The sequence below is a fragment of the Theobroma cacao genome, chromosome 3 (genome assembly GCF_053813885.1).
Source record: "Theobroma cacao isolate CCN51 chromosome 3, ASM5381388v1, whole genome shotgun sequence".
NCBI classification, from domain to species: domain Eukaryota; kingdom Viridiplantae; phylum Streptophyta; class Magnoliopsida; order Malvales; family Malvaceae; genus Theobroma; species Theobroma cacao.
In genome coordinates, this window is record NC_142641.1 from 43,114,140 (window position 1) to 43,241,445 (window position 127,306).

The 127,306-nt window shown below is 35.5% G+C and overlaps 19 protein-coding genes and 1 pseudogene across 23 annotated transcripts; 12 read left to right on the forward strand and 8 right to left on the reverse strand.

The window, feature by feature from the left end:
- Window positions 1-1,116: 1,116 nt before the first annotated feature.
- PGSIP8 (Nucleotide-diphospho-sugar transferases superfamily protein) lies at window positions 1,117-6,152 on the reverse strand. The gene is made up of 5 exons (XM_018118432.2): window positions 5,655-6,152; window positions 2,601-2,859; window positions 2,283-2,484; window positions 2,031-2,178; window positions 1,117-1,937 (listed from the first exon to the last, which is right to left on the reverse strand). Exons 1-5 carry the CDS (start codon window positions 5,933-5,935, stop codon window positions 1,397-1,399), a joined length of 1,431 nt encoding a protein of 476 aa, XP_017973921.2. The 5' UTR covers window positions 5,936-6,152; the 3' UTR covers window positions 1,117-1,396.
- Window positions 6,153-16,433: 10,281 nt separating this feature from the next.
- OWL1 (DNAJ heat shock N-terminal domain-containing protein) lies at window positions 16,434-22,438 on the forward strand. Its single transcript, XM_018118048.2, has 13 exons — window positions 16,434-16,739; window positions 16,845-17,131; window positions 17,311-17,508; window positions 17,592-17,706; window positions 17,837-17,923; window positions 18,627-18,715; window positions 19,547-19,631; window positions 19,919-19,972; window positions 20,637-20,717; window positions 20,827-20,904; window positions 21,284-21,523; window positions 21,871-21,978; window positions 22,078-22,438. Exons 1-13 carry the CDS (start codon window positions 16,593-16,595, stop codon window positions 22,132-22,134), a joined length of 1,626 nt encoding a protein of 541 aa, XP_017973537.2. The 5' UTR covers window positions 16,434-16,592; the 3' UTR covers window positions 22,135-22,438.
- Window positions 22,439-22,674: 236 nt separating this feature from the next.
- On the reverse strand, window positions 22,675-27,331 carry PRMT7 (protein arginine methyltransferase 7). Its single transcript, XM_007039785.3, has 14 exons — window positions 26,862-27,331; window positions 26,420-26,627; window positions 26,136-26,261; window positions 25,867-26,031; window positions 25,662-25,780; window positions 25,499-25,578; window positions 24,963-25,234; window positions 24,545-24,781; window positions 24,069-24,142; window positions 23,852-23,945; window positions 23,535-23,684; window positions 23,380-23,454; window positions 23,176-23,272; window positions 22,675-23,017 (listed from the first exon to the last, which is right to left on the reverse strand). Exons 1-14 carry the CDS (start codon window positions 27,203-27,205, stop codon window positions 22,860-22,862), a joined length of 2,199 nt encoding a protein of 732 aa, XP_007039847.3. The 5' UTR covers window positions 27,206-27,331; the 3' UTR covers window positions 22,675-22,859.
- Window positions 27,332-27,433: 102 nt separating this feature from the next.
- On the forward strand, window positions 27,434-29,755 carry HINT4 (histidine triad nucleotide-binding 4). 2 transcript variants are annotated; one of them, XM_007039789.3, is made up of 7 exons: window positions 27,434-27,613; window positions 27,750-27,796; window positions 27,928-28,004; window positions 28,094-28,160; window positions 29,029-29,106; window positions 29,238-29,340; window positions 29,685-29,755. In XM_007039789.3, the coding sequence occupies exons 1-6, from the start codon at window positions 27,530-27,532 to the stop codon at window positions 29,338-29,340; spliced, it is 456 nt and encodes a 151-aa protein (XP_007039851.1). In that variant the 5' UTR covers window positions 27,434-27,529; the 3' UTR covers window positions 29,685-29,755. The 2 variants fall into 2 exon arrangements, with proteins under 2 accessions (XP_007039851.1, XP_088660390.1); XM_088804264.1 differs by lacking the exon at window positions 29,685-29,755 and having other exon boundaries at window positions 27,437-27,613; window positions 29,238-29,548.
- A 4,813-nt stretch (window positions 29,756-34,568) lies between these two features.
- LOC18606269 (Eukaryotic aspartyl protease family protein) lies at window positions 34,569-36,480 on the forward strand. Its single transcript, XM_007039792.3, has one exon. The coding sequence runs from the start codon at window positions 34,778-34,780 to the stop codon at window positions 36,218-36,220; it is 1,443 nt and encodes a 480-aa protein (XP_007039854.3). The 5' UTR covers window positions 34,569-34,777; the 3' UTR covers window positions 36,221-36,480.
- A 3,335-nt stretch (window positions 36,481-39,815) lies between these two features.
- Window positions 39,816-43,919, forward strand: LOC18606270 (Sec14p-like phosphatidylinositol transfer family protein). Its single transcript, XM_088804773.1, has 12 exons — window positions 39,816-40,440; window positions 40,539-40,638; window positions 40,961-41,227; window positions 41,410-41,487; window positions 41,924-42,025; window positions 42,156-42,205; window positions 42,324-42,432; window positions 42,555-42,632; window positions 43,405-43,515; window positions 43,587-43,628; window positions 43,721-43,777; window positions 43,871-43,919. The coding sequence occupies exons 1-11, from the start codon at window positions 40,055-40,057 to the stop codon at window positions 43,763-43,765; spliced, it is 1,368 nt and encodes a 455-aa protein (XP_088660899.1). The 5' UTR covers window positions 39,816-40,054; the 3' UTR covers window positions 43,766-43,777; window positions 43,871-43,919.
- Window positions 43,920-45,610: 1,691 nt separating this feature from the next.
- Window positions 45,611-49,350, forward strand: LOC18606271 (vesicle-associated protein 1-2-like). The gene is made up of 8 exons (XM_018117681.2): window positions 45,611-46,062; window positions 46,163-46,233; window positions 46,498-46,579; window positions 46,668-46,783; window positions 46,873-47,037; window positions 47,135-47,185; window positions 48,330-48,407; window positions 48,989-49,350. The coding sequence occupies exons 1-8, from the start codon at window positions 46,011-46,013 to the stop codon at window positions 49,097-49,099; spliced, it is 726 nt and encodes a 241-aa protein (XP_017973170.2). The 5' UTR covers window positions 45,611-46,010; the 3' UTR covers window positions 49,100-49,350.
- On the forward strand, window positions 49,254-51,346 carry LOC18606272 (heat shock 22 kDa protein, mitochondrial). Its single transcript, XM_007039796.3, has 3 exons — window positions 49,254-49,392; window positions 49,504-50,097; window positions 50,697-51,346. Exons 2-3 carry the CDS (start codon window positions 49,866-49,868, stop codon window positions 51,107-51,109), a joined length of 645 nt encoding a protein of 214 aa, XP_007039858.3. The 5' UTR covers window positions 49,254-49,392; window positions 49,504-49,865; the 3' UTR covers window positions 51,110-51,346.
- Window positions 51,347-51,477: 131 nt separating this feature from the next.
- On the forward strand, window positions 51,478-55,090 carry LOC18606274 (putative 57 kDa heat shock protein). Of its 2 annotated transcripts, XM_007039798.3 has the most exons (7): window positions 51,478-51,995; window positions 52,122-53,334; window positions 53,465-53,833; window positions 53,930-53,944; window positions 54,102-54,119; window positions 54,242-54,253; window positions 54,543-55,090. In XM_007039798.3, the coding sequence occupies exons 2-7, from the start codon at window positions 53,289-53,291 to the stop codon at window positions 54,863-54,865; spliced, it is 783 nt and encodes a 260-aa protein (XP_007039860.2). In that variant the 5' UTR covers window positions 51,478-51,995; window positions 52,122-53,288; the 3' UTR covers window positions 54,866-55,090. The 2 variants fall into 2 exon arrangements, with proteins under 2 accessions (XP_007039860.2, XP_088660527.1); XM_088804401.1 differs by lacking the exon at window positions 54,242-54,253.
- Window positions 55,091-55,842: 752 nt separating this feature from the next.
- On the reverse strand, window positions 55,843-57,111 carry LOC18606275 (Heavy metal transport/detoxification superfamily protein). Its single transcript, XM_018117274.2, has 3 exons — window positions 56,875-57,111; window positions 56,368-56,449; window positions 55,843-56,128 (listed from the first exon to the last, which is right to left on the reverse strand). The coding sequence occupies exons 1-3, from the start codon at window positions 56,929-56,931 to the stop codon at window positions 55,941-55,943; spliced, it is 327 nt and encodes a 108-aa protein (XP_017972763.2). The 5' UTR covers window positions 56,932-57,111; the 3' UTR covers window positions 55,843-55,940.
- A 1,317-nt stretch (window positions 57,112-58,428) lies between these two features.
- Window positions 58,429-59,263, reverse strand: LOC18606277 (leukocyte receptor cluster-like protein). The gene has a single exon (XM_088804919.1). It carries the CDS (start codon window positions 59,261-59,263, stop codon window positions 58,574-58,576), a length of 690 nt encoding a protein of 229 aa, XP_088661045.1. The 3' UTR covers window positions 58,429-58,573.
- On the reverse strand, window positions 59,189-63,508 carry LOC18606276 (uncharacterized). 3 transcript variants are annotated; one of them, XM_088804918.1, is made up of 17 exons: window positions 63,354-63,508; window positions 63,071-63,257; window positions 62,912-62,963; window positions 62,782-62,821; window positions 62,531-62,584; window positions 62,211-62,323; window positions 62,042-62,107; window positions 61,802-61,944; window positions 61,549-61,609; window positions 61,371-61,432; window positions 61,016-61,120; window positions 60,822-60,897; window positions 60,601-60,713; window positions 60,425-60,484; window positions 60,210-60,344; window positions 59,648-59,707; window positions 59,189-59,286 (listed from the first exon to the last, which is right to left on the reverse strand). In XM_088804918.1, the coding sequence occupies exons 1-15, from the start codon at window positions 63,439-63,441 to the stop codon at window positions 60,239-60,241; spliced, it is 1,326 nt and encodes a 441-aa protein (XP_088661044.1). In that variant the 5' UTR covers window positions 63,442-63,508; the 3' UTR covers window positions 59,189-59,286; window positions 59,648-59,707; window positions 60,210-60,238. The 3 variants fall into 3 exon arrangements, with proteins under 3 accessions (XP_088661044.1, XP_007039867.3, XP_088661043.1); XM_007039805.3 differs by having other exon boundaries at window positions 59,189-59,363; window positions 59,648-60,344; XM_088804917.1 differs by having other exon boundaries at window positions 59,189-59,375; window positions 59,648-60,344.
- A 2,913-nt stretch (window positions 63,509-66,421) lies between these two features.
- On the forward strand, window positions 66,422-68,972 carry LOC18606278 (uncharacterized). The gene has a single exon (XM_007039808.3). The coding sequence runs from the start codon at window positions 66,540-66,542 to the stop codon at window positions 68,808-68,810; it is 2,271 nt and encodes a 756-aa protein (XP_007039870.3). The 5' UTR covers window positions 66,422-66,539; the 3' UTR covers window positions 68,811-68,972.
- A 124-nt stretch (window positions 68,973-69,096) lies between these two features.
- On the reverse strand, window positions 69,097-69,536 carry LOC148763849 (uncharacterized). The gene has a single exon (XM_088804816.1). The coding sequence runs from the start codon at window positions 69,442-69,444 to the stop codon at window positions 69,271-69,273; it is 174 nt and encodes a 57-aa protein (XP_088660942.1). The 5' UTR covers window positions 69,445-69,536; the 3' UTR covers window positions 69,097-69,270.
- An 8,545-nt stretch (window positions 69,537-78,081) lies between these two features.
- On the reverse strand, window positions 78,082-81,635 carry LOC18606281 (scarecrow-like protein 22). Its single transcript, XM_018117893.2, has one exon. It carries the CDS (start codon window positions 80,858-80,860, stop codon window positions 78,473-78,475), a length of 2,388 nt encoding a protein of 795 aa, XP_017973382.2. The 5' UTR covers window positions 80,861-81,635; the 3' UTR covers window positions 78,082-78,472.
- A 10,772-nt stretch (window positions 81,636-92,407) lies between these two features.
- On the forward strand, window positions 92,408-94,493 carry ATG8F (Ubiquitin-like superfamily protein). Its single transcript, XM_007039812.3, has 6 exons — window positions 92,408-92,549; window positions 92,957-92,998; window positions 93,175-93,230; window positions 93,405-93,457; window positions 93,936-94,054; window positions 94,147-94,493. Exons 2-6 carry the CDS (start codon window positions 92,962-92,964, stop codon window positions 94,248-94,250), a joined length of 369 nt encoding a protein of 122 aa, XP_007039874.1. The 5' UTR covers window positions 92,408-92,549; window positions 92,957-92,961; the 3' UTR covers window positions 94,251-94,493.
- Window positions 94,494-97,724: 3,231 nt separating this feature from the next.
- Window positions 97,725-99,969, forward strand: RGF6 (root meristem growth factor). The gene is made up of 4 exons (XM_018116741.2): window positions 97,725-97,952; window positions 98,049-98,232; window positions 98,674-98,744; window positions 99,407-99,969. Exons 1-4 carry the CDS (start codon window positions 97,839-97,841, stop codon window positions 99,560-99,562), a joined length of 525 nt encoding a protein of 174 aa, XP_017972230.2. The 5' UTR covers window positions 97,725-97,838; the 3' UTR covers window positions 99,563-99,969.
- A 450-nt stretch (window positions 99,970-100,419) lies between these two features.
- LOC18606284 (YbaK/aminoacyl-tRNA synthetase-associated domain-containing protein) lies at window positions 100,420-104,414 on the reverse strand. The gene is made up of 5 exons (XM_018116740.2): window positions 104,005-104,414; window positions 102,684-102,761; window positions 102,510-102,594; window positions 101,992-102,080; window positions 100,420-100,888 (listed from the first exon to the last, which is right to left on the reverse strand). Exons 1-5 carry the CDS (start codon window positions 104,290-104,292, stop codon window positions 100,745-100,747), a joined length of 684 nt encoding a protein of 227 aa, XP_017972229.2. The 5' UTR covers window positions 104,293-104,414; the 3' UTR covers window positions 100,420-100,744.
- Window positions 104,415-107,728: 3,314 nt separating this feature from the next.
- Window positions 107,729-109,575, forward strand: LOC18606285 (Lactate/malate dehydrogenase family protein). Its single transcript, XM_007039816.3, has 2 exons — window positions 107,729-108,513; window positions 108,959-109,575. The coding sequence occupies exons 1-2, from the start codon at window positions 107,905-107,907 to the stop codon at window positions 109,400-109,402; spliced, it is 1,053 nt and encodes a 350-aa protein (XP_007039878.3). The 5' UTR covers window positions 107,729-107,904; the 3' UTR covers window positions 109,403-109,575.
- A 2,660-nt stretch (window positions 109,576-112,235) lies between these two features.
- On the forward strand, window positions 112,236-113,292 carry LOC148763850 (lipid transfer protein EARLI 1 pseudogene; annotated as a pseudogene).
- The last annotated feature ends 14,014 nt before the right edge of the window (window positions 113,293-127,306 follow it).

A 127,306-nucleotide genomic window follows, 5' to 3' on the forward strand; every position in this document is an offset into this window, starting at 1 on the left:
AAACATTTTTTTTTAACTGGTCCCTAATGTGGCCCACTTGTTTTTTTGAACGTTGGGACTACAAAATCTTTTTCTGATTAGGGCTAGAGACAAACATGCCCAAACTCTCGTGCAGAGATTTTTTTTTTCCCTTCAATTTTTGTGACTGAATTACCACTGAAAAATTGCAACACCAAAAGTCATTGATTATGACGGTGATGATTGGCTTGATTGTAGGTGCGGGACCCACTCCAAAGATGCTATAACCCTTTTAACGTTCTGGTCAGGATTTGTGAGGTTACACTGCCAAGTCCCGACAGGGTTGCCCTCCAATCATGGCCACGTCATTTGGCTTTGTGGATAAATTGGGATAATCCAGTGTTCTTCCACGTTACTTGGATTTTGGTCTCGCATTGATCATGCTCGTCCATCTAACAATTCGTTGATGATGATGAACATGGATGTCTGTATTTGGAATGTGAACGTGTACCGTTAATATTTTTTAACTCAAAAATTATGTTTATCAAGTGCAGGAAAGCTTTGTTTATAAACTCAAGTCTTATTTTATTTTTTACTAATATCATTACATTGACTCATTTTATTTGTAAAGGAGAAAAACTCATTTTAAGGAGTCTTATATCAAAGGAATTGGATAAATTTTATTATCATTAATCACAAACTCACGTTTTAAATTCAAAAGACATATTTATCAAGTGAATGAAAATTTTTACTTATAAATTTAATAGTCATTTTAATCTCATACTGATATGATTTGAAATCCGTGATAGACAATGAGAGCATGTGTATCTGCCCCGCAACGTCAATTAGATTTTTTATGGATAAAGTGGGCTTTTGTGGGTCAAACCTGTGAAAAGAACATGTCTAGTAACCGGTAGAATTCCTTTTTGGACAAAGTGGGCTTTAGTTGGACAAACCCAGTTGGAAAAACATGTCAAGTAATGCTGGATTCAAAAGGGCTGCTCAGGAGCTTGAGTGGTTTTTACCGAGTCTCGAAGCCCTGTCCAATATAAATTCTTATTTTTGAAAAGTGAAATAGTTATCATTTTGGAGTTAGGCTTGGATTAAAGTGTACAACCTCAATTCTTAGAATTGTATGGTCACAATTTGGCAAAGAAATGAATTAAACGACGAAATATTGTATTGACAACAAAAAAGAAACAAGAATCAAGCTTTTCCTGTAATAACCCTTTCAAGGGGCTAATTTCCTGGGAAATAAATATTGAAAAGCCTTTAATCACAAAAATGTATAATCTGTTTTTTAAATGTAGAAGTACAACGTTGACTGAACCTGCCAATCACCTCAAAGTCTTCCAATTCTGTCAGATGCTATTCTTTTTTCAAAAAAAAAGAATCTGTTGATAGTCCTTGTCTCCTTGCTGTATACCATGTGTAAGTCTCAATACAACTTGTTACTGCCGGAAGGTGGTGAAGATTCACCCAATCTTGGGAAAAACTGTTCCCTTTCTAGTGAGACCTGAAGACGTGACACGACCCTAACCACTGAACCCCAAGCAATGGGAGCATAACAAAATGCATAGCCGAAAACAGCTAAAGCTCTTATAACTCCGTTGGGGTACCAAGGACACGCCATGACCAAAAGAGACCCAAAAATCCCAAGCAAAGGAGCGAAAACCGGGATGACTGGCAGCATGAAAGAATTAATTGCTATCGAGGAAAGCGCAATCGAACCAAGGAAATACAATGTCCAGCCTACTAATGGATGAATCGTACGAGGAACAATGGCGAAGGGAACTATATAGGCTGCAAGGATAGACCAGATTGCTATAACCTTTAGGCCAGTTCGGATCAAAGTTGTGCCTTTGTCTGAGGGCCGGTAGCATAGTTTGGAGATGCTGGGGCGTGCTAGACGTGTCATCACGATGATTCCAATAAAAACAACCGATTGGATTATTATAATGGGCATCTCAGCTGCATACCTGTATAAGAAATCGAAACTCATTAATTATTCAAAGACGCTAGATTTTTGTATCTCTGTCAGTGTTTGTACTTTTTTTATTTTCTTATCTTACCCTAAAGTTTGACGACGATTTTCATGCCATTGAATGCCTAAGGGCAGGACAGGCCAAGACCACCAATACCATGGCTTCAACCATAGTGCACCAGGGAAAGTGATCACACTGTTAGGTCCACATGGTACCCTCCAGCAAAGTCTAAGATCTGGGGACCAGCAGAAAAAATCAAAGGTAATTTGAGGTTAGATTAGTGGCCCAAGATCAAAGCATGGAATCATTATAGATCAAGATCATCACTGTTTTACTCACAATAATAAGAAGCATCCATTTGATAACCCAAAGGAAGTCTGTATTGCCCATCTAGTTTCGTTCCATTTAGGGGTGGATGGAACATTGGCTGGTTGAGCAAGTCCGGGAAGTAGACACCAATAAAACCCTGGTCTGCGCCATCAGGGTTTTCTTTACCAGTTTCCAGCTGATGAATCATGTCTTTGAACACCTCTAATGAAGGCTGCAGATAAAAAAATATATACATAGGAACCAATTAACCAAGGTTGTATAACTACTATTAAGGCGCTGCTTTATGAATGTACTTGAAATGAATCACATCTATAAGAAAATTGTTACCTGCAACACAAAGAGGCCAGTATGAAAGATGCAGGGGTTGATAAAGACTGCACAAAACTGCCCACACTGGAACAATTCATCAGTTTTCTGGAGGAAGAGATTGTCAGCATCTAGCATGACCACTCTTTCATAATCCACCAGCTTCCAGGCATATAGTTTGTTTAGTGTTAACTTGAATCTCTCGTCAAAATATTTCTGATTCTTGTAAGGGTTATTAATGTTCTCCACCCTCATCACCTTTGCTCCATCTTCCTGTTCCCTACACCACAAAAACAGAGCCGGTCACTTTTATTTCATCCCTATATCCTTTATTTTTTGTTATCAACTAAACTGCGTGAAGGTTTCTTAATGTATAATGTAATTGATAGTTATCACACATATCCACACACATACAAAATAGTTCCCTAATTAAGTCCAATGTCACCATATCAAACTTGTATAATTTAGAAAACTAATATGTAAAACAACCAATGTTTACACTTACATTTGCCTGTCAAGTTATAGCATTTAGATGACACAGGAAATGCATTATTCATTGTGTTAAGGAACATTGTTTTTCTTCTTCTTTTTTTTTTTTAATTTAAATACTCTAGAAACAAAAGAATGATGAAGTCATGTCAATCAGACAAGCCTCCAATCAGAAAATGAAGGCATATAAGGAATGATTGAGAACTCCCCTGGTTAATTTGGACCATGTGTGACACCCTGAGATTCGACCTTGCAGCTTAGAAACCAAACAACTGGGATTATGCAGATATACGCTAAAGCTTCATTAAAGAATTTGATCTACCTATTTGCATCTGGACAGGTACCACATGGAAATAAGAGAAGATCCCATTAAAGAATTTATTTAGGTAGTTACGTCTAGACGTGTATCATATTTTTTTATACCAAACATAAGTTATCAAATATGTTGCTGGTATCCCCAGATACATGCAAAGCAAACTGATTGATTGTGAAAGGGCCGAAAAGAAAGGAATGATGTTTCACCAAGAAAGATAAAATGATCACTTAACATATATACACATTAAAATTAAAATAGAAAGACACTTGAATTCTTTTGGTTTTTGACTAGCTATTTTTTCAATCATCTAATATTCTAAACAAGGATAATGTATTGCTTTTGCTGACATAAACTAGCCGCTACGTACTCCTTTTAGCAGCAGGGCGTGGGCGGTGCAACATAGTCTTGAAACATCAGTTTTGAAAGGATCAAAGAAAAGGGGAACTCCATAATCTAACAACAATTACCATTGTCAAAGGGGTTGTGCACCAAACAAGCTGCTCTCACATGCTTTTCCTTGACTAATACCATTTCTAGTGCTTGTTGAAAGTGAGAGTGGGGACATGTGGTGACGCACTAGTTGAATTTGGATAACTACAGGTACCAGTTGAATCACCCGAAATATAATTCGGACCAGATGCTCCCGCCCTCTAATTAAATTATAATGGGCGGCGTCTTATCTAGGGAAGCTGAGCTCTGTTCTTATCAGTTTCCTCTCTCTCTTATGTGAAGTTAAAAACAAATGGATACTGTTCATTTCCTTCTCAATTATCGGAAAGAAAACCAGAATCGATAACAAACAAATATAAAAAATAAAATAAAAAAATGTCATAATTAAGTCTTGCCCCTGGGCCCGAGTCCTAATTCTCATAAGTGGCTGACCCTTCGAACCTACCCTGGTTGAGTCTCAAGGACGACCTTTACTTTCCTATAGCGTTTCTATCCGCGACTAGACATCCAGTTGAGCAAGTTACGTCAACTTCATCACAATTTAAGCAGCAAATTAGAAGTTGACTTGACCGGTAAGTGGGAAGAGACCGTGCACGTGGAAAACCGACTTTAGATCCACCCGGTTTCCTCTAAGATACCTAAAACCCTTCGAAAATTTAGAATAGCAAATCGTACAGCTTGATTGTCCCTTTCCTTTGACCAGGAAAGTAAAACCTTATAGCACGATTCCAGCTAATGTGATTGAAAATTTAAAATTCTCAATTGCAAATGTTAATATGCAGGCCAGTCAAACAAAACCATGAAATATGACTCGTGAAGAAGTAAACCATTTGGTATTAGGGAGGGCATGCTAGTTGCTACCAAGAAACAGCTGAAATACCCATTTCACCTCTTTAAGCAAAACACCTCCGAATCTGATCAATTTACTTCCTATTCTCCAGACAAATATCTTTCTTTTACGTTTTGGGAAAAGGGGAAAGAAAATATTTGCAAGTATATTTGAAAAGCGAATAAAGGACAGAAAATAAATCAGAAATACATCCCTTCTTTCAAACCTTTCGCCTTTTTGAGTTTCGACGTTGCGTGAAAGATAAGTTGAAAAGGCAAATAACAGAGGAGAAAAATTAGATTTTATTTCTTTCCATCATTTGAACTGAACCCACCATTTTCATTTGTTATTTTTCTTTTAATAAGACCAGGGCAAATAATAACAAACGGTCACTATCACTTTTAAGACAATGGTTTTTCTCGGTAAAATTCATTACAAAGTTTTCTTACCAATAAGCCAAAGACAACCGTTTTTTTTCTCAGTTGTCTGAATTAATTTTTTTAATGAACAAAGAAATCACCGTTACTACTCACAAGAACAAAGGTTCATCGAAACCAGGGCTCTCTTTGTGACTTCATTTCTCGTGCTTCGCTATCCAATCTCCAATGTCCATCTAACATCTCAACTCACCCGTCTTAAACTAGTATTTAAAAGCTTATACGTATTGTTACTGTTTAAAGCTTGCAACTAGGAATAGTTGGTATAACTTTTTCAAAAAGTTTATTTAATCATTTATAAATATATGAAATAAAAGGAATAATAAAGCTTATTATCATTCAAATTCTAAGCAATCTCCCAAAGGATTAGGTGAATACCCAGAGTGGTACTGGCTCCTGAGAGACCCACTATGGCTTCGCTGGTCTCCCCACTAGACTTTTCTACCTCTTTTACTATGTTATTGCAAAATATTCAAATTGCATTTAAAGAGAGAGAAAAAAAAAAGGGGAAATAGAAAAAGGAGAAAAGAAAAGCAATGTTATTGGAGACTTACAGGGCACGAACCCAACGGAGGGGAACGTCGAGGGAGGCAATGACGACGAGATCAGCGTCCACCTGGAGCCTAACAAGCGATCTGATCAGGACGCGTATCGCCACGTAGAACTCGTAGTCTCTCGGCGTCCCCATGTACATCATCGTCGCATAAGCGTTCCGGTGCTCCTGCTTCTTCAGCTTTACCCCATGAAACGCCGTCGTTTGCACCACCGCCAGAAGCACTAGCAGAACTCTCAAAATTGTAACAACCTCTTTTCGTCTCTCCCCGCTCCAACCCATTCGTTTCTCTTTCTCTTTCTTCTTCTTCTTCTTCTCTGAGTTTTCAGTAGGTGAAGGGAAAAAAAAAAGAAACCCCAAGAAGTATAATCAAGAACTGCCTATAGAAATGGAAAATAATCAGCATTTAATATAAGGAACTTCAGCAAAGTTATTTGTTTGATTTTTTTTCCGTTGTATGGCAACTCTTTAATCTTTGGAAAGCATATATATATAGGGTGAATAAAAGCAAGTAGCAAGGAAGCAGAGTAGGAAAGCTCTGTAAAAGAATTTTAATGAAGTGCAAGTGGGCATTTTTGGAAATTTCCGTTTTCCATCAGCTCCTTAATAGTATAAATATAATATATATAATTTTACGGTGGTACTTTGGAGTAAGTCCTCCTCAACGTTTCAACAGCCAGTCGTTGAGAAAGCCATGATCCGTTACACTACGACACATACTAATATATGAAACTATTTTAAGAGTATAATATTTTTGAGTAATTACAAATACGACGCATAATTGAATGGAACAAATCGAAAGATTCTCGGGGAAAAAAAAATTTTCACGTAAGCCTTGTAAAAAATTATTAAAATAGCTTAAAAATGCATGGGATTTGTTGACTTTTTGGTCGGTTCAATATTTTAATTTTTAATTTTTAATTTTTAATCTTGTAAATATTTAGCCAGATTGATCGTGGGCACTTTAATAAGCTGAAGGAGAATGGAGATTCGTTTCGGAGGTTTTATTTTATTTAATTTATTTATTTTTCCGTCCTTTGTTTGGACAGAGGAAAATTAGAAACAAGAATTAAATGGGACACGTGGTGGGACGAGGGATGGCACAACGTGAAAAGTCAAGAGATGGAGACCAGAATTACGCGATTGTCCTGGTCAATACGGTGAGGAGCAAAATAAAACAATAGGGCAACAAGGTCGCGGGAGGCCTTTTTGATCTTATGTGAGGGGGCCTCCAACCTTGACTCCGTAAACTTATTTGGATCGTACGAGACGCGTTAAGTAATCTTGTTATCCCACTTAGCAGTGACTAGGTCGCAACCATTTCTTTTATCTCATAGTAAAGGGCCCACACGGACTATTCTTTCGGCCTTTTGGGACTTTTACTTTTCTTTGCCTTCTTTTCTAACAATAAAGAATTCGGTAGCTTCTTGTTTCTGATCAAATTTTTGGTCTGATTCCCTTATCCTCTCACGCACCAAGTACTATGGTACACCCAAAGTTTTTTTTATAGTTCCTCTCAGATTGGACCCAATCATAGAAGAAGAGAAAAAAGATATAACCAAGTTTTTTAGATCAAAGCAGTCTACGAGCCGGAAAGCCAGTTCAACTTCAAGCCAATGTCTTTTTCTTTTTATTTACTTTGTCAAGTGATTTGCAAAAATTAACTTATAAGTCAAACATATCAAATACCAAGTTTATTGAATAAACAATCACTTTGATTATAAAATACCCAAGTTTTCCTTGCAAAATTAATTGAAAGGGAAAAAAGATGGCTTTCCTTCTCTGTCTTACTCAATAAATTGATGAATATCCCATGCTTTCGAGGATTATCCTATTGGGTTACTTGTACCATGCAAAATCTGATTGCCTCCTACCTAGCCAGATTAGAATAACATTAAAAACAATCTCTCCGGCATCACTTTTGTTTTTCTTTTAAACTAATATGCTTTTATAAAATATTATAGTGTTATCTTTTCAAGAGTATTGTCACTACTCCAGGTGGATCAGAAAAAAATTGAAGATAATTGTCTAGTTGAATATTAATTTAAACTGTTTCCTCAAATAAGAAGGTGCTATGAGACGTATTAGCTTAGAATTATATATTCCTCTAAGTGGTCATATCCCCGACATTTAAATTCATAAACCAACCAAGCGTATATGACTGTTAGTGGGATTGTATATATAGGAACAAAGTGTGAAAGTTCTGATCAAAATGATAACGGCTTCTCACCAACCTGTGCCATCAAAGGAAGGGAACCCGGTACGTACTGCGTCTTTTCTTTTGATAATTTTTCTTCCTTAACGCAATTACCATCAAATATAAATAAAATCATTATTTTATACACAGCTCCAATTAGGCAGGTGGCCCGAGCTTATTGCAATTGGGCTAAAAATGCTTTGAGACTAATGTGGATGAAACAGGTCCAGCCAATAAGGCCTGTTCGCTTGTCTTGGTTTGAGCTATATGCTTCTTTAAGTAGGCCCAAGGGCAAAATAAGAATGCCCTCCTTTATGTTGAACTGGGCCATTTCGTTTCTGTTGGGCTAGAATTATATGCTCTTTTTTTTTCTGGGATGAAAGATTGCAAACCCTCTGTCCTCTTATGGGCTGAGATTAATGGATCCGCCCACCTCTTTTTATAGAGAGCGTGCTTTCTGTTCTGTGTGCGTTTGTGTCTCTTGGCTTCTATAATCCTTTTCGTAATTAGTTTACCACTTTATAGGAGCTTGAAGGAGAGAGAAGGGGAGAAGGTGAGATGGGCACATGCGAGGCATCCTTTTTATTTATTTATTTTTTTGTTAGCTTGGCACCAGAAGAGAAAAGAGACGTCATCTTGATATTTTGCTACTTGTAGAGTTCCTCAATGTTCTGACCACAGAATTTAATTTATTACTTTTGCTTTGATCTTGGTATTATCTCATGCACGAGTTTTTGTTTCCTGGAATGATGACTCAAGAAAAACCTCCTGTTAGAAACAATAAATGAATAATGAAACCCCACTCAAATTGTCTTTTAGCTCTTTGCCACTTTTAATGTTTTGGATTCCAAACATGTTTCCTGTAAAACTTTGTGAAGAAAGGCAACAATTATTATCCAATTACAAAATGCTACATATCCAAAATTAATAAATTAAAAAAATTTTAAAGATAAATCATGTGACGTGGACTTACAGAAAAGTTTTCAAATCATTCGATGAAGTCGAAACCTCTGAAGTGAAGTCTCCAAATCGTTAATTTAAAATTAAGTCAGGACCCTTAAAAAAAACTTGAGATGAAGTTTCTAAATCGTTTGTTCAATATCAAATCAAAACCCTTAAAGTGAACTTGAAGCGAAATATCCAAATCGTTCGTTAAAGATCAAGTCAAGACAAATTTTCAAATTGTCATTCATCTTAGATCAAGTCATATGATCCTTAAAGCAAACTTGAAGCAAAGAATCTAAATCCTTCGTTTAAGATCAAGTTAAGATTCTTGAAGCGAAATCTTCAAATTATTCATTTAAGATCAAGTTGAGATCCTTAAAGCAAAGCTTCCAAATAATTCAAACGTTCAAGATCAAGTCAAGACCCTTGAAGCGAACTTGAAGGAAAGTCTCCAAATCATTCATTCAAGATCAAGTCAAGACCCTTAAAGTAAAGTTTTCAAATCGTTCATTCGTTCAAGATCAAGTTATAAGACCCTTGAAGCGAAAAAGTCTCTAAATCATTTGTTCATTCAAGATCAAGTTAAGACCCTTGAAGTAAAGTTTCCAAATAATTCAAACATTCAAGATCAAGTCAAGACCCTTAAAGCAAAGTTTTCAAATCGTTCATTAGTTCAAGATCAAGTTATAAGAACTTAAAGCAAAAAAGTCTCTAAATCATTTCTTCATTCAAGATCAAGTTAAGACCCTTGAAGTAAAGTCTCTAAATCGTTTGTTCAATATCAAATCAAGACTCTTGAAGAAAATTTTCCAAATTGTTTGTTCATTTAAAATCAAGTTATAAGACTCAAGATCAAGTGATAAGACCCTTGAAACGAAATCTCTAAATCATTTATTCAAGATCAAGTCAAGACCCAAAGTTCCTTGAAACGAAGTCTCTAATTAATTTTTTCATTCAAAATCAAGTCAAAAGTTTCCAAATGGTTCGTTTGTTCAAGATCAAGTTATAACATCCTTGAAGCGAACTTGAAGCAAAGTTTTTAATTGTTCATTCAAGATTAAGTTAAGACCTTTGAAGAAAAGCTTCCAAATCGTTCCTTCGTTCGTTTAATATTAAGTCATAAGAACTTTGAAGTAAAAATTGAAGAAATTAATTAAAGGATATTCTTTATTGTAAAAGAATCTCAAAATTTATAAATTCATATCTAATAAATACATAAATAACTTATGTATTTTTTAATTGAGAGAGAAGGATTCGAACTTTATTGTTTAAGCAAAAAAATCATACACCAACTAATAAGCTAAATGCTCGAATGTAAATAAATTTTATATTTACCTTCAAAATTTTCCAATTTAAAATATTCAACAAAAAAATTGTATAACACTTTGCTGCAAAAAGATACGAGTAATTAGATAGTAACACTTAACCCCTAAGAAACAGATTATGGAAATGATGCTAACCTGTAAACCAACAGGTCAGATTGAAAAAGAAGAAGACAGAATCTTTTATTTTATTCCTTTTCTTTACAAAAGTATTGAATGAGGAATCTCATCTAACTTTACAACTGTTATCCATCTACAAGCATAAATTCTGAAGAAATAAAAAAACTATAGAACCTAAACAAATGTAGTAGCCACGTTACATGAAAGACTGAATTGAACGTATTACTATTATTAAATGGTCAAAGTGAAAGCGTAGTGAAGGCATGGAAGCTAGTATCAACAGATGTAGGTGACCTTCTCACATTGATTGCTCTCTCGTAGATCATCTGCAGAGCTTGCTCCCATCTGCGGCTGCTGCTGCTGCTGCCAAGAGCTGGTTCAATGCCAAAGGCTATTTGACCCATGTGATACATTAAAATCCTAATGCCGTGACATGTATCAATACAACCTTGACGAAGAAGGCTGAAATTGAACGAGAGTTTAAATAGAAAGGAGCACGCCAAACCAACTAGAATGGGACTTACGCCATGAGAGGGGGATAGAAGGGTAGCCAGAACCACCATTTGCAAAGCCATAGTACACCTTATAACTATGAGAAAACTCTGCAAAAGTTTTGGGTTTTGGCTTTGATTACCTTATTTTTTCTCTCTCTAAGCAATGGATGCTGAATTTGATATCAGATCAGTCAAGTTTGAGTATAAAAATTGAATGAAAATGTGTTATAGAAGCTTTACTTTTTCTTTGTAAAGAAGGCATACATGCAGGCAAAGCAAATCATATGCAAAGTGGGAACACTTGGAAAAGCCAACCAGAAATTATAACTTAATTAAGGCAACGCAAACTTTAGTTCACATCGTGTTCTCCTACGTACGCCCTTTAAACAAATTAAACTCATAAACAGTCGAGTCCAATGTGTTCCACACATTAATCCTGACACAGTCAAATAAAAACTGAAAGACACCGTGTTATCGTGTGGATAAAATTATTTGCTTGTTATTTTCAACAGTCCACAGCTCTGTTAATAAATTGTTTTGCTTATCATAGTGAAATTGGAGCATGTAAACAGTCAAATACAGTGTTTTGTTTTGATATATACTTTATATCGAATTGGTAAGGGATAATTAAAATTAAGTAATCCAATTAAAAAAAAACCCACAAAAAATACAAAAATCCAGGGCGTTGCACAAGTGTTATTTACTGGGTTTTTATCCAATTTTTTTGAAGAGAGCCAATGGAGTGGACTGTTGTTCAGTGAGTAGGATGATCATGAGACTAACTGAAATCAACATTTCTGACAGATTCTCTGGCCAACCATAAAAGTTTAAGAAACAAAAGTTCATAGCCATGACATCACATCTCACGTTTCTTGATGACTTGAAAACACAGAAACCCCGTGAACATCCAACACCTCTCCATTCTTCCAAGGAGATGAAAAAAATTAAAGAGAAGAAGAGAAAAATCCAGATATGCATATCTATATATATTTATACTCATGAAAATTAGCTTTCAACTTTTGATCATAAAATTCTCATTTTCTCACCCGTAATGACCATCTCCCTAAAGTGAAAGCATGGTGAGAGTGCGGAAGCTATCCTCGTCAGATTGTCCCATCGGAGACCTTCTCACATGGGTTATCCTCTGGCAAACTAACCGAAGAGCTCGCTCCCATCTGTCCCCATTTTCCGGAGCTGGCTGATCAGCTTCGAAAGCTATCTGACTCAACTGGAAAAGGAAGAGCCGAGATGCATCAATGACATCGATGTAAACCCGACGAACAATCCTCAAACTGAAGGAAAGTTTGAGCACAAAAGGGCAAATGAAGCCTGCAGGTAAAGGAGTGAAACTACGGGAGGGAGATAAGAGGTAGAGTTTGGCTAGTGCTAATAGGTGCAGCCCCATGGGAGCTTATGAACTGAAACGAAAAAAAAACCTAGGGAAAGAGAAGTTGGAATTTTGTTGTTTGGGTTTGGTTCTATAGGGAATGAAATGGACCAATGAAGAGAATTTGCGTATTTCAACTCTTTTTGCAAATGTGGTAAACAGTAACGAATAACTATGGTTTAGCTTTTTCGCTTTTGTAAGGGTAAAGGATTTTTTTTGGCAAACCAAAGGCTTTCTTGTTGCTTACATATGTCGTCATAGCAAGATCAACGTATAACCATTGCTTGACTAAATACACTGGCTGGACAAATTTGGCCCAGGGCAAGGAAATGATGGGAAAAGCCATTTTGTTCATATATGTATGAATCATGGAAAACTGGTGGGTTGATCAAGGACAAAAGCATTTCCTACCTTGTCGATAAAACACAGATACTTCAATAGTATTTATCTACATATTTCTTAAACAAAAATTGTTTTTTGAGATTGTTAACTGAATACATACGTTCCATGCCAATACTAATTTAAATATGTAAACATACCCAATTGGATTCCTTCGAAGAAATTTGTTTAGCATTCATTTTCTCTCTTTCGTGGTTTTCCATCATTAACTGTTTAAATACTGCTGCAATAAAATCCGGTAATACGGATGATTCGTGATGTAGCAACTGAGGAGGTAGCTAGTAGCTAGTAACCAGTAGCTAGTGTATACATCATCTCCTTTACTTCTTCTGATCGCACATATCTATTTGTTCAGGTTTGAATAAAAAGTGGGGCCTTAGGAAATTTCCTTGAAGCTTCGGTCTGTCTCATCAAGAGAATGATGTTTCAAGTTTTCCGTATTAATATGCGACGACGCATATTTATACAAGAGGAGGCACATCTGTATCTTCGTACCAACCTACCTCTTTGCATCATGATCCCATTCCTCAATTAGTTTCTTCATTCGTATTAAATGATCATGTCAATCAGTAGTTTTAACTTGAAACATCAGGTAAATTTGACCAAATGACTCTAGTAATTTCTTTGAAAAAGAGGAAGGAAGTAGTTTTATTCTTTCAAGTTCTAGGGTTTATCCTAAAATTAATGGGCTCATGATTTAGGTTACTAAAAAGCCTAATTGTAGCCCTAGAAAGAAGAGAAAAAAAAAATCAATAAAGTCGATGCCCCATGACCCCTCCTATCATTCACCATGTATTGCCATGCCTGCCATAAGCCATGAGGTGGTCAGGAAGAATAATTGCAGTAGCGTCCTTTTGTGGTATTTAGAATAATTTGGAATGAGGTTTTCGTGACCTACTGTGGTCCATAATTCAAGTTGATGGATTCCAAAAATAGCGTCACCAATCGCCATTTTATCCTTTGGGAAAAAAACAAAATAAAAAAATTTATCTTCTTGTGCATTAATATAAATAATCCAAATGGCTTTGTTCCGGAGTGCACTTAGTTGCTCGTACAAGTCTTCATTTATTATGCACATGGGCATGGGTAAAGAACAAACCATATGAATTTATGATTGTGATGCTGCGTTCGATACAGTATTTATACTAGTTAGGATGTAAATGTATTTTTAAAATATTATACAAAGGAATCTTAAATTAATTTGACATTTTTTTATTGGATAAACGGTGTGATTTCCCTCTTAATCTGAATTATTGATCCTAATTACCATCACTCTCAAATCTCTTTAGGACGACTAGGATTGAATTATGCATCATTGACCTACTGTTTTATTCATTGGTTGATCGTTATCCAATGCAGGGGCATGTGGCCGCGACAAGCTTGGTCACAATCATCATGATTTCCCAGCCGACGGCAATTCCTTGGGAAAGGAGGTCACAATTTTACCATGAAGACAAATCTGGTAATAATATTTAACTTTTGCATGTTATGAATTCTCTTGTCCAATCATTTCTTAAATTGATGGCTGTTAGAGATTAGTTTTGGGATTGGATTTGTGTGGCTATTTCTCTTCTATCTTTAGGGGCCTCATCCAATGGCTCTGGTATTCTTCTTCTTCTTCTTTTGGGTTCATTCCTTTGGCTTTGTTGAGTAGCCTGGAGAAGTATATAAAGAGTTATATTACTAAGAATTCCATGACCAAATTATATTTGAATTTTTTTTATACATTACATACAATTACAATACTTCGTTCCTAGTATAACGAAATTCTATTTTGATATGTTCTGTTCATGCAATCAAATATGGACTTAAAAGATGAGTTTTTTGGGGTTTTGGAGAAATATATGAACCCAAACAACATATGGGATATGGGCCTTTGGCTGTTTATAATTCACTAATTAGATGGATCAAGTTTTAAACAATTAAATGGTTGGATCCATTATATTTAAAGATCAAATGTAAAAAATATTTTTAAAAAATAATCAAAATCAATCACATATAAAGAAAATCAAACCAATCAAATATCAAATTAATTCAATTAGTTCGATTTTGGACTAAAAAACAAAATTTTATATATTTTTTATAAATTATAATATTAAAATTTATAAAATTTATTCATAATTATAAAATATGTAATAAAAATATATTTTATATAATTTTTTAAAAAATATAATATAAATTATTATATATTAAATATTAATTTGATCTTTAAAAAAATTTAAAATTGAGAATTGATTAAATAAACCAATTGAATCAAACTTTTTAAATCAATAGACCCAATAAATCACTCAAACCTTTTTCTTTTAAATCGTATTTGATTTGATTGGGTTACTGGACCTAGTTGCAATCTTCTCAATACAAGCATAATTCTATAATGGTACGTTTGGTTGGCGGAATAGACAGGAATGGAATAGAATAGTTATTATGTGGGAATAGAATGAGGTGAGAATAGAATAGAATAGTTATTACTTAGTTTGGTATGACAAAGGGAATAGAACATGAATAATTATTATGACTTATTGTAGTGTTTGATTGGTAACAATAATTTTGGAATAAGAAAGGAATAGAAAATAAAAAGACAAAAACACCCTTTATTATTTATGTGACATTTTATTTTTATTAGATTTTTTAAATATTAATAATCTAGAATTTAATTAAAATATTAATAATAAATCATTTAAATATTAACATTTATTTAATTTAAATATTATTATGATTAATTTTTATTTTATTTTATTTTTAAAATATTAATAATTGATAATTTCAATATTAATATTTATTTATTTTTTAAAATATTAATATTTTATTTAATTTAAATATTATGATGATCAATTATTTTATTTTATTTTATTTTTGAAAATTAATAATTGATTATTTATTTAAAATATTAATAATAGATAATTTAAATATTAATATTTAATTTAATTTAAATTTTATTATGATTAATTTTTTATTTTATTTTTTAAATATTAATAATTGGTAATTTATTTAAATATTAATAATTGATGATTTAATTATTAATATTATTTATCTAATTTAAATGATATTATGTTTATTTATTTTTAATTTATTTTGTTTTTAAATAGGAATAATTTATAATTTATTTTATTAATAATTGATAATTTAAATATTAATATTTTATTTATAATTTAATATTAATATTTTATTAAAAATTAGAATCAAGTGAGAGAAAGAGGAGAGAGAGAAAAATAATATTTTATACTAATAAAGTTGTAAATTTTTAAACTTGTAAGGGGTATTTTTATCTTTATTAATTTTTAAATTTATTCCTCAATCATGGAATAGCTAATACCATGAGAGAGGGTGGTATTAGCTATTCCTTGGTTTTAAAGGATTTTGAAGAATAGCCATTCCATAGGAATGACTATTCCTTGAATTATTTTTCAACCAAACAAAGGAATAAAAATTCCTTGGGAATAAAGGGGGAATGGCTTAGCCATTCCCCCAACCAAACATGCTATAAAAGAATTAGCATTGGGGAACAAAAGAAAAGAGAAAATAGAGTAACAAGTCAATGTACCCAATCTCTTATGATCCAGAATTCTAAACCTGTTGAGATGTAATTGAACCTTTCCCCCACGACAGTGCATTGACCCAACAAACACTTGTCCTCTAACCAACTCTGAAGTTCCAAACCAAAAGCGAGAAAAAATTAATTGGGTGAATTGCAACATAGAGTAATGAACCCAAATCACTGAGAATTTTGCAACCATGGTGAAGAATAATAATTAGTCAAAAGAACTTGTGAACATTGTTTTAGAAAGTCAATGTAATCACAGCCGTACATCTTATTTAAAAAGAGATCCATCCCCTCCCTGTATAAATGATGAGTGATCGAGTGCCATCGTATACTTTGGACGTTTCCAAAGCAAAAACCGACCCGTGCGCAAATTATAACCCCCACGCTTGCCAAGCAAAAACCCCTAAAACCCCCAAAGCACACAGAAAAATGAAAACATATTAAAGAGCTCTCCCTTTCTCTCTCAACATAACTTGACTCGACTCAAATCCCCCGGCTTTCTTCTTCCGATTTCACAATTGAAGAGAAGAAAAGATGAAGGAGGACGGTGCCAGCGGACCTCCAAGCAAAGAACTGTACGCACTGTTGCACCTATCACCGGACGCCTCCGATGAAGAAATCCGCAGAGCTTATCGGCAATGGGCTCAAGTTTATCACCCTGACAAATACCAAGCTCCTCATGTAAGTGTTGTTCTCATTCCAACAATCTTTTTTTACTTTTCAATTGGAAAGATTAACTTTAGAGTTAGTAATTTTCTTTTCTTTTCTTTTCTTTTCTGTTTTCAGATGAAGGAAATTGCTACGGAGAATTTCCAAAGGATTTGTGAAGCATATGAAATATTAACTGATGAAAGCAAAAGGCAAATATACGACATTTATGGTATGGAAGGTTTGACTTCTGGATTAGAGCTTGGCCCGAAGTTGAATAAAGTGGAAGAAATAAAAGAAGAACTCGAAAAATTAAAACGGAGAAAGGAACAAGAAAAGATATCGACGCATTTTCGACCTTCTGGTACAATACTGGCTAATTTGTCATTGCCACAGTTTCTAGATGGTGATGGCATTATAGGAGGGTATTACCCTTTCCCTTTTTGTTCCTTAATTTGACATTTCTTCACAATTGCATCACATTAATATATTTTTGGTGTTGGTTTCGAGTCTTGATGTGTTTCTTGAAGTATGCACCGGATTGAAATATGCTGTTCCTTATTATCTATTTTTCTCTTATTTTCTTATTTGCTTAATTTTTCAGAATGGCTATGGCTAGTGAAGTTCAGTCTCAATTATCGAAACGTAATGCTCTTGCAATTGGTGGAAATTTGGAAGTCAAACAAAATTCTGGTGGTGGGGTTGCCTCGGCTGTATTTAGGCATCAGATTTCCTCAGTTTCTTCCATTGAGTTTATGGGATCAGCTGGTTTACGTGGTCTAGTAGGCGTACAGATGACACGGTAGGGCATTCCAAGTTTTAACTCTGTTTGTCTATTCAGTAGTTTTATTCCATATCTTAGTTCTTTGATCTTTTTTTCTCCAGTCACACATCCTTACACTCAACTGCCACAATTTCCATTGCAAAGTCTCTGCAAGATGGTTCGATCAATCTTTCAAATACCTGGACTCGCCAACTCTCTGATACAGCAAGTGGAAATGTATGCTACTTTTCTTTTTAATTTTGGCTGGTTTATCATTCTGGCCTGTAGAAGTGTGAAATGGTAACTCTTAGTTTTAGCTGATTTGTTTGAGGCTTCTAATCTTGGTTTTTGGTCACCTCTTTTTCAGATAGAACTTTTGCTTGGTCCAGAGCCATCTATTGGGGTTGGATGGGTAAAGAAAGACCAAAATATGTCTGCTTCTGGAGAAGTGAAGGTAAGTATGTTCACTATCTAGATTGTATAATTAAAGGCAGAATAACTAACAGATAGAAAAATCCCAATGGAGCTTCCTTCCATAAAATATCAAATTCCATATAAAAAGTGTGGAAGCCACCTTCGATGCCCAAAAGACCTTATTTGCAGCTACCCTTAAAGCTACAATACTTTCTTGCACTCTTAGCTTAAGATGATCAGTTGTTTATCGGACTTAAGTATCCCATAATTTCAAGCAACATATTGTTTCCTCACTCAGATTATGGAACTAGAGCTTGATGTTGCCTATGTCAACTTTGAGTGGAGATCAACTATGAAGTTTTGCTCAACAGCTGATTATCCTATGTTGAACTAATAAATCTGTTGCCATTTTGTCTCTGATGAATGCTAAATTGGGCTTGTTTTTTTTTTTTTCCCTTTGGAAGTCTGGAGCTTTAATAGTAGTCACATTGATTCAGCTATTATGATTTGTCAATATTGCTGTTTCAACCTCTTATGAGGATAAGGACAAATGAATGATCATGTGCATATTCTAATGATACCACATCTAGTAGATGACATGTAAAATAGTATTCTTGCCTTTCTTCTCCCTTCCTTTTCATGTTTTATTTTCAAAACCTCTTGTTTCTGTTTATCTATTTCTCCCAGCACGATTCCGGTTGTATTTCTTTTTAATGTTTTTCATTCATGTTCAAGCACTGCAGTTTGGCACAAATTCTTTTGGGGCATCAGCTCATTATACACGTCGTTTTTCCTCAAAATCTCATGGTCGTATTGCAGGCAGAATTGGAAGGTAAGTTTGCATACTGATACTGATGATTAACAAGTGAGGCAAGTTAATGTTTATTCTTCTTCTTTGCTGTTTATGCTGATAAATGAGCTTCTATTGCAATGTATAGTGTGACATGTTTCTTGCATTCTGTTTATGAGGTTTACATGTATTGTATTATCTGGACTGTAGAGTTATGCATAAACGGTATCAAAACATTGTAAATACAGATGATACTCTACAAAACAAAATAAAATCTTTTGTAAAAGTGTCATTTTCTTGTAGAATATTGTTCAAGAAGCTGAGAGAAACAGTTCCTCGTGTCATTTAACTGCAACTTCCTCTAAGACTTCTTGGTAAGTGGTTTCAAAGAGGGTGCATCTCACTATGGGAAGGGGAAGTATCATGGAAAATGTTTGATAAAGAACTGGGTTAAAATAATTGAAACACATACTCACAAGCGTATAGACAGTTGTTCAAGTTTTCATAATTTGTTTGAAAATTCAGAAGTGTTGTTGAGACATAAAAAACTCAAATTCTAATCCAAATGATCAGTTTGATGATCAGTGTATGTTAAGAAAACTTCAATGCAGTAGGCAATAAGTATGCTGTCAAAGATGTGTTTATTCCAAATAGTTTATTGGAAATACTTTAGAGTGATTAAAGTTTATTAATGCAAACAATCCTTTAATTGACCAAGACATGAGGTTGTTTAATGCTGTCATTTAGCTGTGGCACTTTGGCAATCAAATTTACATCTTTCAATGAGTAACTATTTCTGTTAAGTTGTTAGTTAGAACATTGGCTGCTAAGTTTAAGGTTCTGCAGCGAGTTCTGACTCTTTCTTTTTTCCAGCACTGCTTTTGAGGTTGAAGTTGGTGGTGGGAGAAAAGTATCTGATTTTAGTACTGTCCGCATGTTGTATACAATTGGAATTCGGGTAATCACTTATATCTTAGCCAAAAGGGATTTCACATTATGATGCCATATTATGGTGAAAAATCCTACCTATTCATGAATATAGCTATGAAGAAATCATGTGTTCCTGCAACCAAGGGTTATCATTTTGTTGACACTCACTTGTTTAGTTAATCCATACTTTTTTAATATATGTGACGTTGTTGTCATATAGGGGTAAAAACCAAAAAGGTTTTTGAATCTTTCCTTTTGTTGACAGGGTGTCTTTTCGAAATTTGAGTTGCATTGAATCTGTCCTTCTGTTGACAGGGTATCTTTTGGAAATTTGAGTTGCACCGTGGAGGGCAAAAGTTAATTATTCCTGTAAGGATATTCATGTCCTCTGATTTGTTTTAAAGATCATTTATATTTGAGGCATGCCATTGCTTGTATGATTTTCATGTGCAGTACTTCTTTCCTTTAGTGCTGGGATCAGCTGGGATGAGATCCAGAAATAGAATTCCTGCTTGTATAGACTGGGATGGGATCATATCATAGGATAATATATTTTATCCTTACATGATTTTGAGTTCTCAGAATGAAATGCTTTATAATTGCACCCAGAACCTATGTTATAAAATTTAGAAATTTATCATGTAGAAAACTTTGTCTAACTGTCAACGTTTTAGTAGGAAGTAAAAGGTACTATTGTAAGTGTACATGACTTGAATTTTCTACATTGTGAACTACACTTGGACATATATCATTGGGAAAGTAGATCTAAGTTGAGATGGTATGCTATGGCTTAGACGCGAAGGTGCAAATGCATGCTTACCTATGAACTTTGGATCCATGTATTGATGTGTGATAATAATTATTTGTATGAAGTTGTATGTAAACAAGTTTAAGCAAAAGAAATTGCACACTAAATGCAAGGAAGAAATAGAAATTTAGTTTGCCATGTTAGGATTTTTGTAATAGAGATTGATCTTTTGCATTGATTACTATTCTTGCATATAAATCTGTTGCTTATGTTTGTTATATGCAGATTTTGCTTTCCAGGCATTTGAATCCTGTGTTAGCTACTGGGGCATTTGTAGTTCCAACATCAATTTACTTTATACTCAAGGTAATCACTTACATTTGTCCTTAAAGTTTTGACCAATTGGTTTTACAGTTTGAATATCTTATTTGCAATATACTTTTGTAAATAACTATCACTGTATGTACAATTGCAGAAATTTGTTTTCAAACCATATTACCTTAAGAGGGAAAAACAGAAGGCTTTAGAAAATATGGAAAAGACTGCCACCCAGGTATGATTACTCAAATGCATTAGGTATTCTTAATTTTTATATGCCTTTTTGGCCTCTTTATTACTTTTATGAAGATGCTAGAATTCTTCTGCTGTTGTATATTTATGATGTAACTTCTTTCTATTTAAATGTCTTTATTAGTTGGTTACAGTGTTTCTCACATGAATGAAAGCCAAGATGCAGTCGGTGTAGTCTTTTACAATGCATTTGTAAAGCCATGCTTTGATGAATGATTTTCGTGATATTTCAGCTGGGGATGTGGTGCATATAACTTTTAATAATTATGATTAAAATATTTTGGGCTTGCTTACTATTTTTATTAGCAGCTGATTCTTGTTTAAAAAATTTTAATAATGTATTGTACTTGATGTGTATAAAGGTTCGAGAGGCGAGGGAAGCAGCTGCAAAAGCTCAGCAATTGTTAGAAAATGTGGCCAGAAGGAAAAGAAATAAGCAACAGGAAACAGATGGACTGGTTATTACTAAGGCGGTTTATGGAAATCGTAAAGCTTTAAAGAAAGGAGATGAACTGAGAGAAACAAATGATGAATTAGCCTCACAAGTGTTGGATGTAACATTACCTCTTAATTTCCTTGTTACCGATCCAGGGCAACTTAAGGTTTGTTTCTTCTGAATCCTGTTTGTTGACTGTATGATTATATATTTGTCATCTATTTGCTGTGATAACTGCCTCGATTAACTAGTCAATAACTCAAAAGAGATTGTAGGATGAAATTCCCTCTAGTAACTTTTAGGGCATGAGGTAACTGTATGGAAGCTTTTGCACCAGAAACCATCCAAAAGATGTTAGGGAAACCTAAAAGGAGTCTGCATTTCTTTTGACTTTAAGACTCTTGAGAAGTTCATTTAGTAAATACAACAGAGATTTGGATAATTTGACTTTATTGTGGTACATGCTTGTTTGTTCCCATTAGCATAAGATTGGTTGATTTTCTCTTGATGCAGCTTCATGATGGTGTAAAGAAGTCAGGCATCATGGGCTTCTGTGATCCTTGCCCTGGAGAACCTAAGCAATTGCATGTGGAGTACACTTACCATGGTCAGAGATATGAGGTACTACTATCACAGATCACTCTTTCTTATTGTTTTAACCCAAAATCATCTTGATAGATGGTAATGAGGGCATTGACCAATTCGAAATTTCTGAATCAGGTGGTTGTGGATGATTATGAAGAGTTGCAAATACCCCAGGTGGCACACAGAATCTGAAATCACAATTTTTAACTTGATTTTCTGGTTACCTCTGGCAATTTTGCATGCTCGACATGCCTTGGAGGAACCTCAATTAGATCACCAAAATTTTCAGTTATATACATTTATTTACGTGTATCTGTGGAATGACCAACCTAACCAGGGCATTGAAGAAATTAATTTAGTTTATTTGGTTTAATTTTCTGATTGTAGAATAAACGACATATTTTTGTAATTTTCCGGCTGTAGAATAAATTCCATAGTTCTGTAATTTTCCCTTGGATTCAAACACCTCAATCTCACAATCTTTTGAAGCTCAAAATTGCTACCTATATATGCTTTTGATTAAGTTATGATCTATTTTCATTTCATGGGTTTGGAAGCATTTTCTTGTTGGGTCTTTAGAGCTACAAGGATTTCTTAGTCGTATGAAATATAAGTATTTTTAAAATAAAAAGAAAAAAAGAAAATAGGAGATTATGTGTTAATTATCTTTGGCTAAGTTTCTCGAACTCTGTTCAATTTATACACGCACATTGACAACACCCAACAGAAAGCTCAAACAAGCAGGGAAAAGTGCATACACTTACTCAATCTGAAACCATGGGAACCGGAATTCCAATAGAGACTATAAAAATGGTTTTAATCGAAAACTCTCTTGAGGGCAGCTCATGGCCATTAGTTAAAAAGAAAAATAAAGACTAGTACAGCTCTCGTTATGAGCCTAATGATGAAGCTAGGAGTCATGAAAATGTGTGTTTAATGATGAGTGCACTACTTGATGGATTGAAGAATGCTTCGATTATGGTAGAACCAAATTCATTGGTGGTTTTCGATCCATGGATTCCAACTGCGACAGGTTTGGTCAGAAGCTTAACCCCTTGCTTCCAATATCTGTGGTCTGAACCAACATGCAACAAAACCCCTGATGAATATGGTGAGATGATAAAAGTTCTCTAATGTCCTATATGATCGTTTCTAGTAAAATTTTAGACAAAAATGTAAATACCATGCAAAAATACATTACACTTTTTGGCCAATAAAGAATTACAACTATACCTGGCCTGGTTGATACTACAATAGAATTCTCAGCATCCATCACCCAATCCATCCATAGAACAAATCCATGACAAATACCATGTTCAGTGAATTGAACCTATAAGAAAGACATAGAATTAGTTGCAAGGATATAATAACATCATTAATAGTTTCTGAACTAGTATAGGCTTCTTTTTTCATTTTGGGGAGGGGGGGAAGGTGTACCTGTGCTTTTCCATAACATGAAGTCATTAGTTTTAAGAAATCGAACTCTAAGATGGTAAATATCTCACTTAGCTCCTGAGCACATTTAATGCAGTTGTATTAGCAACAACACCGTAATTTTCATTCTTAAATCAATTGTATATTACATCAATTACCTTAATCTCACCACACTGCCAGACACAGAAAGGAAGACAGGGACTCTCTTTCGGTGCTGGTAATTCACCACATGCCCCTAAGGTAGTATTTACTACAAAATGGTCAAAGCCTTCAACTTCACCTAAGCAACAGCGACTATTCCAAAGATCCTGTACAAGAGGTTACCGGAACAGAATTTGTGGTCATGTCATACTTGTATAAATTACATAAAAGAGGGTAAATTCCTTCTAATGTTTCTTTATTTCTTTATTCATTTTTCCTTTATCAATGAAGGAGTCTTGGGGAAGGATTTGATAAAGTGAAAATACCAACTTACCGGGAGAGACATAGCACAGGCCTTCAGTATTCCTTTACAAGGCATTATCAATGCATCCTCTGAAAGGACAGGATCAAGCAAGGTACGGTCCCTCCTAAATCCAGACCAAAAGGGAGGAAGCAGATAAATGGAGAGTGAATGGCTAATAAACACATAAGCATTGATCTTTAAACAAGCTGACTTATGGAAGCTATGATAAGAAGAGAAGAGAACATACCAAAATCGCAGATTCTGCCATGGAAGCATTCCTTCATTTGCATAATAGTACGGTTCTCCAATTAACAGGTCAACCTGTGAAAGAAGGCATGATCTCAATTTGTTTGAATTGTTTATATAATTGAGTATTAGAACATTAAATCTTATCATCAGAACATATTCAAGCAGAATAGGATTGATTTTATGATGCTCAAACAAAGATCATTGACAACTTTTAAATAACAGAAAACTGCATATGACAATAGGATTTGATGCATTAGAAAGTTTGCATCTTAAGAACCAGCTCTTTGCCGTTCTCTTATTTTCTAAAGAGACAAGTGAAATTAAAAGAAAAAAAAAAAGGGGTCCAAAGAACACATGTAAAGCAGAGTGATATGCTTTTCTATTTTTACTTTTCTCTTTGATAGAAGCAGAGTTATTTTCAACAAGAAAGTGATGCTGGCAAGCAAGCCAAAGCAGAAGCAGGACAAAAGTTACCTTCTTCCCATGAGTATCAAGCATGGTCAAACATGCTTTCCACTTTTCAGGAACTTCAACACGATCCATGGAAAAAGCATTTGCCTTAGCAACAGTTTCCACATATTTGGCACCCTTGTCTCTCAACCCAGGAAACAATGATATTACATGTGATGTTTTCGAAAGATTTGCAGCAAGAAGTGTTAAAAAAATGCTATCATCCGCAACAACACATAATGGGTTAACTCTTCCCTGCAACTGCAACAATAGAGTTTACAATTAAAAGCATGCAAAAACAAAAGGCACAGATAGGGCAAAAAGAAGAAGAAAATTAATATTGACTGTTACTCAAGAAATTTTGAAATCATCCATAACTGTTAGAATGCAGCTGTAAGTAAAGATGTGGGAAAAGAACAAACATTGAGAGGAGAGAGCTTACAGCTTTTCTTACTGCTGCCAACATGGACAATCGCCATTCACTGTCTCCATAAGTTGCAATTCTTTCTGGTGACACTAACAGCTGAAAATCCCCAATTCTTTGGTCATGCTCCCTTATGTCAGTTTGAGAGCCTAGGACACTGAGATTATATGAGACACTAGTCTCTTCATGAGTAGCTTCCAAAAGAACTTCTTCTCCCTCTGATACAGGCATACCTTTCCCTCGAAGGAACCAGACACACTGCTTCCAGTGGTCACACCAATTCCCACTTCCTAATGAAGCATCAGACAAGAATTACTCCATAAACTCAGAGAATAATTTCTATTTTGTTAGGGATTGGGAAATATCATCAGAACAGGAAAATGACTTGAGCAGAACTCTGATCCCATCTACTGGGTTCACATCATTTGAAAATAACCATAAGAAAAGCATTATGCTAATCCCTGTTAAGTTATTTGACTTTCAAGAATGTCAAGAGTAGACAGATCATAATGTGATCAAAGAGCTATGCACAAACAATTGTGGACCTGACTCACCTATTTTAGCTGCTGAACTTATCCAGCTTGGAGCAGTGGAATAAAAGACTGTTCCTTCACGATCAAGTTGAAGAATCCACCTGCAAACAAACACATAGAGTTTATTGACAATCTCTAGAAAAGAAACTTCTGGCACAAATCTTGCATATATAAAAATAATTACCATGAAACTACAGCATGAATGCAACCAGTATCTGTCATCTTGATTTGCACCTTAGTCTTCCCATGGCTGTCTGGCCGTTTCCAAAAGTCAAATTCAAATATTTTGAAGGGTTCTGAGAGCTGAATGAATTCTAAATTAAGTAGGAATTAAACTGCTGGGACTTTCTTGGAAGGCTGTAAAACAGTGTGTAATGTAATAAGATTACCAGTTTTATTTCTTTCCTTATAGCATCACAATGCATTGGATGCTGCTGCAATTTGAAATGTATAACGGTCTCCAAGCCTGTAGGAACAAGATGAATACCATCTGATGCTTTTGCTTCACTACCAAATAAATCATGGAGCTTCCACAAGTATGGACTTTCAACCAGCTGAAGTATCAGGAGAGAAATACAAAATGCTCAAAAAAAATGGCAAGATTCTGCAACCCTTCAACCTAACTAATAGACTAATGGTTCAAAATAAAGATGAAGACCTGGCCATAAGTAACAGCTCGGTACGGCACTGTTAGTGGATTTTCCACCAAGAGCTTGTCATGTGCATGTTGCAGAGTTGGAATCAGCCCTTCCCCCAGTAACTCGGAGTCCAATATCTCACTAACCTGCACTTACATTATCAGAAAACAAGCATTAACATTAGAAAATAAGCAATTAAACCATAACTTTCCATTTCTCAACATCCAAAACGAAAACTTGAACATTTTTAAAAATACGACTATAAGAGCCAATGCATATGTAGGATTAATGATTTGACACTCACGAGCACATCAGCACGAGAAGGAATATCAACACCAACTTCGAGTTCATCAGAACGCTTATTAATAAGATTGATATTTTTCCCAATACCATTTCGATGCAATACTTTCCTCATCAACTTCGCCATTGGAAGATAAGATTCACATGCTGTTACCCTTCCGTTTAATCCCATTGCTCGCGCAGCCATCATTGACAACAGCCCAGTTCCCGCACTGCACAATATTATCAATGGCCAATTCAAGATATAATTATTCAAAATTTACTTCCTTTTGCTTGTTAGATTTGGATACAAATAATCAACGAACAACTTTTAACGATTAAAATTTAAACTTCTGCGAATACTAAACCATATAAAGATGAAAATAAATATAAAAAAGAAAGTGGCTAAAGAAACAGGAGAAGCCTAAAAAGTTAATACTGTTGATTATTAAATTTTGAAGAGTTACCCGATGTCGAGCACGTGGCAAGGTTTGGTTACAGTTTTGTCAATGGCTAAACGGAAGGCTTTGTTCCGGTGAGAATCGTTGAGCATGTCGAGATACGACGTCGAAGCTAAAAGTGGTTCCTTGGAACATTCTGGGAGTTCGTCGCTGTCTTGGATGACGACCCACTCTGAGTTTCCAGTGAGTGGGTCGAGTTTGAGTTGGAAGACTTGCTGGGGAGAGTAGGAACTCATGGCTCGAGGTAAGGGTGCTTTGAAGTGAAGGAATGAGTTGAGGATCAAAGTCAAACGAGTTGATAAGCGAAGGGAGATGGAGGGAATTAGGGTTTTGTAGATGAGAGCATTCATGCGAATGAAGTGGAAAGAGCTTTTAGCGAATGGCGGTGCTTTGCTGCTAGTATGTTTTTCTCTGTCCGGCCATGGCCAACTAATTTGTTTACTAAAGCCTAAAATTAACAAATCTTTCAAAATTAAAAAAAAAAGACTAAAATGGAAATTTATTGACTCAAAAATGCAAAGGAAAGAAAGACGAAATCATACAATAATAAAAGATAAACGCTCCGTATTGGTCCTTTTTGCTAAAACGCAAAGATCAGATAATACGAGATCGTTTTGGAAAGGGTAAAGCGTGATTAGGGATTAGGATTGGGAAATTCTCAAACTAGGGGTAAAATGGCGGGAGCGACCTCACCTTCTCAACCATGCATCTTCTGTCAAATTGCTCGCGGTTCCACCTCCACTCCTCTCCTTCACGCTGTTCGTTCTTCTCTCTTTGTCTTTATATCCTCTGTTTGGCTACCAAGTTAATTCCACGATCGTCTTCTCTTCAACCAGCAACCAAACAGAATTTTCCTGGATATTACGTTGTAATTAAATCTGTTTTTATTCTCAGGATGACAAGGTCGTTGCATTTCAAGACATCAAACCTTCTGCTTTCAGGTTTCCTAAATTTCTCTTATATTGAAAAAGTTATTAAATTTATTGAAATTTGAAACTTTTTTAATATAAAATTGCCATGGTCGCAACGAAATCCTATAGTAAATCGGAAATTTATTGAATTTTTTTTATAGGCATTACTTGGTGATTCCTGTGGAGCATATTCCCACTGTTAGAGATCTTCAAAGAAGAAATGAAGACTACGCTTTGGGTAAAATTCCCTCTTTTCCTCTTCTTCTTTCATTATTAGTCTTGCCTTAGCTAAGTTTGTGTTATTGCTGTAATGCTGTTATTCTCCAGTAAGTCATATGCTAAATGTGGGGCAAACTTTGTTACGCAGAGATGCACCTCAATCAAATCAATACAGGTATTGCTTCTAATAAAGGAAAGAACTTTGCTAAATAGATCTTCTTTCATATACTATATTATAAGTATTGATCAATGTTGAATAGTCCTTATGGCCTTTCATTACCTGACTTGATGGTTGTCGTCTGTTTATTGCTGCACAATATGTTACTTAAACCTCTTTATAAACAGTCATATTTTATGTGTCACAAGGTGTGTCCTTTTCCACCTGCCTTACTCTATGCATTAATTTTATATAGGTATTACCTCTAAATGCAGTGGATAGTGCAGCATGAGGGTGTAAAATATGGAAAACTAGCCTTTTCCCTGTTGAAACCATTCTTTAAACTAGCATGCTATGGTTGACAACATGTGAAAATGGCTATAAGAATCAGAATTCAATTTCCCCCCTGAAAGCCATGAAGATATTGAAAATTGTATGGTTTCTGTTCTGATGCTCATTGTTGTTTGATTAGTTTTACATTTACTTCGTTGTTGGCAAAATGTACCTTAGAATCGATGATATTTTCCTGCATGAGTTGGGTGGTGAAGGAGCTGAATCTTACCTTTTGGGATGGGTGAGGGGAGAGTATCAAGGACATGAGTCTTACTTTGCTTATCAGAATTTATTTGAAACTTGGTGGTAGATAATACCCTTCTCTTCAATTTCAAATGTGCTTGTTAATCATAGCACTATCATTTATAATGAAGGATTGAATGAAAATAAAGTAGCTTTGGGAAGTTGCATAAGTCTAGAAAGAAGTAGGTCCTGGCCTCATGGGCTAGCTGAAGTCAACTTTTTATTCGAGAAATTTTTTTTTCTCTCAGAATTTTATTATTTGAAAGAAGCTTTATCATCTGATCCTCTTGCTTCTTTTGGGTTTTGGCAGATTTGGTTTTCATCAGCCTCCATTGAACAGTGTTCACCATCTCCACCTCCACTGTTTGGCTCTTCCCTTCATACCTAGGTAGTTGTTTGGCTGTTAATGAATCCCTCTGCTTTTATTTTATTTATTTATTTTTTATTCTACCTTGATATCTTCCAACAAAGTTGAAAAACCTTGAAGTACATATTTTAATTCTTTAAGAATTTGAGCAGATGGAAACATGTAAAATATTTGTCTTTGGGACCACTTGGTGGGTTTATTGAAGCCGAGAAGTTGTTGGAGAAGATAAAACCTCTCTCACCAATTCCTTCATAGGTGCAATTGGATCACAGTTGGATTTCTCTCATTTTGGACTATGGTTTTTTTGTTCTTTTGCATGTATGTCTGTAAGTTCCCTAATGATTCATTGTTGTTCAAGATAAGAATGCCCTTATCAGCTTGTTCTTCGTAAGTTCTACTAAGAATTGTTGTTATACCTGATAAGAGTTGTCATTCTTAATAAGTTTACATAAACTTTTTAACATGCATTTTCATAAATATCGCAGATCTTTTCTTTTGTCAATAGTGCATTCTAGATGTGGCTATGTGCATGTCTCTTTCGAAGCTGCAATTTAGGGTGCTTAGCATAATCAATGCTCCTATTTGTACTTTTATTTCAGGTCACATTGTTTGAGACTAATGGTTAATTTGTGTCTGGTACACAAGCGATGCAAAGTTTATGGGCTAAGAAATTAGAAGTAGAATTTCAGTATTGGTGACATAGCCCTGATCCTCTGTTAATCATTGTGACATTTTTTTAGCATGGTCATAATATGCTGTATGTAATAAAAAAATAGAAGTTTTGCTGGTTAGTATTGCAACCTATGGTAAATGTTGCTACCTGCTAGAGGGTGAGTTTTTTCTGTTTGGTGAGTATCAGAAGTTACGGCTCTTGACAGATTTGACATCCATCGAGCAATTCTCAAACATGATTATTTAAATTCTACTATCATGAACACAATATTGAACACAATACTTGTAAAGAACTGTTGTTCAAAAGTTTCAACTTAGTGACTGCCATATTTAAGGAGAGTCTGTCCATTGTATGCGGTTCTATTTGGTTTTGAATCTGTCAGTAAGGCCTATGAAAACAATTTGGGCAGTTGCTTGAATTTCTATTATAAGACAGTAGCGGAGAAAATTGGATATTTTTTTCTTTTAAGATTGGGAATAATTTTGTTAGATATTACTTGTTACCGACATATAACTGGATTCATGTGATAGCAGATAAATGTCAATATTGGTTGCATCTTGTGCCTGGAATATGTTGTTCTTAGGCATTAATATCTTTGGGACGCTTATCTGAGGATACTGCAGTACAAAAGTCAGAGATTAAGCGTGATTAATGTGACTAACTCTTAATTGTTTTTCCGTCTGTGAAAGCCACTTTTGTGAACCTTAAGATCAAACACAGCACAATCTGCTCACATGCATCTTGTGCAACGAAAATGGAGACAGCTTGCAGAGCTTTTAAAGTGGTCTTATTCATCGTTTAATAGTTTGTACAGCCTTGACTGGAAACTTAAGAGTTACCTGATTGGTGAAATGATGGCAAAAACAGCCTTATTTTCCATCCTAGGGAATGAAATCAAGTTGGGGGAAGTAAATTAGTGTAAAGAATGAAGGAACCCAACCCAACATTGTTAAGCTTCTTACTGCTTAAGTGTTTGAAGAAATTCTAGTCCGACGTGATACGAGTATTTCCATACATCAACCTGTCAAAGTGGGAGTCCTGAGAAGGTAAAGCTCTCAAATCTGGACTCATAAGATTGAGAAAGGTACCAAAAGCAAGCAAAGCAGATATGTGAGGATTCAGATACACAAATGAGTAGGAGAAAACAAGCTCATACTAATAAATGAATTAGCTGGATTTTGCTACTGCTTGCGAATTCCCTTAGCTTTCTATGAAGTTTGACTTTGCAGAGGACCACATGTTGTTATGTTTTGGACTTCAAAATACTCTTAATGTTGCGGCATGAATCGCAGTCGGCTGGTTGTTTGCTAATCCTTATTCTTATCTGTCAATTTAATTCTCACCAGACAGAATGTGACCAAACCTCATACTATCATTTAGATAGGTATACCATCCATTAGGTAAAACATTCATCAGACGGTCACGCTTAACAAATTCGAATCCCCCAATAGGTTTTTCAACCAGTGTTAAGCTGTTGATGTTTTGTCAAACTAGAAATGAAAGAGAGAGCATTAAAAATGGTTTCATAATCATTGAAAGGAAAAAACTCTTTTGTAATGTTGTGATGTTATTATTGTTTGGTGACCCTTGCGTAGCTGGCTCCCGCAATACCTCCGAAAAAGACTGGAGTAGGACGTTAACGGCGCCAACTTTTTCTTCCTCAAAGCATGGCAGCCATGATTTTGAGGGGAGGCATGGCTGAGAAGAAGAAGTCATGATCTAGCCTGGTTTGGTTTTATAAGGTTGTGGGTCCAGGAGTGCAGCTATATTATTTGTTTATGAACAAATTATAATAGAGCCCTTTGTTTGCTTGTAGCCTTGGCGCTAGGCATCCATTACAAGAACAGGTCGCTGTTTTGGGTTCCCTCACTTCTTTCCTCCACCACGAAAGGAGTTGGGCATGGTAAGGATTTGGGTTTACTTCTGGCTTGGTAGCTTCCTCGTATTTATTGATGATGTACAAAGTATTAAAAAAGGAAGAATAGCATTTGTGATTTTGTATACAGGAATTTAAGGTTCGGCTCCTATTCGTAGCTTGGGGCCCCATTTTCCATATTGTCACATTGGTAGGGCAATGCGGCTACCCCGACGCGGGGCTTACGGGAATCTAACTAGGGTATATAACTAAAGCTCCTTTGCTGTAAGCCTGAAGCTGTACCAAAAATAATAATAATAATAAAGCAAGGGCCTTGCTCTGAAAAGAAACTAATCCTTGGGACCCAGGTGGCTTTGGCCCACTTTGAACTGCCACTTGGGCAGGCACAGAAGCTTCTGAAAAAGCCAGCTCACATTGCTACGTGTCTTGAGCTAAAGGCTTTTGTTATGGGTTAGATCATACGAAACGGCATGTGATAGGTCAATTTTTCCCTTGGATTTATTTGATGGCTGATCATGAGCATGGAATTTATGCCAGGAAGCAGCCCCATTCTCGATGTCTCGACCCTGAACGGAGATGGTCAACATCAGTATTCACTCAGACAGATTAGTTTTTGGTCTGTTAATCCTTCCCTCAAAGTATATGTTTCATTGATGGTTAAATTTAGTTACATGTGTATTTTTTGCCCATCTATTTCAGTCAAGAGATTTATTGTGGGAATGATTCCTTGAGTGCTCTTTTCATTACACCAAAAAAATAAAAAAATAAAATGCATTGTGTTTCTACCTATTCACATACAATGAAAGAATAAAGAGTATGAAGCAATTTGACAAGTACTTTCTTTCAACATTAACATTGGTTTTTTCACAATTTTTTTTTTATAGATTTTCAAATCATTTTTAAAACCCTTGTAAGCATATTTGCTTAGGAATTTGATTGTCCATCACAAAAATAAGATCCCAAAATCTCTTGTTCTCGTCAACTTCATCGATTGTTCTGCCCATCCGTGAAGTGGAATGTCAAAAGATTTTTTAATTAGAGGCAAATGGAGACATAAAATCAAGGTGAAAATTTTAGGTGGATGGATCCAATGGTAGTGGAACAAGATACATGCACGATGTTTCATAGTCTCAAGAGTACGAGACAAACAAAAAGTAGTGCCCAAGCTTCATCTCAAAGGGGTCCCTAATTTTCACAGCCTAAAGTTGGAACAATCAAAGGACTTCCCCTGTTTTTCTCTTGTCGCAATAATGGATTACTTGACTTTCTCTCAGTACCAGAATCGTCACAACAAATCTTTCATTTGTTTTCCTTCAAGACAAGAGGAAGAGAGCTCTTTCTTTTGTTTCCTTGAGGATGATAAAAAAAATTATTGTCCTAGGTAGGTCCTTGAATACCATAAACATGCTAAGTTTCACTTGCAACGTTATTTCATCAATTATTGGATTGGGGTTTTCAGCTTGATTAGTTTTACCCCTTTTTTCCAACTTAATTGGATTTGTATACTTTCTTTATTTATTGCCTTAGACCAAGCAAGAAGCCCCAAAACTCTCAAAGTCACTTTCCAGTTTCAAATATGGTGCAAAAAAGAAAAAATATATTTTTGCAAATTTGCCACAGTACGAAACTGAGAAATGAAAATTCTTAACCAGAGAGTCCGGCATTACTTTTTGCAGAGAATACAACCACTGCTGGCTAGATATATAAAGAAACTGATAAAAGGCTCATAAAGTGCTCTGTTTTTCTTGCCTCTATTGGGTGTTTGATTTGCCATCATTTAAAACTACTTCAATGTATTTGGTGCTTCTTCCCAAGTTATTCAGGTTTAATGCTGCAGTAACTAAGGCTGCCTCCAGCAATTGCAAGTCAGCCAACGCAATAAAAAGGGTCCCAATTAAGATTGTAAGAATTAAAATTTTTTTTTTTTGAAAAAAGGGGTCTCAATTTTGGAGTCTACTTAGTGCATCAACTTTGAATTTGACTCAAAAGGACCCCAGCAATACAATATAGAGATTGAACTTTGACTCTTCAGCTTTTTGACCTTGGGTTGTTTATTTGCTTTGCTTACAATTACCTTCATTTTTTGCATTTTGCTTTGTATCATGCATTAAATATGAATCACACTGTTCAATCAATAATTTAATGTGAAATGGACAATCATGCAAGTAACACTCCATTTTAATTCATAAAAATAACTCTCTGTTCAAGAGAATTGACAAAAAATTCATTCCCCATAAAATATTAGAATAATAAACAGGTTAGCACCAAGTGAAAACGCCACTTGGTGCTTCATGGATTCCTATCCTCCTCCTTCAAATTACATCACCATCTGCATTAGTTGGAGACAGAGCACTGCTTAATTGGGAAAAGAAAGTTAAACCAATATCACAACTTTGTCTTTACTCAAACACAGTGGAACCTCTTTATCTTATATCCTGACAGGCAATACTCTAATTTACATGAAAATGATACTTACATCCCAAATCTCTTTCCCCATCTCTACTAATATGGACAAGCTATTATGTATTACATATTTATATTCATGTATATGAAAATTTGATATATCAACAAAAAAGAGAAAGAAACAATACGAGTATTCAATAATTTGGTCTATAGTAGTATTTTGAAATTTTCAAGTGTCCCATCCAGTAGAATTTTTAGTGGACCATCGAGATTTCGGAAGTAACCGTTGAAAGTGAAAATTTGAATAGCTGTTTAATGTTCTGTTTGCCCCTTTTGTTGTAAGATGTAGTAAGCTTGTAACCGTGCCTAAAGATGAAGATACCTCTAATCTAATCCTGTTTTAACTCTAATGTGCCCGCCCAAGGAAATTGTGGTTGACTTGTAGAACTAATTCACAACCAGCTTTCATTAAAATCCCCTGTTGTCACCTGCTCATAAAAATTTTTAGGCATTGACGTGAAAAAGAAAAAGAAAATGAAAAAAAGGTTTGATAACACCCTTCCCCAAATCATCCCTCCCACCATCCTACCAACAAACCAGAACCCCTTATAAACGTCACCCTTCACTTAACCAAAATTCAAATCCTCTCGCTCCTTCTCTGACTTCCTCTGTTTCTTGCATAAACCAAGCGCCAAGCAAAAGGACTCTTCTTTTGCTCTGTTTTCTACAATTCTAAAGTCATGGCAACTTCCCTTTGCTTGCTGTACTTGTTACTATTTTCAACATGCTGGCTTACAATTTCAATGTCAGAAATGGTTCTTCTGCCTTTAACACATTCACTCTCCAAAACCCAATTCACCACCCCACACCACCTCCTCAAAACCACCTCAGCCCGGTCGGCCGCCCGCTTCCACCAACGCAACCACCGCCACAAACAAGTGTCGCTCCCTCTTTCCCCTGGCAGTGACTACACTCTCTCCTTCACTCTCGGCTCCCCTTCTTCCCCTACTATTTCCCTTTACCTTGACACAGGCAGCGACCTTGTTTGGCTTCCTTGTTCTCCATTCGAATGCATTCTCTGCGAATCAAAACCACCACTCTCTCCTCCTCTAAACCTCTCCTCCTCTGCCACCGCCGTCCCATGCAAATCCTCCGCCTGCTCCGCCGCTCACTCCTCCCTCCCTTCCTCTGACCTTTGCGCAATTGCACGTTGCCCCCTCGACTCCATCGAAACCTCGGATTGCAACTCCTTCCCTTGCCCTCCTTTTTACTATGCATACGGTGACGGTAGCTTAATCGCCCGTCTCTTTAAAGACTCCTTAACTCTCCCAAACTCTCTCTCTATCCAAAACTTTACTTTTGGTTGTGCCCACACTGCATTGGGTGAACCAGTTGGTGTAGCCGGGTTCGGGTTTGGCCGGCTCTCTTTGCCAGCTCAACTTTCCTCTGTGTCTCCTCAACTTGGTAACAGATTCTCCTACTGTTTAGTTTCTCATTCGTTCGATTCTGACAAAGTTGGGCGACCAAGTCCGCTGATTCTTGGTCGGCACGAGGAACAAGAAAAGCAGTTTGGCAATGAAAATGTTGAGTTTGTTTACACGGACATGCTTTCCAACCCTAAACATCCTTATTTTTATTCTGTTGGGTTCGAGGGAATCTCTGTCGGGAAAAGGAATATTCCGGCGCCGGAGAATTTAAAGAGGGTTGATAGGAGAGGGAGTGGAGGGATGGTGGTGGATTCAGGGACAACTTTTACGATGTTGCCGGCGAGTTTGTATGACTCGGTTGTGACTGAGTTTGATCACCGCGTTGGACGAGTTTACGAGAGGGCGAGTGAGGTGGAAGAGACAACAGGGATGAGTCCATGTTATTACTATGACAAAGTAGCCAAAGTTCCTGTGATTAGTTTGCATTTTGTGGGGAACGGATCAAGTGTGGTGTTACCCAGGAGGAATTATTTTTACGAGTTTCTGGACGGTGGTGATGGGGTTAGGAAGAAGAGGAATGTGGGGTGTTTGATGTTGATGAACGGTGGTGATGAGAAGGAGTTGATTGGTGGGCCAGGGGCTACTCTGGGTAACTATCAGCAGCAAGGTTTTGAGGTGGTTTATGATTTGGAGAAAAGGAAGGTTGGATTTGCAAGGCGAAAGTGTTCTTCTTTGTGGGATAACTTGAAAAATTAAGTTAGATTTTGGATAAAAATTAAATTTCTACGTTTTTATTTCATGTTAATGGGTTTTTACTTTCTACTCCTTGGGGCTTACCTGCACTTCAATATTTGCTTTATGGACTCTGCCAGTCCTGTATATTTAAATGTTAATACCTCCATGTCAAGTATGAGGTGGATGATGAAGAAAGCAAATATTGAAGTGTAGAGAAGAAGAAAATGTAAAAGTTTGTGTATATTGGAATTGGAAATAAAATTTGGTTTCTCTTTTGCAAAGCGTTTGGTGGGATTTACTTCTCCAAGCTGGTGGGCCAGTGAATAAGTCCAGAAATAGTTTGTGTTTCCTGTTAACTGATCAGACATCACAGTGAAGATCCTGATGCTGCAGGAAGAAATGTTGCCCAAAACCTCTCATCGAAATGTTCTGAGTGGAGAGTTGGTGGGTGAAGAGCGTCAAATCCAATTTGGTTAAGATTTTGAGCATTGGCTGGAAGATCTATGAAACTGATCCACATGATCATTGTACATTGAGACCCTGGAACCCCAAAAGGCCAAAACTATTAAGATTGGGTAGTGGACGCCATAACTACTTCAATAAAGATGTTTTCCTTCTCATTGGTTAGATTTTTCTCAAGGGGCTTGGGATATTTTTACCGAAGTCAGCTGGTCCTTGCTGTGCTTTAAGTTTGATTCTTGGGAATCAATCAAGTGGACCATCCATTGATCCTTATCTAGACTGCAGCTTCATAGCAAAATCCAAATGGGATAGGTTTCCACTGTTTCAAGAAAAGATTTGCCTATGTCCTCCAGAGATCTCAAGGGAGGATCAACACAGTCGCAAAACCCAACAAAAAAAAAATCTTTGGCTGATGATTTAGCTGGTTCTGGATTTTGGTGCACGGATTCCACTAAGTGGCTCTCAATTTCTTTTTTGAGTTTGGAGCCAATTATTTTTGCACAATATGCATATCTAATGTCTTGTTGATATATTTTTAATTTTTTTTCTTTCTTTCTCATGTTTAGTAATTGATCTTAGATTGATGTTATGATGGAGATAGTTTAATATTGTAGTAAAGAAAAATTGAAGAATGATTGACTTTCGAGTATAGTATGCATACTTTTAATCATACAATATAAGCAATTAATCATTGTAAAAAAATAAATGATTTGGAAGAGTAATGATTACTTGTCGTATATATTTGAATAACTTATTTTTTCTTAAAAATTGTTACTACGAATGGGGCTGGTGTAGAAGGCACCAATTATTTTTTCCCAAACTTGGTTCCTTTCGGTACCACGATCTTCCAAGCTCATCATGGCGTACCCCTTCAGCCAAGAAATGAATAAAGTGGCCTTGGCAGGAGTACATCTCAATCTTCTCTCTGACAACTCTCCCCGTAATGCTCTGTATATTGATGTTGCTTTTCTACGTTTTATCCTACTTACCTCAAAAATTTCACGGCCAATGGCTGGACCTAGTCTCAATTTCAATCACTCGCATCTCCTGTAAATCTCTTGCTACATCAAACTCTTAGCACAGTTGAAAGAAACAAAAGAAAAGGTCGGCACATTCAGCGGACTGTTGGTTAACCATCGTGTCAAATTTTTGGCTGATCTTAAGACAAAGCCACAATTATTGAATGGTAATCGGTATTATTAGTCACGAAACTATTTTATCACTCGTTCCGAAAAGTCTGTCTGATGTCTGATGCCGTGGGGTGGGATGAGTGCGCACCCCAAAGTCAGGGGGCTACGGACCACAGTACTGGGTCAGCTCACTCATGCAAACCAGCTGTCCCCCATTGAACCCTCACTTCCTGACTAAAACAAAAGAACTTGGCTTCTTCTACTTGTAGAGACCCCACCTTTCTTTAATCTTATTCTATCGAAACAAGCTTCAAGCTAAACCACCCTTTATTCCCTTAATCATATCATTTTTGTAGGTGAGAAGTTCTTTGGGCACTAAATTGATGTGATTAATGAGTTTTAGATGTGGATAGCTTTTGAGTTTGAGCGTTTTGACTTGCTGAGTCATCACCGTCGCTTTTGTTCACAAGTGGGAAAATTACGACAGCGACGCCGCCGCGAAATTTTTTGTTGGGACAATGACGTCAATTTTTTTAAAAATATCCCGCTCGATTTGCGAAGAGGGTAAAAGCGTGCCTGAGAGTACGGACAGGGCACAGCTAGCTGCCGCCATACGTGTGCTTCCAGATGTTTCTCCACGTGTGGGCCTCCACACTATTTAAGGTTCTTTGCTTTCCTGACAGCCCAAACGTGAGCAAAATCTTGTGTTGTATTACAAGAACACCATGCCGTATTTGCTCTTAATCCAGTAAATATACATTGGAAGGCTAGTATTATATTTCTAATCCGTTCATTGTACTTATCCAAATCTCATAATCTTCTGACTTTATACATGATAAGCATCACTATCACAAACTCAAATCTCCCATACTACAAGTAAAAAGATTAATTAATCATTATTTTACATTTTGACTGAAACTAGGCAAGTCATTTAGGCTAGTTGACTAGGTCTAGATTACTAGTATTTCACAATGTACATTGACTCTGCCCAGGTCCTAGGATGTCTTACATTATTGCTTTATAGTATCAAGTTTTCAAAGTAGTTTGTCTTTGAAGATGTAAACAAGGGAAACAGGGATGGGGGAAAACAACCAAGAGGAATGGGAGGAACAACCAAATCTTGAACAAAGAATATCCTGCGTGCCTGTCTCAGCTGTATCTGATCTTTGGGACGTTGACCTTTAAAAGTAGTTAGTTTTAGAAAATCAAGATTGGGCTATCTTACTGCATTTGCACGGATTACAGAAAAAGGAAAGAATGTGAAGATGCATGTAGTTCAACGTTTTCAAAGAGTTGGATTCTTTAGCTTTTGTCATTTACAATGTGACTTGAAGGGGAAGCGATCTGGCTGAGATTTGTATCTTTTTCTTAAACATAATTTCCTAGGCTTAGATCAAAAGGAAACAGAAAATCGCCATTCGCATTTTATCCTTTTCAAGTGGGTTTTCTGGAGAGGAATGGGGCTCATAGTCATAGGTCCTATTCGCTAATTAACGGACCCAAATTCAATGGAAGTGTACCAGACTGTAATCCAACATTGGGCCTAAACCTCTTCCTCATTCCTACTCTGGGTTTATGTTTTGGTAAGTTGTAGATGAAGGAGACTTACTGTTTCTGGGTGTTTTCCCGCTTTGAGGGGAAACTAATATACCAAAAGAATCAGTTGCGCAAAACGTGGAATCACTTGCTTTTACGCTGCTAAGACTCCTTGTCAATTAAGTTAATTCACAGATACTATTACACAAAGTATCACATTCCATTCCTCAGCAGTTGTTTCCATAACTCTCCTTTTTTATGTGAATTCATGTTTCATGTCCTCTGCTCACTCTTTTAATATTTGCTATAAGGAACAACTTTGTATAATGCTGCTTTCTTCTGTTCATTTTCTTTTTCTTTTGCAAATGGTTTTATTCTATAGAAATCTTGGTCATCACTTTTGGCATTGCTTTTAATTCGATCCTCAATAACTTTTGAATAAGAGAAGACTTCAACTCTTCTGCCTCCTTGCAGGACCTCAAAGGAAACATCCTTTTTTATGTAACTTCAAATGTTAGATTCAGGCTTTGTGTTAATGAGTTAAAGACGTCTAGTTTTTGTTAGTAATTAAGAAACCTGCCAAGACAGAGTATGTGGAACATTGATCATTGTTCAATCACGTGTTGTAATTACGGCAGGTGAGAAATTATTAATTTGCTAATACGTTGGAATTTTTTGTTTTTGAAGTCTTTGTTTTGAGTAGAATCAATTGTCAATCAGAGTGCATATGCATAAATCAAATGAGAAATATAGGGAAATAGTTATAGACAAAGGCGGTGGTGAAAGTGAGGACTCTCCAAGTCGAGAAACATCTCAGTTTCAAAAGGGGATGGACAAGCATATCCACCCACCAATTGAAAACCATTTCCTTCTTCCTCCTCAACGAGAGAAACCATCTTCATCAACGACTTCATCAGGCCTTAAGTCCATGCTATCGTATCCGCTCAAGGTTCGTGATTCGTTGAAGAGAATTGGGAAGAGCAAAAGCATGGAACTAATCCTTGAAGGAACTCATGATCCAAAAGATGAACAAATAGTTCAGTCTTTCCGAGAACTACTTTTCCTCGAGGGTCAGTTACCAGCTAAGCACAATGACTATCATACACTTTTACGGTAAGTTAATGTCAATGCATGAATGTCTTCTAAATATCTCTGTATTTTCTAATATGTCATTGTATTACACCAATATGGAGCTTTTCTAATGGTTTTAGGTTTCTAAGAATGAGAGATTTTGATCTGTCAAAAGCAAAAGAAATGTTTCTGAAATATCTTCAGTGGCGCAAGGACTATGGAGTTGATGCAATCCAACGGGTAAGTAAAGTTCAAACTAAATCCTACCTTTTTTTCCGCAAGAAATTTCAACACAATATTGACAGGCGAATGACCACCTTGGTTGCTTGCTGTCTGCAACTGCATCAAATCATCCTTCCTTTACTTTTGATGCCAGTGCCTGCGAGTCTATTTATACATGCATCACGTTAACTTTAAAAAGCTTCACAAATTTAATGCACAGCATAACATATTATTAAATACTTGGTGTAAGATTTGTTTATATTGATGTTTTGCTGATTGAATCCCTGTCTAATACTTAATATTCTCCTTTGTCTTGTCGCATAAATCTTTTGTTATCCAGGAATTTAAGTTTGTTGAGCTTACAGAGGTGAAGAAATGCTATCCTCATGGATTCCATGGTGTAGATCGAAGTGGTAGACCAGTATACATTGAAAGGATTGGATTGGTAGACCTAAATGCATTACTACAAGTAACCAATATAGACAGATTTGTCAAGTATCATGTATCAGAACAAGAGAAAACACTAAATTTGAGATTTCCCGCAAGCTCAATTGCAGCCAAGAGGCATATAGCATCTACCACGAGTATCTTAGATGTGAAGGGAGTTGTAAGCATCTCTTCCCCTCTTTCCCCCCATTTTGTAACTTTCAAGGGAGAGCCTTGAAAGCCCTTATATGCTTTTCTTGCTAAAGAGTTTTACTTGTCTATAATCTTGTCAAGTTATATCATAGTATTATCACGCCTAATTGATAATTGATCTAAATTTATTGGAATGTTGTCTCTGCCAAGGGAATGTCTAATTTCTCAAAGCCTGCACGATATCTCTTCATGGAAATTCAGAAGATTGACAGCAATTACTACCCAGAGGTAAGTGCGATTCCATTTTATTTTCATTAGTTTAGATTGATAAACTGAGGAGATGTTGAGAATGGTTATTAACTGGTGAGCAATGCTTTCAAGCAACAATTTGTTGACTGATTCCAGAGGGTCGGATCAGGATGCATACTGCTCATGGCTAATTGCTAGGCATTAATGATGATCACCATTAGAGGATACAGAAGGGAATTTCAGTGCCAGAAATTATTTGAGGCAATCAGTCCTGATCTCTTTTCTTTTTCTTTTCCTTTCACTCTGAAGGAAAAAGTAGGCAAATCTTAGTTCCTTAATTTCTTCACAGTGGAAATTCCCTTCATGATGCAGACACAACTAATGCTTGCAATTATACTCAAGAATGAGTCATAGCTCAGGACCTGTATGTTCACTCACGTTAGTAGGGTAATTTTGGTCAATGACATTCTTGCAGACTCTAAACCGACTCTTCATTATCAATGCTGGATCTGGGTTCCGGATGCTGTGGAAGGTAATCAAGGCCTTTATGGATGCACGAACCTTGGCAAAAATTCATGTAAGGATTCTAACAGTCCATTTCCTTTCTTGTTTAAGGTGGCACCCAAGCAGTATGTAACTATGTACAAGTGATTTCCTTGTTAAAGAAGGCACATGTTTACTTTCAGTAAATGACATTGACGTTTCAGGTGCTGGGATATAACTACCTTAGTAACCTGATTGAAGTTATTGATCCAAGGTAATCTATGGTTCTCAGGTCTATGCATTAACTAGCAAAAATGGCAGTTGACGTGTGAGTAATGTGTATATAGGTATTTATGCATATGAGTCACTAAATATTATCATTCAATTCACAGTAATTTGCCGACATTTCTCGGTGGAAACTGTACATGTGCTGACTATGGGGGTTGCTTGTTAAGTGATAAAGGACCCTGGAACAATCCAGAAATTACAGAGATGCTTCAGGTAAACTCCTTCTTGGTAGAAGATATTGCTTGTAAGTTATTGGCTTGAAGAAATAAACATGAACATGATTTCACACATTCACTAGTATGTCATCCTTAATTTTTCATTTTAATTTATTACAGGCAGTTTGTGCAACAGAAGAGGCCAATTATGAAGGAAACGGCGACCTAGCTTCAGAAGATGCTTTGTTGCATGATGTGGTAATCATCCTTAATTTATGCTCTTGCACCTCATTGCCGATTCTCATCAGCTTCATGGAGTAATTTGTTCAAGATTTAATGATTTATCTTTTACAATGTGGACGTTGTCTAGTGTCCATAAGATATTTGGTCTGGATTTACAACAATCTTTTCCATGATGTGGGAGTGGGATAGTGTTAAGAACACCAATATGATAGAAGGTATCTTGTATATATATTGATGCTGACTCTAATTAATCAATGTCTTCCATAATGCTACTTGACATCTTAAGCCTTTCACCTGGTGATTTTCTTGAAACCATGCACCTCCTTCATCTTCTCTTTGGAGATAAAATTCTCTCATTTACATAAAAAAGAGAAAGCCTTCTGAATGTGAGCATTTCTAGATCAGATCTTTTCAACTTATCCTCTGAATGCTTGACGAGAAAGGATATGGTCACCATTACATGCTTGATATAAGCATTGTGCAAACTCCTTTTTATTTATTTACGAGCTTTTGCTTGCTCTAGACCCAAAAAAACGAAGTGAGACAGTTTCCACAGTATCATGTTTTGTTTTACCCTAAAACAGATATCAATTTTTCATTTAATGCATTCTGGTTGCAATTAGCAGCATGGATTCAGAGCTATTGCAACTGCAAAACATTGCAAATATCAGAACGTTTATAATTTCATTTTATCATTAATTCGTACTACAGCTCCCCCTTCCCCTCCTTTTCTGTCTTGTTCCCTTCATGCAGTCATTTGATCAAGGCTTAATTTGGACCAACACAGGATAATGGTGAAAATAACGAAAACTTGAGAAATGGGGAAAGGGCAATGAGTGATAGGCTTGCACCACAAAAAATCATGGCACTGGAAGCTGCACTTGCAGACACCAATAAAGTAAGTACAATTGCACCTCTTGTCTCTGAGATGAATTCTATGCAATTATTTTGATGATCTTTGTGCCACAGAAAATCGATGCATTGGAAGTGGCACTTGAGGACACCAAGATGGTGAGTCTCAACAAGTTTTATGCTTCCCTTGTGACTGGCATTCTAAATCAGATCATTTTTTTAGTACTGTTTTCTTTATTCACACTTCACAGGTCTTGAAAGGGCTTGGACAGCACATTAAAGATCTGAGGGTTTGAACTTGTTTACATGTATGACTGAGCTGAAGTTAATTAATTAATTGTTCCCTTTTGTTTTTCAGTGAAACTTCCCATGAATAATGATACATCTGGTTTTTATTGCAGAAATTGTTGTTTAAAGAATGAAGGTACATGATAAATGTTCAGGTGCTCTCCCATAAGTCTGTTTACCAGAAAAGCTTGTTCCACTCTTTTTATTGGCAATTAAATGTTCGCCAAGTCCTTTTTTTCGGCTTGACAAATGTGATTTGAAGTGCTCTTATTGTTGTTTTCTTCTTCATTGTGCTTACATTTTAACCTTGTAAATGTGATACTGTCATGAAAGATATCTCATTCTCTGATTCACCTTCTTGTTATTGTTTGCCCAGAAGCAGATGAATATCTATGCACATCAAGTTGAGAAGCAAACTGTCATTTTAAAGGTTTTCGTTTCTGATGAGACTTACCTGGTGGTTCTTCCCTTGGTTCTTCAGTGCTTAAGCACAGTTTAAGAAACAACTCAAAGCCACCGTATACCGAACGGGGATTGGATGATTATGAAAGTATATAACTGTACCAATGTGGTCTGGAACTCTGGATCAAGCAATGCAAAATTCATTGTGCATATTTCAAACTCTATGTCAGTCTATCTATGTTTCCTGTTTCAGAAGTCACGCAAGCAGATGACTTTTTCTTTTTCAAAATTTTCCCCATTATCATGGCCATAGTTGAGAAGCTTAAGATATGAACCTTAGACAGTGAGACACCACCCATCACAATGTCATTAGTCTGCGAAAGTAGAACTCAGGGATGGTTGGAATCATTGCCTTCCAACTAAGAGGAACTAAAATCTAATAATCGAACTCGAAATGAGTTCTTTTAGGTCCCCATTGGTGATTAGATACAGCTACCTCTGCGGTCACCCATATGATTACTGAAATGGGAGCTGGTCCATTTGAAGGTTGGTGGCAGTTGCAATGATCTCTTCTAACTTTCTTCCACCAAATATGGAGGCCTTTTACATTCCATCTCCAAGTACAAAACAATTTATCTTCTTTATTTTCAGCCATATAGTGTTGAAGTCAATCTAAAATTGATTCGGACGTAGTATTTAAAAAGATAAAAAAGTGCAAACACACACCAAAACCTTCTGCTGAGAGGATTGGGCAGCAGCTAGCTAGGGATGATAATGAAGATGTGACCGAGGTTGACTGAGAAGCTGCAATATGGAGAATTGCAAAGGGCCTTTTCATGCCTTAGGGGACCTAGCTGTCATAAAGGCTAAAAACAATAGCCTTTTGAAGGCCGAACTCAGAAATCTTTGGCCCAACTCTTTTAATGTGGCTAATGAAGATACTCACCCACCAATCACCGTCCAAGATTTTCATTTGGGTATCTATTTGAATCTAGGATAGGATGAGAAAAAAAAAACACACAGAAATATAAGTTTCACAAGAAAACTTTTTGCTGGTAATTCCCTATTGTCCTTCTTATAAAGTTTTTTTGTTTGTTTTCCCACATTTATGTGCAAACCTAAAGGCCTTTTAAGCCTAACTCCATCCAATTTCAAAACCACCCTAAGTTTAAAAGCAACTTGCCTAATTCTTAAGATATCTGTTAGGTTCATGGAAAACGATGTTAACGGCTGTGTAATTCACAAATGTAAAGCGCTGTTAATTGGCAGGAAATCACTCTCAAAATAATTTATTACAAACTAAAAGTTAAAAAATATTAAAAAATTAAGGTAATTAATAATATTAAAAAATACACTTAAATATTTAATTTATTAATTAATATATAATTTCTCTACTTAAAACAGTTCAAACCTCCTCTCTTTAATTATAAAAAAAAATACTTTTCTTTCCCTCTTATATTGCTTACACAATCGAGTCAGGGGTGGGCGGATTCCATAAACGAGGAGAGAGATTAGAGAAAGAGATCAGATTCCTTTGGCATCCTTTTCTTCTGCGACGCACGTTCACTATTCCTTTCTTCTTCCTCGCGCGTTCACTACTTGCCCTCTTTCCCTCTCTCTTTTGGAAAATAAATCTAAAAAACATACAAATATTACAATTGCACAGAAAGAAACGCCAAAAGCCATCATTGTAGGTTTTTTTTTTTCCTCTCGATCTCTCCGCCCAAATCTTGTTTTTGAAAAATAAACGCACGTTTCCCAAAAGGGGAAACTACCAACCCATTCCTCTTACCCTTCAGATCCTTCGAAAGCGATTCCTCGGTTTTACATCGTTAAAGCCATTGCTTCGAAATGAGCACGGGCGACCTTCTCAGCATCGAACCTCTAGAGCTTAAGTTTCCTTGTAAGTTTCTTTCTCTTCCCATTTTGTCGCGGATCTGCGGTTTCTGTTTATCTAGGGTTTGTTTTGATTTGTTTGTTGTTGTTGTGGTTTTGGTAAATAGTTGAGCTGAGGAAGCAGATCTCGTGTTCTCTTCTATTGTCGAATAAAACTGATAATTATGTTGCTTTCAAGGTATTCTTCATCAATTTCGAATTTTTCATTCAATGTTGTTATATTTATTTTGTAATTTTTATATATGATTTATCATAATTTCCCTGCTCTTTTTGGTAATGCGACGCCGTAATGCTGTGTTTGGTTGCAGAGTAAACTCAGGAATGCAGAATTAACAAAAATATTTTAAACGTGAAAAGAAAGCAATACATTATATTGAATCTTACTGTTTAAATCTTAAATAGAAATTTTTGATTTTCTTTGGCCTAATTGATTCGTTTTCAGGTGAAAACAACAAATCCAAAGAAGTACTGTGTTCGTCCCAACACGGGGATCGTCTTGCCTCGATCCACATGCGATGTTATAGGTACACTAAATCAATTTACTACCAGTTTATGTCTTATTTATTATTGGTTTTCGGATAATTGCTAAAGGAATCGTTGGTTTTGATTTAGTTACCATGCAAGCGCAAAAAGAGGCGCCACCTGATATGCAATGCAAGGACAAATTTCTCCTTCAGAGTGTAAACGTAAATGATGGTGCAACCGTGAAGGATATAACTGCGGAAATGGTATCTAACTATTTATGTTACCTGGTATTATCTATTACTTTGAGGGTTAAGATGTGCAGGTAATGATTTATGGGAATCTTCATTTCTAGTTTAACAAGGAAGCTGGGCATGTGGTTGAGGAGTGCAAGTTGAGAGTGGTTTATGTTTCTCCACCTCAACCCCCTTCACCTGTTCCAGAAGGGTCAGAAGAAGGGTCATCACCAAGAGGCTCTGTTTCAGACAACGGGCATGTAAATGCTGCTGAGTTTGCTAATGTGAGAACTTTGCTGCAAGTGTTTTCGTTATTTCTTCTCTTGTTCCCTGTACTTTATTGCTTCAAATGCTAATAGTAGTGTTTGTTGCTGAATGCAGGCTGCAAGAGCATTTTCTGAACGGCTTGAATCTCAAGATAAATCTTCTGAGGTAAAATTTGAATTCTGTATTTTCTTTTTCGCTGTGTGCTGTTGCATATGCATGATTGAGTTTAATATCTATTGATATTAATCATTTATTTTGGTTGGAGTCTGGACATTGTAAGGTCCATATTTTCAGGTTAGATGTCTGCATTCACTTGCTCAGTTGCTCTTCCATTAATTGAATGCTGGGGGTAAAAGGATGGTTTAGAGTCTAATTATATTGCTTTAGAAAATTTTAGTTCTAATTGGTCAGACAAAAATCTATAGAGCTACTAGATATCTTGCTGAGTTTGTGAGTCTAGAGCTGTGATTCATTAGTCCATAGGGCTCCACATTTTTCTTAAGATAGGTACCTCATCAATCAGGGGAGTGTTCAGCTATTCAAGACTTTTGGGTGTACTGGAGCCAGTTGAAGTAGTCACATCATTTGAGCTTGCTTTGGTTGAGTGAGGGAGTAGGATTCAACATAAAGTCAACCAGCCCATAGCGTGATGTTGGCATGTTATACTTGTTTGATGATGTGACAATAGCTAATCTATGAGATGAGTGAAAATTAATCGAATATTGACATGGTTTTGTTAGATTTAGAATGTCATCATTTGCATGGTGCCAAGATGATGGAAACTTGTGTGAGATGACTTTTTTATTTTTAACGGAGGTTGCTACATGTAGCATTAGGAATAACTTATCTTGATTAGCTTAATTAATGGCCAAAAAGAACCCCACCACTAAGTAATCATGTGCTGACCTTATATTGCTATTGTCTTTCTTAAAGACCTAAAAAAGGAAAAATCTGCACAACAGTACTCACAACTCCATCTACTATTGATTTGTCATTTTTATGGTGAGACTAATATTCCATAAGTTAGGGAAAGGGAGAGTCTATCTCGAAAGGTATGTATGACAAATTTGTCTCCTATGCAAGTTGGCTTCACTAAATTCAGTGTCAATTAAGTTATGTTTGCACTCAGGAGGAAACTGCTGTTTTCCTTTGAACGCTTCTGTTAGTCTTTACCCCTTGTTCATGTGCATATACGGCCAGGTTTTTGCAGCAGTGAGGGCTGCAGCTCTGTTATCATTGACATGCATTGCATGTGATATTGATGCGTGGCAAGTATAATAACTCTCAATAATACTTTCTATAATTGCAGGCAAGAGCTCTTATATCAAAGCTGACCGAGGAAAAAAATAATGCAATTCAACAAAATAACAAGCTACGTCAGGAACTGGTGAGGGGGATGGACTGACTTTACCATGTGGATTACAATTATTGTTATTATAACGTGTAGAGTAGTAGAATCTGTTCTACCCTTCCTCAGTTTTTTCTCAAGTGATGCTTGCATATATATACAATAATGAGCTCTTTGGATTTTGCTTGACCTGGTTATTCAGATATTTTCCCCTGCCCTTTACTTTTGCTGCAAATGACCAAGCCAGTAAATTCATTAACCCTTATGTTTTGAAGGCTTATCCCCTCCTGATAATTGCTTTTAAGTCATTGAAATTTTCGAGTCAACATTAATCTCTTTTCCTTGTTTTCTTCTTAAATCGTGTATAAATTTGTTTCCTCTTAACATCTCAGACCTCAGCATGAAAACTACTCTTCCCCTATTTCACAAAACAAATGTCATCTTGTTTCTAGCGACTACCTTTTACTTGGTGCCCATGAGATGCAGTAGAAAACTGAGAAATATTTTTTCTGTCACTGATATGTATGTGCTTTTGATTTACTTGTCTCCCCGCTGTCTATTCTTTTCTTTCAATCTCTGAGCCCTGGAAGCTTCTTACATATAAAGACTACAATGTGTAGGAACTCTTGAGGCGCCAAGGCAGCAAACGCAGTGGTGGTGTGTCATTCATGTTTGTCATCTTCATCGGCTTGCTTGGCATAATTATGGGATATCTCATGAAGAAGTCATAAGCGTCTGTGTCCTATCCTCTTCCACATATTTTTCCTCTGCTTTCCTTCGTCTGGAGAAGTATGGTGAAGGAAAAGGGAAGAAAAAATTGATGGTCTTGGGCCGGTGCTTCTGTTAATTGTTTAGCTTTGTGGAATTAGCAAAAAAACTTGTTTTAAGGGTGGATTTTTAGTTGCTAGTGGCACTTTTATTAACATGCATTCTTTTTTTAACTTAAAAGGAGTGAATGGATCAGCTTCTTCCTTTTTTTCAACCCATCTTTCCTTTGTGGTTCAATTGGAGAGACTCGATAATGGTAATACCAGAAACTGTTACACAGCTTTGTTCACATAAGATCAGGACTCAACTGGTCTTATTTTTGCCGCATATATTAGTTCACTTCTAACCTTTTGCAGTTTTACCGCAGTACCAGTTTAGCTGTCGTGCCATGTGTTGATTGGGTTACGAATTTTAATATCGGGGAAAGTTATGGGGAGATTCCAATTCCAATTTTAAGGTAAGCTTAAATTAAACCAGCTTTAATTATTGCTAAGTAATTAAGCACACCGATTTCTCCAACATTCTGGAATATTCTCCCACCGCTGGGGAGCTCAGCTTTGCCACCCTCTTTCCTTTTACGTTCTCCACGTTTCTTCATTTCTACCATTTCTTCTCTCCCATATCAGCACCAAGAAAACCCAAATCCTCAAAAAAGGAAAAAGAAACTATCAAAATCCGAAACAAAAGAAATCTGGTAAGAGAGCGCAAGGTTTCACTGTTTTACAAGAAATGGCATCGTCGATTGCCTTAAGAAAAGTACCAGTCTCGACTCTGTTTTCAAAGCTGGTGAATTTTTCCCCAGTACGTACCGTTTCAGCGGCTACTCCCTCCGTGTCTCGCTCTTTCAACACCAACACTCAGGTCACCAACTTCAACGACGAGGACCGCTCGGTCGACGTTGAGCACCGCTCTGATCGCTCCGTCTCTCGCCGCCGCGACTACTCTCCCGGTTTCTTCTCTGGTAGTTGTTATCTTAGTACCCTGTTTCACTTTCTTTCGTGTCTGTTGACAGTGATACAACTTCTGTGAAAAAAGTTCTTTTTTTTTTCTCTATTACCTTAGAAATACGATATTTGATTGCTTGAACTTGAATTCTTTTCTGTTTTGTTTCTGTCTTTACATTTGTAAGTGAGATTTCTTTTCGTTTTTAAAAGTTGAAAATTTGTTCCCTCGGGTGAGATTCCGAAGGCCGTTTCTTCTGAGTATAGACTCTCTATATGAAAATAATAATGATAATAATAAATGAATGATCAATTGCTCTCCAAAAACATTGAATTTATTTACAGTTTTGCACACTGATATAGAATTTACAAGTGTTATCTTAAATTTCTCTGTTTTTATTAGTATGTATATATATATATATATATAATTCTTAAAAAGGTTTAGCACAATTTAATGTAAATTGTTGGAAATAACTTGATTCTTGGATCTTTAAAACGGTTTTGGTCGTTTTTTGTCTTTCAATTTTCATATTCAAAGCAGGGGAAATGCTTTTAAATTGTGAAGTTTGATATTTTTAATTCTGCAAGACTAATCTGCTGATATTTTTTGGCGGTGCAGACGTATTCGATCCGTTTTCTCCAACAAGAAGCCTGAGCCAGGTTCTGAACCTTATGGATCAATTCATAGACCACCCTTTCCTCTCATCTCCCAGCGTGTCCTCAAGGAAAGGCTGGGACGTGAGGGAGGACAATAATGCTCTCTATCTTCGCATTGAAATGCCAGGCCTTAGCAAGGAGAACGTTAACATCTCTGTGGATCAGAACACTCTGATCATCCGAGAAGAAGGCGGTAAACAGTCGGAGGATGATCAGGAGAGTGGGAGGCGCTACTCAAGCTGGCTTGACCTCCCTCCCAGTACGTATAAGGTTGATGAGATAAAGGCCGAGATGAAACATGGGGTCCTGAAGGTGGTTGTGCCCAAAGTGAAAGGGGAGGAGAGGCAGGATGTGTATCAGGTCACGGTTGAGTGATATTCACAACTTATGAGGTTTCTCCTTAGTAAAGGTAATGGAAGAGAGGACTGGGTAGACTTGTTTAGTTTGAAATGTAACATATGTAATGTAATCTTAAGACGTAATGATGTTAACATATGAGAATAAGGTAAGTTTTGTATGATGAACAAAATGACGTAAAACATCTTTTCTACTACTAATAAACTTGTGTGTCTTCTATGAGGAGTGAAGGCAAGGATCGGATTCTAAAGTAAATAGCTCGTTCTCGTGGGTATCTTTTTCAGCTGCTGCTGCTGCTAAGTGCTAAGCGTAGCTCTTTTTGGGTGATTAACTCTTTCAAATTCTCCTCTCAATTCTTGATATCATGCAGTAGGTGAACCCATTTTAATTAAAATGAGGGCATTAATAGTTTAGGCCGGGGGCTTGGTTGGGCCCTGGGGTGTTAAGTCTTGACTCTTGAGCGATGTATGATGGCATGTCAATCTTGTCAGCCAAGTAAAAGATTCTGCCTTCGGATGATCAATTCATTATTTTTTCGCTGCCCACGTTAAAGTTTGACTTTGTCGTTCTTTATTCACAATTAGCCCAAAACTTGTAAAGCTGTTGTCCAGATTGCTACCACTTACTTGCCAAACGGATCCCTAATGCATATAGAAGTTACCCCCTTCTAAAGGCCAAATATCTAATTTGCCGCTGCTCCTCAACCATGGCCCTGAGGAGACTATCTCTTCACCCTTGTTTGAAATTCTACTAGTAAATCGCAACATCCCTTCTATGGCTGCTTCATTCGTGGTTCGTTCGTTTAGCTCCAACATTCCCGTGTCTGATCCTGATGAAGAACTCTGCTCTATCAACACCTATGGGGGCTCAATGAACTGCACTGTTGAATTCAACATTGGCCATGGTAATGTCCTCATCATCATCATCATGATTCCTTCTCTGTAACTTTTTCTTTATCAATCTTTCATGGGTTTTCTTTTGTTTTTCCTTTTTAATTGTTCATTCCTCTTACTGGGTTTTGCTTTTGAAGGCGCATCTGATCAAACAGTGGAGCATCCATGGCAACTAGAAGGACCAAAAGGAACGTACCAAGCCAAGAAAGTTGAGGAAGGATTGTTCGTGAGGGTTGACATGGCGGGGATCAGTAAAAGCGAGGTTCAGCTTAATTTGGAAGGACGATGACAGGGTTTTTATAAACGGAGAAGATAGAAAGAAATCGGAGTATGAGAGCAGCTGACGCATCGATGTTTGCTCTAGTTACTTTGACTTGAGCAAAATCGAGGCCAGTATTCAAAACGGTGTTTTCAGGATGTTGATCCCAATTCCCAAAGAAAGAGTCAGAAGGGAGGAAGAAGGCTAAAAATCAGATCAGGCTTGATAAGTGATTTTGTTAATGATCCAGATACGCTGTTTCTACTAACTATTGCTTAGAAATTATCTATGGCAGACCTGGTTAGGGCTTCAATCACAGTTAATGATCACCATTGGCATTTGCAAAAAGACTAGAAGGGCAATGCTTTTTGACATCTGAATCCAGAATTTGGTGACAATCCATTCAGTCTGAAAATCGTCACGTAGAGAATAGTAGGATATGAAGAAACAGTCATAAGTTTTTTTTTCCTGCTATTTGCTAAAGAAAGAATTGAGAATCGAAACAAATGAGTCTGAAGTCTAAATACTACATAAATATTTACACAAAAGAACAGATTCTACATTAATATTAACTTGTTAAAATGGATAAATGACCTTAATTAATATTAATTTGTTAATAGACCAATTAATGAAATCTGGTGTGTCACGCGAGAATGCTCCTCATGCTAGTTTGTAATGCTTCTAAGGCCTTCATGAATCACAGCACAACAAGGATCCAGAGTGATCATCATCTCATCAGACGTTGGAGCAGAGCTCGTAGATTAAGGATCGTGAGCCTGCCAACATCGGTTCACAGATTCCAGGCTCCAGCTGTCGTAAAACCAATTTCCAAGGGATACCAACCCTGAGGTGACACGTTTCAGTTCACCTTTTTATCCGTCTCTTTCTCCATTCTGGTTTTAACCCTCTCTCATGTAACATCTCTTGACAAAAACCTCACTGTCACAGCAAAAGTGACAAAATCTCCTAAAACCCTAATACTACTAGCAAAAAGAAGAAAAGATAAACCCTCTTGACCTTTCTCCATTTACATTTCAAAGTCTCAATGGCAGCACCAGAAGTCATTCTCTGTTATACACCTCACACTGAAGGTCATCTTTAAGAATTCCAGTTTCCATTTTCATGCAATGCTTTGCCCTTTTTTGTTTTTAGTCAATTCTGATTTTATTCTTTCTTGTGTAACTATATATTGCATTGTTTCTTGTTTTTGGTGTAAAACAGAAGGGTATTATGCAAAGAACAACCAGTTTCAAAACAGTGGGCCAAAAGGGTTCATTGAGTTCAAGGTACTGGAGAACCAAGATTTGTACGTGAGGGTTGATTTGCCTGGGGTTGCAAGCAATGGTGTTTCATGCTTTACTGATCCTCAGAAGAAGGTAGTCTTCTTTAGTGGAGAAGCACCAAAAGACAGCGAGCATGAGCAAGGTAGCCGTACCTATTTTGGCATCACGGGTCTTATTTGCAATTGCTGTGAGATCTCTAGGATTAATGCTACAATGAAAGATGGTGTGCTCAGAATGGTTCTTTCAAAGGTTAAGAAGACCCAGGGGGATGCCGCATGTTCTGCTGAGAGACCAAGCGTACCTTCAAGTATATCTATTTTCACCATGTTTTTCTTAGTTGCTTTTTTTTTTTCCCCTTTTTAACTGTTGGCTAATATTTGGGTTTCTTGGTGTTTTTTCACAGCTATACTTCAAGAAGGTACGGAATCATCAGTCTTTCTATGTGTTACTGTATTCTTGCAAGCTTCTCGCTTATCACGGTTTTGTTTTGTTTTCTTTTCCTTTTTGCATTTTTTTCCCCCATTTTTTGGGTTTTTTTGAACACTTGCTGAGTTACAATTGTTCTTGTTTTGCAGCTGCATCTCGATCTGCAGGTCTCTAAATCACATTTCTTTCCTTTTCTTTTCTGCTTTTCCTTATTTCATCCTTCGATGTTTTTCTTTTGTAATGGTATGTAGGTTTTCTAACATTTCATTTTGTTGATGTTTTCTTACAGCTGGACCCCAAGGTATTTCATTCATTCCTCTCCTTTTCCTTTGTTTTCTTTTCGAGACTGGTCTTCTTTTTTGTGGGTTTTATTCAATGATCCTGTAACATTTAATAATCCGTTTCTTGTTCGTAAAAGATGGAATTATTTGCAAGTTTTCTCATTGTTTCTGCTACTTCATTCATACCAGCTTGTTTAGCTCTTTCCAGCTTATGATTCAGAGACTTCCTAGAGCAAAATTTTTCTTAATACCTTTTCTGCTTAATTTCCTTTTATCGTTTGACGTATATTGGTTTCAATGTTTTTGCAGGTGGAACAGGCCCGGTGATAGAGCTAAACCCTTTTGTTGTGCGAGGACACAGAGGCGCCTTTGAAGGCAAGGCGAGCAAGAAGGGTGGTTTATTTGCGAGGGTGGACATGCCAGGGGTTTCCCCGGAAGATGCTAATGCTTTTTTCAAGGATGGTGAGATCCGCTTCATAGGCACTGGCTACAAGGTTTCCGAGCACGACGAGAGTGGTCGAACCTACCTTGGCAGCATCGTTCCCGTCCTCCCCACCAAGAGGATTATGCCTTCCAAACTCGACTACACTATGAAGGATGGAGTTCTCCGCATTATCATCCCACCAATTTAATCTACTTTTCAGAATTAATTTCTGGCCTTTAGATAGCATATGGTAACCTTTTTGACTACCTTATAATTAGGTTCAATCTCTTTTCTGGAATTTACTTAAAATTCTATGGTTTTTGCATTAAATTTGGCCTTGAACACAGAATTTAATTTTCTATTGCTTTTTGTGATGTGGGACATATTTCACATTTGATGATCATGCAGTATCGATTTTATGTTGATAAGTTTAGATTGTGTGCAGTAGAAATAGTTTAAATGATGTATACAAATTAAACTCCTCCAATAATTTGCCGTGACAACATTATCGAATTTTGTTCATATCTACGTTGCTTTGTGAAATACATGATGATCATGCCGTACCATTTTGCTATAATTTCACAATTTAATTATACGAAATGATTTTAATCAATTCAAAATTTTTCGCCTCAACTCAAACATAATGAAGAGTAGTCGGTGAGATTGTGGCACTCGTACAAGCTGGAAATAGAAGGACTGCTGATCTTGGGCTTTACATATTTTGGGTCCTTGCTGCTCCGCTTGGGATGAGAACCAGGGGCCCAATGCATCGCTAATTAATTATCCAAGAGAAAAGGTCAATAAGTACGTATTATTGACTGTTTCTTTTCTCGTTAAAAATCATTAACGTGGTTTTTAAAGTGTGATATGAGGTTAATGTGTTCCCTCCTTTTTCTTTTGGATATAATGGAAGGAATTAGCGTTTCTGTTCCTTTGACTTCCTCAATGTACTTGATATCCATACTTATGGTTGTGTCCATTTCTCTGTAAAATAATCATCTATGATTCGGTTTATACTTTTTAAGTCTTTGCCTGATGCATGAATGAAAGCACCTTGGGTTTTGAATCTCGAGGCAACTCGGAGTTATCATGTTCTTGGCCAAGAGTTTAGAGGGTTTTCATCTACAGAAAAAGGGAAAGATCTGAAACCTGAAGCGATTGGAAATGATAAAAATGGAAATAAGATGCAAAGGAATTACACCATGTACCTTAAACATTGATCATACAATAATGCTCAGTCCCCAAACACGTGACAACATAAAAAGAATTTTAGCTTGACAGCCTCAATCGGCTACTACTTGTTTACTACTATAACAAATTGGGCCGAAACAAGATTTGAATAGCTGCAGTGAACGCCAATCCTTTCTCTTCTCACTCTTGGAAAGATGGTCTTTCACATTCCAACGAAACCCAAAATCTGCCTTCACAATCACTTGCTTATTGCTTACATCTACTGTGTACTCTCTCAATCCTGAAAATTATAAAAAATTTAATTTCCGTTACTCATCAAAGCAAATGAATCATATGACTGAGTTTGTTACTCTAAATTAGAATACGATGGGTGAAGGATGAGAAAAGAAATTACTATTCTATTGAAACCAATTGTCCACAGTTTGACTTGAGGGGTTTTGAAAATATTTTGGGACTTATCCAATTTCAGGGGAGTAGCTTAGAATGATACGACATGAAGTTTACCATCAAAGTTCCTACCAGTCATTTTAGATAGAACTTGGGAGACTTTCTTTCGACATTGAGCACAGCCCATGTTTGCAGTCATCACTATGACCTGAAACTGAATATTAAACAATGTAATCTCTGAATAATTGAATTAAACAGTGATTGCTGCATTTGCAATTCACACCTTTTGCAATCTAAGTGGGGATTAAAAGAGTAAACCTTTGAATGTACACGTTTTGGAATTTGGGCCAATCCCATATGGCAATCAGCCATTTTCATGTTCTTTTACAGAGGCTGTTAGGAGGAAGGTCTTTGATATAAAATTTCAGTTTAGAAGCATCATAATTATGGATGAAGCATCAGGTTGCAGAAATCTGCCTAAATTAATCAAAATCAAGAAAACCAAAAATATCGTTCCAAAAAATAGAGAAATAACGTAAGCAAGATAACAAGAAACTAAAAATGTGGGGAATGATGAAGGTGAGCGAGAAATCCATGGCTACGAACTTTCTATGAAGAGAGGTGAGCCAGAAAACCTACCGAAGGGAGCGTCAGATCCTCGTAATGCAACAGACTGTGCTTATTTGATGCAACCATTACAACCAATGCTGTGCTCTGCTTCTTTAAACTGATGATGATTTGCTCATTCCCCTTTACCAATGCCAATGAACGCTCCTCTACCAAGTCTTTCTTACAATTTTTACGACTTGTATTTAGCTTCAGAAGAAACTGATGGATGCAAGTATTATAAAAATATGAAGTTGGTATTAAGAAAATGAGTTCAACTTCAGCCCCGTCAGCATTATGATTTGAGATAATATTTCCAGACACTCTTCTTCATGGAAGTTTAACTACTCTACCCCTAAAACTCTAATTCGAATTTCTTGGCAGGAGCATATCGTTTTTCTTAAGCGACTTGGCTTGGCAGATTTGGCATGTTATGGCCACCAAACTTGTACGATTGTGGCCTTCATGTTCTCATCAACACTCACTCTAATTCTTCCCTACATTTATGCAGTTGTATATAATTACAAAAAGAAAAGAAGAAACACATTAAAGCCTTTGTTTTGCTGTGACAGATAAGATTAAACTCTGGACTACAATTAGTTAAATTTGTTGATCTAATTGTACAGCCCAAAAGTTAAAAAAGGGGAATGGACAAAATGATACTTTAATCTATTGGGCAGTAAGCAGAACACTCCAATACAGGAATTCTGAAAGCTTACTGGACGACTTTGTCTTTAGCTTTGCACCAGGAACAGGGAGATGGGGACCAAGGCTTATCCCAATTTTAATATAAACAACAGAATAAATAAAGATATTAAGACTTGAATCTTTGTTATTGGATCTGGTCAGTATTGAGAGGGCTCGTTCAACTAACTTTCGGTATAGAATGGAACCCATTCTGATATTATTTTGGCAAATACACCTAGATATATATTACACTTTGCTCATGCTTGCAAGCTACTAGATATAAAGTCAAAGGACATACATATCATCATCTAATCACCAGTTCAGATTTCGTGCATCTTGATGGAGGCTTGAATTCAATCTAAAGATGATGCTAATATCCACAATATTCACAAGCAAGATCTCAGTAAGAATAGCTTTTTAATAAGTATGTTCAGTTATTGGATCTTGATTTATGAGCGCCTAAATGAAGTACATAGGAATGCAATCCAAGTACATTATCAAATTTTCAAAAATTTCAAAGGTGAATAGAAATCCAATACTATATAAAGATTGGTAGGGAAGAAAGGACCTACAGATGAAAAGCGCTGGCATAAGCCTAAGAAAGACCGTGAGTCACCTAATAAATTTGAGAGCTCACCTAGATACGGATGTGATCAATGGTTAACTATGATTGAAGAACAAATTCTACCAATGATACTGCAAACCTGCTTCTAAAGATGTTTGAAGCACGCTGGGGTACGGAAAGAAACATCACACTTTTAGAGTAAGAAGGATGGAATTTGCCAGCATTTTTCAGTTTACATATTAGCACGAGGCAACAATCAGATCAAGCCACATGTTCTCAACATTGTAATTTGATGAAAAAATGAAACATTCTCAAATATAAGCTCTCATGAAATATGTTGTGAAATCAAGTATTGAAGAAATTCAAAATGGATTCTAGTCTTACAAATACCGAAAGGACTGATAGCCCCATAAATTCAAACAACTCTACGATAAGAACATACAAACATCAAACTCAGAATAAGCTTTGGCTTCTCTGAGCTCACCTCCTGGAAAACCTTCTATCCTTCAGGGTCCTACTCCTATCTGTTTTGCTCTTCTCTATGAACAATGCCCGTTCCCTCTCCTTCTCCCGCCTCTCCCTCTTCAAACGTTCTTCCCTCAACTCTTCTATTGTCTTCTTCCCAGTTTTCCTTCCCTCATCCTTCTGCGCTCTTTCTGATCTATCATTTTCACTCTCCTCTTTGACATCAACATTCCGCCTCTCCAGGTACCATGGCAACTTAACTCCCTTTCCAGCAACCCCATAACCCAACCTATACTTCTCATCCTCGGGCGCCACAGGCTTGGGTGCCACCTCCTCTTTCTTCAATTTCTTCCTCTTGAACCCATCTTTTTCAGCAGCTCCTTCCTTCTCCAAACCTTTAATGGGGTCAAAAATCTTGATCCCTTCAAAGAGATTAATGTGACCAGATTTGGATTCCGATTCAACAACCTCCACAGGCTCAGAAGCAGGCTCTGCACCTCCAGCTTTAATTAATGGAGCCAAGCCACGAGCAGCCCGAAGCTGCTCAAGACGGAACTCAGCATCCCTTTTTCTTGCCTGTTCACGTTTTAGCTGCTCTTCTTTTGCAGCAGCTTCTTCATCTTTCCGGACTTTCTCTCTGTTCTCAAAGTTATAAACATTCCAACGTTTCTGGGGCAAAATATTTAACCCTCCATGACCTCCCATAGCTACTCAATTCTAGAATTCACCTGAAAATTATCATGCGTACATTTTAGTATTTCAAAATTGAAATTCGGGGTCACCATAAAGCTTTCGTCGGCTCCACCTAATTGGAAAACTGAAATTAGGTTAGAAAACTCGATAATTTGCGAAAAGGAAAATCGATGAGGAACAGGAATTTCAGATTAAAAAGCAATTGGGTTATGAAGCAAATTGAATTTCAATAGAAGAGATATCAGAGTGTAAATTGAGGTTTTAATTATTTATTGGCGCTACAATTATACCCTATTCATTATCTTGGTTTAATAATTCTAAAAAGGTTCAAATATCGAACAAAGAAGAAAATCATCGATCAACAAATTCCAAGAATAAGATAAAAATAGTGCTTACCTTTTCTGCAACTTAACACACTTGAGACGAGATCTCCTTGCTTTGGCGAATCGATCGAAACTGAGAAATCCAATTCACAAAACAGAGTTAAAAGTGAAAACACCAGAAAACCTGGATTTGTTTTTTGTTTTGGAGTGTAAAAAAATATGTCCGAAAGGGGCGTTATTAATTTATTCTAACTTCGCCGCCTTACTGGTTCCCCACTAAAACGAGGGCGCTATCGTCGTTTCAAAGAGAATATGTTCTATGTGAGCTGCTATGCTAAAGATGGGCCTGGCCTGCGTAGCTCCAGGGTTGGGTAGATTGAGACAAATGGGCCAGATTAACTTTGTCCTGGGCCCATAACAAATTGAAAGGAAAAAGGAAATCTTTTTTTTTTTTGCTTTGAATTGCCAAAACCAATGCCAAGAAAATAAATAAAGACCTCTTAAATTTATTTTTGGATATTCAAGACCTTAAAAGTTGAATCAAACAGATTATGTGCAGCTTTATAGGCAAGCTAAACGCAATGCCATTTCGAAGAATTATGATCCCATAGATACTGGATCACGGAAGAACCCACCAGCAAAGCTGTTTGCCTCCTATACCATGTTAGAAAATGAAGTCACTGAGCTGAACATGTGTCTCTCTTTCTGTGCCTCTACTGATTATATATGCTCGGTCTTCCACATCTGCATTTAAGCAGTTCATCCTATGCCTGCAGCAGCAACGACACGCCATAAGGTTTGTGTATAGAAAAGAAGCGGCAAAGGATGTCAATGACTTTACAAGACATACCACGTAAAGTGATCATCACAGCAAATGGAACCCCATATGATCGAAAGCCCAGCTCCTTTCCTACCATCAGCAAGGACAAGTACATTTGATCGGTTACAAAGTAAATTATAATGGGCTATGAAATTCTATAATATATTAAAAGTTAAAGAACAGATGAAGTAGTATAGATAACATACCAGGTTGCAGTATACATATCATAGAATTTGTCAAAGGCCTTATCAAAGCAGTAGTGGCAAACCAAAAGATCCCTAAAGTTGGTCACCTTGCACGTGGACTTACAGCATTTCACCTATATTAATTACATGTTTCACATTATTGTCATGGCATACATCCCAATTGATACAGTGGTATTCTTACACAAATATAAAGTGCATGGAAAGGAATAGTGAATTCTCACCAGCCGCTTAAGTTTATGTGAGTAATACTGTTGATGGGATGGATGGGTCTGGATATGTTCATTCAAATGACCTGCACTGTGTTTTGGGATATCCAAGAGGAAAGATCATAAATTTCCCCTTTTCTTTCACAAGATGTGTAGAGGACAAAATCTAACAATTTGAATTTAGCAGTGTGAAAATGTGAAACGCTTACTTGTCGCAAAGGACAGTGCTGCAATCAAGACATGTTGCTAGAGCTATTGAGCTGCGGCATGCATTACAGCTTGCACTCGATAAGTTTTTCCCTATCTGATGGCATCTGCAGAGAAGCAAAAACAAGAACTAAGTTCACTCTGGAATGCAAGTTATTGCAACTCCAAACATAGCAAGGATGTTCCTTTCTTTGTCATGAAGTAACATAGAGCAAGAAAACATTCAAATATAAAAAGGAAAATAACGAATGGAGCAAATCTAGCTCTTTTAGTCAGTCAAAATTGAACCTCAACAATCCCAGATTAGCATACAGGCTTTACCAAATGCAGTCATACCAAAAATTGTGTCTTACAAACCTTCTGTACAGTTCAAGAAGATCTCTGGATATGGAAGAAAGCTTGCTCTGCCTCATGGTCACCTACATATAAAGAAAACTTCAGTAAGCAAAACAACTTGTTTTAACAGCAGATATATTTAAAGGATCCAAGAATTCAAAGCACTTATAACTTCATGAGAAAGCAAATAATAACAAACCTGCTCAGTTGTGGTGACCAAGCAATCTTCAGCAAGGTGTCCAGGCCTCTGGCATTTCCAACTAAAACCAGAAGCGTTCATATTAGACTCCATGGTAATCACAGCTAAATAGCAGAAACTACATTCACATAACATAGAAATACCTATGGTGCTATTTCATGCCCAAAGAAATCTATTTATAAATGTATTCATAAATGCTTTTCAAAAAAAATATATGTATTCATAAATAAGATGCTTAAATAAGAAAATATACCATTTGTAGGTACAAAGACTAGAGCTCTTTTTCGACCAGCGATGATTGTTGTAATCCCAAGTGTCCTCTGCAAGTTCAGGCAGCAGAGAGATAGATGTTGGTTCAGATGATGAGAGCAATGAATTTTGGTTGCTCAAGGATTTCTGAAAATACAACCAATAATACAGAGTTAATAAATTGAAAACAGTAAAAACAGAGACATCCTTTTTTATTGTGAGAAAACTGAAAGAGCGTGAGAACCTCAGTTATTTGTAGGCTTTGCAAAAGATCGGATTTACACTCCATGCTGCAAATGTCATCATCAGTCTACAAATGCAGACATACATTGAATACAAAGTTAGAGAGATTCCTAGTAACAACCAAGGGCATGAGGTGGTAAAATACGGATTATAAAGTTCATTTATCCCACCTTATCACATATATATTCTCCATATCTACCACAAACTACACAAATAGGTTCTCCTGGAAGAGGAAAACGTTGCTCACTTCTGCTCTTAACTTGATCTACTTCATTCACATGACCTAAAAGAAACATAGTAAAAAACAGTATAAATATCATTTCTGCAAGTAATATAAATTTACAGCTTCATCATTCGTAAGCTATTAAAGAATGAAAATGAAAAAAAAAGGGTCATTCTTCACAAATCAGACAATTCATAATGCCAGTTCATATTTTTATATTCTAAGGTAAAATATTGATGGTTGAGAAAAGGAGATACAAAAACAAACCAGAATCTGGAGGATCCTGACTTTCTTTACATTCGGAAGAGGCATTTCCATCACCTGATGTTTCAGGAACATAATATTCAGTAATTGTGCACACATTCACAAAAAAATATTAAGTTACAATTCATCAAACTTTATAAATTCAATGTTAAAAATCCATTCTTTATTAACCGGACCAACAATTTATTCAATGTAAGGTAATATCTTTATTAATGTTGGCTTTTGCTATCAAAATTAACGTGCATTTAACTTACTTCCATAGTCTACCAAATTTACACTCGAACTGGAAGCTTGCTGCATCAAACAGAATAAAAAAAGAAATGAGAACATAATTAAAACTCATGTAAAATTAGTAAATTACACCAAAAACAATCGCCAAATTACCAAAATATCCACACTTAATTCGTCGTAGCCGTGAGATGAACTAACTTCTCTCCTGCTCAGTCAAAAAGCTTACGTTAAAGAAAAATTTTTATAGCAATTTCAACCTGAAATCAAAAGTCATTAGGCTTAAAAAAGTGAAATGTAAATTAAAATACTTGCCTTCTTTTTAGAATGTAATCCTGATGAGACATAGGTCCATCGTTCTCTTCGATTTCACGCCTACGATCAGGCGGTGAGAAGGGCTTTCGCTCTCTTGAGCGTTTCTTGCACGCAATTTTATCGTCAACTGGAGGATAGGCTTCGAGTTCGACCGAAGGAGAAGCATCTCCGGTGGCGATATTATATGCTGCGAATTGGAGGAAGGAAAATTCGTGTATTTCTTGAACCTTTTTGGTTCGGAAGAAAACGAGAGAACAGAAAAGGGAAGAAGAGAAAATTTTACCTTTCAGGTTTTGGAGAGCAGAGGAGAGACTTAAATCTTTCTTGTAGGACAGGGAAGGGTTCTTGTAGAAATTTGATCTCGTTCCCATTTTCTCTTTTGCAAGAATTATTGGAGAGCTTTCATGAAAAGCCAGGCCAGCAGCAGCTCAGAGAAAACTAAAACGATGCGTTTAAATAAGCATAGCACAGAAACGTCAGGGATTGCCGCGTTTTGAGGACTGAAACAAGGCGTAAACTAGTTTATTTATTTATTGGATAATATTTAAAGAACTCCTAAATTATTTAAAATTTTTTAAATAAATTTAATTTTTTTATTTCATTCAACTAATCTCTTATATATTTATTTTGAACAAAATAAATTTTATAACTAATGATTTATTAACTTATTATTAGTTAAAACGTCATTTATTATTTTATAATATCAACATGATATATTAATATGTTATAGTGGATGAAATATAATGATATAACATGATAACATGATCACGTGATATTTTTACTATCTATATTAATATCATATCAATGTTACATTGATATAAAATAATAAGTAACGTTTTGACTTAATGCATGTTTAGCTTAGTTTTTTTTTCAACTTATCTACCTTTTAAAAGCAAAAGTCAGACCAAACATGATTTTTTGATAAATTTTTTAAAAAAGTAACTTTTTTTTTAAGAACAAAATTTTTAAAAAAAGCTTAAAAAAAAGCTCTAAGGAAGAGCTTTTTCTTCTCTTCTTTAAAAAATATATTAATTTTCAAAAAATACTCTCTCTCAATTAATCTCCCTCTCCTCTTCTTCTCTCTACAAATTACCATTTTTCAATGTAAATCACGATTTTCCTCTTCTCTACCTCTCTCTACAAAAACTAATAAAAAAACAAAAGACCAATATCAAAATCTAGAATCTTTTTTGTTCTTAGAGAGAAAAAAAATCTAAAATTCAAAATTGCATTCAAATACTATTTAAAGATTTTTTTTATTTTTCACCAAAAAGAATTTTAATATTAAATGCATCGTTTCCTCTTTTTTCTTTTTTTTTGAGAATTGAAGCATCATGATCCGATTGCTTGTTAGATCAACAAAAATTTAATACTATTACTATTATACAAGTTTCAAAATTATTTCTTTTTTTTATTGATTTTTTCGATTTTAACATCTGAAATTATATACAAACTTGAAGCATTACATTATAGCTTATTAGGCGGTTGGAGATAGCATGAATACCCTTTATAGTAATTTTAATCGAAATTAGAGTTTATATAATTTATTTTATTAAACAGATTTAACTTAATTTTAAAAGTTATTAGTTTTCATAAGAACTTAATAATAGCTTTTAAGTTTAAAAAAAGTTAGGTCAAACAGGTTCTAATTATAATTAATCAGTCTCTAATTATAAGAATATGTTCGACTCAAATAAAAATATATATGTTTGATTAAATATAATAGAAAAATAAAAATTTATTTAATTTTTTAAAATAATTCAAAATTTTTTAAATATTATATCTTATTATTCACACAAGTTAAGTTAAACGTGAAGATATTTTTATTGTATTATAAAAAAAAATTGTTTATAAGTATTGATATATCATTTTTAAAGTTATTAAATTTAAGTTAAATTACTAGATAAATTAACTGAGGTCATTGAGGACATCATCCATTGCCTAAGAGTATTATTAGGTCACTCCGCTAAATAACATAAAAGTATTCATCAATTAATTAAATCTTTGGGTCTTAAGTGGTTGCAAAGGTGTGGACCACAGTCTCTCAAGTCTAGTCCTTAAATATGCAGATGAATACAAAGTTCATTTGTCAAATGTACAATGACTATTCGCAATAATAATGCACCACCTAATCTTGGACTTATTCCATGGGTCACTGTATTATTCTTCTCCTACTTGATCATGATTCATTCGTGACAATGAAAGGGGCTTGCCCCGAAATCAATTGTACCCTTAGCAGCCTTAAAGCTTGGAATTAGGATTGCGTAGAGTTTGGTTCGATCCGATTTTGAATAAAAATTTCAATTAATGTGCAGTATTTTATTTTATTTTTTTAAAAATTGAAATCTAATTAAATACATCGTAAAATTAAAAGTTACTTGAACTAAATTTTATCAAATCAAATCAAATCAAATCAGTTTTATTCTTTATTTATTTAATTTTCAAATTTTTTATTTTAATTAATTTATTTAAATGTATAAATAAAATTAACTTTTATTTATGAATATAGAAAAATTAATAAAAATACAATAAAATTTTGATTCATATGATTTCAATTTTCTAACTTATGAATTGAACACCAAACTAAACCAAATTTGTATGTCTAATATTTGAATCTAATGTCTGAACTGGACATTATGGTTCAAATCAATTCTTAATTTTTGTTCTCGACCTTAACTAAAATGGTTGAAATTTATTTAATTCAGTATATCAAATGGTAATCAAAGTTAAAAAAAGTATAATATTTAAAAAAATCTTTTTAACTGTTAAAAAAATTTTACATAATTTTTTTATAGTATTCAATCAAGTTATTATAATTAATAATTAATTAACTATTATTAATTATAATATTATTCATCATTTTATGTCACATAACGTTAACGTAGTATATTAACATGGATGATAATAGCATATACTAATATGATATGATTTTTGAGAGAATGAGCAATTTAGTGTTTTGAGTAAGGTCTTTACAAGTAAAACTTCTTTCTCAACCGCAAAGTCTACCTACTAGCTTGGGACCAGTTAGCAGCAGTGCAGTGTCTCTCTATCCTTCCCTCTTTCTCTTATTCCAGAAAAAAAAAAAACAACCATGAAAGAACCGTGAAGAAGATAAATTTATAGAAAAGAAGGGAAAAGGGCGCGTCAAAAGGAGTATTCCCGTGTGGAGATTTAAAAGGAAGAAAATATGGTGGTTGAATTTCCTTATAAAGCAAACATGAAAAGTTACAGTGGTTAAAGAAGAAAATATTAATATGAATATGATAATATGGGTATACGTTATTTTCATAATTTTTTAATAAAAATTAAGAAATGATATTTTGATGAATGGTATAAGTGAGCATTCTTGACCAGTTGACCTTGGAACCTGAAACTCGACTTAGTAAGAGAATTCAATAGAGAGGGTTAAAAAAAAACTCTATCCTCGATAGGATAACCATTAGAAGAAACATAGAAGGTTAACAAGAAGATGGGCAAGCTTGGCTGCAGCATCGACGGGGTCCTAAATGAAGCCAAGTTCAGTGAACCACTGCCATGGATTGGCATCTACATAGCAGCAGCATCTCTTGCCTGTGCAATTGCTATGGCTGCAGACGCTATCCATGGATTCCGCCATTGGAAACTCTGGTTCCCTTGCAAATGCTTCACAATCAACGCCACCTCTTTGACAATAATAACCGTGGCAATCAAACTGTCCGTCGATTTGAACACTGCCATGCCTCGTGGTGAAGATCAGCTTGCAAAACTCAGCAGCACGGCCCTGATCTGTACAGTCATGGGTAACTCTATGCCTTCCCTAGGAACCATGGAAAATAAAGAAATATTCACCAACATTATAGCTTTGGGAATACTTGTCATTACTGTTCTTGTCAATATCTGCATCCAACTAGGTACTGGTGTAATCTATGTTTTTGTTATGGAGCATGCCATCATCATGTTTCTCATGCTTGTTTTACTAGTAGTCTTAAGTTTTTCAGCTTTAACTGTTCCAACTATAAAGCATTATTTGGAACTTAAATACAAGAAGAAGTATGAAATGGCTCTGAAAGAATGCTCAAAGTCAAATGAAACTGACAAGACAATAGTAGAGAAACTCAAGGAAGATCTAATGAGATATTGGATGATGGCTCATACCTGCAGCCCCCAGTTTGTTGTAGGCCGATCAGTTACTTGTACTGCCTCGGGTGCATTATGTCTATTGAGTGCTGCAACTTTAGCAGAAGCCATGCTTCGATTTTATCTGATGCCTGGATCATTTAGATTCTGCAAGGGGGAATCAGATTACAAGTGGTCAATCAAGTTAATTCTTCTTACACAGGCTGTTGCAGTTGGAGTGGGTACGATTGCCCCAGCAATGAGATGGTTTCTTGCTATCAATTTCAGGTGTCCAACAAGAGGCGGGAAATGGGCCTGCAGAAAAAGTTACAAACTAGAAGAATACTGGATTAAGAGATTAGTGGAGATGAAAGAGTGCCCGTTAAATATACCAATAAGTAATCCACACAGCAGGAGAATTGTCCATGATGCCAAAATTAAATTTCTGAACTTGTGTATTGGAATTCAGGCTGGAATTGTATTCATGAGCAAAACAATTCGTCTCATCTCCATTTGCTCTATGAGCGTGATTTTGTTATGCTATGACCACTGTAGAGACTGGCTGATGAAATTCACACCCACCAACAGCATTACAAATGATTCAGGGTCAGAGTCGCTCTCTTGCTCAAAGCTGGATCTCAGCCGTTTTGTTTTGCACCTTGAAGATGAAGACTCGCTGGTTGGGGTAATGATGAAGGACAACCGAGATGCTACTGATTACTGGAGGCAGAGAGCAAAGACTAGACAACCAAAACATCTTATAGAACTGTTGCAACAATCAAGGCCTTCTGAAGGATTTAAGGGGCTTACTGAGTTTGACAGTTTCAAAGTACCTTCTCTAAATGCTGAAGAAGCTCCAAATTGTTGGTCTCTCTCTGTGGTGACATTGACAAGCATTGCAGTTGCACTCCCCAACATCAATAGGAGCTCAATCAAGCTTCTTATGGCTGGAGTAAACGAAGGTTTGGTGTATGTCAGACACATCGAAGACGACCTGGATATGCAAGGGAATTTGGTAAGAATCAGGAAGGCAGCAGATGTCGTCTGGCTAGGAGTTGAACTGTATCACAGGTGGCGAGATGTGGACCTCCGTAAACCGTCTCTCCAAGGAAAAAGCCCAAAGGAAATACTCAAAGTACTTTCTGATTCAGCTAAGAACATATTTATGGAGTTCAAGAAGAGCAAAGTGAAGTGTCTAATGGATAGCCCTTCAAAGTGGCCCATCAAAGTATTGGCTGCCAATTCCATGTACAGAATAAGCCAATCCATTTTGCTGAACTATGAAAGCAGAAACTACCAGATGGGGGAAAGATTATTTGAAGCGATAACTGTCATGATCTCTGATATACTTGCTGCTTGCCTCACTAACTTAGAGCGGTTCATCTCAATTAAGTGTTCGACCAGCTCCATTGAGGAGAGGGAAGCGAGCGTGCGACACGCAGTTTATGTTCTCGGGAAAACTGAAAACATTCTGAAGCTCCTCCATCAAAAAGCACTTCCCGGCTTGAATCCGGATCAAATGGCATTCATGGACGAGTGGCGGTCATTGCACAAGTTAAACAGCTCTTTGCCTGACACTCCATTTTCACAAGAAAGTGACTCAGCTTCTCGCGCCGGCAGTGAAATATACCTAGCCATTGACTAAATTTTGGCAAGCATGAATGTTGGGAAACCAGACGCAGCATTTTGATTTTGTTTATATGTATCTATGTCTTTGTCTATGGCTTGTCTCGATGTACATTACAGTTTAGTACCCTAGAAGACAAAGCTCTATGTATTAGATTTCGTGGAAACTCGAGTTTTCTTAGATCCTTTGAAAGCTACATTTTGTTTCTTATTCAGTTGTAGGCCAGATTAGAGAATATGTTGATTGCTTCTTAAAAAAAAAATGGAAACGGAGTTGATGCAGCTAATATAAACAAATTGGAAACTTCTTTGATGGGCAAAAAATACTTCCCCAATTTTTCATTAATCAAGACCAATTCAACAATGTAGTATACATCACCGTAAATCGGCTCGATCAAACAAGTGGAAGAGGGAACTATTGGGGTTGGAAGCTGAAACCTAAGATATGAGACCTGGGAAACAGAAACAAGCAATGTGGATCAATCATCATCGCCTCTCTCCTTGGGCTTTCTGTACGTTTCTTCATAGTGCTTGGCTATCAGCATTCCGGTACCTGCAAGAGTTTTCATATTTGGGACGTTGTAGTTTTGAGCCAAGTAGACCCCCAGCACTGTGCCGGTCATGAACGAGAAAGTTATCTTGATCAATCCCATCGTCGCCTTTCACGACAATAAAGTAACTGCCTGTCTTATAATTTTGATACGGGCATAGCGGGATTTATACGGGATGCTTGAAGTGTTGCTCACGTCAACGCCCACTGGCTACCTCTTACGCAAGCTTCGTGCCAGAGACAGAATTCAAGAAATAGCGAACAAAACGGGGCATACAGTAGCAATCCAGTGGGCCTTCCTTGAGGCTCACTCCAGAGTAAAAAATATTAACAACCATTGGGCCAGATTGGCGAAAACCAGGGGCAATGGGCCCCTCCAGTAGAGAAGTCATATTGGGTCAAATTACCCATGGGCCGATAATCGCTGGTTAGTACTGTGACTGTGAGCAGAAACTCAAACTACTACTCTAGTGTAAGGTTTTTGTTAATTTCTAAGTGAATTTTTAATATGAAAACATATGCCATAAAAATTGAATTTGGGTAAGAATTCATGTTTCTGAAGTTACTAGATATATTCTTTTTCATTTTTGTTTAACTTCTACATTAGATGATATATTCGTTTTCATTTGCCTTGGTTGGTATTCCAATGCTTGAATCACAAACTATCTAACTGGGCTGGGCTGCAAGTCAGAATGGTTGAGTGTTTGCTCTTTGCAATGTTGGATTTACTAGAACAAAGTAGTTTTTACTCATTTCCGCCAGAAATTATGTGCATTTCTGTGTCAGAAAATGCAATTTGAGAACAATTCATTTGATTGGATTCTAGAAATTTAACATTGATGACATATCAACTTAATTTCAAATAAATCGGATTCTTGTTTCTAGACATAAAATAAGGCCAAAGGATAAACATAAAACATCATAATAGCAAGAAGGGTTGGAGATCATGATTCATGGGGAATGAGATAAGTTACTCCCATTTGATGTTTCCTGGTGATTAATTTGCTCCATCAAATTGCACTGACATGATAGAATTTATATGCCTTCACATCAAATAAATACATTTTTGGCTGGGTAGTTGAACTCTTCTCATTAATGGGGCTGCTCTGATCCTTTTTGGGAAGGCTGCAATTTCAAAACTGCTGCAGTTTCCATCTCTAGCTTTCTAGGAAAGCACTACTGATATCAGTAATCCATAAGAAGTTGTTCTTGTTCTGTGTGTAAATACCAAATCTGGCTACGAGTTCCTGTCAATCTATGACTTCCATGCTTTGTCGTTGTTTGGATTAGCCTTGACCTCGACTGAAAAAGAATATTTCCATTGCAAACCAAGAACTTGTAGAAGCAGCCCTGCATCACTTTTGGAAAGAATTTGTGAAAAATCTCCACAGATTGTTGATCATCAACCGAAAGCAGCTTTGATATATCTCTAATCTCATAATATATGTTTTATCACATGTGGGCAGAAGAGAACAAAGCCTCCTCTTATCCCACAACCGAAAGGAAACTGACATCAAGAGGTCTCTTTGCCTTTTCTTTTTCCCCATGTGAATATCTCTTTGTGACTTCTCCCCTTAAATTTATGTTTCCACAAATATATGCTTCATTTTGTTTGATGTAATCTATCCATCAAAGTTTTTAAGTTGAGCAGATGATTATCTGAAGGACAGTGTACGTATTAGACTTGTCATAGAACAGGTAATTACCATACATTTTTGTACGTGGCCATTGCAATTATCTCTCTTGTCCACTACCACTGGCAAATTGGCATATATCTAGTACAATGAACAATTGAGAATTCGAGACAACAAGATGGAATTTCTTTTCCTGCTGTCAACTTTCTAGCAATGGGTAGCAATTTGTATAAAGATGGTTTTGAGGGTCACTCTCGAACTTTTGTCATGATGTGTTAGTTGACACTTGACAGCAGAGTAGGGTCGGGGAAAGCGAGGACTCAGCAAAAGACTGAAAATTTTTGGAATGATAAGAGGATCGACGACGAGAGAGAAAGTAATAGTAGATGGAACAAAACTGTCTCTAACGATAATATCTTTCCAATAACAAAACGTTAGACATCCATGAAAAGGACTCAAGCAATAAAATGCATGGTTGACCTTAATGAGATCACAACAAATTGTGAAAGACAGGATAAGGGAAGTATAGGAAAAAGAACAGGAGATATAGAAGAGAGAAGAAAAACCCCTGATTTGGAAAGCCACCCAAGTTGTCCATGTAAGAGTTTTTGTGGAACCAAAGCTCCACTGAGCTGTATGGTTCAAAGAAAAAGAAAATCGGTCCAGCATGGGGCACCAATGGGAGAAAACGAGACGGCAGAGACAGACAACGAAAGAGCTGGGGTGTGTTTGGGTCCTACCCTCTTAATGACTTTTTGACATGAATACTTACTTTTGGTTTTCTTTTTTGGCATAAAATAAATCAAAGTAATGCGTTTTTCTCACGCTCACTACAACACAGAGACATAAAAAAAATTAGGGAAACTTGAAAAGATCGGATTGGAGGAGATATAGTGGCAAAGCATCTACAAAAGACACAAGGGAAAGGTTTTGTGACCACAACCTCACCTTTCCTTGCACACGCACCCTAATCAAGCCATCTTTTTTACTCCTTTAGCATTAGCCATTTCTCCATCTTGTCGGTCCTCCTATTAATTCTTTGCTGTAATATCGCTTCTTCTGTCTTTTGTGATAATCTGTTACGTTTGATTGTACCCCTTGTGAGTCTTATTGTTTGTTCCACCAGACATCACATCACTTGTGTTTAATCACTACTTTTTACACTCAATGATTCTTCTAGTTTTTCAATGAAAATTATACTACGAACATTTAGAGTTTTAAGATTTAATTTGAAATATATCGAATTCAGGTTCGGATAGATTTTTTGAAATAATTAATATTAATCAATCAGTATGGCCTGCCTTCAATTAAAAAAAATAAAGGAAAGGAAAAGGTGAAGGGATCATTAGCAAGTAGGGTTTGATGAGTGGCGACCCACTCAACATTGCTTTGGCAAACATGACTGAAGGAGAGGCAAAAGCTGGTTCATGGCTCATGAGAGCATCTATGTTGTCCAACCAAAATCCCTTACTCCTAGGACTAGGAGGCTTGTTGATGACAAAAGCACTTCCCCACTTAAAAACTACCCAAAGTACTCTTTATCACTAAACTTTCCATGGAGAAGCTGTTTTTAGAGCTACCTTGCAAGAAAAAAAGCTTGTGGCTTTAGCCGCTCTGTCCACAACTTTGATCTATCCCTATCTGGGACAGGTTCTGCCACAAAATTAAAATGACTTTGAGTTTGACTAGTGCCCAGCACGTGGGTTATGAAAACAACCCTGTAACAGTACTTGCTGCTGATAATCACGAATCATGTCTTATTATATCGTCAAAAAATATTATATCATTTAATGTGATGTGAAGTTCGTATACTTGGAACCATGGAATTAACTGGCCGTTGTTTTTCTACAACATATTCAACCTATCCAAAATGTCTGCGTGTCTTCAGGCATAGATAATTAGGTCGAATATATTCTGTGTTCGGCTTCGTGTAAGAGTACTGAAAACTCATGGAACAGAGAGCAAAGAGCTGGCGTGACACCTCAAGCATATATGACATGATGTCTCGAAGTTACAGTGTCGTATATTGGAGAAATGTTGGACATGATTCCTATAGCTTCAACTCTCGGAATAATTCCCATGTTTTCTCCCTCTCTCACTCTCTCTCTGACACTTTCTCGACCTTTTGGACGATTGAAAGAAATTTTGGATAATTTTGTCTAACACGCTGCTCAATCATATGCTTCATGCCCTCATTGTCCTGGCGGCACTATCATCAATCCAACCACCACCTTGTTCAATGTTGGCAGTCGAAAATCTGTTTTCTACCGGAATTTCTATGCAAATTTGACTTCCCAAAAACAGGTAACTTCGAGATAGAATAGAAAAATGGTTGAAAACTTTTATTCAAGTCCATAGAAAAAGTGTAGTATTATTTATCTGAGCAAATAGCATAATGTATAGAATTTGAACCGCTCTAAGAGATATACTGATAAAATATACAGGTTTATTTGACTTAGATGGCCCAAGGTTTTTAATTTATTAGAATTATTCTTCATCAAACAATGACTCTGCCAAGCACATCCAGAAACCGTTTACAACGTGCTCCACATCCTCATCATTGTTGGGTGGAAAGGGTGAGGAAATGATTTTCTCGTGTCAAACTTATCGTTTGATACTTGGAAGGAGTTAGACATGGATAGAAACAAGCAAGAAGGCATTTGTGTCATTGGTCTGTGGCCAATTATAGGACTCAAAAAAGTCAATGTCCAGGTAACGTAAGTATTCTGGCTCTGTTTCCTTGGTTGGGAGACTACATTTTAATTTTTCAAACAAACCCATTGCTTTAGTCTTTACAAGGGTTTAGGTGGCATAATTAATAGCATGGACCTATAGAACCAAAGCCCCGCTTTCAAAAGTATGAAGATACCTTGCTTTCCCATGCAATCCCTTGGCCTTGATGTTTGAAAACAGGAGATATGGGCGAGTCTTGCATTGGTGTCGGATTAAAATTTTAAAGTCGGATCAACAACCGGCAAAAAGGTGAAAAAGGAAGATATCAAATAGGATAACCAGAAAAAGAAAAGAATTCATTTGGCTTTAATCAAAACGCATGGATCAAAAAGCATGAATGGCATAGCACTAGAAGTTCTGTGGCTATAAGGAACGATCCAAGAAAGTGTACGACAACCAAAACCAGCTGGGAATGGCGCTTTATCATCTTCCTTTTATTCAAACCTACATTCATTTTTCTTCTTCTGTTTGATCTTGAGGGGAGGAACAAGATTTCTTCCTTCACGATGAGGAATTGTAAAGGTGATCGGAGTATGTATTAATTTACATAGAAACATTAGCTTTCTTAACCCACTTGGAGCATTAAGTAATACTCCATGCAAAATCAGATTATCACCTTATTTGTTTTCTTTTGTTTTTCTCATCAACATATTCATATTCTCATGCTACCGCCTTCTACCATCCGTACACGTGGCATGATTCTGAGTAGAATCTCTGATGAAAAGGACCTAAGAAATCTGAAGTCATTTTCATCTTACTGTGCACCATACATGAACGCAGCAGTCACCATCACTTCATCACAGAATTTCTGCTTTTTTTTCTTCTTCTTTGAAAGAGAACCAAGATTTTCTTATGGGATTAAGCTGATGGGCTCCCCAGATACTTATGGGATTTGCTGCTAGCAAATTATGATTACAATCTAAGTTATTGGTAATCAAAATCAATTAATCATTTGGTCAAACATGTATGGCCCACTCAACCGAAATAGTTTCTACAAATAGCCCACGCTTTCATGCAGAAATAGAACTGTACATATCAACCGTTTGGACTCTCCACATGTTGGGGATCAAGTTTTCAATAAAATCCCCTACCATTGGTGGGATCAAAATCAAAAATTGTTCTACTTAAGTTGGTGATGGTGGATCACATAAATGAACACTTCGGCTTTTAATTTCCTTGGATGGAGCCAAACTTGGAAAATATAAATGGAAGAAAGAAAATCGGTCACTTTCCCTTCCTGTCACGTAAGTCACTAGTGGTTAAGGCCTAATCGAGCCAAGACTAGTGCCATCACGCAGCTGGGTTTGGACCACTTGTGCACCTAAGCGCCTGAACCACATTAAATGGCTCACAGCTAGCCGTCAGGTTACCAAATCTTTTTGCTCTTGGGATTGGGCCTGGAGACTAGACCCCAAAAATCAAACTGATAGTAATAGGGTACTAATTTCGTATAATTGAGTATTCTGTTTTCTTTTAATCATGCAAGCAAAACAATTTAAATAAAAATTCAGGCGAGCCCCCAAGAAAGCGACTGGTAATAGCAGCAAAAGGTTTGCGCTATAAACAAAAGACATTTAGAACATGTTTGATCTGATTTTTTTTTAAAATTAAAAATTATTATAAAATTTTTATGAAAAATAATAATTTTTAAAATTAAATTAAAATTATTAGATAAATTTTTTTTTATAAAATTTTTTTATAAGTTATAATTTTAATTAAAAAGATAATATTGTAATTATTTTAATAAATAAAGATATTTTTAAAACAAAAATAAAAATTCTCTTACATTTAAAAAAAAAAAAAAAACTCCTCATAAGAGCTTTTCTTGAAGTTTTTTTTATCAAAATTTTATTTTTTAAAAAAAACTATTTTTTTTTAAAAACCTTTCAAAATTTTATATTTAACCTGACTTTTACTTTTAAAAAGTAGATAAGCTGAAAAAAAATCAAAGCAAACAAACACTTAGAAATTAATAGGAACATTTAACTTCTCCTTCTTCAAATCCACCTACCATATTTTCCTACATTTAGATATTAGTATAAAATAGTAGATTTAAACCAGCTAGAAAACTTAGTAAAATTACAAAATCCTTGGGACACCTTAGGTTACGAAATAAAAAATTAACTACCTTAATTATTAGTTCAATTTTTAAATCTACGGCCATTATCGAGGTTGTTTGCAGGGATTTTTATAGAAGTTGGTTTTCAATTGAAACCGACGTTTACATTTGTTTATATTATTATATATTTTAATTTTTCTGATAGGAAAAAGAAAGAGAGTCGGGAAATAAGCTGTGATTAATCTTTGTCGCGGTCCATACTCAGCACGTTCTCATATCATATTTTAATCTCCCTAAACTATATAAATATAATAATAAATGAATTTCATTCATTTCCAATGGGACTATCTTCTCCTTCATATGCATTCACATATAAAATTAGATTAAAGTCGAGGCCTTTCAAATTGAGTAAAGTAATGAAGGCAGAGGTGTTCAATCAAACATGAGCCATGTGACTGGATTAGTAGATGCCCAATAACTAATCAAATTAAAAAGAATAGCAAATTCAATGTACTAAGAGACAAGCATTTGTATACAAACAATAATCTAAAATAATAATCACTAAACAGATACAAAACATACTGACTAAAAGAAAAATGGAGAAAAGGAGAATGACGCGTTACGTGTTTGGTGTAATACATGCAAGGCGAAAATATATATTCTGACACACGCCGACAAAATTCAAGTACTCAGCACAAACCATGTTATTGTAGCCAGCCTGATTTGTTTAACAGACTTTGAGCAAGTATAGTTAATCTTAGGTGTCTTTGTGTTTATTGTCTTCCAAGGTTGCAGCATGGTCTTTACCCTTGTTTTCGTCACAAGGTCAGCTAGGTAATCAAGGTTGTTTCTTGTTTACGTGTCTTTCTTAGCAGGCTCTCTTAAGGGAAAGGTAGGGGAGAAAACCAGGGAGCTTCATGGTTATGCTTGTGTGAAGTTGCCTGTAAAAAGTACTTAATCTGGGAAGCACTGACTTCATAAGGGTAAGGTAATGGAGGTTCGAGCTAACAGCTTGTACAGAATATAAAGGACAACTACCTTAGTATATATTAATGTCGCTTGTATAAAACAAGCTAGAAGGAAAGAGGTGATATCCTAACCAATAAAAGGATTCAACTTTCGTTGGAGGTCTAAATCTAACACTTGGCATATGAAGAACTTAAGCCTGAATGTTCACACCCTTCTCTGTGTAAACTACCTCTTTATCTGACACACAGCAAATACTTTTAAGAATTGGTGAAAGATCACTTTTCTACCAACTGAAAATTAGGATAAGATTTAAGCAGAAAGGTGGCTCTAATAATATTTGATTCTACAAATAATATTCAAAGCACAGAATCTAGGGATGCCATCGTCTGATATTCCAAAGAGAGACTAATTCACCAACCTGAAGCAGATTATAACTACTCATTAATGAAGCAAATTATGTTTGACTTAAATTAACTAAAAAGGTATCAAAATACAAGAGATAGACACTCTACATTGGCAGTTCCATCAGAAGCTTATAAAAGAGCACAGATATCGCAACTGACAATAAATTTATTTAAGATCAAATCACCTAAATTTAAGTGACTTATGGTAGGAACTGTTAGAATTATTCCAATGACAAAGCATGATAAAGGAAACTCAATGCAACACCTGTGGTGGTAAGCCTAGGCGGATTGGAGAAGTAAGGAGGAATGTAAATGGACAGATTTTGCACATTAAGCCAGATAGATTTCAAAACATCAGCCAATCTTTCATGATTCCTATATGTAACATTTCAGTATTATTATTTCTTGGTAGGGGTGGAAATTTCCAGGATGCTGAAGCAAAACTTAACAGATATTTACCTGTTTCTGACAATATCTAATTAAGAACATCTACTTAAGCGCCTAAAAGATTCTGAAGAAGGTGAAGCACAAGAGATACTTTCACATAGATATTGGAAATCTTCCTATTTCATAAAATTTAAACGTTTTGATAGTATGGTATATTGACAGGGCAGTTCAAGGCCAAGGGCACCCTGCCTTGGACATATTTTCTCTGATTCCTTGCTTGCTTTAGCACTTCTTCCATCTTACCACTTTTTCCATCTAAATCTCAACATCATTAAGGATCACTACTGTAATTACGCACAAGAAAACATTATTTTTAATCATTTCTTATCAGATGAACCAGCTCCAAACTGGGCTTAGCTCCAACCACACAAAACTGAATACAAGTCGCATGTTAAAATATGAATTATATGCAACATAGTAGAACAGTAGGAATTAGGATTCAAACATCAAACTAACATACAATTTGAGAACTTATCAACAGCAACCCAGAAACATAAAAACTAAATTCTGGTAAGTTGTATTTGCAATTTTAGCTCTCATTTGTTGTCAATTATACAACATATCATCACCACCTTAACCAGAAGAAAATACAGCTTCTCACCCAAAAAACAAAAGACACCATAATACCATAGCAGGAATATCCATATGTCCAAAACAAAAAAACCCCTACTAGACTTTTCCAGTGAGATGTTTTCTTCTACTGGGAATAGCGCCTATTCTAGATAAACAAGCAGAGGAGACTCACAAGCAAAGACAATCACAAGCATTAAGTCATAAAGCAGTAGAGTTCAGTAATTATTGACTTAATTCATACTTCAGGATAGAGTTTGATAGATTGTGAGTTGCTAAAAAAACCAACCTCCCCTGCTTGTCCGATGCTGCTCCTCAGCACCTCCAAGCTGAAACTGAGATAAGATCCCCCTGCAGCCAGCAAAGCACAAGTGAAGCCTGACGCTTCTCAACACGAAACCCCCTGACTTGAGCCCTCTTTACCACACATTCTGCCTGAGTTTCAGTGAAGTTACTGAATGTTACAGGAGAGAAACCAGCTGAGGAAAAAAGTGTCCTCCAAAGAGGCATTTTCTCAGGTGCATGCAGACGCCCCAACACAGTGCTTTCAATCCTTGGCACAAAAAGGAACCTCTCAATCTTGTTCACAGCATCAGAGGTCACATTAACAGCATCAAGTGATTCAAATAGGTTTATATATGACTGAAAGGCATGGATTATATGTTGTGGGAATGGCAGGTCATTTCTATCACCCCCTCGGTCTAAGGACACCATAATTTTTGGCGAAAGCTGCTTCACAAAGCGCAGAAGATTGGGCAAAGCAGAGGGCTGATTCGAAGAAGACCAAACCGGGAAGTTCACAGCAACTGCCTCATTTTCATTTGATCGAAACATAGGCAAAGAATAAGGGGTTTGATCTAAACAATCAAAATTAAGCACCTCAAGCTCAAAATTTACACCGATCTCATTAGCAAATTGCATTAGATTTTCACGCATAAGCCCAAGCTCAATAGGATGGTGCGTTGAAGGTGAGGCAAAGGCAGTAATTCTCAATGAAGGAGCTCCTCTACTCCTCATGGGAAGCTCCTGCATAAAGGAAGCCCATTGAGCACCAAATCCAATATCAAAGTCCACAATGTGAATCCGATCAGCATCATCAAGAGCTTCAAGGAGGGCCTGGTTGCAGGTAAAATTTACGAATTGGATGAGCGGAGAGACCTCAGAGAAGACCTTGTAAGCCCCCATTTTGAAGATAACATCGAAAGGGGTAGGGCTTCTCAGAGGCGGGGGAGAGACCGGGTTATTCATGATGAGAAGTAATTGCAAAGCCTCCTTGAAGTAGAAAGCAGCCCTTTGAAGGGGCTTACCTACTGGAGACAGCTGGTGATTGAGCCGCGCCAATATCCCTTGCGCGTGTAAAAAATTCCCAGTCCCTACCAGCTCTGCAGCCTGGTAAAGCAGGTCGAACAATGTGGTTTGTTGTTGCTGGTGTAACTGGTACTGATGTTGTTGCTGTTGTTGAGCCATCTCCTCTCCTGGACCCAACACTTTCTGTTTTGCCACCATCAGCGGCTTCTGTTGAGGAACAAACTGAACTCCATGAGGAAACCCCATATGCTGTTGCTGCTGCTTTCTCATAAACAACTCATGCCCGGCATCAGAAAATTGGAGTTTTGGGATCTGAGAAGAAAGTTCTAAGTTACCAGGATTGAGGCGCTTTGGTAAAGGCTGGAGGAGGTGATGTTCTTGAGGTAATGGCAAGAAAAAGTTTGGATTTTGAGGATGCTGTTGCTGAACCATCAAAACCTGGGCGTTCAAAATCTGAGGTTTCTCTTCTTGGCTTTCAACATATTGACCTTGCTGCTGCTGTTGATAAAGCATTGGCAAAGAAACAGGAAGACCTATATTGTTAGCTGGAGAAGTAAACACTGGATTCTGAATATTAGTATTCAACCCAACAGAAGCACCAAGAACCTTGTGATTGTTAACCACCCCAACAGAAGAACTACTAGGCATGACTGAACCAATCTTCCCATTCCCATTATTGCTGGTATTTGGCAGAAACCCAGAACCAGGAAAACCACCCAAATTAGGAGCAGCACTTGAAATCACATTACCAGGACCCGAACTATTAAGGCTACCAATTGGGTCAAACCCTGGACCCTGATCAACAACCCCCAACCCTGCATTGCCTTCAAAATCAAGACCCGGATTAGGACCAGTACTGCCACTCTGAAGCAGCTGTTTGAGACCAAAGGAAGGGTCATTCACGTCACCAGTGATCCAACCCAGAAACGAGTGGTCTTGACTCGGTGACACAGCCGATTCAGACAACATAGTCTCCCAATCTTCCAATCCGAGATTGCATCTTTGACCACCTCCAGGCCCTGGAACAAGGTCTAGTTCACTCGGGATAGGTTGAAGCTCCGTGGCCCATTCTTCTTTGTTGTTGTTTGGAAGTGAAGTCTCAGGTGGTGCTATGGTGGCCGCCGTGGTGGTTGTGTTGTCGGTGGAATTACCTCCGCCGCCCGCACCGGCGGCTCCGCCGTTGAAAGAAGAAGAGAGAGTGGATGCTGATGTGGGTGGGCTTTGGCTTCTTCTCATATGAAGAACAGAAGTCGGTTCTTGTTCGTTGTTGTAGTAGAAGCTGTTTGCAAAGCTAAAGCTATTAGCTTCTTGCTGCTTTATCCACTTGTCTTGTTGACAAATCGAAGCAAAACCCGCGAGTTCTACCGCCCCTTTAGCCTGTAACTGAAAGTGCATTTGTATTGTATACAAACGAAAAGACAAAGAAGCTGTTTTTTTGGAGGATCAGAGATAGAGAAAGACAAGAGATTTTTTTTTTCTTTTCAACAAAGCAAGAGAAAAAATATATACTATACGGTTTCCTTCAAGATTTATCAAGCCCATCTTTCTTTGCATGCCATGAAATCAATCTCCCAACTTCAATAAAAAACAGACCCATTTCACCAGAATAGCTCCTTTGGTTGTCCTTCACCCGGTTCTTTCTCTTCCTCTTAAGCTCCATCCTTGTTTTTATCTCTCTACTCAATCCCGCAACAACTCCATTTTTTCAGTTCCATCTCTCTCTTCTCCCCTTCTAAAAAACTCCTTTTTTATAAGTTTTTTCTTTTATCCCTCTCTCTGGGTGGAGTATATGACCTTATTGTTGATGTTGCCGTTGCTTCTTGTTGTTTGCTGCTACTTTGTATTTTCACTTCTCTTTCGTTTCTGTTTTTTTCTTTTTTCCCTCTTTTTCCTCTTCTTCTTCTTCTACCCTTGTGCCGTAGCAGGACTTTGTACCCTTCCCTGTTCTGCCATGGATGCGTGCATCATAAAAAAGGTGATAAAGTGCTCTCCCTCCTCTCCATCTTTCTCTCTCTCTCTCTCTCTCTAGTCCCTATCTTTCTCTCTCACACACACAATATATTTTCCCATTCTCTATATTTTTGCCCTTTTTTTTTCTATGCACCCAGCTTTCCCTCACTCCTCCCTCTACATGTCTGGGGTTACTGTCACCCCCTACAGTGGAAATACTGTATTGTCTTTCCCTTATTTTAGAAGGTATATTGTCCTCCAAAAGAAAATACTCTGCCAAAAAAACAAGGGTAAGTAGTAATTGGCAAACTCCATCAGAGTGCTCCATTTTTTTTGCTTTCTGGCCACTCTCCAATTGTAATTACGCTCCAGCCCCTTCTTTTAATTTGTTTCCATTATATTATGCTGAATTGAAATATAGGGACCTTTTCGCTCTTTGGCAGATACGCTGAGGCACCTATTCATTTTTCTTTACTTTCTAGAACTTGCGACCAATTTGATATTTATTACTAAAAGAAAAACATTTGATTTGATTAATGCAGACTAACTTTTTTTACTGCTAGTAATAGGAAATAATAAATGGCAGTGAAATGAAATGAAATCTGCTGCCACTGGCAGTGGCAGGCACCACTGTATTATGGACTTTTCAGGCTGCAACGTGGAGCTAAAGGCAGGGCACCTAAATCAATGAAAGATTTACTTAAATTTTTCACCTAGACAGACGGTGACCCCCGCTGTAATAAAAGCAAAAAGCCAAAAAGTTAATGTTCTTACTGTCCCTGAATTGCCCACATGTTTTATCTTTATTACTTATCAAAGGGGTCATTTTGCCCTCCCATTTCTTTTTTTCTTGGTCTGGGTCATTTTGACTCTCTGCACGCTGGAGTTTTCCAATGGCTGAAGGGCATTTGCCGAACCCGGCTACATAATATTGAATAATGCAACATAATTGACACTTAACATCAAATTTTGTACTGTAATCTTCAAAGATTCTAAGTATTAATGAACAAGCATTTTTGCTAAATTCGCTTTCATTGGGAAGGAGGATTAGAAAAGGCAAAGGGATCTTCTTCCTCTTTTGCGTAGAAATGAGTCCTTTTGCTTTGAATTTTCGCACCAATCCTCATTTCATTCGATGATTAGTGTATAAATTTATGGAAAACGTTGAAATTATGGTGATGATTTTGAATATTTACGGTATATCATTATGATTGTATTCCGCATTGTCTCCTTAGCAAACAAAATATAGACAGAGATCACTAGAAAAAAAAAACGAAATGAAGACAGTGACAAATCAATTTATAAATTAGGACGTATGTGGTAGTGTTCAAGAGCCTCGTTGATTATCCATCTATCAGCAAAAGAAGAAAGAAAAATTTTGTTTAAGTGGATTTTCTTTTATATTTTACCGTAATTGGTAAAATCTTTAAATTATTCTCTTTAATTCAACTTGATCAACGCCAGAATATCACCACTTCTATTTTTATGATTTATGTTGGTGAATTATGAGTAAGGGTGAGCAAATTGATGAATTTGGTGATTTAGTTTATCATACTTAATGATCAAATATATTAAATATTTTTAAAAAATAGATCAAACCAACTAAACATATAATTGGTTCGATTGATTTGATTTTAAACCAATAGAATAAAATTTTATTATTATTATTTTTTTACAAATTACAATATTAAAAATTTAAATTTCATACATAATTATCAAATATATAAATAATGTATAGATTAAATATATGTATATATGATATATTACTTTATTATATATATGAAATTAATAATACAATTTATATGTTATAATATTTTAAATTTTATATCAAATTTTGTATAAATAATAACTAATTATAAATAATATGTTATAAAAATTAAGACGAAAACTAATAAATTTATTAAGTGTAATCATAAAAATAAAATATATTATAAGTTATAGTAATGCTTATGTATAAATTAAATATATATAATATTACTTTATTATATATATGTGTGAAATTAATGACATAGCTTATATGTTACAATGTTTTATATCAAAGTTTGTATAAACAATAATTAATTAAAAATAATATGTTATGAAAACTAAGATGATAACTAATAAAGTTATTAAATGTAATCATATAAATAAACTTTATTATAAGTTATAGTAATGCTTATGTATAAATGAAATATATATATATATATAATATTTATACAATTATATATATTCATAACATTTTATATTTAGAAACATTACTAAGATATAATAGTTGTAACATATTAATATGTAGGATATTTACTATCATTTGTTATAATATCAATATATAAATTATATCGTTTAAAATATATAATTGTAATTTCATATTAATACAGATTTATAAATAAATAAATATAACTAAAATTAAATTGTTATGATTATGATTTGTATATGTACATATAATAAATTTTTATATTTTAATTACATTATTAATTAAGTTTATTATCAATTCTTCTTAATATATAAACAAAATATTATATATTAATATATGTAAAAATTAGTTTATTTTTTATATGGATTTGTTTAAAATTTTTAAAATCGAGAATCGACTAAAATATCAATTAGATCAAACATTTTGAATCAATTGATCAAATTAATTAATTAAACCAAATTATATTTAATTTGAATAAATAATTAATCTGATTTGATTTTGCTCACCTCTAACTACGAATGTAAAAATTTAGTTTGATTATGAAGATGAAAAATGTCGTTTAACTGGGTTTTGTTGGTCAACATTGTGTGAAAACATGATTAAGGAAAAAAAAACATCTCATGTAAAAGTTGAAATTAAAATAATTTGTATTTATTATAAATTAAAAATTTATAATTATATTTAAATCATATCGACATTTCGTAAACAAATCTCACAAAATTAAATTTGTACTATGAAAGGTTAAAAACAATAATAAAAGAAAATGTTCCGTACACTTTACTACAACTAGCTATTATCTTATTCCCTGTGGCAGTGAAAATTTTCCATTGATATTTCGTTACGTCTTTGTATTTATTTGTCACTAAAATAACTAAAATATGAATAATTACCATTACATGATAGTAATTTTTGTAAGCCATTTTCATTTGTACGGAGTATAATTATTTTTCTCCTAGCTGAAATAAATTAAAGAATAGAGGAGAAAAATGAAGAAAGTTCATTTCACTCTTCTACTGCTACGACATCGTTTGGTGGAGATGAAACCCAAAAAAATTGTTGAAACCCGGAAAGCAACTATAAAAATTAGTCAATTACAAACAACGAGATAAAAATCTGCGGCTGAGATCAAAAGTTAACTCGGAAATGAAAGCTTGGGCCCACGCTCAACGCCAACAATGCGATTGGACATCACGGTCCAATCATATTCATCTTTCAGGATTACGGCCCCACTTTGAGCCCGAGTGGATCTACATGACGCTAATAGCGTGTTGGTCTATGCAGATTATTACCTCGAGCCTTATTTGTGTGAATGGCGGCGAGGTCACAGAGGAGGGGGGCATTGTGGTTACCGTTTTTTGATTGATTTACGGTTACCTTCGTTTGTGTATTGATATTGTTTTTACCCTACTTTTTCACCCTACTCCGGCTGGAAAGGTAGGTTAATAAAAAGCAGCGAAACGATAGCTACTTTTTTACTGTCCTTGATGATTCAGTGGGACTTCTTTGTCATTTTTGTAAAAAAAGTGTAACGCTTTTCCTTATTTTTTATGTCCTTTTCCAAGGGTATTGTGGTCTAAGAAAAAAATCAACAACGTTAAGGACCGGATCTGGTGCTTTTCATAGAACATGGGTCTTCTTATCAAAAAAATTAAAAAGAATTTAATTTTTGTAATTTCAAATAATTTTCAAAGTATTCTGGACAGAGCGATTATGAATTTACAATAATTTTATTCCTTTATTAAATTTTGGCCTTTTTTGACTGGAATTAAGATTTAATTTGTCACTATAACATGACTTACTATTAAAAATTATTATTATATTTCAATTTTATTATTTTAAATAAAAAAATATCAGTATTGAAATATTTTACAAAATATCTTGTTAATGTAAATGTTAAATTTTTGTCAATATTATTATTTTTATTCAAAAATTACTAAAATTGAAAGTATAATAATAAAATTCAAGAAAACTGAAATGTGACAAGATCAATATTGACTCATAGCGTAGAATTATATATTATCTTAATCCTTCTTTTAATTTATTATTATTATTATTCATTTTATCACATATTACACGTAATACTTTTGTTTTAGGCATGTTATCGGAGGGGGGAAAAAAAGGAGGGAAGATCACGTTCTTTTAAAAATTTGGATTGTTTTCCACTCCCTCCCCCCCACCCCATCTCCGAATCCTTAGAATGAGTGTTGAAGTACCTTATCACAGCTCTCACGGGTAGATTTTTACTAGGAGTTTCCTACATGACGAAAAGATCCCTATAAACCAGAGATAATATCCTATGTTGCCGCGGAAGCTTTACGAGCTGCAGCTGTTGGTAGTTAGTACAGTAAGCTTTTCAATGCGACAGAGGTTCGAGTTAAAGCTAAAAAGATTTATCCTTTTGTCTGAACATTGTTTCCCCCATTATATCACGATATATTGATCCATTCCAAACTTGGCTCTCGAGATGAAAGTTTTAATCTTGATCAAAAGTTAATTATTAATGATTAATTGGAGTTCATTGGTTGATTTTCAAAAGGTAGTAAACTTCACTCTTCAATAATTAAATTAACATCATACAAATTTCTGTTGATTGTCGAATTAAGTTCATCAGGGACTTTAAAAAATTACTTTCAGTTTACTACTTTTTGGCCCTTTTACAGTTTCACCGCATTCGCTTTTACAATAGTGATGGAATTTGTACCGGGTTCCACGACTCAATAATTACACGCTAAACACATTTTTAATTCAATTCTCAGCCTTTTGTGGCATTGCTTAATTGTGATTTGATTGAAATGTAACATCCCAGCTACATGAAACCCTGTTTTTATTTGCATCATCGTTCAAATCATAACTCCATCATTGTTCCAAGCTACGACGGTTAGGCTAAGACGAGCTTTCACCAAGCCGTGAAGGAATTATTTGTCGCCATTTATCGAAATCAAAATATCAAGAGGAAAGCAACATCTGGCAAAGGGGATTGGGTGTAGGGAAAAGCCAATAATTGAAAACCTTGTTCAACTACTTAGCAGATAGATTATCACATTTTCTTCAGTGTTGCTATCGCTTTTCTTTTACTTTGTTTTTCCCACTGGGCATTGGGCAAATCCGATAAAAGGACCGCAGAGGCTTTAACTTGCTCTAGTCTACATCTTTAAAAGTCTTTTTCGAGTACCTATGCATTGAAAACGAATGTTTTGCATTTAATATTATAGCAGATGAGAAAATCATGAGAAAGGTTTTCAACTGCCCATTGGATTGAGAAAATGGATGTTGGGGGGGAGAGGAAAACACTAAAAAGGGTATCCTTTTTCTTCAAAAACTTGAACAGACCAAATTTACAAACTTTACAAAAACCCTGCTTCAGTTAGTCTGGGGATCAGTTACATGTACTTCATGTGAAACTCATTGCTCTATCTTATTGTCTAATGTGCATTATGATGAACTGTTATCAGTCAAATTGTCAATCAGGGATTGCTGTTGAACAGACAGGTTGTCTACTTAGGATCCAGGTTTCTTCCCTTTTCTTTCACGATTATTTTCAAACTTATGTTATACCAGATAGGTAAGGTTGCAGCATTGCAGGGCCCGCACCTTATCAAACACTTCAATTTTCAAAGTCAAGCCAATCTGACTATCTCAATTCTGCTTTTCTGTTCTACAATTTGCTTTGCCGGCCATAAATGAAAAATATCTATTGCAAAAACCTTTATATACCATATAGTTTCAGCCTTCTTGCTCAAAAAAAAAAAAAAAATTCGAAACTTTAGCATAAAATTCATAACAATAAAACAACCCCAGTTTGACTGGTCTTGTCTAAAATGGATTTGTGTGTTCTTTTACCCTGCATCTCTGTCGAGGGGAAGAAGAAAACAATAATAGGAAACCTCTCAAAGGGCTTGTTGGAGGCATAGCCCTAAAAGAGGTGTCCCCTTGTCTAATATAATCTTTTATATATGTATGCATTTAAAGAAAAGAAGATTTGGGGCAATTGTGTGGAGAGGAAAGAGGGGGAGGAGAGGGGGACATGCCTCTTTGGATTGTTTAGGAAAACCATGATTTGGACTTGTCAGGGCGACGCAGGTTTTATTTTATCTCCAGGCCCATGTGATGCCTAACCAGAGCCTCCTTCCATTTTATGAAGTGGAAAGTGACACTACTCTAATCCTCTTTGTCCCACTACTACTGCATTTTCTGCCCTTTTCTTTGTAATTTTTATTGGTTTGTTGTCATTTGTTTTTGGGATAGTGATGAAGACAAGGTTTTACCAATCTCTTCCCTCTTATTAAGGCCAGAAATTGCAGGATCCAGTCCCACACTGTGCCCCATCTGTAATTTATATTTACAATATCTTTAAAGTTGAGTCCCCAGAGAAGATTTGAACTTTCATCTTTCCATTTCGATTTAGGAACGAAAAGGATAGCAAAATTTTGGGTAATGAGAAACAAGAGCCGCTATTTGCTAGGCCAGTTTATTTGTTTTTCCTCTCTTTGCTGTCTTTCAGAAAGGCAACCACGCAAACGTGAACTCTCCAGAAGAATGATGAAAATGAAAGAAACAAGAACAAGGTGAAAATACATGAAATATGCATGATATATCAAAGATTGCGTCTTCTGCTTGGCTAGTGCGGGTTGCCCCATTGTGAGAGCAAGGTTGACAGCTTTTGAACTGCATGAAACATGGCCGTGTAAGAAGGACAATTTTCTTCCCAAGACATTCAAAAAAATTGAAATAATACAAAAATGATTGAAAAACAGAGAGATTAGCGTTCAGAACTCATCAAAACCTAACATGATTTTACACGCGTGCACATGTACACAAAACGTTTCTAGACAAAGATTGATCCCGATTCACACAGCAGAAAGCATACAGACCATATACATTCCGGAAGGACAAGATGCATGCACGGGGACAGGGACAATGTAAACCTTGTTGTAGGCATTGACCTTAGCATTAATATTTGTTTTATAGGCTTAGAACTAGGTGCTGCTCCACATTCATTTCCTGTTACAAGAATTCAACATGTTGTGTTAATTGTGAAAAAAACATTTACCTCGGAAGCTGCCATTTAAGAGGCTTCCACAGATAATTGACTATCTGTCTTGGTTTGATTTCGATAGGTCTTTGGGAACGTGACAATAAATTGTTAAAATTTTCACAACCCATACACAAATATCTTGTCTTATATGTAAAAAGATATAACAACCATTCTTTTATTCTTTTTAATTGTTTTTACACCCTTCATTTGATCTTAATACTTCAATTTCATATATTAGAGGAAAAAAATTAGGGTAAAAATAATAAAACATTCCACTTCCGTAGGCCTTTTCCTTCGTCCCATAAGCATCTTTTTCACCTTTTAAGTTGCAGGGATTAGCCCATCCCCAATTTCCTTTGCAGCTTTAACACAATTATAAGTAGAATCCGAAACAAATTCGCAAAGACAGAGAAAAAAAAAGACTTTTGGTTAGATAGTACAAGATTCTCCTCTCCTAAATCAAAAGAAAATCTTGTTGAAGTTTTGAATCTACCAAACACTGAATATATGAATCCAGTTTACAAAAAGTATTGAACCAGCTATATATAATCAAAGGCTGTTCTCTAGAGTTTGAACAAATAGATTCAATCATCATAGGAACCGGACCACAACAAAGCAGCTTTTGCTTAAGCAGATTGCGGGTATGGAGTTTTCACATCAATAAATGAATAGACAACATAGATCAGTTCACTTTGGACATCTTTTCAATATAATATATGTCTTATTTTGGATTTTCCATTGGAATGCCTAATCAATGTAACCCATCTTTAATGACCTTTCAAACTGTAAAGCTGTGGACTTTTCGTTTATAGTAATTCATGCAACTTTGGTCAGCTTTTAACCATTATGATAATGATATATCATACTCACTTTAAACTAAATAAGCCATACCTTCCTCAATCTTCTTCCACCCAAATAAAGTTCCCATTCAACCCTACCATTTTGCTTGAGCAAGGATATAAACATATCCCAACTACTTCAATCCTCCTGCACAGGGAAACTTTACATGAAAAATATGGATCCAAAGAGACAAAAGAATGTAATGTTTACCAATTTACATGAGTAAGTTTTGGATTTTAACATATGCCTCTAATCCATTTATATGTAGGATAAATCTGTGGAGAGTAATGTACATTTTAATCAACTTGACTGGCGAACATTTTGGGTGTTACTTAGAACATAAGTAAAATAAATTAATCATGTTTCATTGCAAATGAATCTGACTCCATTATTTAAATTACTATGACTATATATAAAGCTAACAATGACTAAATTTGGGCCATCATAAGAAAAAACCTAGTTAATTAACCAATTATTGCATATGACTAAAAAGTATTTGATGGCTTTAATAGATAAATAGGACATGATGAGTTGGGTGTCTGTCGGGGGTGGCCACAAGGGAAAAAAAAAGCATGAAAATACAAAGTCATTAGGGTTTAATAAACTCTTAAATAAAGTGGTAACCAAAGGAGGAGACAAGCTTTGCTTTTTGGCTGGGTTTTTGCTTGGTGGTTTGATCTTCTAAATTTGCCTTTGCCCATGCCTTCTTCATTCTTCTTCCCCTTGCTAAGTGGTGGCTGCATACTATTAAAAGAAGAGCAAAGACCATCTGTTCCCTCCAAAATGAAGATTAACCTTTTCTTGTTGTATGTTTCTCTAACAACAAAAAAGGTTCGGAAACATTATTAGATTTGGTCAAGCAGAATGAACACTGAAGATGATCCTTCAAGTCTCAATTAGACTTGAGCTGGAAAATTTTCTATGTTCATAACTTTAATGGTTTCTGATCAGTTCTCTGTTTTTATTTTCTTGCTGTTGGAAACTTTTGGAAAATGGCAATGGTAGACAATACACGTGGGGATCAAGATGGATTAGAGAAGTAGTAGTAGTAGTAGTAGTAGTAGTAGTAGACATTAACACATGGCATGCAGTCACTTACCTAAATCTTTTGATAGGAATTTGCATGAATAGAAGATTTGGACATATCAGATGAAGGCATATAGGTTGATAGGATATCATAATAAATTTGAAACCATAAAATAGAGATTAAATGTTTCAAAAACGAGAAACATAGTAGTCTTTTTTTTTTCTTTTTCAATTTTGAGAGGTGAAAGAAAATGGAATAATGCTTATTTCATATTACTAGTAAACCCAATTCTCCATGCTTTTATATTTGAATATTTGACTCAACAAAAAATTTTAAATACTTTTCCTAATTTTAATATAGATCAATATTGGATTTAGGGTTTAACTCAAAAAAGGTTACTTCCCCAGGCCCTAAGAGTTCTCCACTGGGGCACAGGTAGCCCATATTGGGTGGAATTAGGCCGAACAGTTGGGCTTAGAAGCCTATATAAGGAAGAAGTGGCCTAGTCTTGCTTACTTTATTTGGGGTAAAGTATGGCAATCTGGTCTGCCTCCTAAGGAGAAAAGGAGTTGAGAAATTATCGCAATCTGGGCACATGTCGTGGCTATGATCAAGTGAAAGAAACCTCGATCAGTGGTGCTAGGAAAATAGCATAAAAATGAAAAATGTTGGGGAAAGCACGAGAACGGTGGATGTGGGATGAGGAGTGTCTGGCCTACAAAATTTATTATTTAAAGTTGGAAATGGATGGAGGCAAGACAGCTAGCTAAGGTTTGGAATGTGCAGAGTGAATTAATCGATCAAATCGACATAATTCAGCATATTAATCAGTCCTCAAAATCATTTTAGTTGGTCATCAATATAATTTTCTTTGTTATGTTTGTTAGAGTTATTGATTTATTTTAAATATAATATTTATTTATTTTTTGTGTTTTAATTCTACGTTGGATGTCGTTATGCTTGTATCTAGTTATTGTGATTTTAATTATGTGGCTCATGAATGTTGGAGTTTGATGTTAGATTAAAATTTTGATTTTTATAAACAATTGAAATTTTTATTTCAAAATAAATTCATGAATATTTATATGATTTTTATTTTAATAATTATAATACAATAAATTATGAGATATAAGATTTTTTTTCATAATTTGGTTAAATTCGTAATAAACCAAATTATCTGAAGTAAACATTTTGGTGGATTGAGATTCATTACATAAATTTCCAGTTCAGTAATTGATTAAGAGGAATATTAGTTCTAATAATTCGGTTTTTGATAATTTAGTTTTGATTTGAACCAAATTGTAGCCTTGGCTAGCTAACTGCCTTGTTAACCCAAGAAGATTTTAAATTTAAGGATTTATTTTTTAAATATTAGTTAATTGCATCACTACAGTAGTCATTGATTATGGTCACACTGTTTATGAATAATTCTTTTTTTATTTATTTTTCTTCTTTAGGAAAAAGCCGAGGGCCATTTCAATTTTCCAAAGTACCCCCTTGACCCTTGTGGATTGTCTGGCTAAACCAAGTTTCTTGGGGTCCAAGACAGTCAAGTAAAAAACCGACCCAAGTAGGGTCCAATTGCAAAGCAGATTGAGCGAGAGATCCGGGTATATCCCTGTTATCCACTGTGGAACTGCCCTGGGACCCACCTCTCTGTTCACGTCCCATTGTCATCCTACTTTCAGCCGTCCGATGCACATACCTTTTTGACGTTAAACCCAAAAATAGCGAATGATCTGTCGTTTTACCGTAACCAACTAGGGGTCTAGGACTAGTTAAACAAATATAAAACCGATGAACACCAATGAACTCACTCCACCTGTAATCATACCTATGAGTTATAACACCATAGGGGATCCGAAAGGTGTTTGTAAATCTTTCAACTACCATTAATTAAGCAAGAAAAACAAATCGGCCGAAAGGAGTGGAAGGGGTACGTTGAAAAAGGGAGGAAGGATATATTATTTGCTTGTCTTTTGAAGCAAGCCACGAGCTTCAAGCTTCGGAGAGTTTCGTTGATCAAGAAAAAAGGCTTTCTTTTTGGGTTCATCTTCACAAGGTTTACCTTCTGGGGTTTTCCTTTTATATTTATTAGCCTCATCTACATAATTTTTTTCTGGTCTGCCTTTTTTTTTTTTTGGTGGGTGATTGACAAGTTTAGATTAAATTGAAATTTATGGCTTTTGTTATGATTTTTTTTTTCTTCGAAGATTTGTGCAAAGCTATCAACTCTGTGATCAAGGATAAGATTTGGGTGGTTTTGGATTGATTGTGTTTGTTTTTGGACTTTATTTTGTTTCTGTATCTTTGATTGGAATTGTTGTGTGCATGAGTTGCTGACCATAATAATATGTTTGTTTTGCACCATCATGGCTTTTTAAGACAGTGGAAAATTCATCAAGAATTAAAGAAGGAATTTTGTTTGAAAAGCAGGTCTTTTGACTTAATTTTTGTTGGTATTTTCAGGAGGAATGGCAAAGAGTTACTTCAAGCAAGAGCATGATCTTGGTATGTACTGGCATGGCATCCTTTATTTTGTTGTCAATTTGGTTTTAGGAGCCTCTTTTTTTTCTTTAAAGTCAATGTTATTATATATGGTAAATCAATGTGTTTATGGTGTATGGGAGAAATCACTTATTTATATTTTCCAAGTGTCTGAATGATTTGTTTGGTTCTGGCTTCAGAGAAGAGGAGGGCCGAGGCTGCTAGGATTAGGGAGAAATACCCTGATAGAATCCCGGTAAGGATTGAACTTTACCTTCAATCTTGATAAATCTGTTGTCAGTTGTGATCTAATCTGTGCTACTTTTGCTGGAGGCCTGTGTATTCGTTGGTAATTAAAAGTTATAATTATATACTTTGCTTGTGTTTCTAATCTTGTTTCTTGTCCAATTTGTCCTGCTTTATGTTTAAGGTGATCGTGGAGAGGGCAGAGAGAAGTGATATACCAAACATAGACAAGAAAAAGTAAGGATCACCTTTATCTTATTGTTGGCTCTGTATTCTCTGGATTCATTGCCTTATTCAGTTAAAAAAGCATCTAGTTTTAGTTTGTTTGAATTATCTATCTGTAATATTGCGTCTCCACTGGGCACAATGGTTGTGATGACAGACATCCCTAGCTAGAAAAGAAAAGTAATATAAAGGTTAAGGGGTAAGTTTTCATGGTGTAAGAGAGATTTGATGATGTTAAGAATGCAATGATCCTATATTTCCATTTTTTTACCATCATTCCCATGTCAATGTGGAAGCTATTCCCGGTATTTTTATGCCAATTGGTTTCCTTGGACATATGGAATCATTCAATTGCTTATTTATTTCGATGTAATGATATTTTCCATCTGCAATCATCTTTTCATTCTTTAATGCTCTGTCTTGGACTAAATCATAGTGAGGTCATAGTAACTGGTTATATAGTCTTGTAATATGATTATGAAATGTACAGGTACCTTGTCCCAGCTGACTTGACTGTTGGACAATTTGTGTATGTCATCCGTAAAAGGATCAAACTGAGCGCAGAAAAGGCAATCTTTATATTTGTGGACAATGTCCTCCCACCAACTGGTAATGCCTTGCAAATTATATCCTTCGGTGCTTGATGCTTTACCTTTTTACTACTTGATTTATAAAGGGCTTACCCTTTCTTGGTTTTCTAGGTGCCATTATGTCTGCCATATATGAGGAGAAGAAGGATGAAGATGGATTTCTTTATGTTACTTACAGTGGGGAAAACACATTTGGGCATCTGATGTCTCAGTAGCCATTGGTAGATTAATTTGGACGCTGCTTTTATCTTTTTCTTCGTTTCAGCATTCCCCTATATTATCTCTAGCATCACCGTATACATTGCCTTAATACTGGTAATTTGGTTATTGCTATTATTTAAAGACCTGCTGGTGATATGTACAGTTGCATATTGTACATAAATATTTATGATTTCCGCACGATGTTAAAAGTTCCTTTGGATCATTTATCACTTGAAATCTTTCTCTTGGTTGCACAATTGGTGTTGGCATTAGCATTGAATTTCAAGCAATTTTTGTTTTGAGCCCGCCCTATCTGGAGGTTTGGGCCGTGTTTCTGTTTTTCTTATGGATTTTTTGCCATTATAAACTACTGGGCTTTACACCGGTTGACGGGCTATCAATCTGCTATCTTTTCCACTAGGGTCTCGTACCCACATCTTTGGGCTCTGCTTTTGCTTTGTGTGGGCGTGGTAAACAATGATCGCCGTCGTCATTGGGCGGTGTGCTTCAGAGTCATTGGCGGCTTGTTTTAGGATTTCTTAAGCCACATAGCTGGCTGCTGGGTTTGCTCTTAACTTGGGCTCCGAAATTGGAGATTGAATGCTTGAGCCTCTGCTATTCCGGCCCTCTTCTGCCCCGCCCATCTTGTTCTTTTCTCAAAGAAAATGAGAAGTTGTATTGACAAGAAGAAATGAAAATAAGAAGTCTCATCACAGGAAATGGAAACAGAAGGTAAAAGTCTGAGTTGTCCGTCAGTGATCTAAACTTGCTTGAACCTTAACCGAATGAGGTTTTGTTATCTTAAAACAATCCTGTTTTTCTTTTCTCTGCTTAAAACAAGCCTGTTAACGATCCAGTAAAATTCTCAACCTGAATTGTTGAACCACTTATCTTTACTCTAAAGATAATTATACAAGTTATTAGAGTTATCATACAATACTATTAATTCGTTATTAATTAGTTAGAGTTAGATTATGAATAAAATTAGTCTTTTATATATATATATACATCATTCAATGAATTATATAAAGTGATCCATAGGAACCCGAGCGATGTTTATTTGTTTTTGTAATCATGGTCTAAATTGATTTTTTCGTGATAAAATTTCAATCTCTCGTTTCTATACCAAACCAAACTCTCGCCCTCCTGCCAAGTACCACCTGATTTCTAGCTTAGGGCCCCGTCGGGAGACCCCTATTCATGCCAAAAGTCTATAGGATGTGTCCACATCGCTGTGGGTTGTTCAGGACCATGTTTCTCGCTCCGTGCAGCGAACCAAGGTGCTCAGTGGAGGCTATGAGACGAAAGTTGGACCAGTGAGACCAGGGACACAGTCGCTCGCTAAGCAAGGAGCCAACGGGATGAAAGGGCCCCGCCACTGACGTGGCAGCATACGCTATGTGAATGGCACATGGAGTGAATGCCACGTGGCATGTATGGTCCATTACCGGCGTTGGTGGGGGGAAGTCGACCCTCCCTGTCCCCTCAAGAGGAGATGCAAGTGGCGGTTTGGCCATGCAGCTTTGTCCTGAAACTACTTGGCTCCTACCCCCCTCCATTCCGCTGTCGGTCCCATGTGTTCCATTTTGCACTTGCACTGCACCCGCCTCTCTCTTTGGTGATAAATGCTAGAATTCTCCATGATTTCCACCTGCAATGTTCATAATACGCCTTATTCACAGTTCTTCACCCAACTCCACAGGTGTTAAACCTCTTCTTTAAGTGGTTTCATTTACTATTTTCTTCCCTTTTAAGATGCCCTTTTCTCCTCTTTGTTCAATTATGACCCGATAATTTACCTCCTTGCACTTTGCCGGTGGGTGTTTTTTTTCACACATGTGATTAGATATACATCGAAACCAGGCAATCAGAAAATGGCATAGTCTTCAAGCTAAACGAGTTTAGCTCTGTTAGCCTAACGGAATTGTTTGAATACTTAACAGATACGGTCTTATGGGTACGTAAAGACTAAAGAACACCAAATCTGAAGCATATCCTTGATCTTAACGATGCTAGGATAGCTTTAAAGTTCAATGTATCGTATCTACAGTTACTTATACATATACATTACATACATATTGGGTTAACAGATTACTTGTGATGTATAAAAATGGTGCTTGGTAATTGCTATAATACCTTCATGGGCAAAAGTTGCTCCAGAAACTTTTTTCCAAGCTTGATTTCAGATATTTTGCTATTCTATATATAAATTAATTACTCATTGTACCTTAATCCTGTACTAAAATTTATGAAAGGTTTTGTCTTTTGGTACATAAGAATGAATGAAGATTTTTTTTTTTAATTGGGAAAAAGGGATTTCGAACCTTATTTTAGATAGAGAGGTTATGTATCAATTAATTCAAGTACTCTAAAAAGCTTGGTCAAAATGAAATGTTAAGTTTAATTTAGCATGTTTGATTTAAACATTTCCCATGATTGCCATCCGTTTGGTAGTAACACCACGCAGCTAGCTAATTTAAGGCTGGTCATCAAGATGAATGGTTATGGTCCAAATCATCCTAAACAAAGGGAAGAAACCCAACCAAACCGAGACAAAGTTGTTTCCTGTTCATAGGCAAACGCAGACATGCTACTGCTTAACAGAGTATTATGCCTCAACGTTTTAGTTAATTTCAATATTTTCCTCTCATGATTTGAGTACGACCCAGAGAAAGAAAAAAGTAATAAGGAGCTGGTTTCTAACTTCATTTGACTTAGTAATTTAAGTAGATTTGAGTGGTCCATTGAAACAAGTACTTTACAGTATTTTTCGATTAGTGATCCAAGGTGGTATATTGCTTCTTTAAACATGGAATTCTTCATTAACTTCCTCGACACCTTCGAAGAAGGAAACTATACATGAAAACGATATGGTCAAAGAAAAACAAATAATCACAGGCCATGCGGTAATAATTCTACCATACAAATTAGGGTGGGGGGGCAAGGAGTGGACTTCCTCAGCAGAAACACATGGGTAGGACCTTGATTTACTTTGCTGCTTTATTATTTTACTTCTTTACCCTGATTCCATATCTTATGAATAATGAATGTCGGTCCACAATATTTCTTTTTCCATTCCTCTTCTCTTGTGAATATATCATATTTAATTCTCCTTTTTTGTTCTCATAATACTTAACATGTAACAAAACTATCAATGTTTTGAGTTCCAACATGAAATCAGATTGGCTTGAATTTCTGTCTCAATTACCATTAAAATAAGTTTTATTAATCAATAATTTGTAAATTATAGTATTTCAATGAAATCTCCCTTGTTAATATCTGCGAGACCATGCGTACTCTATAATTGTTTCTTCTTTCTTTCGGACCCCAAATTTGATTAAAAACTGAAGGGTAAGAGACAAAGGGAGGCCCCCTAATATCTTCAATTTCGTTTTCAGGATTCATCATCCGAACACCTGCATGTTCTCTTAAAGAACGTATTTCATTTCAGTACAAAACTCGAATTTAATGCCCTTTGGTGCTTCTATCAGTACAAATACTTTGGAAACCTAACACTGAGCTAGCACCCCGGCCAGACCACATACGCTTTTTCTCTGATATTCAAGCTGATAAACCTCTCGGAACTAAGCTCTTTCAGCATCATGTCTTCTCTTGCTATCTTCTTTCTCTTCTGTCTTTCTATGCGTACATGCAATGCTCGTCGTCTAGGTTTTGTTGCTGAAGAGATTGGCAATAAAGTCCATTTTCTTGCCAAGGTTAGTGCACAAAAGGCTATAGGGTGATGAGTTATAGTCTATATGTTAAAATCTCGGTCTAATTTCTAAGCTATATATAAATAAATGTATATGCAGGATGTCAATCAGCTGAAAGAGGTGAGGCCTTCAATCTCAATGGAACTACAAACACAGGAACTAGGAGAAGTTGGGGTTCATGGAAGAAGAACCCGAGAGAGTTGGATTGGTGCAAATGCTATGAAGCAGACACTTTTTAACTGTTTTCTTAAGGCAAAAGAAGCCATTGCAAAAGCAATTTCAGGTTCTATCAAATTTCAAACTAAGTCTTTTGTATTTTTTTTTGGATTTAAATCTGTATGTTCAACAAGAAATTATATGACTTAAGGTACTCACATGAAAGAAAAACTATCATCATTTCAACTAAACTTGCACTGTACGTCTTCAGGCTTCGCAGCAGTATTTAATATTCTTAATCACTTTCTCCAACTTGCAGTGGTTGGCCCAAATTTTAGCCGTGACATAAGTTCTTAAATGAAAAAAAAAAATATTTTCTATAGTTGCATAATGATAAAACCCTAACTTGTTGATTAGTCACCAACGATTTTATGTGCTCTTAATTAATTAGTCGTGGAAAGTATAAGGGACCTTTCACTTTGTTTCATTATTCCAGCTTTAATTAGTCTTACTTACACCTTGTTTCATTATTGATGGGGCTGGCAATTTTGCTGATATGTGCATGCAGGACATGAAATGAATAGTATCATGATAATTTCTTATCGGGTTGAAGATTTGGAAAGCAAGGAAAAAGTACAGGTAAAATTCGATATCTTCAGAATCTAGATTTTGTATGTGTTTCAGGTTGTTAGACAGATGTATCATACGCCTTGGTTGTGGTAGAGAAGACTACTAATGGCCCATCTTCTTCAACATGTCAGGATAGTAGGCAGATGGTCTTCACGTGCATGCATGACTGTGTTGCATGCATTGGAGAGTAAAAGTTATTTACTCTGGTATGAAAAAGAAATAAAAAAATGTATATTGAGAGGAAAAAACAAAAACGAAACTCAGTATTGTTTGGTCTTTGGGCATCTTGACATGCAGATACATATGAGAGACGATATTGAGAGATGGACGGCATATCCTAGCTAGCTACCTGTTTAGAAGTAAAACAACTTCATTTACTTCCACCTCGGGCCAACACTCATTGTTTTCCAACATGGTAGCAAAATTTCTTTGACTTAAGCAGTCCAAACCAATCCTAAATCTCTTCCAATATATGCAGGTTAATTTTTTTTAAGTTCAACAAGTTTTACACATCATACATGTGTTAAGATTAAGATGCATTGTTGATAAATTTCAGTACATAAATATGTTACATATTTAATTTATTTTTTGAGTTTTCACCTATCAAATATAAAGTGTCTCTTTAATAAGTATGAATGTAGGTACCTAAAGGTTATATGTTGTTTGTGTAGGGATTCAAGAGAGTAACAAGGTCCATGCTGGGAAATTCAGCTGGTGAAACCGAGAAAGCTGTCGATTCCAAGGAAAAGGATAATGTAGGCGACGTTGACGTCATGGATTATGCACAGCCCCATCGGAAACCACCAATCCATAATGAAAAACCCTAGACAATTATTCTTACACCAGTATGCTATGTGATAAGAAAAGCTACGCTACTTCTCCTCTTTTGGCAACTGACGATCAGTTTCAAGGGCATTTTGTATGTTATTTTAATGGGCAAAAATAAAAAATGATCTCTACGAGCATATATGAAAAAGACATTTTCGGAGTAATAGCAGTTTCAACTTCCTCCGAAATTACCCAAGTTGTGCAACTACGTTACTATGAAGACGGTTGTAAGAACGTGGTGATTTGATGGATGATGTCTTGTTATAATGGTTGTAATGATATCTATATCATTTACTTATTAATGAGGTTGTGAGTACAGGGAGACATATAGGCTGTGATGTGTTGTCAGTTGCCAAATTTGTTGGTAGGTTGTTCTTCATTAATAAAAAGGACACAGTTACACACATGCTCCCTTTCAACTAAATCTTCAACTGCTCTACTCCTGCATGGAAACATCAAATCCAAAGATTACGCACACAGTCTTGACGATGCAGGTGAGGGGAAAAGGGCTTCGCTCAACTCTTGACTCCTGCCTCTGTTTAAGCCAATTTTAACCCACCCGAGATTCAGAGATTCTATGGCTGAAATGTGAGGAAGGTAAGGGAAATAAAATGAAACATTGATAAAGGGGGGACGTTACACGCTGCAAAGAGGAACCCACTTTGAACTGGCAAAAAGGGCTGTGCAATGGCAATTGAAATCCTGCAACGCTGTTCTGTCTTCCCTGTTTAGCCAACAACGGGTCAGAGGTTATAGCGCCTGCTTTGCATTCAGTAGCCAAGAGTTATGCAAAACGTGGCCATCTGTGAATCATGTGCCACCATTGCCAAGTAAATTGAACTCGTAGAAAACAATCTGAAAATGTCCAATATCATATTACTATGAAAGTACCACAACCTGAACTTTCCAGCTCTCCCCAAGAAATCAAAACTTCGTTCCAATCAACTAACTTACCTATCTACGTCATCAAGTATTGCCCAATTGGCTTCCAAATTTTAATAGCCCAAAGAAACCAAAAGAAAGAAAAAATGCCGAAATTTAGTCTCCAAATCTCCAAATCTGAAGCATCAATTTCTCCACCAGATGGGGTTTCCATAGGAATGGCATTCCTTGAACTCTTTACTAAATTGTCTTTAGTCATAATGTCCTTCCAATTTAATTTATTGATTCATTTGGTATACTCAGGTACCACTGCAGTTCACAATGAAAGGTTTGACAAAGCTGATAAATTCAGAGGTTCTGATTCCAAGCTTTAAATCAACCTCTCCTCCACCCAACCAGAAGAAATCAGGACTAAGCTTTACAATAGCTTCATCCAAAATTACCTGAAATCAATTTCAATTTTATCCAGTTACTAGAAGTACAATGAGCAAAACAAACTCTTTCTCTCTCTGCCTTTCAGTGTCTAAATGCATGAGCATGTGTGATAGTCATTCATTTAGCCTACCAAGATCGATCATACCTTCAATGAGAAACATTTAAATTGGTTTCCCATTTCTTATTGAAATTGTAATACAGTATTTCAAATTATGATCACTAATAACTCCTAGAATATGCACTCACTTTATTATTTGAACTTTGCTCGTTCAGGTAAGTTAATTTGTGTACATGAGAAAACCAGAAATGTCATTCTTGCAACTATATTTTCAAACCATCTTCAGCTTCAATCTTTGCCAGCTGACCTAAGCTACCATCTTATGGAAAAGGAATATGTAGAGACACAGAGAAGAGAACAAAAACTCTACAACTGCATTTGTCAATGTAGCAGACTGGCAGCAAATCATTGGAGCTGACATTAAGAACAATGGACCAACCCAAAAGCTGGCACATAGATTAAAATATTGGAAATGGTGCACAAGGATTCCATGTGTTGCTATACAGAAATACACGCAATAGACTTAAAAACTACATGATTTTTTAACTGTTCAACATCAGAATATCTGTGTATAAAAAGCAGCCACACTGGTTCTAACTATGATAAGGATTGATATCTACCCAGGCAAATTATGTGTCAGGGCCCTATGTGCTCTTCCTAACAGAAAGGACATACATTGAAGGGGGTACTGTCTAAAAGACAAGCATCAAGAACATCTTTACTCTAAAAACCACATCAAAGCATTTGGAAGTCTAAAAGCAAATGAACCAACATTTCTATTTGCAAGTTCTGTCCTTGTTCCCTTTCTATTGTTCATTGTATTATATTACATGCTGAAGATCAATCCTATATTCAAAAATTTTCAATGCATTTATACAACAATGATAGTCCAAGTAGAAATAATGAGCAATACAAGATGCAAAAAGTTATCAATATACTAAGAAAATAAAATAACAACCAATAAAGGTGAAGAGTGAGGAAGAAAACAAAACAGTGAAACTACGAGGTGTCATGTAAAGCTAGAATATAAAGATTTGGATAGAGAGTGCTTACTGGAATGTCAGTTTGCATGCCAATGCAAGTAACTGCGTTGTGCTCATAGCCAGTCAACTTTATTGATGTCTCCTCAGGAGTAAGCCTCACTGCATTATTTTAAACAAGTTAAATGATTAACTAAATAAACCATTTGGAGATCTCAACCTTAACAAGGAAAGAAATAAAAAACAAGGAATCCCTTGCTCTTTTTTTACATAAAGAGCTTAATCAAGACTAATGCATGAAGTCTTCATGCATGAATGGATTTGTATTGGCACCAACCTGCCAGAATATGATATTGAAACCAACTACAATCAGATATGCCTGGATCTTTTAACCAGACCAAGCATCATCTATAGACTGTCACATATATTTGCTTTGATTCATTAGAGTCACATGGGTGTGTTGGATCTTTAGGAATATACCACACGTTTTAGAATGGCTAGAAAAATCCAAAAATAATTTTAATAGACTATCTCTGAACTTTAAAAGGAGTCTTTTTTTATCATAAAGAGGATTGCAAATAAATAACTTACAGTTAAATTTCTTCTTTGATATCTTGCCGCTGTTGAGCGCGTATAGAAAATTTTTGACAGTTTCAGCATTGAATCTAGCAGTATACTGCAATAAGAAAATGTTCAAATGTAGGATCATTTTTCTAGGGGTAGGCCAAATGGCATCTTGTTGATACATATGGAATAAGAAGTTACCTGGACTACAACAACATAATACTTTGAATTGTTACGATCACTACAATCAATTACATTGGACGGTGCTTGAGTATTAACCTGAGCAAACAAAGCAGTTTTAGTGCAGAGTTTGGTAGGTTAGTAATGAGCAATCATACTTATGGTCTTTTGCAGTAGAAAAATGAAAAAAGTCACCATAAAATTGGAAGAAAAGAAAAAAATGGAAGGAGTGAAGATGAGGTGGGTGTCGAAGTATGTTGAATAACAAGAGCACTCAGCAATTGGTACGTCGGCTTTCCAGTTTGAACAACACATTTTGAAGGTATGGCTGCTTATATCTATTTTCATCTCTCTGTCTCCTCTCATTCATGAATATGCTCTGGATACTTTGCAGTTTAGTGTTTTAATACTCAACAAATGCCTAATCCGCATATAACACCATCTACAACATTCCTCTTGAGCCCTTCAACTACAGATAATCTCTATTTTCAAACTTGGACCTCCTAAGCAGAAGCCTTCACCTCTATGGGCTCCAAATCTTGCCACTAAGCAAAAACCCAAGAGAGGTGCGGAGTATTACTCCATACAAATGCAAAACTGCATTATACGTGGAATGCAAATATGTGACACTTCACAATACTCAGCACTAAAATGGCTATGTTTAACTATTCATATCAGAACTTCAAATATTTGATCATCTTAACAACATATTCTTCTCAGAAACCATTAGGTTACCATGCGCAAAGGGTATAGGACCACAAGTGAACTCAAAAATGCCCATCACAAGTTAGTTATGTGAGTACTACTTCACATGATAGCCATATCGAACCATATGACATATTGTGCCACTAGTTCTGTGGCTCCTCAATGTCAAGCAACATTAGTACTAACCATTCTTACAAGGTAACAAATCGGAATTTCTTTGTCTTTCTCCTCCTCAACTAAAGAAAACAACTAATTTTTTCCACCTTCATTTATTTTTTGCATCACATATTCCGATACAACCAACCTCAACATCCTCATATCATCTACTACATTTCTTCAAATAACGTTTCTTCAATTCTATAGATAGGCATTGTTATATAATCCATTCATTATTATATTGAACTAAAATTGAAAAGTTGAACGTTTTGCAACTTTAGATGAAGTTAAAAATTTTCACTCTGCATTGCACTCCCCGATAACTTCTCCAATCTCTGATTTATCACTAATTAAATTGAACCTAAAGACAGTCTCATACTCGTAATAAAATTAGGATGTCATATCTAATTAAAGAGAATGAGCTAAATGCAATTAAATTTATCAATAATTAATTTAAACTAAAGTAGTAAAACGGACGAACCAAAACGATGCTTTTACAGAGATGATGAACAGAGGCGGCGCCGAGGACGTCGCGACGGGACTCGAGCGACCAATCATAGTAATCGGAGGAGACTCTCTTGAAGAAGAAGTCGTTGACGCCGTTGGATCGGAGAATGTTAGAGAGGCGAGCTTCGACGTCGTCGTTGGTGAGAGGAGATGAGGAAGGGAGAGGTTCAGCGTTTTGAGGCAGGTGAGAAAGCTCTAGCTTCGATATTCTTTCGAGGATTTGAGTCTGGACTCGCTCTAGCTCTGCCAACGCTGCCTCCATTTTTGTCGCCTCTTCACTCTGTTTGGCTCCCTTGGCTTGGGCAGAAGAAAGGAGGAGGAGGGGGATGCGGCAGGGAAGGGGGCTTCGTGATCTAAAAATATGCCATCTGGCTTAAGTCCTTATTCTTCAGTAGCAAATGGCACAATGTCGAGGTTTATTACCAGATGGCACGATTTGAGTGGCAGTGCTACTGAAAACGCATAATCTTGGATTTACCTGTGTGTTGCCCTGATTCCTCGTCATTCATTTTTGTCGAGTATCTTGCTTTTGTTTATAATACTTGAAAAAATATTTAAATTATTAAAAAATAAATAAATATTTATTTTTTATTACATTAAATTAATTTTATTTTATTTATTTTAAATTTAATAAATTTTTAATTTAAAATTAATTAATTATCATTAATTAAAAATATTATTTATCATTTTATATACATGTGGCATTAACTAACATTGATGTGTAAAAAAAAAAAACTCAAAAAATCATATCAACTTATCATGTCATCTTATTATGAAATCATCTATTATTTATTATAATATATTAATATATCATGTTAATGTTTCGTCATATAAGACGATAAATAATATTTTAATTAAATCAAATATTAGTTATAAAAGTTTATTTAATTCAAAATAAAAATATAAAGACTTATTTGACTCAAAATAAAAATATAAACATTTGATTGAACGTAATAAATAAATAACAATTTATTCAAATTTTTAAAAAAAATTTAGAGACTTTCCTAGATATTATACTTTTTTTAAGAAAATAGAAAAACCCTTTTCAATCCATTTTTAAAGTAGATTTAGATCTCTCTTATTTTAAAATATATAGTTATATTTATTACCATTAGTTAACATTTATTTGCAAATATAAAAAATCATAATTATCCTCAAATAATTGAAAAGTAAAAAATTACAAAGAACATTATAACTAATTAAATTAATAATAATGAAAATGTTTTTATTCAATTTTTATCAACTTAAAAATAAAAAAACACATAATGATGAAAAAAAGAAAAATGAAAAGAAATAAATAAATTATTTAAGATTATTTTATTAATAACTCAAAAAAGCTTAAGATTTTACAGTAAAAAAATAAAATTTTAAAAAATTAAGTAATAATATTCTAATTAAACTAGATATATATATTTTTTATTTTCTCCATATTTTTTTTTCTTTTCTTGTTCTCTTCGCATGTGAAAAGCATAATGGTTCTTTTCTTTTCTTTCTCTATCTTTCCCTCTCTCAACCTTCATGACCTACCATGACTACAACCCAAAATTATTATCTTTAAGACATCAATACCATCTAATGAATTTTCCAACAACAATTACAAAAATTTAACAAATTTATAATATTTTATCAAAAATAATAATTCAAATCTTATAAAATTTTATTTTAAAACGTTTTAAATTTTAAAATTACTATTCAAAAAAAAAATTAAATTGATCTCACAATAATTTAATTGCAGTCAAATATATCATCTATTGTTGATGAATATTACTATTATTAGCTCATGAATTCCTTTATACTAATATAATAACTTTTCATACCATATTGCATTTTTATTTGTTAGAGGTAATGAAAGCGAGTTATACGTAGTAATACTTTTTGGAAAGAGAAAGAAGAAGCCACTTTGACTAGCTTAAAAAATTTTATTTTCTTGGGGCTTATTGACAGGTTCCATGGTGCTTAATTGCAGATTAATAATCATATTTCCTCTTCCTTTTACGGAAAAATGAAAAAAAAATCTCCTTAGAAATTAGAATGGTCAAAAGTCAAAATATCTCTGCATTGCTTAGCCAGACAGTTGAAAGTCGAAAACAGCCCCAGGTTTTTTCATGTTCTTCGGTTTTTTCATTTTTTCTTGTTGGGCAATGAGCAAGACCAGTCGGCAAAAGTTAGCTCGTGCTACCATGAAATATGACGGTGTAGTAGAAATCGCAGACAGGTGGAAAGTTCTACTTCGCGGAAATTTTGGGAAAAGGCAATCTATTTTCCACAAGTTTTATGGAAGAATGGAATTTTGAGTTTTTCAATGCCTCAAAAGCAATTGCTGTTATCATTAGCTGCCTAAATCTCAAATCAGGGGGCTTTCCCGCTCTGGTTTGAGGACTCAACGTTTTTCCAATGTTGCAAAAGTCATATGAAAGGGAATGGAAAATGCTATGGCAAGAGGTAATGGGTGTTGTGAATAATACATCAGTTTCCAAAGCAGTTGGAATTCATGAATTCTTAAAATGGAAAATCAAATAGGCTTAAATGGTTCTATCATTATCCTATAAAAGCCAAATATTAACGTGAGTATTTAACGAGAATTTCATGCGACTTGGATTGGAATCCCATTTTAAGGAGAAAACGATATAAAAATGAGAAAGTGGCACCGTCCTAGATTCGCTGGCGGCCCACGGATTGGAATGTGGGTTGGGTGTGACGAAATTGTAGTACGGATCTATCGTACCACGAGGGCGCGTCCATCCTTCCAGGTGACGTGACTTGCAACCCAGCTAATGGAATATTCAAGGGATGAGCCGGTTCCACGCGTTGCTTTGTTATTGTGTTGATTATGATCAATAGATCCTCCACCGTTCATCTTACGATTGCATGCCGATGCAACTTCGTCTGTAACTCAACTCCGTCCGTAGGCACAATACTATTTCGTTCCCAGTGATACAGAAAGGATGATCACATCCACTCGCAATTCAAACGCGTGCTACCTGTCTCCTAATTGGTCTTAATGAAAAAAAAAATAGCACTTGTATTCCCAAATGACCATGGAATTGATGCTCATTAATCTTTTTATTCTCTATGGAGAGAGGCAACAGACATAGAAGATAAGATCCTAATTAATTAGTATACGTTCACCAGATGCGCTTATGATCTCCTCATTTATTTTTGGTTCAATCATCTTAATTATGAATTCTGAAATTTTTTTTTTTTACACAATCTCATTATCACAGATATTACCGAATAAAATATTAACACTTAGATATTTTATCTCTATTTAAATTACAAGTACCTGAATTTGATTTTGATGTCAAGCAACAAAATGTTACTTTTTTAAAAATTTTATGAATTAATTTTTATGCATTAAATTCGAGTAATGACAAAACGGAAAAAATCCAAATATCGATTACAAATTCTCGTTCACAAGTCCATCATGATTTTGCAGCATGCAAATTCAATGGTTGAAAAAAGATGGTAGACTTTTATATGTAGCGATTAACAAACAGTTTAAAACTGAAAATACTACAGGAAATATAATAAAGTAATACACACATATTAATCGGGATGAAAATTCTTAATTCTAGATGCCATGGAACCTTCGGTAAATGCCGCGTGGTCCTTACGCGGGTGAGAATTTAGTGAACATATTAAAACATGAGCCTAACGCTGAGGTTGGGACCAACTGCTACGGAAAGCCTTTGAATTGTCTTCGAGAAATAATATTGGGCGACTGCTGAAAAAAAGTGAAAACCCCGTTTTTCTTCTGCTCCACTCAACTCTCTTTCCTTTTCCATCTATAAATCCCCAAACGAGACAGCGAAGGAAATCCATAAACAAATCAACTAAACTTCAATTCTCTTCGCTTCAGGTTTCCATTATTACAATGCAAAAGAGTGCTTCAGCTTCGTCTTTGGGTCCAGGCGGTCTGGACCTCACTCAAGCCTTCTTCAAGCCCATCCAGAACACTGCCCCACCTTCCCCTACCAAGCGCCACACAAAGATCTCCGTCATCGGAGTCGGTAACGTCGGCATGGCGATCGCCCAAACCATCCTCACTCAAGACTTGGCCGACGAACTCTCCCTCGTCGACGCCAAGGCCGACAAGCTCCGCGGCGAAATGCTCGATCTCCAACACGCCGCCGCGTTCCTCCCCCGCACCAAGATCAACGCTTCCGTTGATTATTCCGTCACCGCTGGATCTGATCTGTGTATCGTAACTGCTGGCGCCCGTCAGAACCCTGGCGAGTCTAGGCTGAATCTGCTGCAGAGGAACGTAGCTCTGTTTTCGAACATTATACCTCCACTAGCAAAGTACGCGCCAGATTCGATTCTATTGATTGTGTCGAATCCGGTGGATTTGCTAACTTACGTGGCTTGGAAACTGTCGGGATTTCCATCGAACCGGGTCATCGGTTCGGGAACAAACTTGGATTCGTCGCGGTTTCGGTTCTTGATCGCTGATCATTTGGACGTCAACGCTCAGGATGTGCAGGTCAGTTTGATTTTAATTTTTTTAGAGTATACAGGAACTTGTTCACATCTTATTGGATAATAGGACACGTGGCAAGGACCAAAGACACAACACAATGTTCTTTTTGTTTGTTTTTCTATTAAGGTTTACTGGCAGCTTCCTAGTAATCATAAGTACTCTTTAAGTCACTAACATATTCTTTTGGCTAAGCCACTAATTTGGTTGCTTATTGGGCAAATAAAAGTACTTATGGGTATAAGTCTTTGGTTTCTTTTAAGATTTTTTCCAAGAATTCATTACTTCCTGTTTTCGAATATATTATTATAGAAGGTTAAAAATCTGGGAATTTCATTTGAGGCAGGTCTAAACATACGTTTGCTCTACTAGTTACAAATATGATCAAATTTGCCCCCAAGAATTAGCTAGTTAGTTGTAATTGTTCCAAATGCTTGTAAAATATTTGCAGGCCTACATAGTTGGTGAGCATGGAGACAGTTCGGTGGCACTGTGGTCTAGCATTAGTGTTGGTGGAGTGCCGGTGTTAAGCTTCCTAAAGAATCAGCAAATTGCCTACGAAAAGGAGACCCTTGAGAACATTCATAAAGCAGTTATTGGCAGTGCATACGAGGTGATAAGTCTCAAAGGATATACGTCTTGGGCAATTGGCTACTCCGTGGCTAGCTTGGCTAGAACCCTGCTTAGAGACCAGAGGAAAATCCACCCAGTTTCAGTCCTTGCAAAGGGGTTTTACGGCATCAACGGTGGTGATGTGTTCTTGAGCTTGCCGGCGCAGCTTGGTAGGGGTGGCGTCTTGGGCGTGACCAATATCCATTTAACGGATGAAGAGGTGCAAAGGCTTAGGAAATCGGCAAAGACTATTCTTGAATATCAAAGCCAGTTGGGACTTTAAAGAGCAATGGACGTTACTCTGGTGTTGGCACCTTTTCAAAGGCCTTTTTAACTTATGACTTCCAGTTGATTCAGATTTCAGTCGGTTGTTTCAATTTAATATAATTGGCCTTTTGCTTCATTAGTAAAGGCTTAATTTTCTCTTTGTAATGCATTAATATATCCATGCTTCCATCTTCTAGACTTCTACTTTTTTTTTTCTTTATTACATTTCTGAAAGCATAGCTGTACTTACTATTTACAAGTATGCAAATGTTTTAAAAAAAAAACCATTGCAATCACTAAGTCACTATTATTTTTATAATACTATTTCATTTCATTGCTCGGATGAAAACTTTCATTACATAAGCCGTAGAACATATAAGAAACAAAGAATCACAACATAGACAAAGAAGGTGAGAAGCCTTCCGTCTATAAAAGCATTATTAATCGAAAGTAAGTTACATCATGAAAAAAGAACTTGAAACGTTAATTAAAATATTATTCAAGAAAAGGAGATAATACGAACTTAATAAATAGATGGTTTCATTGGCAATTGTAATCTCTGTGATTCATGCCACAGAAATCGAGCAGGAGACCCAACTGTATGGGAGCCTCCACGTTGACGAGGCCCAAGATATTGGCTTTGACAACAGTGCAAAGGCAAGCATCCAATTCAACATCAACCAAACCCTTAATGAGGCTGCAGCAAGGGCTATGTGGCTTACCGACACCTAGCTTCAAGAAATCTCCCAACACGTTGGCCCAAAGATTCAAGGTTAGGTATCCTTTCGGCATTTGGGTTGAGCGTTGGCCATTGACAAAAAGAGCAGGTTGAGGGTGAGAAGAAGAGCAATTGTTGGTAAAGCCTTCGAAGCCATTTGACTCAAAACAACTCCTAAGTTAATTAGGTTAAGTGGTTTTTGAAATAGAGATTGAGCTTTATGTTCGGAGAGGCTGAGCGAGGAAAAATGTCGAGTGCAATGAGGCTTTTATAGATGGGAGTAGGGAACCGTTTGGGCTTAAAAAAAATAGAACGTGGCTCATGTGGGCACATTCGGAGTGAAAATGGGGATTATATACAACTTGGCAGTCAACACTAAACATTAATTTTTGGATTATATGCCTGCATCATAATTATTTGAGAGTTTTTATCTAATGTTAGCTGTCGATTCCCCAGCTCTTCCTTTTTTCTATAATTTCCCAAGGTTTTTGTTTTAATATCAGTGTGAGAGATCGAATAAGCAACACATAATATAATTAGTACGAGAGGATCTGCATTACAGATTTTATGGGAACACCTATTCCTGCAATCACGTAGGTTTGAGACAATTCCCACATGAATGACAAGAACCCAACACTAACAGTATTTGAAATTTTAATTACGTCGTCGGTGATCAATTTGTTTTCTAGCTTGTCTATGTATAATTTATATAATATTAACCAAGAATAGCATCCAATCACAAGACATTTGAATGTTAATCTCGGCTTTCGTAGATGATGATTGGGCTTCATTGGCTGCTTTTCAGAGTTTTCAAGTTTTAAGGGCTCGTTATATCTTGTAATTTCTTGGCCATAGTTTCCTTGGTCGATCTCATCTGGAGGACGACCGATACCCATGTACGATTCCATTGCCTATAGACTTTAGTAAGCTGTTCGTCTGCTTGGTATATTTTGCTTCCAAAGTTTAATCAATGTGTAATTACTTTTGTTTAGTTTTGTTTCTAAAACAACAAAATGGCAGTGGCTGAGCAGGAAAGGGGAAGTGAAAAGAAAGAACAAGAAAAATATTGATATATTTTGCTACCAAAGTTTAATCTATGTATAATTGCTTTTATTACCAACTATATATGATGAACAGTCTAACCATACAATACACGGATCGAAAAATTTCACCAATTAACTGTTATATTCGAGTAAGGCAGGTGAAAACTACTACTTTACACAGCACAGCCTCTGTTATCGAAGCATAGAACAGGGACTATTAAAGCATAAGGAAGATGATCGATGGTAACAAGGAGCTACTGTTTCATATATTAATATGATTAAGTACAACATTATATAGGCAGCATACATGATTAACACTTGTGATATGCTGTAAGTACAAGTATTATAGCATAAACTAAGCAAAACCATGCAAAGCTACATGTAGAGGGGAGAGTTAAGAGAAAGGCATATATGATTAACAACCAGTACAACGAAGCAAAATATGTATAAAGCTTGACATGTGTTTATCTCATGCAAGTATTAGCTCAACATTAACAGCCCCCCTCAAAAATATCAGCTGTTCCTTTGTAATTTACTTTCAAGCTATGTGACAATAAGTACAAAGCACATGTGTGGTGAGAATTATTGATCCTATTTAATTAAATAAGTTACACCTTGACAACACACAGTAAACAATTGATGACCGACGGCCAAATCATTCTCACAAAACACCAAATTTTCAGCTGCTGGGGCAATTGGCTCAAAGCTACGTGATTGCAAGTATATGTGTACCTATAAAAATCTGTGATGTGCAGATCCTGATACATAATAAAATCATGCGTTAATTGTTGGATCTCTTACATTTTATTGAACCCAAACATCTTTGGAAACTATACATAAATGAAAGGGTTGCTTATCTCCAGAAGAATCAACATCTAATATTACATGAAAACTCTTAAATAATTGTGATCCAGGCGTATAATCTAATAATCCATGTTGAGTGTTGACTGCCAAGTTGTATGTAATCCCTATTTTCACTCCAATCGTGCCCACATGAACCATGTTCAAATTTTTTTAAGCCCAAACAGTTCCCTATTTTCCATCTATAAAAGCCTTTCTGCACTCAACGTTTTTCATCACTCAGCCTTTTCTCAGAACCCAAAGTTCATATTCCTCAAATTAAAACCACACTTAAGCTAATTAACTTAGGAGTTGCGTGAAAAATGGCTTCCAAGGCCTTACCAACAATTGCTTTTCTTCTCTCCCTCAACCTGCTCCTTTTATCAATGGCCAACGCTAACATTAACCAACCCAAATGCGAAAAGAATGGCTTAACCTTGAATGTTTGCGCCAACGTGTTGGAGAATTTCTTGAGTGTACGTGTTGGTAACCCACGGAGCCCATGCTGCAGCCTCATTAAGGGTTTGGTTGACCTTGAGGCAGATGTTTGCCTTTGCACTCTCCTCGATGCCAATATCCTGGGCCTCATCGACTTGCGCGCTGCCGTTCAATTGAATTTACTGCTCGATTTCTGCGGAATGGATCGCAGAGCCTACCACTGCTAATGAAACCACTCTATTACTTAATTAAAGCCTATTTGATCTCCTTTCTTAAGTGAGGCTAATAATTATATGTTCTACTAATAATGTTTTTATGGACGGAAGGCTCTGACCTTCCTCCTCAATGTTGTGATCCTTTGTATTTTACATGTTCTACTGTTTATGCGATGAGAGTTTTTATCCAAGTAATAAAATGACTCATTACGAACATGAATATTGCAGTATTTGTTGTTCTTGTGAAACACTTGCATAAGGCTTTCCATACATATTTTAAATCAAAAGCGTATAAATGCTTAACTAGTTCTTCTTTTACCTATATATGGCTTCAAACTTTAAAGCCATATATGTTCGCTTCCGCAGGTCTTTCTCTGCGAATTACCCTTAAGCCCATCATAGGCAAAACTCCCGAAGATCAGAACGAGTGCTCTTGTCCTACCCTAAGTTTGGGTGTGCGTTAATTTTATGCAAACTTAACGAACAGTTTTGGTGGATGTTAAGCTTATTGATGGTTTTGGTTGATCTTGAAGCCAACCCTTCACCTTTGCACTGCCACCAAGTCAATTTGGTCTCCGTTTCGTTGAGCTTGCTGCTCAATAACTGTGGAAAGAAGATCCCTTCTGGCTTCCAGCAATTAAACACAATGTAATCATAAGGTTAAATTGTTAGATAATGAAAATTTTACTAGCTATAGCACCCAAAATTTATTTTTTCAATAAATTTTTTTGTGGAGGTGTTTACGAGTCGGATTAATTTTTTTAAGAAATAAAAATTTATTATATATATTGTAATAATGGATTACATAGTTCTGAAACAAGTCTTCAGTCTAGGCGTAGGTAGAAGACTTGTTTTCAGTCTTAGGCCCCGTTTACAGCCAAAACTCATTGCTACCCTATTTTCAGTTTCTTTGCAACTCTCAACGGATTACTTGTCAAGTCATGAGTGGGGTTGAGTTTGAGTGTGATTTTTATGTTAAGGTTCGACTTATTTTTCAATATCATTATATTTATAAGTAATTAATTTAATTTAGTTTTAATTGTAAAGTATATTTAAAAATATTAAAATATATAATAATTTATTAAAAATATTTTAATAATATATTTAATTTAAATGGATGAATCGGACCTTAAACTTCAAGTTTAGGTTTTAATTGAACCCAATTTCACCCAACTCATAGACATCTCTATTTTTATAAATTTATTTTGAGATTACGTGATAATAATTACATAGCAGTATTAATTTTCTGGGAGGTTGATTCCACACGCAACAGGCAGTCTCTTTTTTCTGTTTTATACGCAGGCAACGGGTTAATGGGGGTTGATTGTTCCCTGTTACGGGGTTGCTTGCAGTACTGCCGCTAGAAAAGTAGCTTTTGTAAAGAAATTAATAGTAATGAAACCTTATATTTGCTTTGTTTAAGAAAAAAATTCAAATGCCGGTGATTGGATGCTAATCTTAGTTAATCACAATGGTTGACATATTTTATATAATTAATTAATAAGTTATACCCTGACAACTAAGCTGCATTATAAAAAAATTGAATTTTAATCACACTATTTTAGATGATATATTTTTTTATAATAAAATTTTAAAAAGTGTAACTATTTAAATTTTTAACTTCACTTTTTTCACATTTAGTAATAATATAAAAAAGTGTAACATTTACTAATGTATGTAATTTTTATTGTTACATTTTATTTATAATACGTTTAAAAATTTATTTAGTGATGTTAAATCTACAAAAATATTCAAAAAAATAAAAAAATATTATTAAAAATATTTTTAATAATATATTTTAAAAATATGCTGTCTTAAGTAAAATTTATTATAGTACTAGTAAATAATTGCTTACGGACGACATAATTAAAATTTGAAAGATTGGGTTCTTATCATTCATGTGGCAACTAAATCAAAGCGACGTGATTGCAAGTATAGGTGTTCCATAAAATCTACAATGGAGATCCTCTGTAATAAGATTACGCGCAAATTATTCCATCTCTTACATTGTTATTGAAGCAAAAAACTCGGAAAATTATAGAAAAATGGAAGAATCGACAGCTAACTTTACATGAAAACTCTCTAATAATTGTGATCCATCAAGGCGAATAACCCATGTTGAGTGTTGACTGCCAAGTCGCGCATAATCCCCATTTTCACTCCAAATGTGCCCACACGAGCCACGTTCCATTTTTTTAAGTCCAAACAGCTTCCCATCTCCCATCTATAAAAGCCCCTATGCACTCGACATTTTTCCTCACTCAGCCTTTTCTCTCAACATAAAGTTCAATCTCTATTTCAATGCCACTTAAGCTATTTGTCTGAGGGAAATGGCTTCAAAGGCTTCAGCAACAATTGCCCTTCTTCTCATCCTCAACTTGCTCTTTTTATCAATGACCAACGCTTTAGACTTGGTAATTCGTGTTAACGTGCCATAAACATGTCAAACACGATTAGATACGAAATACGTTAAAGTTAAATACAAACACGATACGTTTAATATTCGTATCTTAAATTTAAAATATGTACACATACACATTTAATATACGTGTAACAGACACGACACGATTAATACGTTTATTAAACGTGTCAATATACGACACGACACGATTAATAACATATTTAACACGATTAAATAAAAATATTTATAATTAAATATAATTTTATTATTTAAATTTAAAATCTATAATTATAAAAATAATTATAATAAAACAAAAATAATAATAACATCAAATAATCAAAATCTATTTTGATATCAATTAAATATGAGTATTAATAAATATAAATACTTTATATACGTTTTAACAATATATTTGAAAATTATATGACATTAATTTTGAGATACTTTATTATTATATTGGGTTATTTTTAAAAATGCCCCTATATATTAAGTATGTCAAAAAAACAAAATGTATAATTATTAAAAGGGACATTTTAAAAAATAACCCTTAAAGATAAGATATTTTCAAAAATAATCTTCTTTATAATTTTAACTATTTTTAATCAAGTTGGACAAAATTACCCTTAATGAAATTACACGCTATGATGTTATACGCTATGTACAATAATATGTTACACTCCATGATTAGGTTGTTACACGTCATGTGCAAAAACATGTGACACACTATGGTTAGGTTGTTACACGTCATATATAGAAACATATTACACGCTATGTACAGAAATGTGTGACACGTCATGTACAAAAACGTGTGACACGTCATGTACAAAAACATGTGACACGCCATGGTTAAATTGTTACACGCCATGTTAAAAAAAATATTGTTGTTATACGTCATGTTGAAAAAATATTATTGTTACACGCCATATTTAAAAATATTTTGTTATATTTTAATGTCTAAAATGTTGTTACTTACGAATCAAAACTTCAAATCCTCTAAACTCTCTTTATTTTTTTTGACCATTTGGCACTGATTAAAATGTTTCTAACATATTTTCATAAATCAAAACATAAATTTTCTTCTCTAAAACACCTATTTCAACTAAAATTAAAAATTTTTTCCTTTGAAAACTTAAGTTTATAAATTTCAATTTTTGAGTTTATTGGTGTTCAGGTCTTGTATTGATTCAATTAAAAACTATTTCAAACATATGTGATCATTTCTATTGTTTTAGTTTTACCCAAAATACCTAAAAATTAAATTTCTCAAATAGCCACCTACCAAAGCATATCAAAACCATTGCTTGCTGTCTTGAAAGCCTAAGAAAGAGAAATCTGAAAATGCAAAAGAGAGAAATCGAAAGCATAACAGATGAATGTCGAAGAGAGAAATTGATAAAATTTGAAAAACTGAGATGGTGAGAGAGAGAAATCAGAAACACAAATAGAGAGAAATTGTGATGAATGGTTTAATTTATTTGAAATAGTTTTAAAAGTATTTTTGTCAAATTATAGCTAAATATGACTAAAAACAGTTAAATTTATTTTGATAATTATTTTTAAAATATTTTTATAAAAAAAGACTATTCCTCATTATTTCTTTTTATTAAAATGATACACTTAAACAACAAAATGCGCCAATAAACTCTGTGATGTAGATTTTTTTTTTTTTTTGAAAAGCAACTCTGTGATGTAGATGCCTGTAGAACTCTCTGTGATAAGCCCAAAATTAATTAATGAGTTGTGCTTTATGATTCGGATTTGAGAGGAGCTGATCTGGGTTTTCCCGAGTCTGTGTAGTCCAATGGGTGCTGATAAACTGAAGGTCACTAGGTTCTGCGATACTACTGGCTTGTAATTGATGGCTCTGTTTTTGGTGCTCTTCCGAGGCAGGGCATGCATGCTGTGTGGAGGGGATATGTCCAGGTTAAGGTCCACCGTGAGGGTATATGATATGTGTGTTGTTTGAGTGATCTCATGTTTTTCTTATGTTTTTTGAGGTTCTGGGTGCTATATGCTTCTGAGATGGATGGCGTATGCCAATGCATTGGGGTACAGGGTAGATCCTTGCTTGCGAATTCATCAGACTGACTTGTAAGGGATATAGTTGAATGAGAGTTAATGTCCATGTCTTCTTGAACTCATTCACCTATTATATCAATTCTAACTTATGAAATATACAGACTTTTTCACAAAAAAAAAAAATCAACATTTCACATGTCTTGTTATTTGGTGCTATTCTTAGTTAATGGCAACTAATGATCCTATTTAACGTAAGTTATACCTTGACAACCACTATTGGCTCAAAACCTCTACGTAGTTGCAAGTATGTCTCTCTAAAATCTGTAGTGCAGATCCTCTGGTACTAAAACCATGCACAGATTATTCGATCTCTTACAATATTGTTATTGAAGCAAAAACCTCTGAAAATTATAGAAAAAAGGGAGAGCTGAAGAATCGACAGCTAATAATACATGAAAACTCTCCAATAATTGTGATCCATCCAGGCGAATAGCCCCACGTTGAGTGTTGAATGCCGAGTTGTCCATAATCCCCATTTTCACAGCAAATGTGCCCACTTGAGCCACGTTCCATTTTTTTAAGCCCAAACAGTTCCCTCTCCTATCTATAAAAGCCTCTCTGCGCTCAACATTTTTCCTCACTCAGCCTTTTCTCTCAACATAAAGTTCAATCTCTATTTCAAAAGCCACTTAAGCTAATTGCCCGAGGGAAATGGCTTCAAAGGCTTCAGCAACAATTGCCCTTCTTCTCACCCTCAACCTGCTCTTTTTATCAGTGGCCACTACTCACAATCTACCCAAATGCCCATAGAATGGCTTAACTTTGAATGTTTGCGCCAACGTGTTGAAAGATGTCTTGAAGGTACGTATTGGTAAGCCAAAGAACCCATGCTGCCGCCTCATTAAGGGTTTGGTTGATCTTGCCTTTGCAGTCTCGTCAAAGCCAATGTCTTGGACCTCGTCAAGGTGCGTGCACCTGTTCGATTGAATTTACTGATCAATTACTGTGGAGTGAAGCCCAGATCAGCTTACCGCTGCAAATGAAACCATTCTATTAATTAAGCTCATATTATCTCCTTCCCTTGAGCAATTACTGTTTTAATTTCGTAAATTCTGTTTTCACTCTTTGATTTTTGGACTGTTTCGTCACATATTAATATTTTTTTTATTATGGATGGAAGGCTTTTTCACCTTTTTTGTCATGCTGTAATTCTTTGTTTGTTATTGCTAAGCCAGTGAATTTTATTCATTAATAAAAGAGAACACCGAAAGGAAGAAATTAAGTAATTCCTCTCGTTCTTATTGTCAATGCTGTAATTCTTTTTATGTTGTGTATTCATTCTCATTCTTTATATGTTGTGTCTTCCTCTCATTCTCATTTACCGTATGTGCAAGGGGCTCAGATAATCAGGTTTGGAGTGCCAAGATATCTCAATTTTTGTGACAGCGATGGGCAGTGCTGTGCCTCAGAAGATTGTTTTCTTTTGTTCTGATGATATTAGAACTGAACTTGGGCTTGAGAACATATCAATGGTCGAATCTTGTTTTTAGGACTGGCCGATAGGTTAACGATCTTGTTGATGTCTGGTCTCCCGGCTTAAGGCCTCCGTTTTGTTGCTTGTTCATTAGCGTTCGCGTAGGTCATTGAAATGACAGTTTATGTCTGGTCTTGCAAGTCCTGTAGGTTTTTGGGGATCTAGGTTCTTATTTTGTCTTCAACTTTGTGTTGTTCTGGTTTGTGGCCTTGAGTTCTACTCTTTGGGGCTTTTTGTTGTCCTGCTGCCTGTTTTCTTGTCAGCAGGTTTGTCTTTGAGTAATTGTACGGGATCTTCACCACCAAAGCTTGAGTTTTACGTCACTAAAGTCTTTGACCACCAAAGGCCAAGACTTTGGTTCGGCATACTTGCTTTGGTTCTAATTTTCAATTCTTAAATTCTAATGAAAGTTTTTGTTTCCACTTTATATTTGACAAGTATCAAACCTTGAGTCGCAAAGAAGTGCATTTTTTCAAATTTTTAATCCTTTTTCTTTTCAATGATTTGCGAGACTTTTGTTGAAATCGCATCACTAAATTGTTAGAAAGGATGATGGATTTACCTTGAAATTCGATTAATTAATAATCAAGGGAAAGATAAAGGGATACATTCATTTAATGAACTTAATGGTAAATTAATTTACAATTTTCTTTTGTCTACTTCCACCCTTTCCTTCCGGCTCCGTTTCCCGTAAAAGGTAAGCATAGGCATAAAGAATGCGTCCAAGAATTACAAGAAACAAGCAAATAAGACATAAGAAACCAAAGAAATGCAGCCTTACTAAAGCCCAATCTTCAATGATGTTTGTTTTCCACGTCCATGGGCAATTAAAGAAGCTGAAACGAAATTATCCAAAAAAAAAAAAACTTCTTTTATAATTGAGACGAAAATAAGAGAAAAATATTCAATCAATTAAATTAGTCTTTTATTTATAATTTAATCATTAATTATTTTTTTCTACTCTTAATTTACTCTGATCTCCTTTATTTCTCTTCCATTTGCCTCTTTTTTTCCAAAGACTTGAACAGTTGAACAAGAGATCTCTAAGGAAAAAAAGTTACAAATTTTACCTATTGGATGCTCTTTTGGTGATTGTCAACACCTTTATTTGATAAGAATGAAAGATAAGGAAATTGAAAAAATAAATCACATACACGAACCTATCATTTTATCGCGCAACAAAACATGCTTATTGCATTGGAATTACAAACAAGTATTGTAAAATCCAGAATTATGAATGATTGTTTTTATGGCATATATGTGCCAATAAACAATTCACAAAGTTCCAACACAAATGGGTTTATTAATTAGAATGGTTTTGTTGTATAAACGCATGTATAGTCAATAGCAGATTTAAGATTTTGTATGAAGGGTGATTAAAGAACAATCATATAAAGTTGTAGATTAGATCAATGATTCGACTTAAAGTAAAAAATTAATTATTTTTGAAATAAAATTAAATTATTAAGTAAAATTTCATTTACATTTTGAATATATATTTTTAAATTCATCAATATAAATAGATATAAAGTAGAAAGTAAAATTAATATTAGATTTTCACATTAGATATTATAAACTACGTTCGACGTGCTTTCATACTTTCAAATTCATCGATAACTAAATCATTGTTAATGTTTCTAACAATCACTTTGTATCTATTTAATTTGAAAAAGTTATTCAATTTTTCATGTTAATATATGATATATTGCATAATTGCTTAAATCGAATTAACAAATTGTACAAAAAATCAAAATAAAAAATTATATGCTTCAAGCAAAAGCAATGCATATTTTACTTCATAGGACCATAACATATTTTACACAATAATACAAAATATTTTAGTAAAGTTGTCACGCTCCAAACCCAAGGTTTTGAGACATAACAGACGCCACATACTTATGAGATGATTTCCATAAGCATGTAAGGCAATAATATCATTCTAAATCAAATATAATGCATTTATAATCTTTTCAAAATTTACACTTTACAAAACCTGAAGTCTCCAAATATAATATTAAAATACAATTCTTAAAAAGATACAAATTTCTCATATAACTAACATCTAAAAACTGAATACTTACATTAAAGCTTATAATTATCTAACGGTATACGTTAATCCTGTTAACCAAAACTCTCGCTAGGCAAGTTTGACTCCCAAACTTGCGAAGATGTTGAAATTTGTAAAATGATGAGAATTAATGAAATGAGTACAACTACTTAGTAAATAATTGGTATTAACTAAACTATTTTATTTGCTTAAAAACCCCTTATTCTATTCTTTCTTTATTAATAAACACAAAGGTCCTATCTACAATTATAAAAAGTTGAACTTATATTATATTTTTTTATTTATTTAATGTAGACTATAACTTAGTACTTACTAATTTTTTTATATAATTAATTAAGTAGAATTTTTTTTAAGGGTATTAGAAAAGTTATGTTAAAAGAACGAAGGGTTTTAAAAAAAAGTACATATTATATAAGTATCTAAATCGAATCAACAACTTGTAAGAAAAATTAAAGTAAAAAATTATACTCTTTAGGCAATTATACTCTTTAGACAGAGTTAAGCAATGCATCTTTTACTTTATAAGAAAAAAATAAGAAATATAATTTCAAAATTTAGGTTTATTCTATAAAAAAAAGATAAATAATTTCAAAATTTAAGCCTCAAAGGAATTAAACCTAAGCCTTTAAAATTTAACATAAATGACTTACCACTATACCAAATCAATTCATTTGAATTAAATAGGGGTGACAAATTTATATAATTACAATTTTATACTTATAAAAATAAAAAAATTAAAAACAAAGGGGTGAGCCCCCCGTCACCCCTCTACCTCTGCCACTATGTGCAACCGAGGGCACGCTTCCCACAGTAGTTGAGCAGCGTATTAACAAAAGAGAAAATTATGAGAAATAACCTTCCTTATTAACCTAATTCAAAAATATTATTTTTTTTATAATTTTAACTATTTTTGGTCAATTTTTTGCATGACTTGACAACAATACCTTTTAAACAATTTCAGACAAATTAAAATGATTTCAATTTTCTCTATTCCGTCATTTAGACAAAAATTTCAAAATTAAATATCGATTTCTCTCTCTAATCAAATACTATCTATCTCAATATCCAAAGTTTAGAGATAATATCAAGCTCTTTCTTATTTTGTTTTATTTTTTTAGATGGTAGATATTGGGGTTCTGAAGGGCGATGAACAATGATTTTGCTATTTGTAGGCAACGATTTTGCTCAAGGAGAAGGAACAACTAAAGCATGTTTAACAGGTTTTATGGTAGTTCACAGTTTTGTTGTGTTTGGGATTGAGATCATTGTTAAGCATGTTTGCTAGGGATTTTGAGTTGAAATTATATAGGGAATATTTTGTAAACGGGGTATATTTTATTTTTGTATAAGGGAAGTAAGCAAGGCCCTTCCGATAGGGATATATTTTGTCTTGCTTTGGAGGGTTATGGAGTTTTGAAACCTATTTTTTATGAAATGCACAATTTTATGGCTTAGCAAAAAAAAAAAGTATATGTTTTAGGTTCTTGAGTTTATTGATTTATTCATAAAACTCCAAAGTTGAGGAGTTAAAATTTATTAGACTAATTTTTAAGTATTATGAGACTGATTTTTAAATATTGCGTGACTTAATTACTGTGTGACTAGTTTTTACGCATTATGTGATTGGTTTTAGGCATTGCGTGACTGATTTTTTGACATTATGATTGATTTTTAAGCAATACCTAAGTCACACAATGCTTTATTAACTAGTCACGCAATGCCTTATTAACAAGTCACACAATGCTTACCAACTAATCATGCAATGCCATATCAACCAGTCATACAATACTTAAAAACTAGTCACGCAATACCTAAAGTCAGTCAGGCAATATCCAAAGTCAGTCATGCAATGCCTAAAAACTATTAACGCAATGCCCAAAAACCACAAAAACTATTGAATTCTATTTAACAAAATCAACAACTTCAAACAATATACCATATTCTATTTAATAACATAATTAACGAATATACTTACTTAACAAAGAATATTCAAAATGTTCAAAAGTTTTTCTTCATATATAAAAAATCCTCCAAAATGCTTAAAAATACTCAAAACGCTCAAAGCTTTTCTTCGTGTATCAAAAACTACTCCAAAATACTCAAAATGCTTAAACATTTTCCTTTCTAGTAAGGAATACTACAGAGATGAATACTCTAACGAGGAAAGTTCAAAGAATATGAGTTGGTTTGAGGCACAGACCTAAACATATTTGACCCGTTAATAGGTTTTAGGTTGAAATGCTGTAGACACCTTTAAAATAAAAATAAAATAAAATAAAATATAAAATATAAAATAAAATAATATATAATAGTAATAATAATAATAATAAAAGAGGAATGGCCACCATGAGTGATGGGGGCTCTGGCTACCAACTCCTTGGTGCTAGAACCCCATTGCCGGGTTGTCCAAATTTTTGGACAACCTAGCTTTTAAAGATTTACCTGCAAAAAAAGAGATCTAGGAGCAACCCACAAAAATAAAAAAAAATCCCTTGGTAGCATTCAGAAACCAGAATCCCGAGGAACTCAAAAAAAAACCTAGCAACAAGAATCACAAAAAAAAAAATCCTAAATCTCTAGCAGCTGGAACCGCAATCAACCACACACACAAAAAAAAAATCCAAAGTCAAAAAAAGAAAAGAAAAGTGAAACAAAAAATGAGAGGGGCAGTGGGTAGTGAGGGATCGACGTTTTGGGTTTTCTAAGGAGTTGGATCTTTAGAGTGTCGGCTAAAGGAGAGTGGAAGCCAAGATTTTCAGATTTGGTATACCGGTCATCGGCAAAGGGGGTAAGAGGTCCGATCTAGGCAGAGAAAGAAAGGAAGGGTGCAGTCTCCGATCTGCGGTAGTAGGAAAGAAGGAGGTTCTTGGGGGTGCCGTCGGTAGCAGAAGAAAGAGGGGTTACCGTCGGTTAGCTAGAAAGGCAATAGGGGGAGGATTTTGAAGAGATAGAGAAAAAGAAAATTTTAGAGAGAAGGGAAAGGGTGACCGACTAGAGAGAGAAAGAGGAAGGTGAAAATAAGGAAGAAGAAAAAAAAAAGCTTTTATACTAAACAGAGGAGAGCAAAACAGTGTCGTTTTAATGGAGTGGGGGAATTGAAAGGTCAAGGCCTAAACGGTACCGTTTCGAGTGGCTCTACAAGCACCAAACGATGCGTTTTGAATTTTGCTTTGTGGGCCTCAAGAAGCAGATTGGGTGTAACAGATTTGGGCTTCTACGGGCCATTGAGCTGGGCTAATCCGAGCCTAGAAAGGTATAACCCTTTTCTTTGGTTTGGGCTTATTTCAATTGATTTTGGGTTAGCCCATTTTGTTAAATAAATTACATTTTTTTGTTGTTATGATTTAAACCATATTAGGAAAAGTTATTTATATATATGTGTATATATATATTATGAATGCTTCTTTTAATGCTAGAAAATAAAAAAAAAATAATGATAGTAATAATAAAAAATAATAGTAAAGATGCATAGTTTAGAAGAATATATATATATATATATATATAATAAGTAAATAAATAGCAAGAAAATTCAGAATGGATTTAGTTTTTTTTTTTAAATATAGTAATAATAATAAATAAATGATAAGAATAAAAAAGAAAAATGAAATGATTATTTGAGAAATTCCACCTAAGAAAGGTAAAGAGTTACCTCTATTAAGTGAGATTTTTTTTAGTGCGAAGTTCGAAACGGATTTTCACCGAAGCGTCAGGATAAATCCGAACTCTATACTTCAATACCCATTAATTCAAATAATTGTTTAAAAAATATAAAATAAAATAATAAATAATAAAAAGATAAAAATAATAATAAAATAGCAAATAACATGCATTAAAGAAAAAATTTTAATAACAAACACGTAAACAAGGCAATAAATCATCTTGAACTATTAAATACATTATCACATGAATTTCAACTAACTAAATCAATAAATGCGATCATATAGGCATCATTATCTTATATTGTCATAGCATGTCACATTTTTCTTGTTAATGGGGCGAGAATCCCGATGATGGAATTTCCCCGAAGAGCTTGTAGAGACGAGTTCTTCCGAAAATATCTCTAGGTGAGGAAAATTTCGAGACTTCACCAAAGCGTTGGGATGGTTTTCGAATGATTTTCCAATAAAAGATTGCAGACTCCATTATTTAAAATAAACAAGTCATGACATTATTTTACGCTTGCATCATGTGCATACGTAAAACCAAATAAAATAAAAAAACTCAATCAGCCAATTTAATAAAAAATTAGTTAATAAACAGGGATTAAATCAAAAGTATGCTACAATAAGATAACTTAAGATTAAATGGTACCGTTTGTTGAATGGGCGTCACGGAGGTGCTAACCCTTCTCCGTGCGTAATCGCACTCCCGAACCTATCTCTAAAAAACGTGGATCAGTTCTCGTTCTGTCGACGAATCTAAAATTAATTTAGAACTTCGTCTATTAGAATCGGGTTAATAGGTGACCAATCACACTTAGATAAAAAAGATTGGTGACGGCTCTCACACCACTTTATTTTAGCCGACGTCTAGCGGTCGGGTTTTAGGACCCGCACGTTACGATAGATGCGGAGTCAAATAAATAGATCAATTTCATTAAGAGTAATTTTATTTAAATTTTAATTCTCTTAATTAAAAATAGTTAAAATTATAAAAATACCTATTGTTAATAACATATTATGGATGAGGCCCATTTGAAAAAAGAACTCTTAACAAAAAGGCCGAGATTGATGCGAAGTATGCCCAAGACATTGGCTTTGAGAGTTTGACAAAGGGAAACAGAAGCTTGAAGATCAGCCAAACCACGAATGAGGCTGTAGCATTGGCTGCTTGGGCTTGTTTCCGGGTTTATTCCAAGGATCACCAGCCCTAACACATCAGCACAGAGACTTATATTTAAGTTGTTTCTAGCCTTTAGGGCAAGTGGCCGGAGGTGGAGGCGGGGGTGCACCCATAGATGGAGGCGCAGCCATAGGTGAACGCAAAGGTGGAGGTGGTCCGACACTAGTGACCATAGTAAAGAAGAGAAGGTTGAGGGAAAGAAGAAAGAGAAACGGTGCCGAAGCCTTTGAAGCCATATCTCGAAGGAGAATACCTAAGTTTGCTGGAGTGCTTGTTGTATATATGGTAAGTAAAATGTGAGCGGTGAATGGTGATGCAAAATGTGGAATATGGAAAGGAAATTAATAGAAGGGGGATGGCAGCTGCTTGGGTTGATTCATCAATGAATGTGGGCACATTAATTAAGCAAGGATATATAGTACAAGTAGTGAAATTAACACAACTTGGTACGCAGTAGTACTAAGAAGTGAATTCTACTGCAAGTTGGAAAGTTTTTTAATATATTTTATTTTGAAAAAGAAGTGTACAAAATATTTGAACAAAATTGGTGTAATTTTTAAAATATAAAGATGATAGAAATTAGTCCCAATCTTCCCTCGTGGGTCTCATTTCAATTCTTAAACCCAGAAAGATCCCTTATCCCCATGACTATAAAACCTTCATTCCCCTGACCTAAATCATCATCAGTCGTATTTTTCTCCATTAACACAAAAAGTTCATACTTTGTGTAACCACAAGATATGGCTTCAAAGGCTTTAGTGACAAAAGCCCTTTTTCTCTCCCTCAATCTCCTCTTCTTCGCTTTGGTCAGCTGTCAACATTATGTGAGTAAGAAAAACCCGTTTGCAGAGGATGGTGACTTCAACTCCCATAATTCAAGGGATCCTATTCCTATCCGACAAGAGTCAGGAAAACATTCTGCAGAGGATGGTGAAAGGAATTCTCATGAGTCAAGCGATTCCAATAATTCAAGTAACTTGAGAGAATCTATGGAGGATGGTAAAAGCAATTCCCACGAGTCAAACAACTTTGGAATATCTCTAGGGAATGACAATACTAATTCTCATTATTCAAGTGACTTCAATAAGTTGAGCAATTCAGAAAAATCTGCGAAGGATGAAAAAAATCAATATCTATGATTTAAGTGACTCACGGAAATCTAAACAGAAGGATAAAGTCAATTTTCATGATTCAAGTGACTCCAATAAGACGAGCAATTTAAGAAAATCTACTAGAGATGATAAAATCAATTTCCATGATTCAAGTGACTTGCGGAAATCTAAATAAAAATGATAAAATTAATTCTCATGATTCAAGCAACATGTGTAAATCTAGAGAGAATGATAAAGCAAATTCCCATGATTCAAGCAACATGGGAAAATCTACGAAGATGGATAAAACCGACTCATGATTCAAGTGATTCCAATAATTCAAGCAACTCAGAAGAATCTGCAGCAGTTGATAAACACAATTCTCCTAATTCAAGGAATCCAGTGCAAAACCCTGGAAAATCTCTTATCTGTCCTGTCGGTATAATCCTCAATGGTCTGGAGCATGAACACAAGCAGTCATCATGCCCTACCTGAAACCTAGGTGTTTATTTAAACGTGTTGAACTGTCTGGTGGATGCCAAGCTCGGTAAACCTCCGAAAGAGCCATGCTGCAGCCTTATTGAGGGTTTGGTGGATCTTGAAGCTGCCCTCTGCCTTCTGCACTGCCATCAAAGCCAGTGTCTTGGGCATTGTCGACCTGGACGTTCAGGTTTCTTTGAGCTTGATTCTCAATTACTGTGGAAAGGAGGT

Coding starts and splice junctions, on each gene's coding strand:
- LOC18606278 (XM_007039808.3), top strand. CDS start 66,540: ATGGGCAAGCTTGGCTGCAGCATCGACGGGGTCCTAAATGAAGCCAAG.
- LOC18606270 (XM_088804773.1), top strand. CDS start 40,055: ATGCATAAATCAAATGAGAAATATAGGGAAATAGTTATAGACAAAGGC. Junction 42,433..42,554: donor AAATTACAGAGATGCTTCAG/GTAAACTCCTTC, acceptor AATTTATTACAG/GCAGTTTGTGCAACAGAAGA. Junction 42,633..43,404: donor ATGCTTTGTTGCATGATGTG/GTAATCATCCTT, acceptor GGACCAACACAG/GATAATGGTGAAAATAACGA.
- LOC18606285 (XM_007039816.3), top strand. CDS start 107,905: ATGCAAAAGAGTGCTTCAGCTTCGTCTTTGGGTCCAGGCGGTCTGGAC. Junction 108,514..108,958: donor TCAACGCTCAGGATGTGCAG/GTCAGTTTGATT, acceptor AAATATTTGCAG/GCCTACATAGTTGGTGAGCA.
- LOC18606269 (XM_007039792.3), top strand. CDS start 34,778: ATGGCAACTTCCCTTTGCTTGCTGTACTTGTTACTATTTTCAACATGC.
- ATG8F (XM_007039812.3), top strand. CDS start 92,962: ATGGCAAAGAGTTACTTCAAGCAAGAGCATGATCTTG. Junction 92,999..93,174: donor CAAGCAAGAGCATGATCTTG/GTATGTACTGGC, acceptor TTCTGGCTTCAG/AGAAGAGGAGGGCCGAGGCT. Junction 93,231..93,404: donor AATACCCTGATAGAATCCCG/GTAAGGATTGAA, acceptor TTTATGTTTAAG/GTGATCGTGGAGAGGGCAGA.
- LOC18606284 (XM_018116740.2), bottom strand. CDS start 104,292: ATGGAGGCAGCGTTGGCAGAGCTAGAGCGAGTCCAGACTCAAATCCTC. Junction 102,762..104,004: donor TCTGTAAAAGCATCGTTTTG/GTTCGTCCGTTT, acceptor TTGTTTGCTCAG/GTTAATACTCAAGCACCGTC. Junction 102,595..102,683: donor ATTATGTTGTTGTAGTCCAG/GTAACTTCTTAT, acceptor TTCTTATTGCAG/TATACTGCTAGATTCAATGC.
- LOC18606276 (XM_088804918.1), bottom strand. CDS start 63,441: ATGGGAACGAGATCAAATTTCTACAAGAACCCTTCCCTGTCCTACAAG. Junction 61,945..62,041: donor AAAGCCTACAAATAACTGAG/GTTCTCACGCTC, acceptor TTGTATTTTCAG/AAATCCTTGAGCAACCAAAA. Junction 61,121..61,370: donor CTTCTTGAACTGTACAGAAG/GTTTGTAAGACA, acceptor GCTTCTCTGCAG/ATGCCATCAGATAGGGAAAA.
- LOC18606281 (XM_018117893.2), bottom strand. CDS start 80,860: ATGCACTTTCAGTTACAGGCTAAAGGGGCGGTAGAACTCGCGGGTTTT.
- OWL1 (XM_018118048.2), top strand. CDS start 16,593: ATGAAGGAGGACGGTGCCAGCGGACCTCCAAGCAAAGAACTGTACGCA. Junction 16,740..16,844: donor ACAAATACCAAGCTCCTCAT/GTAAGTGTTGTT, acceptor TTCTGTTTTCAG/ATGAAGGAAATTGCTACGGA. Junction 21,979..22,077: donor ACCATGGTCAGAGATATGAG/GTACTACTATCA, acceptor TTTCTGAATCAG/GTGGTTGTGGATGATTATGA.
- LOC18606272 (XM_007039796.3), top strand. CDS start 49,866: ATGGCATCGTCGATTGCCTTAAGAAAAGTACCAGTCTCGACTCTGTTT. Junction 50,098..50,696: donor CTCTCCCGGTTTCTTCTCTG/GTAGTTGTTATC, acceptor TTGGCGGTGCAG/ACGTATTCGATCCGTTTTCT.
- RGF6 (XM_018116741.2), top strand. CDS start 97,839: ATGTCTTCTCTTGCTATCTTCTTTCTCTTCTGTCTTTCTATGCGTACA. Junction 97,953..98,048: donor AAGTCCATTTTCTTGCCAAG/GTTAGTGCACAA, acceptor ATGTATATGCAG/GATGTCAATCAGCTGAAAGA. Junction 98,233..98,673: donor CATTGCAAAAGCAATTTCAG/GTTCTATCAAAT, acceptor ATGTGCATGCAG/GACATGAAATGAATAGTATC.
- LOC18606274 (XM_007039798.3), top strand. CDS start 53,289: ATGGCAGCACCAGAAGTCATTCTCTGTTATACACCTCACACTGAAG. Junction 53,335..53,464: donor TTATACACCTCACACTGAAG/GTCATCTTTAAG, acceptor GGTGTAAAACAG/AAGGGTATTATGCAAAGAAC.
- PRMT7 (XM_007039785.3), bottom strand. CDS start 27,205: ATGAATGCTCTCATCTACAAAACCCTAATTCCCTCCATCTCCCTTCGC. Junction 26,628..26,861: donor TGCCACGTGCTCGACATCGG/GTAACTCTTCAA, acceptor AATATTGTGCAG/TGCGGGAACTGGGCTGTTGT. Junction 23,946..24,068: donor TGGCAGAATCTGCGATTTTG/GTATGTTCTCTT, acceptor GTCTGGATTTAG/GAGGGACCGTACCTTGCTTG.
- LOC18606275 (XM_018117274.2), bottom strand. CDS start 56,931: ATGGTTGCATCAAATAAGCACAGTCTGTTGCATTACGAGGATCTGACG. Junction 56,450..56,874: donor AGGATCTGACGCTCCCTTCG/GTAGGTTTTCTG, acceptor TTTAATATTCAG/TTTCAGGTCATAGTGATGAC. Junction 56,129..56,367: donor AGTTCTATCTAAAATGACTG/GTAGGAACTTTG, acceptor TATAATTTTCAG/GATTGAGAGAGTACACAGTA.
- LOC18606277 (XM_088804919.1), bottom strand. CDS start 59,263: ATGGGAGGTCATGGAGGGTTAAATATTTTGCCCCAGAAACGTTGGAAT.
- LOC18606271 (XM_018117681.2), top strand. CDS start 46,011: ATGAGCACGGGCGACCTTCTCAGCATCGAACCTCTAGAGCTTAAGTTT. Junction 46,580..46,667: donor ATCCACATGCGATGTTATAG/GTACACTAAATC, acceptor GTTTTGATTTAG/TTACCATGCAAGCGCAAAAA. Junction 48,408..48,988: donor ACAAGCTACGTCAGGAACTG/GTGAGGGGGATG, acceptor TACAATGTGTAG/GAACTCTTGAGGCGCCAAGG.
- HINT4 (XM_007039789.3), top strand. CDS start 27,530: ATGGCGGGAGCGACCTCACCTTCTCAACCATGCATCTTCTGTCAAATT. Junction 28,161..29,028: donor CCTCAATCAAATCAATACAG/GTATTGCTTCTA, acceptor GGGTTTTGGCAG/ATTTGGTTTTCATCAGCCTC. Junction 29,107..29,237: donor GCTCTTCCCTTCATACCTAG/GTAGTTGTTTGG, acceptor GAATTTGAGCAG/ATGGAAACATGTAAAATATT.
- PGSIP8 (XM_018118432.2), bottom strand. CDS start 5,935: ATGGGTTGGAGCGGGGAGAGACGAAAAGAGGTTGTTACAATTTTGAGA. Junction 2,860..5,654: donor CTCCGTTGGGTTCGTGCCCT/GTAAGTCTCCAA, acceptor TTTGTGGTGTAG/GGAACAGGAAGATGGAGCAA. Junction 2,179..2,282: donor AATGGATGCTTCTTATTATT/GTGAGTAAAACA, acceptor GCTGGTCCCCAG/ATCTTAGACTTTGCTGGAGG.
- LOC148763849 (XM_088804816.1), bottom strand. CDS start 69,444: ATGGGATTGATCAAGATAACTTTCTCGTTCATGACCGGCACAGTGCTG.